At 41.8% G+C, this 144,179-nt stretch overlaps 2 protein-coding genes and 1 long non-coding RNA gene across 4 annotated transcripts; 2 read left to right on the top strand and 1 right to left on the bottom strand.

Moving 5' to 3' along the window:
* The first annotated feature begins 31,157 nt into the window (after window positions 1-31,157).
* Window positions 31,158-45,162, top strand: ZFAND5 (zinc finger AN1-type containing 5). The gene is made up of 6 exons (XM_045021547.1): window positions 31,158-31,563; window positions 35,520-35,677; window positions 36,080-36,188; window positions 36,805-36,905; window positions 43,077-43,202; window positions 43,508-45,162. The coding sequence occupies exons 2-6, from the start codon at window positions 35,527-35,529 to the stop codon at window positions 43,654-43,656; spliced, it is 636 nt and encodes a 211-aa protein (XP_044877482.1). The 5' UTR covers window positions 31,158-31,563; window positions 35,520-35,526; the 3' UTR covers window positions 43,657-45,162.
* Window positions 45,163-57,230: 12,068 nt separating this feature from the next.
* On the top strand, window positions 57,231-78,088 carry LOC123373158. 2 transcript variants are annotated; one of them, XR_006580589.1, is made up of 3 exons: window positions 57,231-57,329; window positions 63,359-63,483; window positions 77,475-78,088. It is a non-coding gene; the product is annotated as an uncharacterized LOC123373158 (long non-coding RNA). The 2 variants fall into 2 exon arrangements; XR_006580590.1 differs by lacking the exon at window positions 77,475-78,088 and adding an exon at window positions 66,655-66,776.
* Window positions 78,089-79,279: 1,191 nt separating this feature from the next.
* Window positions 79,280-127,609, bottom strand: GDA (guanine deaminase). Its single transcript, XM_045021989.1, has 14 exons — window positions 127,139-127,609; window positions 116,782-116,870; window positions 115,077-115,248; window positions 112,625-112,712; window positions 103,048-103,153; window positions 100,485-100,512; window positions 98,326-98,433; window positions 93,264-93,371; window positions 90,181-90,278; window positions 87,192-87,259; window positions 86,564-86,710; window positions 82,234-82,352; window positions 81,468-81,495; window positions 79,280-80,677 (listed from the first exon to the last, which is right to left on the bottom strand). Exons 1-14 carry the CDS (start codon window positions 127,259-127,261, stop codon window positions 80,607-80,609), a joined length of 1,353 nt encoding a protein of 450 aa, XP_044877924.1. The 5' UTR covers window positions 127,262-127,609; the 3' UTR covers window positions 79,280-80,606.
* Window positions 127,610-144,179: the final 16,570 nt, after the last annotated feature.

Genomic DNA, 144,179 nt, shown 5'->3' with positions numbered 1-144,179 from the left:
TGCTTAGTATCAATTTGGCCTTGCAGTCTGGAAACTGCTAGTGTTGTATGCGTTAAAAGCTTTGTGCAAGTGCGCCTTGGCAATATGAAGTAATTGCTGAAAACAATCCCATCTGTAAAATGCACCAATCTGGCTGGCACCAAAATTCCTCTCCTTACATCATGTTCTGACTGATGGAATATGAATCTCAGAAAATAAAAATAGAAAAGATCTATTGGCTCATCCGTTCATTCCCCTGTCAGACCAGAATTGTTCCCTGCAATATATTCTCCAGTGCTTGTCAAGTCCTTTTTTAAAAGCCAAAAAATGGGGCTTCCACTGTTTCCTTGGCAATCCATTACAGTCTCTAACAGATCTCACACTTAGGAAACGTTTCCTAATGTATACCCTTTGCTCAATTTCACTGGATTACTTCAAGCTATATGCCTTTGGCGCACCCTAAACAACTCCTCTGTATTAAATGTTTTATAAACTGTATATGTCTCAGTCTATTTCCACTCCCAGTCTGCCAGTCCCTCTTGTTGCTGTGTCTCCTCTTGTCAGATGACTCAGCAAAGAAGCACACCTGTGCAAGGTGACAGGTGGCAATGTTTAGGGACTCTTTAGAAGTTTCAAAAGGGTTGTAAAAGGATACATGGGAGAGGACAATGGAGGGGAGAGGAGGAAAATAAATGCACAGAGGCAGACTATGGCTAGCCCCTATAGAGATATGCAAGGGGTAGGGGCAGATGCAAGCAGTTTTGTCTTGTCCTTCTTGTGTTCCCATTAGTGAATTGATATGGTACTCGGATATCATGGTGAAGGGCATAGTACAAGAACCTAGATCGAAAGACAGAGCGAGAGAGATTAGATAGTCTCTTCCCTTCCCCATCGCCTTGCACGCCCATGCAGGGCTCAGCAGCAATGGCAGTTCTTGTGCACACCTGAGCACAACTTCTGCTTATGGGTAGTGCAGGTAGCCATCTCAACAGGAGTGAGGTGGGACAGAGAGAAGGTGGGGTGATGCCAACCAGCAGAGCCCCACAGAGTTGAGCGCACACATACTGCATTAAGAGAGAGAACAATGAGTTCACTCCCCTTAAGTACCAAGGTGCTCCAACAGGCATTGCAACTCAGGAAGGCTATTCCAGACATGATGCTGTGCATCTAAGGTACAAGTGAGTCCTTTTTTAAAAGAGACACTTTCTCCCAAGAAGTGCTGAACCTAATAGGATTTGTTCTAAAGATGCTAACCAGGATGGTACTTACAAACACAAAACTATAAGTCAAACTTCCTGGCCTATGGATGGAAGGTTTCCCCCGGCTATTCTAAATCTCCATGTCATGAAAATTGAAAGCATTCTCTAGTTTGACAGAGCTTAATGGATTCTTGAAATCTCTGTACATTTGTATGTGTTGTTTATGCATTACACACAGGGCTTAAATTCAGCCAGAGCTGTCTGGAGCAGAGCTCCAGTAAATATTTTAAAACCCACAGGGCAGAAGCCCCAAGCCCTGGTGCACCCCACATCAGGCTAAAGCCCCAAGACCCTCCCTCCCCACAGCAGAAGCCCAGAGCCAAGCCCCTATAATGAACACACCCACACCCACACCCACACACGACAGAAGCCCCAGGCCTGTCCTCTGCAGCACAGCAGCTGAATCCCCAAGCCTACCTCCCCACCCCCAGGGCCCTGGAGTTTTTACAGCATGTTGGGGTATGGGGGTGGGGCTCTGGGAAATAATCTGTGAATGTGAGCCCTAATTACACAAAGAGCCTCACAAGGTTGCCTGTTCATTAGACTTTCTATTACAATTTGCTCTGTTCTTTAGCCTCCAACTGAAGCTGATGTAATAAATATCCATTTTTATAGCATGCTGATCAGTGATTGCTAAATATGCCAAACGCCTGGCTTAAAGGAGCAGGCTTTGGAGCGAGCACAGTGTAATGTACTTTCTCCTTTTCATCACCAGCCCCACCTCCACCTTTCTCTTCCCTACTCCTTCTTCTGCAGAGGTGACAAGAGCACAGAAACAAGATTTGAAGCTTTTGCTTGGCTCTTTTATTTGCCCTGCAGTGACTTCAGCATTTGATTTAGATGAAACCTTCAGATGCCTTCATGCTTTCCTTGATGGAAAATGTCATCTTACCTAGCACAGTAAGGCAAAACAAAAAACAAGAAAAATCCTTTCTACTCCAGTAGTTAACTTCTAAATTGCATGGTGGCCTCAGGGGAAGACTCAGAAATTGTCTCTTGTCTCCTAAAAGACTCAGATTGTGTCCCACCCACCAGTGCCAGTCAGTAGTCTGAGTATGAGAAATAAAATGCACTTTGTTGTCACTAACTATATGACTAGAAATCAATGCTGAGTACTCAAAGCATCATTTCAATTGGTTTAACAACATAGAGTGTAGTGTCATAGAATCAGAAAAGTAAGAGGGGGAAGAGAGATATTAGCTCATCTACTCATGTGCTGTATTGTTCCCTACAGTATGTTTTCTAGTGCTCTGTCCTGCTGGATTTTAGGTGTTTAGCAATGGGGCTTCTTTCACTTCTGATGAGGCTACAGATGGTTCCAATCCACCATCATCACCAACTTCTCCGTTAAAGTTATTATTGCTAGAGATGTGTGGAGGTTGGAAATTCCAGTTTGTCAAGGATGGTGAGTTTTTGAAATTTGACTTCATTCCAAATAGGACTGAAACCCCAAAATTTTGAAATTTCGCTGCAAAGGAAAAGTCTGGGTGTGGGAAATCATTTGTTAAAATATATAATACAAACTAGAAAAAGAAACAAAAGTAATTTCAAAATGAAAAAATCAAAACATTTCAATCAGAAAATGTTGAAATGGGATGTTTTGACATTATTTGAATTTTTTTTCCAATTTTCTTCTGAAATAACATTCTAGCTTCACAAAGCATTTCAGTTTTGGGAGAGCTGTGTATTCCCACAGAATATGGTTCTGTCAAAGTTTCTCTCATATGGTCCAGTCATTACACAAGTGTTTTTTTATGTTCTGCCAGATCAAAGACTGACCAAAGTATAGGCCAGATCTGTTAATATTCAGTTCCTGTTACATGTCTCATATAGCAAAGTATCATCTCCAGTTTAATTCTAGTGTGCTCGTAGTGTAAGTTTCAATATACTTCAGATGAATCCTTAGAGTTTCTATGTATGCATAAACCTAAACCTATTGCATGCATATACCTATTTCATTTCTCATGCCATATCCCTTAGCTAGAATAATAGTTAGAGAGAGGTAGGGATATTTTTTTTCATTCAGTTCTGACGGGTGGCGGGGGGGTAGGGGGAGTGATAGTGTACTTGCAAAAATGTGTATAATTCTCATAGTTCCATGGAGGCTCATCACATTTTTAAGCATTAAGCAGCACTTAAGTTTTAGCAATGATTCCCTGAGGTATTATTGCAGTAACTGTTACAGTTAACAAAAGACCTTATCAAAAGGTCAGTCTTAGTTTAAATTCACATAGTGCTGGCATGGCAGGTTAGGCTCCAGCTCTTAATTGTTTCTATTTATGATTTTTTTTTTAAATAACCCAAGCAAAACACACTTTCTAAAAAGCACATAAGGGTATGGTATCATTGAAGGGAAAAACAATAAGACAAATAGATTTGTCAGTCCCAGTTCAATGCACTACTACAAAAGGTCTTGATTCTGCTAACATCCATGTGCTTAACGTTAAGTAAAATGAGTGATGTCAGGCTCAGGGCCCAGCTTTGTGGCCTAATCCTGAAAAATTCTAAGTGCTGCCAGCCCCCAATAGAGCGACTCAGATACATTTTGTCCTGAAATGCTTTACAGACATAAATAGCACAAGAAAGCAGGCAGAGTATGGTTTAAACTACAGAAAGTGATGTGTTTAAGATGTTACAGGACTAAGGCTTTGTCTGCACTATAGACCTTTCAGTGGCACAGCTGTATCACTGCAGCTGCACTGCTGTAAAGTCTCCCATGTAGCCACTCTATTCTGTCAGGAGAGCGCTCTCCTGCCAGCATAATTAAACTATCCCTCACGAGCGGCAGTAGCTATGTCGGTGGGAGAGTGTCTTCCGCCAACATAGTGCTGTCCACACCGGAACTTTTGTAGGCAAAACTTTTGTTGGTCAGGGGAGTGCGGTAGGTTTCACACCCAGGGCCAACAAAAGTTTTACTGAAAAAAGTGCTAGTGTAGACAAAGCCTAAATTTTAAATCTAGTTTCTAAGCTGTGCCCATAAGATTTGCACACACAAACATTGCTCACATAAAATAGGTAACTGCATACAATTACAAATGCTATGAGCATTACTTGTTTGTATTTTGGTAATGCTAAAAAGTGGGATAGCCTCCCCCCCACACACACACAAAGGAAAATGCAGTCCTTGCCCTGAAGAGCTTGTAATCTAAAAAGATAAGCAACATATGAAGAGTGAAAGAGAGGGACACAATCAAAATACATAGTTTTGTATACATAGTTGTACGAATTGTTAATATATTTTGTAAGTACATACAGTATGTCCATTAGTACAAGCAAATAAAGCTTTTACACAGAGACACATTTCAGGGCATGATGGAGGCAATTTAAGATGGTTTGGAAAATGTGGCCTTATATAATGTATGATGAATAAATAACAAGCAGTTAGTCGTAAGACAAAGAGCACAGTGAATTCTGTTTCAAAATACTCAACCTCAACAAATGTGGATTTTGTTCATTTTAAAAAAAAACTGCTTTTTTTTTAAATGAAAACCAATCAAGGAACACTAAAGAAACTAAAATCATGACCATAAGAAAGGAGTTTGCTGCTTGTTGTTACTCTCACCCTGGCATTGCTTTCATCGGTGTTCAGAGTACCAGCCTGATTTCATTTTCAAGCTGTTAAATTATTACTTGCCTCAGAGAGCTGCTGTGGGGAAAGAATTCTGACATTTGCACAACTACAGTGAAGCAGTGAGATAAATGTCCTGAGTGTTCAAGCCATTTGTTGACGTATTTCTAAAGTACTGTCAAGGGGATTTGAAGTTCCTTGATCCAGTCCAATGTCTGAATGCTGCCATGGTATTCTGCAGACCCAACAGCACTGCCTCACACAGCAGCCTGGTCATACTACATGCCTATAGCATTTTTTTTGAAAATATAAACCTTGGACTTTTGTAATAAAATTGTAATTGAAACTGGGCTGGTGTAGGAGGGGGTACAATTTAATCCAAAATACTAATTTAGTCCTTTGTGGCAAATTCTAATTGTTGAATTATCAGCAAAAGGCAGGGTTTTTTTCTGTGTAATGTAGTAAATGACATAGTGTTATCAGATTTCCTTAGCAGCCTACAGCTGGGATTTGTTTGTGAGCAGGCAGGAAAAGTTCCCAGCCTTTTTCAAATACATATTTTATCTCTTGGAGACAAGCTAAATTTTGGTGTGTTGGTCAGAATTATTCTAGCTCACCTGAGGACCACATCAGTTCAACACCTCTCTAGAAAAGCAGTCTAGAATGGTTGCTGATAAAAGACCTGATTCCTCAGGTGTAACACCACTTACTTCAATGGCATTGCCCCTGACTTGTGTAGAGAAGACTCAGGGCCAAACAGTCAACATCAACTCTCATTTCCTATACAGGGGTCTGAGAGTTACTCCAAACCCTTCCTGTTCTAAGGATGAAGAACTACTGTGGTGTTCCACACACCATATTCACTTGGGTGACTTCAATAAATGAAAAAAAATATTAAGTGCCAAATTCTGGGCCAGACTGAAATATTCTTCCTTACATTGAATAGTACCTTAATTTGCAAGTAGTCCCATTGATTTCAGTGGGCTTCGGCATGGAGTAAGATACTTCTCAGTGTGAGTAAGGGCATCACAATCTGGCCTTCTGTAAAGTCAGTGAACTACATTCTTTTCTTGCTAATGTAAACCTGGAGTGAATCCACTGACTACAATGAATTTACTATGGATTTAGAGCTGTGTAACTGAGATCAGGTTCTAGCTCAATGTGTTTATTAAAAACATATTGAAAATATAGGGGGAAAAGAACTTAGTGGGGAAAAAAAAGAAAAATAACCAAAAAAACATTGTCCCGCATGGACCTTTCTAGTGTGGGGGGGTCTTTTAACTTTGAATTTCCTGGCTTTCAGATGTTCACGTTTGTGCTTCTAAAAGGCGATTGTAAAGCACTTTTTTTTCCCCTTCTCAGGATATTGGTACGAATTTCCAAGCCTAGGGCCACCTCACTGAAGATGTTTGTGCTGGAAATATATAAAATGAATCTCAAACGCTAAATTACAAAATGGGCTATTTTCAATATATTAAATAGTGTCAGTTTCCACACAACTGTCACTAGTATTTTATTAACCTTCTCACTGAAAACACTGTTAAAATTGTCTAGTTTTGCAACATTTGAAATACAGGGCCTGATTCCCTCTCACTTACGCTGGTGTAAATCAGGAATAACTGCACTGAAATGCGTGGAGTTACAGAGCCTACAACTGGTGTGAGAAGGAATCAGGTCTATAGAGTATGTACTAGTCCTCTTTCTCCATTCCATGGCACCAGTGTTACCCCAGTATAACATTGCTGAAGTCAGTGTTGTTATACCAGTATAAAACTGGTACCACGGATTTGAGAATTGAGCCTCCGGTCTTGTAAGGTATGTTTTATAGCTGTGTGGGTCCATTTTATGAAATTTTATAACAAGTATGTGCAAATTATCTTATTCCAGAGGGGCAATGCTGCATATTCAGCTCCTTGAATGGAAGAGTGATGGGAGTTGCACCTGCAGATGGAGATACTCCTCTGACCTCTGACCCAGAAATAAGATACCATGATGACAGCTGCCAAATGAGATAGAAGGGATGTTTACAATGGGAAAGAAATAGAAAATGAGGCTGTTTGCCACAGTCTAAACCCAAACTCCGACCTCTTTGTTCAACCTTAATTGATGTCATGCACTTGCCACATGTGATACTTTGATATCTGAAGGAAATATGGAAGTGCAAGCTTTTTCCAAGCTTATTTATTCAAAAGCTGCAAATGAAATACCTTGGGACTGATTTGCGCTCTCACCATTTTTATGTCAGTGTACCTCCATTGAACCCAATGAAGGTACTCCTGCTTTACATCAGTGTGAGAGACGACTCAAGTCCAGAATCTCCAGAAAGTTTTTGTTTGATACATTGTTGCCTTCCTCTGTGATAAATATGATATTGAGCCATTAAATAGTATAGCTAATTTGTCATCTCCGATTAGTACCTTACCATAGCAGCTCAACACTAAACTTCCAGTACATTGCACATAAAGACCAATGATTTTTTTTCATTTATCCCATGTACCTTGCACTTAGAAAATAAAATAGGCTGTAATGCTTTAAATTAAGGTTTCCATTTACACATTTAGGGCCCAATCTTGCGCCATTGAAGTTAATGGGAATGTTGTGATTGACTTCAGCAGAGCAAGGACAGCCCCTCAATATATTAATAAATATATATGGATCTTGCATACCAATTAATTATTCAAACATATTTATTAAGGATTAATATGTAAGGATGAAGTTCTGTCCAAATAACTCTTGTGAACTTTGAGAGCCATATTTTAAAGAAAAAGAGGCCTAAGGTCTATCACAGTTGAATACCTATAAGTGCACATTTAGTTACCATGACTGTGCATGTAGATCAGCTATTACATTATTTGCACATGCTATCGTATGAACTGTGAATTCCAAATCAGTATCGATGACAATATTTGGCTACTCGTATTCACTTACACTAGTTTTCTGAACAACTTACACCCACATATAACCCATTTATTTGTCTGGCCCAGAGACTTCTATGGAATTCCACCCATTTACTTCAAGCTAAATTTGGACCTTAAAGTATTGTTTTTCATCAGCAAATATTAGGTATAATAGAGAAAAATTATATACTCTGTCCATTTGACAGTATAGCATGATGGCTTCTGTGACATTTCCTCCTTCAAGGGCAGTGGTTTCAGAATTATGCTGAAAAGCTTTAACAGCAAAAGCTCAACAAAAAATTAACACAGAAATTTAACAGGGGATCTGACACTTAAGTCCCAGTCCAAAGTCCACTGAAGTCAATGGAAGGATTCCCACTGACTTCAAAGGGCTTTGGATCAGGGTCTTTTAGCTCTCAGCTTGCACTTAGGGCTAGCCTAAACGCAGATATTTACCGGCAGAACTAGATGTGTATAGTTGTACTGCTATAGTTATACCACTACTGTAACGACAGCGGTATAATTATACCAGTATCATTATGGCAGTAAATTTCACCACGTAGACAAGCCCTTAATCTACTAAAACGACTAGTAGAAATAGTACAAATTCACCTTATTTTTTGAGCCACATTTCTTTACTTCTGCATTTGCATTTAGATTTATGAAGAGGGAAAATCAGTTTACTCTCTGTATGTTAGGGAAATATTCCTGTATAACAGCCCAAGTGGGATAGAGGTCAATTTTTTAATAACTATATGGTATTGTATCCTTTTCTTTTATTTATTTATATATATATATATCCTTTTCATTTATATCAAGTCATTTTAACAACTTATAGAAAGCGTATGATAGTATGATGTGACTCAGAACATAGGTATACAAATGATACTATATTTTTCCTCTTTACCTCCCAAAAGACAGAGACACACACACACACACACAAAACTCTTGAGGAGCTAAGACTTGTGGGGGAGGGGAAGAAAGAATTGGCAAATTCCCTATTTCTACTAATTAAACGTAATCACAGCTGACAATCAACTGTTGCCCTGGGCGTTTACAAAGTCTGTTTGAAAGGCCCAATTCAAGATAAAATCAAAGTACAAACAGTACTGAAAGGCATCCAGATAAAGTGGGCACCATTGGAATATTAAAATATAACATCAATCTTCTGACACAAATCAATTAATTTCTTATCTGGCCAGTTCTTGCCTTGGTGAAAACCCCTGTTCAATACCCATTCATCTACTTTGCCTTTACTCAGTCATTTGCTCCTTTCTCCATAGCCAGCAATAAACTCTGGAGGTGGAACAATACACTCTTTCACTGAAAGAGAATTAAATAAAACCCCTTTCACTGGAAGTCTTTTTCTTTTGGTGTCTCTTTTCCTATAACAATGAGAGCTGGCTGGCTAGGCACTTTAAAAAGAAAAAAAAAAGAAAGAATAAAGAAGCAGTATGAAAGTTATAATGATCAAAGAGGTCAAACTTTTCTTAGCAAATGTCATGTATGTAAAATTGGGCATTCAAGGCGCTAGATCCTCAGCTGGTATAAACTGGTGTACAGGGAGCTACACCAGTTTACACCAGCTGACTGTCTGGCCGTTTCAATATGTTAGAGATCAGACACAAACTCCTTATAGACTATTAGGCCCAATCAGGGAAGTACCTCTGTGTGGGTGACTCATGCACCCTTGATGAGCCACGCTGACAGTTTGCGCAAAGAAGTCTGTTGCTGCAGAGGCACTTGCGGGATCAAAGTCTTAGGAGATGAAGATTGCACTATATATGGCATGTCTTTAAAAAAGTAATTTTCGCTGGGCACATAATAATGGCTTAGATTTGACCTAGGCCTCTGATGTTAATGGCCTCTATATAATGCACAAGGAAGACAAAGGAAGTACTTTTGTTTAGTACAACTGCTAGATTTTGATAATTTAACTGGATAAACACAATGGTTAAAATCCTCACACTGGTGCTGTGTAGGCATCAAGCTGCCCAGAGCTCTGCAGCCTGGCTTAGCTCCTTGCAGTGCTATTCTATTTACAATGATATGGGACTTATGTGTTCCCCTTTGCTGTAGGGTCTACACAGCTATGTTGGTAAAATATCACACCCCAAGCCCAACATAACTATGTTGATAAAACTTTTAAGCATTGACCAAGACTAAGACTCAATTTCCCTGGGTTCTCTCGTCTCACACAACCCCTCCCCCCAGCCAACTTTACATTCTCAAGACGCTATCCTGCTAATTGCTGGAATTAAATAGGCTCTGTGGGTGGATGGGGGTGGGGGAAAGAGTCTGCCCATAAGGAGCAACTTGTAGTATTGGGGGTTTTTTTCTTTCCTTTTTTTTTTTTTTTTTTCTTTTTTTCCCTGTGGAGTATCACAGGCTGTATGATGATTTCCATAAGCATTTCTGGAACATTTTTATAGACTCACCACATGCAGTCTAGATTTTAATTGCAAGTGGTGAAGCTGAATAGTACATTCCATCCACCATCCCAAAAGAATTTTTCTTCAGAGTTTTGTAGGTTTTGATTTTTAAAATATGTTGTTGTTCCTCTGAGCCTTTTAAAAATGCTTGCATTTTTAAAACAACTTTGTCTTAGACTGTCTCCAGGAGTTTGTTTAAAAGCGAATTTCTTTTGTCACTACATCTTTTTTTCATTAGAGATATATTTACCACACAGACGCAAACCTATGAGAAGATCAGCAGCTCCTTCAAAGTGCTAATACTCAGCTCCTCACAGGAAGTACTCAGCACCTTGACAGACTGGTGAAGGTAATTTGGGGAAAAGCTTCATGTATAGTTCATCAAACTAGGAATGTATGAATAGACACCATGGAATAAATGAGGTATACATTCATAAATTAAATTGACTCCTTTTACCTAATTAGAAACTACTCAAGCATCACAGGTTTGGAAATTTGACTCAGATTTGAACACCACTACATTCACATTCTGTTTAAGAAATAATTTTGAGGGAGAGAGAAGAGGGGAAAACATTCTAAAGAAAAAAGAGATGCATCATATTGTAGATGATGCAGGTGATGATGCCTATAGTTAAGGTTTCCATTCCATTTCACCCTGTTTTCAATGGCTTTTAATTTCACCAAATATAAACAATTCAGGCTTCTGTGGCTACCAGTTACGCTTTTGTCTGAAATGGTAGAAGAATTTGCTGTGGATCTAAATATTCCAACCCTGGTGATGATGCATGAATAGGGAGACAGGATAGTTCCGCATGATGAAATTTGGGGGGGGTGTCAATTTTTCAAAATTTTAGGAAATTTATATCCTCTCCTCTAATCTGGCCACAAATAAACAAACAAAACCACCCAAATAAATGTAAGTTAAAAGAACATTAATGTTGCAGAGTCACGCATTCAAAAGTTAGGAAATGTCAGAATTAAGGTTGTCAATGCAAAATTTCCTATGGGAAAAAAGTATAATGTGATCATGTAAATAAAGATTGTGTATGCACGAAGGGGCTGAATTAAGGTTGCACCAACAACCTGAGTTCTGGCATTTCCTAACATTTAAGTCCAAAACTTTGCAGCCTTAGTGTACCTTTAACACTGTTTGGGGGGGGAGGGGGTTGCGGGGGGGAGAGTTGGAGGGGGTGACTTGGGCGTGGTGCAATATATTCACAGCAGGGCACATACTTCTGTCAGTCTTGCTTGTGTGGTAGGTATGTGAAAAGCACAGGCTTCTCTTTGAAAAACATATTTACTTCAGAAAAAAGAATGAGGAGTACTTGTGGCACCTTAGAGACTAACAAATTTATTTGAGCATAAGCTTTCATGGGCTAAAACCCACTTCATCGGATGCATGTAGTGGAAAATACAATAGATATATATACACAGAGAACATGAAAAAATGGGTGTTGCCATACCAACTGTAACGAGAGTAATTAATTAAGGTGAGCTATTATCAGCAGGAGGAAAAAAAAACTTTTACTTCAGACACATGCATAAAAAACATGGATGTTCAAAATAGTCTGACTCACCATTGCACAAAAAGATAGTAGATAATGTTTTCACTCCTCTTAGCCAGAAGGCCAATGCTACAGTAACAACTCCAATTAGTTTGCAAAATCTTAAAGTGCATGAGGCTCACGCATTCTTAAAGTCTGGCCAAAAGTTAAGGTAATGTTGATTGCAGATGTTAAACTAATGATTCCTTTTCTAATTTTTGAAAATCATTACAGAACCGCCTTTCCCTGTTCTCTTTTCCAACAAATATATTTATTTTATTGCACAATTTTTACACAGAATACCATGCCTCTTTGCTGATATCCAGGGCTAGAGTCTCCAGTATTAGAACCTCAACTCTAAGATTTTTATTTAATTAGTTAGCACAGTAGAATTTTGCTAATCTATAATTTGCTAAACTACACAATATAATCATCACAAAATTAGGTGGTCTTTTCTCTCCCCTAAGCAGAGACAGATACCAGGTGTATGCTAGAAACTTTTGACAATATAATAATGTCAGTTAGAGGTATGATTTTTTTTAATGGAATTTTTATACCAGCAAAAAGTTCGAATGTAGATGCAGTTATATTCAGCCAAAATGTTCTTTAGCTGATATAAGGTTTCCCTTCACTACAGGGGTTTGCTAGTATAGGTACAGGTATATCTATACTGACAAGCCCTTTCTAGTGTAGACAAGACATTAGTACCAAATACTGTGGTGTGATCCTATATTACAAAAACGTCATAGTTTTTATGAAACATAATATATTGTGCTCACTATTATACCCTGAAGTATTATCTTAATCAGACACTGTTAACTTTTGTTTTGTTTTAATTAACTGAGGTACTGCCAGTTACAGCCCTATATTCTCCAATAGCTAAACTAAGATCAAGCAGATTACAAATTACTCCTACTGATCAAGGGAAAGAGAGAACCACAGAAGGAAAACACACACACAAATGGCACTTTATCACTGTTACTGGGTCTAAAATATAAAGCTCATCCTCTACAAACTTTGGAAAGCTTTTAAAACAAGCAAACCCCAAAAGATCAAAGTATCTGAATGCCGCCACAGTATTATGTCATTTGTCACTGCATTGGGAATGCGTGTTGTAACAGCTGGTTGACTTCAGGCAATACTGTACACAATCAGCCTTCTTCAAAGATAACCTTTTACTCTCATGAGGCTGACTTTTTGCAGTATGAAGTAGCTAAAAATCAGACTAAAAACAGACATTCAGTGGGTAAAACCAGTTGCAATCTCCTTTAAAAACTGACAGTTACTTCATCCTCCAAAATGTTAAACTGATACCATCATAGTGTTTTGTGTATGTTTAATGTTGGCAACACACACACAAAAAAACTAAAACTGTATCTATGTTGACTGCAAATATATACTCAGGCTCTGAGTCTCCCAATAAAAAATAAGTGGCAGAAACATTGGGAACAGAAGACATAAAGCGTGACTATTAGAAAGTCAATGTAACCTAAAAATATCAGGCAAAATCCTGGCCCCATTAAAGTTAACGATACCAGGATTTCACCCCTTGTCTTGATATGAAGTCAGCTAAATATAACAACATAAGCAGAAATGTGATTTCATGATGCAACAGGGATAGCCTATGAATTCCCCTCTCTCCAGCAGTTTTGAGCTTGTCTTGGCACCAACAGTACACAGAATAATGATTTCCTGTGAGCAAACCCACAATCTTGAATAAAACCTACCCAAAGCCACTGGTAACCAACAGACTTGGCAACAGCACTTACAACAAGCATGACTAATTTTGCACTTGAAATAAGCAAACACCCCACGCAAAAGGGATATGGAAGCCAGAAATGTGGAAAGCCTTCCATCATTCTCCTTGACAAAACAGAACTTTAAAAAAAAGACCATGTACAGACAATTCCAGCTCCTTGTTTTCAGTTGCAGTCACCGGCACCACTATGTTGCTTAAGGATGTGATGTATTTATTTATTTTCCTGACATAGCTATAGTTTAATTTCAGTCATGTAGTTTCTAAATATAGCCTCTAGGGTATTATTTCTAGGCTGATGACTATCACCTTTATGTTTCCTTTGATTCTTCCAATGACTCAAATAACTCCACCCTCTCTTCATTCTTTGATTCCCCACCCCCCACTTGCTCTGGCCCAGAAACCTTTTCTGGAGGAAACCTTAATCTGCCTCTGCCCATGTGCTGCAATGGAGATATCCCCTATGGAATTTGTCTCAATAGCACAGAGGATGCACAGCTTTCCTGTATAGCCTCCCTGCTTCCCAGTGACCCACTCCCAGGCAGAGGAGAATTACAGGGCTTAATTCTCCTTTCATGTACACTTAGCTTTACACCATTGTCACTGCATTGACTTCAATGGCTTCATTCCTGACTTATAATGTCATTAAGTTAAAAAAAACACCTGTTAAAAATGACAAGGACATTAAGGTTGCAAAGTCAAGAACTCGTCATTTAGAAAATGCCAGAATTAAGGTTGCCTTTGCAACCATAAGTCACTTCCTTGTGCATATGCATTATGATATAATCTTTAATTACATAACTGCAAGTTTGGCCAAGTTATTAGCAACTGAAAATGGGCTGATAATGGAAAGAGTTAGGCAACCTTAACTATAGGCATCATTACCAGCTCCACTATAATAAGTGATAGGAAAATCAGGACTCATCATATGATTCTACTGCCTCTGGGCTTTGTGGATCTGTGGGTAGGAGGACTGAGCTTTAACTCTGAGAGCATTTCCAAAGCTAAAATTATTAGTCTTAGAAAAAGTTCTCACAAATATAATTTCAGCTTCTTGGTTATATTTTTAGACATAAATTTCTCTTTTGCCATCAAAGTCAGAAATCATGGAGTTATCCCATTTTCAGACTTTCTCTTTACTTCGTATACTTATGAGATTTATAAATAATCACTGTAATACACATTATTGGCTTTGTCTTGGTAGAAACCCGTCTCTTTGGAAGAGACCATTACACCATTAGGTGTAAGTCCATTGTGCCTTTTAAATGTTCAAGTGACAGATCAGCTGGATGCAGTGGAAGAGTTATTGGGTCCTGATCAGGGGCGGCTCTAGCCATTTCGCCGCCCCAAGCATGGCGGCACACCGCGGGGGACACTGTGCCAGTAGCCGGTCCCGCGGCTCCGGTGGACCTCCCGCAGACATGCCTGCGGAGGGTCTGCTGGTCCCACGGCTCCGGTGGACCTCCCGCAGGCGTGCCTGTGGATGCTCCACCGGAGCCGCGGGACCAGCGGACCCTCCGCAGGGAGCCTGCGGGAGGTCCACCAGAGCCACCTGCCACCCTCCCAGCGACCGGCAGAGCACCCCCTGAGGCATGCCACCCCAAGCACGCGCTTGGCGTGCTGGGGCCTGGAGCCGCCCCTGGTCCTGATGAATCAGACTGAGCTGTTCAGCTTCCCCCAAAAGATAAGTCAGAATTGAACTGGGGGAACGTGTCACATCCAGAAGAGAAGGGTAGATACCAGAGCAGAGAAGTGGGCCTTTAATTACCCATTGAAAAGTGCACATTTATGGGTATGTAACAGGCCAATGGGCCTCCAGAAGAGAAAGCATTAGGTGGGACAACTGGGGCAAATCGATAAAGAGGAGTTATGGAGTAGAGATCATACTGTTGAGCTTGGGGGTAGTATACGGTGGGGCTCAACAGTTTAGTTAAATCTGATAAGCTTCAGAGACGTATTCCAACTGCATCTTCTGTTTCCAGATAATTAGTCTTATGATGAGAAGGTCTCCTAGAATCAAATGTAAGTCTATGAACAGAAAGTTAACAGGAGTGATGTTAACCAAGAAAACACAACACAAGAAGCTGTGCAAAAAGTTAAAAAATGAATTAAGGAAATAAAATGAAGTTCAGTCAATGAAAGATAAAAAGGATAAAAAGAAGGTGTAAATAAAAATGCTGAACAGAATGCAAGAAGAAGCAAAGAAAGACAAGACAAGTACAGTACACTTGTCTGAAGAGTAAATACCAGCTTTTTTTCTACTGATAACACAAAAGGATATTTTGTTTTGTTTGGCTTTTGGGATATTTATTTTACAAGAAAATAAATTGGCTTTGTCAGCCTGAACAATACAAAGCATGCAAAAGAGGTATTGTTGAGCCATGGCAGACCTGGCCTAAACTTTCCTGGGGGTTACTGGAACTGTTTAAGAGAGCATCAGTAATTTAAGTTAGTATTGAAAGATATGGTCCTAGCTTACAAAGAAGATTCTCTCTGTACTTCAGGCTGCTACAGTGGCTTTTGACCTCTGGATTACAGAGCAATCAAATTTACCTCATGGTACAATAACTACGCTGTCAGTTCACTGAAGATCAGGACAGTATAGTGATCCAACATCATCAAAAGCCATATTTGGAAGGGCAAATTTTCTCAAGATTGTCTGGAAATAGATTTGGTGCGTGTGTGTAGAGTGGCCCGTATTGGTTGGGCTAATGTTTCATTTTAAGGAGTAGCATAGTACATACAGAAGAAGTGTTTTCTTGTTGTTAGGACACATAGCAGGGCATCAAGATCCCTGGGTTCTCTTCCTGACCTTACCACTGACATGCTAGCTGCCTTTGGGGAGGTGATTTAGATCAAAATGTTCAAGACTGGGTAACTGTTAGGTAAATGAATCCATATTTAGGCACTTAAATAAAAGTGATCTCTTTTCAGAGGTTTGGAAGAGAATTCCTACTTCCACTGCCAGGGGCCCGTGGGATATCTGTAGGTAACTGGATTTTTTCTCTTGTAATGGGCATGTTTATTAAAGAAGTATTAAAACAAAATATATAAACTAATGAATAATGAAATGACTATGTAATTAGCTCTCAGTGAAAAGGTCACTAATGCAGTTGCTACTTTTTGATAATTTCAGATTAGAATACACCGAATGTAGTGGAATATCCAGTGTTAGTACAAAGTGTCTGGCAATACTCCCTTTTAAGTCTGCACTATATTTCATACCTTCACTGCCTTGTATTGATGCCCAATTAAATATTATCTTTTTATTTTTATAAAGGAAATTCAATATTATTTTTCTTGTATGAAGAATCAAAAAGGCAAAACTGGTCCAGCACTATGAATTTATAAACGGAGTCTGTCAAATATCTAGAGGGAGCCAGGAGAATACAAAAGAACAAAGAAAACTTATAAATGATGAGAGATGGAGGGGAAGAAAAAGTGATGTTTCTCTAGGCTTGTGCCTTTGGAGTGTAATAAGGAAACTGCCTGGCCTGGTTTTCTAACTTTACATATTCATCATCTGTCACACTGTATTTTGAAAAAAAGAACAGGAGTACGTGTGGCACCATAGAGACTAATAAATTTGTTATTTGTTAGTCTCTAAGGTGCCACAAGTACTCCTGTTCTTTTTGCAAATACAGACTAACACGACTGCTACTCTGAAACTGTATTTTGGGGAGCTTTGTGGAAGCTCTTTTTAAAAAATATCTTATCTCTGAAAATGTAATGTGACCAATACTCTTAGAAGTTCTAGCGAAAATTTGTTTACAATCAGGGCTTAAAGTAGGGTGGGTCACACGAGGTTATCGACTAACCAAAACAGGTAGGGTCCTCTGAGGTGGGTCTGAAATAAACTTCTTATGTGTGAAGGAATATTGTAAATGTTTTTAAACACACTGCTATCATGATTTTATGGACAGAAAAGTGGTCTCGGAGTCAGGAGCTGATCTTTTTTAGAGGGGCCGAGAACCCAAAATTCCAGCTGAAGTTATGAGGAGCCAGAGGTATTGAGAGTCTCTGGAAAGCAGGCTGCAAGACAGCTTAGTTCTATTCCTGGCTGTGCTATTGGTCTGCTGTGGGACCTTGAGCAAATATCAGGGACCATGGCTCTTAAACACTGGTCCGTAGGGCTTTTAGGTATTAGTACGTTCCAACCCACCACCCAGTGCACTGCTAACAATTGTCAAAAGAGGAGCTGAACTCTGACTGAGGACTCCAGTCTTGGGATCTGATTGGCAGAATGATTGGGGTCCTGATTGGCTCCTAGCTTCTATTTAAACCATGCATAGAAACAGGAAGCTGTCCATGCCATTGGGTCCTCTCCGATTTGAACTGCTTCCCCCAGCTCATGCTCCTCTGGTAACATGACCTTACCTGTCTCTCAGTTTGCCCTCTGGCCTGTCTTGGATTCTGAATTCCTGGTATCTGATCCAGCCTGACTCCTAGTCTGACAACTAGGTCAGACTGCCCATGTCCCAGTCATGACAGCAAATCACTAAAGCCAAACTTTTTACTTCTATTTTTGTGTCTCATTTTTTAGATGCTGAACTTGAGACATCTTGAAGGTAACTGGTTTTCCAAGGGCGGGTGCCGAGAACTTTCTGAAATCAACACCTCCTGAAAATCAACACCTCAGGTAGGGCACCTCAGTTTTTGGGTGCTCAAAGTTGCTAGTTACTTCTGAAAATGTGATCTTAAGCTGTGTCTCAGTTTCTGCTGTATACAATGGGGATAATAATGCTTACTCACCATTGTAAAGAGCAATATACAAGTGCTAAATATTAAAATTTTATTATGAACTAGTTAGATTCCATCACTCTGTAATGACAGACATGGAACTTCTCTGCAACCATATTAAGTTATGCTTACACTTGTAACAAGTTTTACCATACTATGCCATGCATATAGTAAATTAAAATGCTAATATTACATATTTCAAATGGCACATTCAATTAAACAAACTCAGTTCAATAAATAGACTTTGTTATATCTTGTAAGTCTTAACATTTTAATTTTAAAAACTGTGTGGGTGGTTTGTACTATCAACTCCTGTGCTGAACAACTTTAGTATCGGTGGTTTTGAAGATGACATCCTCTGTACAATATAAGACAAATTTTCAGTTGGCTTTAATGATTCAAGAAAAACTTGTCATCATAAAAACCTAGGTTTGTAGAGGGAAATCATGAGAGTGCATGTGCAACAGGGACGCTTTTTTCCCCTTAATCTAACTTGCACATACAAATTTTGCAGGTATAATTATAGGTTCCTCGTTGAAAATTTGGCGCCAAATGTAAAATTTATTTTTAAACAGGCAATGCCAAAGTATAGTCTCCATTCATCCTAAAAGTGTGATTAAGATTAATGGAGAGTATGAGGTGAAAAGTACACGCCACTTCTTTCCCTTACCCAGTTAGCTAGAGTCAGGTCTCTGGATCAATCTTTTCCAGGCTTGCCAGTCTAATGTTCGCTTTGTATGTATTCTGCCTTCCATACACAGTCAATCTGCTGTTTTCTTGGCCATTCTCTTGTCTCTGCCTGCAAACTCTAGTCTCAAATGCCTCCCAAACAGGATTCCCTTCATCCATCCTTTGTAGGTGGCCATGCCGTGTCAGCCTCCTCTCACTCCTCTCTGATACTGCAGACCTTGGTCTCACTCCTGTCAAATGCTTTCTCCAAATCAAGGAAAGCCCAACTATTCTTGATGTTTCCCTTCAGCTTCTTTTCCACCAAATGTCTAGCAATGCACATACCATCTGCTGTATTTTTTCCTTTTCTAAAACCAAGCTGGTCTTTTCCTAAAATGGCCTTCACTGTTCAGTGAATGCAACTATTTATGATTCTCTGTGACAGTCTCATGCTGTGAAACAGCATCTTAATTCCTCAGTACTTCGAACAGTCATGTGTGTCACCTTTTTGTTCGTATAGCAGTACTAGCATGGACTTTCTCTATTGTCTTGGGATTTTCTTCTCTTTCCAATCTCTGCACAGGACTCACATGAGCCAGTGTACTCCAACCTCTTTCAAGGATTTGATCGTTTCCACTGTGCCTTCATCTGGATCTGCTGTGTTTCCAGGTGCCATCTTCAGCAGTACAGCCTTGATGTCTGCATCTGATAAGTCAAAGCAAATTTTGTGTCACATTCGCTTTATGTTTTCTTGATTTATCTCATGTAATATTAGTTTGTTTGTTTTTTCCTGGGCCGGGGTTATATGAGTTGCTGTGTACCCTCAAGTCCCATTGAAGTCCATCTAGTAACAACTGATCATCAGTAATAATCAACATTTCACCCTCTGCAGATGGCCAGCACAAGGCCTAAGAACTATTTAAATGTCATTTTAAGGGAAATTTTGAGAATTTCAGTGCATTGTAAATTTTGCATAGGCCTTGGTCTGACCCTCTGCATAGGGCATGAGTTTCACCCTTAGTTACTGGGCCTGATCCAAGGCCTGCTGAAGTCTGTGGAAGACTTTTCATTGACTTCAGTGGGCTTTTGAGAAGGCCTACTATGGACTTTTAAAAAAAACCTCACTGTGTAGAGTTTTCTTCTTGTGAAAGAACCGACACATAATTCTGAACTATGTCTTTAAAACGCTGGTCTTTTTAAAGATCCCAGTCTGTGTGTAAAATAAAAATTAAAAATACATTTGCTTCAGGATACCTAAAGCTCTGGTACCCCATTCCTCAGAACTTTGCCAGTCTTGCATGAGCTTCCACAGTGCAGACTGTGCAAGGCTTTTTCTTACTTTTCTTTGTGGATTTAGTCTTATCCACTCAAAACCAAAAAAAATCTATTTTGTTTTTTTTGGAGGGGGGGGTGTAAAGGAGTTAACCTGCTTTCCGGGGTAATATCATACATTCCTCTCAGGGTTCGTTCACTCTAAATTCACCTATCATAAATGTCTTGAGAGAAATAAGGTAAGTTGATTTTGATCTAGTGCTGTAGTGCATACACAATGATCTTACAGCAACGTAACTGAAGGTAGAAGCATAACCATGGGCTGTGGGGAAATGGAGGTGACATTTTATTTAGTTTGGTGAATTGATCAAGCATCCCTTTAACCCCTCCCTGCTTCAGAGAAAATAGCAAATAAAATTGCCCTGAAAACTCCTGTGAGTAGATGCCCCGACCCCCACCCGACCTTCACAGTGATATTAACAGATAATTGGCAGTTATCTGACCAAATATTCCCATCTTTGTGGTGGGCAAAAACATAACCTATGTATCCAAATTAGCTCAAGAAATTTCCCATTTTTGAAATGATGGGAAGGCTTCCAGTTCTGAATATAATCCCTTCTAAATCCATGATTTATTGCATATCATTAAGTGCATATGCAGAAATCTGAATAATTGCAGTGACCTTTGGAATTACTTTTTACATCACATAAACTCTAACTTTGGTCAACCATGGTCAATTCATATTTTGTCATCCTATGTCAGTCAGAAAGGATGCACTTACCCACACAGTGAGCCAAAACTGTGTTCTCACCTATACCTATGTAACTCCACTGGGGTCAATGTGCTCACGAAGGTACAACTGAAGGCAGAATTTGGTCATGTGACTGTGTTAGAAGAATCAAAAGTATATCGTATTAAAAAATAACATGCATTGCAGATTATTCACACCTGCTTTCATAAAATACTGTCATCTATTTACCTCTATCTTTTTACCTGCTTATCAGTCAATAGCAAAATACATTCCTTAAATGTTTCCTGCCTTCTGAATGAATGAAAACATGTTCATTATTTCTGTTGGATCAGGGACCAGGTTGGTAATGAACTAGGCTTTCCATGTCTGGATATGTGGCTTGTAGATATTTGTCCAGATCCAGTACCACCATCAAATATCCGTTGAAGGTCTTTGCTCAGGAAACACCCAGAAATAAAAGAGAAAGTTAGAACAGGAAAAAGAAGGTGGGTCTCCTCACAGGACAACTATGTGGGGAAGCTCTGGCAGTGTCTCCCCAATGAGTTAGCATATGATTTTTATTAAAATGTATCTAAAAGTGTTTAAAAATTACAAAAAATACAATATAATTAGTCTGGACAATAAAAGAAAACAGAGTTTGAGCAAGGCTAGAAACTAAACTGAGAAATCAGTGGAAACAAAATGGCCAGCTCTGCAGTTTTCTCAGGGGAAGCATTAGGAAGATGATATATGGGCTGAGAAAGGGGAGTAATCTGGCATATGACAAACTGTGGACAACACATGCATGGACTGTAATTTGTTAGCACTTCAGCATAGGATTTTCAAAAGCACTCAGTGCAGTCATAATTCTGCTCCCATTGAATCAGTGAGAATTGTACTGTTAATTCCAGTGGAGTGGAGTCAGGCCAATACTATGTGCTTTTGAATGCGCTTTTGCCAAAGCTGTATGGTCCTGACAGTTTCATTCACAAAAATTCTACACTGGTGTAACACCAGTGATTCCCGTGGAGCTATTACTAATTTGCACAGATGTAAATGAGAGCAGAATCAAGAAATCTAATAAAAGCAGGGGGGGAAATCTTTAAGATTTTCACTTACTGTTTGTTTTCATGCTTTAAAATGTAGTTCAATTAATTCAAAAATACTTCAAAAAGGTGCTGGTGGCAGTAGGGCCACAAGGATACTAAAAATCAATTTGAGCTAAAACTGTCGTGTAGCCTTGGGCACGGCTTTAGCAGTGTGTCTCCTGCCTTTGAAGTATTTCAAATGAATACTCTCAGAGCAAAGAAACCACTCATAATTAAATAGTAAGTTGATTTAAAAGATATCTTATAAGACTGGTAAATGATCTTAGGTTGAAATTCAAAAGAGGGTTAGGTGGTACTGAAGTGGTGCATAGGCCTTGTACTGGGGCCCTGCACAGAGGGGAAATTCACCTTTTGTAGGGGGTGGTTCTCACATCTACTTCAAAGGCAAGAGAAACTGGACTAAATTCTGTGTTCCACTCTGGCACCTCAATTTACAATTGAGTTAGTTACTCCTGTTTCTCACCCATGTGCTAGAGAGGAGAATCAGGTCCTCTGCCTAGAAAGAATTTTTTATAGTTGTAAATGCACATGTTCACATCAGAAATACCTGCTTCCAAACAGAGAACAGAACAATACCGTGATCTAAGTGTTCAAACAAAACTCACTAATAGTTCTTGAATTTCAAATATTTACAATACATTGCTCATGAATGATCAGCTGCCCAAGGCTTATACATTGAAACTATTCAGTGAATAGTTTTGAATGGTAAATAAGCTTGAAAATCCAGTTTCATGACAGCATTCACCAACAGACTTTAAGATGAAATAGGATCCTAAAGTACAATGTAATGACATTTTTAATCTCTCACATCAATATAATGAAAAATGTCTTCAACACATTGTCCATACTGTTTCCCCTGCTTTTTCATAAGCAGAAGGAAGAATGGCCTTGTGATTAAGACGTGATGAGGAGCTTGGAGTTCTGGGATCTATTTCCAACTCTTCTACAGCCTGCTCTGTGGTCTTGAGCAAGTCCATTAACTTCTCTTTCCTTCACTTTCTCTTCTCTGTTAAACAGGGATGATAATACTCACTTACTTCAGAGGGGTGTTGTGAAAATGAACTTCATTCATATTGGTAAAGTGGATTGAAATCCTCAAATGGAAGGCCTACATAAGTGTTGTTTTGTTGTGTTGATTTATTGTTATATGAGGAAGGATTATATGGTTATGTGATATATCTGTGCAGATATACACTTAGGACAGCCAGATGGTTCATAAATGTTGTTGGCCACTTAATTTTTTTTTATCCATTCCATTTATAACACCATTTATAAACCCTAGAAGCACAGTCCTGTTCCCATTAATGGCAGTGGTGACACCTCCATTGACTTCAACAGGAGCAAGATCTAGCAGAGTAGAATATTAGATTCTTGAGTTCTAATGTAAATACTACTCATCTCACTCTATCAAACCCTGGTTAGAGTAGGATTTTATTTGAACATGACAAATATGGGTTGTGTGAATGAAACTCCTAGATCCTAACATATGTGCTTTCTGATGAATAAACAGGGCAAAGGTCACAGCTGTTCAGCCGGCAAAAGAAGACAAATGGGAGAAAACCAAACAATCTCTTATTGTTCATATCTCAGTTCCTTTTTCATTCTTTTTGCATAATAGTTACAATTGTAAGCACTGAAAAAAATACATGTTTCACTTACCCTGAAAGTACAGTAAAAGCAGATAAGGACAACTGAAGTTATTTCTAATAATTATTCATTCAAATCTGAATACAGATGAATGGGTCAATGAAATACATAAGGGTTTGTGACAGAAAGAAAATATTAACAGACATCAGGGAATGTGCTGAGGACTGATCTTGCACCCACTGTCATCAAAATCAAAACTCCTGTTGACTTCAACTGTAGCAGAAGCAGGCCTAAATTTGTTTGTTTAATTTGATTCACTATTTTTAAATTTAAGTGTGACCTCTTCCCTCACCAAAAAAATCACTGACAGATAAATTCATGGAGGAGAGGTCCATCAGCGGCTATTAGCCAGGATGGGCCGGGATGGTGTCCCTATCCTCTGTTTGCCAGAAGCTGGGAATGGGCGATCACTTGATGATTACCTGTTCTGTTGATTCCCTCTGAGGCACCTGGCATTGGCCACTGTTGGAAGACAAGATACTGGGCTAGATGGACCTTTGGTCTGACCCAGTATGGCCGTTCTTATGTTCTTAATCAAGATTGTGTAAAACAACGTGAAAAGGCCAAAAAAGTCATTTTGGAAAAAGTCATAATTATAAGTGGTTTTAAAAATGAAAAACAATCGTTAAAAATGTCAGGGTTGTTTACTTTTCACAAGATTTGAAAGTGACCTGTTTTTCATGTTTTTTTTTCAAAAGTTTTATTGAGATTTATGTTAAAATCATTATCAAAATGGTTATAAAAATTTTTCATTTACTGAGAATTGAGTAATTAGTAAACAAATTTTCTATAACCATTTCTGTAAAGATTTAAATATCTTGACAATGAATTTGATAACATTTTGATATAATTTTCACAAAAAATAATTTTTTTAAAAAGCCAACCGTTTTTCATGAATATTTTTGTTTTGTTTTTTTAAATGCTGTTTTGTTGTGAAAAATCATTGTGTTTGAAAAATTTCAATCATTTCTACTCATAATATACCATACATATTGTATACGATGTAGTGCATAATGAATGTTTCAGGAGCCAAGTAGCTAGTTACTGTGCTAGCAATCCTGATGTAGTTTATGCAATGTATAATAATGTTTTTTTAAAATGTGTATTTCAGGCACAGAACATATTTTATCTGCTCCCGGCCATTGACACAAACTTTGACCAGACTGGGGTACAGGCAGACTATATACAACCCACACCATATACTAAGAGTCTAGCACAGATCCTGTCAGTAACATGTTGGTGGGGCAACAGTATTACAAGATTTAGAAAGATGCCCAGCCTATTGAGCTGCAGGCTATGAATTAGTAAAGCATTGTTCTCCATCTAGAATTTTATAGAAACTATCTGCCATTCAAAACCATACAGAAGCTGTGGAAGCTAAACTAGGACTCAGACTAGTTGTCGCTGGGAGCAATATCTTCTGAAACACCTGCAGATACAGCATGGAGTATCAGAGAGGAGTCCTTGGCTAGAGCTCACAACAACTAAATGGGAGACAGATAGGAGAATGGAATAAAAGGAGAGAGAGAAAAAACAGACTATCCACGGTAAGGATCCACCAGATTCTGAGAATGAGATTGAATCCAGACAAGGCTGATATAATAGTGGTACAGTAGGAAAACAAACCAGAAACATTGGCTGGGTTATAATGTCACCCTTAATTGAGATAGTGTGTCCACCAACTGTTTCAAAGGTCCACAAAAACAATGGCTATTCCTGGGTGTTCAGATAACAGCCATAGCCACAAATACTTTTGCCTTTCTGTGCCTGATGAAGAGTACCATTTCTGTCAGATACAGACCTTGCTACAATTGCCCATGTGTTTCTCACCTTGAGACTGCTAGATCATTGTAAGATGCTATGTGCCTTGAGACCACGCAAAACCAGAAATCAGTGCAAAATGTTTAGGTGGCTTTTCATGAAGAGCACATGATTGCACCATTGCTCTGTAATCTGCACTGGCTACTGGTTACGTACCAAATATATTTCAAGGGGGTAATTTTGACATGTAAAGACCTAAATGGGTTTGGAACCTGATTACCCAAGAGACCAGATCTCTCTCCATATGATACCTTACAGCTCTGATTAGCAAAGATTTTTAAATGAGAGCTTCTTCTGTTCAAATGAGAGGGGACTGGCAACAGGTTATTTTCCATGAAGGCCCATTGACTCTGGACCTTGCTCTATGCCACCAGATCACAGATTTGTTAACCTTCTGACTACACTGCAATGCCCATCTGCTGTCCCAGAATTGTGATATGGTACTTTTGATAGTTGATGGAAATTGAATGAGATTATCATCATTATTTATTCCTGGATGATAATGATGTCTAGTTGGCAGCCGGTATCAAGTGGAGTGGCCCAGGGGTCGGTCCTGGGGCCGTTTTTGTTAAACATCTTTATTAATGATCTGGATGATAGGATTAATTGCACCCTCAGCAAGTTCACAGATGACACTAAACTGGGGGAAGAGGTAGATATGCTAGAGGGTAGGGATAGGGTCCAGAGTGACCTAGACAAATTGGAGGATTGGGCCAAAAGAAATCTGATGCGGTTCAACAAGGACAAGTGCAGAGTCCTACACTTAGGAAGGAAGAATCCCATGCACCACTACAGGCTGAGGACTGACTGGCTAAGCAGCAGTTCTGCAGAAAAGGACCTGGGGATTACAGTGGATGAGAAGCTGGATATGAGTCAGCACTGTGCGTTCGTTGCCAAGAAGGCCAACGGCACATTGCGCTGTATTAGTAGGAGCATTGCCAGCAGATCGAGGGAAGTGATTATTCCCCTCTATTCAGCACTGGTGAGGCCAAACCTGGAGTATTCCATCCAGTTTTGGTCCCCCCACTACAGAAGAGAAATTGGAGAAATTGGAGAGAGTCCAGCGGAGGGCAACGAAAATGATTAGGGGGCTGGGACACATGATTTACGAGGAGAGGCTGAGGGAACTGGGGTAACTGCAGAAGAGAAGAGTTAGGGGGGATTTGATAGCAGCCTTCAACTACCTGAAGTGGGGGTTCCATAGGATGGAGCTAGGCTGTTCTCAGTGGTGGCAGATGACAGAACAAGCAGCAATGGTCTCAAGTAGCAGTGGGGGAGGTCTAGGTTGGATATTAGGAAACACTATTTCATTAGGTGGGTGGTGAAGCATTGGAATGGTTACCTAGGGAGGTAGTGGAATCTCCATCCTTAAAGATTTCTAAGGCTTGGCTTGACAAAGCCTTGGCTGAGATGATTTAGTTGGTGTTGGTCCTGCTTTGAGCAGGGGATTGGACTAGATGACCTCCTGAGGTCTCTTCCAACCATCATAATCTATGGTTTTATGATTCTGTGATTTTGACCCAGGGAATTCCCCAATGCTAACTGGCAGAGGACACACCATTACATAACTCACATCAGGCCTCACTCTCTCATTGCCCCAACACACTGTTGTCATAATCTGTATCTAAAAGGTATCATGAGGTATCATATGCAAACTGGTAATACACTGGTCACGAATATGTGTGTGATGTATGTCCAGGCGGTGTATAACAATTAGAGATTTGTAATGAAAATATATTCTTAAAAGATGTTTTGCAAGCAGTGTATTCTAGACCAGTGGTTTTCAAACTTTTTTCTGGTGATCTAGTTGAAGAAAACTCTTGATGCCCATGACCCAACGGAGCTGGGGATGAGGGCTTTGGGGTGTGGGAGAGGCTCAGGGCTGGGGCAGAGGGTTGGGGTGCAAAGATTAGGGCTGTGGGGTGCAGCCAGGAATGAGGGGTTCAGGGTGTGTGAGGGGGCTCAGGGCTGGGGTAGGGGATTGGTTCTGGGAGGGGGTCAGGGCTCTGGGCTGGGGGTGCAGGCTCTGGGGTGGGGCTGGAGATTGGGATGCAGGTTTGGGGCACAGGCTTACCTCGGCTGTGGTCCTGGTCAGCAGCGCAGCAGGGATGCTAAGACAGGCTTCCTGCCTGTCCTGGCACCGTGGACCGCGCTGCACCCCAGAAGCGGCCAGCAGCAGGTCCGGCTCCTAGTGGAGGTGCACAAGTGGCTCTGTGTTGCTCTCACCCGCAGGAACCAGGTCGGTTCCCAGCCTATGGGAGCATGGAGCCAGTGCTTGGGGATGGGGGCAGTGCACAGAGCCCTGTGGGCCCCCCTACATCTAGGAGCCAGATCTGCTGCTGGCCACTTCCAGGGCGCAGCACTGTGTCAGAACAGGTAGGGACTAGCCTGCCTTAGCCAGGCACCACCAGTACTGGGTCACGACCCACAGTTTGAAAACCACTGTTCTGGACAAAGGTGTATTGTTTTCCTGTGTCTCCAATGTAAATTGAGCCAGGTAACACCTCAGAGGACAACGAGAAGTACATCCATACAAAAGATAAACAAAGCCATCAAATTAACACAGTGGGGGGAGAAGGCTGCTTAACAATCATGATGGGGGATGGAGCCTACACCCTCAGGAAACCTTCCTGGGTCTTGAAGCAGACACTATAGACTTTGGGAAATGCAAGCAAAGGCAGAAAGCCATTTTGGCATCCATCACTGGACGGACAAAGGAGCCAGAGCTCTTGTAATCTGAGAAAGACGGATCCTTCAGCTAAAGGGGTAGAAGTCTCTGGGAACTGACTATAGATGAGAAACCTGGTTAGACAAAGATTGAAACTTGCTGAAGTTAAGTTTTAGTCACTAGATAGCACATTTTGTTTTGTTTTACTTGTAACCATAACTGTGTCTTCTATTATTATGGCCACTTAAGTGTCTGTTCTCTATTAATAAACTCACCTTGCTTTACTACAAAACCATCTCAGTGCTGTGTATTAAACTAAAGGGTGGATCCTCAGTTAAACTAACAGGCCGAGGACTTCATAACTTCTATGAGTATCCAGTGAGAGAGACTGGACATTGCAGGGGAGATGGTTTTGGGGAGACTCAGGATTGGAAGGGTTGTTGGTGTCACCCTGCAAGGAGAAACCATGCTGATGAAAGCCAGGGCGAGGACACTGTGCTGTGAGCAGGCTGCTGGTATCAGGACTCTGAGCCAAAGCTGCACAACACAAGCACCCAGGGCTACAGGGCAGGTAGTGATAGAGCCCCTTACTGGTCTGGGTGAACCCCCAAAGCATCACAGTGATATTCTTCTGTTTTACATGGTTCTGTTGGGCAGTTCATTTCTGTCACAATTTTTTTAATTGTTGTTGGGCTATATAAGTTGACATAAATATTTGAAAGAATAGTATAAGTATTAATGTTTTCATTAAACTAAATACAGAAAATATCAATTTCCCTGTGAGCTCTCTTGCATGTTTAATTTTATAATGTTTCTTAGACTAATTCTAGAGAAAATGGCAAAACAAATGTTTAATTTATAAATGTAATGGGAATAAGATTGTTTTATCATGACATATTTTACTTTAATTTTTTCTACTATGCCTTTATGACAAAGTATTTTAAGAATCAATTATTGTAAGTATCATCAAAAATGCAATTTATTATTAAGAAAGACTAACAACCTTTCTAGCAGTTTATTACTTCACATTAAATATTTATTAGGAAAAAAATTAGAAGTAGTAAGCACATTCATTTCAATAATAATGAATAAAAGTATAACTGAAGTTAATTTTTACAAGATAGAACTAGGAATGCTTATTAAAATTGACATTTGAAGCCTGGACCTTCAGCATTGCAGCACAGATTGTTACTACTTGAACTACAGGACTAATAACATTAGTAGTCAGCAGGAGAAGGCTGTTTGGGGGGTGGATGGGGGGTGTGTGGAATGGGGTGCAGCTAGATCTGGGAAATGGTTGCAAGAAACTAACCCTGATGTGATTTGCTCCCTCTTCCCTTTCCCATACACCCTGCCTGGGAATTTGGGGGAGCTGCCACCCTGGAGACTGGAGGGAGAGGTAAACTGGACCACTGATGCCATTGCTAGGTGTGCTACAGCTGCTTTGGTAGCTCCCTGTGACTCCAAAGCAGCATCTGCTTCTGCTGTTTTGGTGGTAGCATGAGCCCTCAGCCCAGTCTATAAACAGTCAGTGATTTCATCAGCGCAGCGGTGCTGGAACAATTTTTATTGTGGGGGTGCTGAGAGTCATTGAACCAAACTGTAAACCCTGTATATAATGGAAACCATTTCAAGACTAGTTCCAGCACCTATGTATCAGGCTACTAAAAAAGCCCTGAGGAACACAAAAGAGGAAAGGGAAATGGTGACTTAAATTTTATTAAGATGATGTTTAAAAAAAAAGTGAACAGTACAGAATTTAAGCATATAAATTTCTGATTATCAGGGAATAACGTACAGATTATCGGAGTGTGAAGTTTGGTTTAAGATTGGCTGTCGTAAGGAATACATAAGCTGCAATATCCCCGATTGGGGGTAAAAGGTTGATGGGTCAAAGTACAGACATTGAGATATGAGGGTATGATGTTCATATAAAGGCTATGTTCGGGTGTGGAGTATAATGAGTGGATATGATGATGGACTGACCCTCATTTGGTGAGATTTACCGTTCAGGGAGTTTATGGTTCCAGTTCATATGATCCAACGGAGAAAGTCTCTTGGTCCCTTTCTTGTAGTCGAAGAACGATGTCACACTATACTTCACAGCCACATCTGTATGGAATTATTGCATAGTACAAAGAAAAGGCACATCTAAAGGGAACTCATCCTGCCCTATGGCAAAAGTTGGCTGCAGAGACCTGAGAGCCAGCACTAGGCATAAGCAGGCAAAGCAATTGCTTAAGTGCCCAAACAGCTCAAGGGGACCCTGATTTAGTATTGCCACCAAAACACTATTAATCTAGGTGGACTTTTTAACAAGTTTATCAGTATGCATTGCATTGGGTTTTTTCCTGTGGTTTGTGGAAATAATGCAATAGGTATTTTTAGGGGGTAGGTGTGAGGGGTAAGGAGCTGGCCCCCCAAAATATTCCTGCTCAAGCCTCCCCCGTGGGCTAGCTCTGACTCTGGTGAGAGCTGTTCAAAAGAAGGCCACAACAATCTTTTGCAGTTGAAAATGTGAGGCCATCTAAGTTGAGGAGTCTCGCTGCCATGGCACTCGGATCCATGCTACACAGAGAAGGGGACTGGACAATGCAAGCATGCCTGGCCAAATCCAGTTTAGCTCTAGCTGCCTCCCTCCAGTCATCCCATCCCCGCCCTCAGCCCACGCACTGAGCACCCTCCACCCTTCCCCCCAAGGCTGCATCTGCCTCATGCAATGTGCACACCCCTCCCCGTTGCCTCCGTCCCATGCACTGTGCAAACCCTGCCCCCTGCCCTTTGCATACTCCGCACCCCTCGCTGCCCTGCCCTTTGCACTGTACATACCCCGCCCCGTCGTTTCCCCACGCACCGTGGAAACCCCTCCCCGCACCGCTGATCCCGCCTCTCCCCCACAGGGAAGTGACAACTCTGCCCGCCGCCCCCATCCTCCTCTCCCTGCGGCTTCGGTGACATCACGAGAAGCCCCGCCCCTTCCTGCCTCTCCTCCTCTTCCTCCCCCGCCCGCCGCCGCCCGCGCGCCAGAGTGATTCCAGAGAGCGCGCGCGGCGGCCGCAGCAGCAGCGTCGTCGCTGGCTCTGAGCGGCCGCTTCGCGTTCAGCCTCCTCCCTCCCCGGAACAGCGCGCGGCGGGGGCACCGACCGACCGACACCAGCGCCGGTTTCTGCGCGCGCGGCGGCGCTTCCATCCGGCCCCGGAGCCTCGCGGCGCAGCACGAACAGCGCGAGCCGGCGCGCGTGGAGCAGCAGGATCCGCCCCCCCCCCCCGCCCCGCGCGGCGCGTCTCTCTCCGCGCTGCTGCAGAAACAAAGGAGAGGAGCGGCGGCGGCGCGAGCTCCTCACCGGGCCGGGACTCGCCCCGCTCGCGCCGGGACAGCCAACCCCCCTCCCCCCCGTCCCCGCCGCCTTTGTGTGGCCGCAGCAGAACCGACCACTCGCCCGGGGCCCTCGCCAGCAGCCCCTTCGAGCAGGTCAGTGGCGCCCCGCGGCCTTTGTGTCTCCGCCGGCCGCCCTTCGTGTACGGGCCAGGCGCCCCCGCCTGTTCCGGGCCCGCGGCTCCGGGCAGCCCCCGAGCGAAGGGCCCGGCCCGGGGGGGGGGAGGAGGCAGCGAGTGGGGCTCTTAGCAGCCGGGTCCCCGCCGCCGGCCCTGGGGGCGTCCCCGGGGTTCGCGGGCCGCGGCTGCTGGGGAGAACAAAGAGCCGGAAGGGGCTGGGAGGCCGGCGGCGGCGGCGGCTGGGCGGCGTGACTCAGGGATTTTGAGGGGGGCCCGGCAGGCCCGGGGCTGCCGGTGGCCGGGCGAGGAGCAAGGCACGTTGCCGCTCTCGCGGCTCGGGCTCGAGCAGCGCTGCCCCCGGCGGGTGTCTCCTGCCGCGGCGGCGCCCTTCCCTTTCGTTTATTTTTCTGGCTCGACTTAATTTTGCCTTTGTCCATTTCGATCTCTACCCTCCGTGTGTCTAGGGAGCGCCTCAGCTCCCCTTTCTAAAGCGCAAAATGCCCTGGGTCAACCGGTTTCTGGGGTCTGTCATCTGGAGGCGGATGTCAGGATAAATAAAGATTCAGGTCAGCCGGCCCATTCTGCCCCGTCATTGACGCAACTCCCATGGATTTAGTATTGATTTAGGTATAGCTGTGATTTTTCTGTTCTTCTTTTCCCCTCACTAAGTCAGTTTTAAAATGTGATTTTAGCTGGTGTGGATATCGCAGTTTGCTTGTGCTTTCGTCTATAAAAGCACCTTTGCATGGAGAACTAAAGTTCATTGTTGCTGCTTTATGGTATTTTGTTCTGCCCACTCCAGATTGATTGTTAATTATATTATTAAAGTGCCCTTGAGTTTAGCTATAATTCACAATAAAAATACCTCCTATATAGTCTTCAGCTGCTTACATATAGTATTTTCCTGCCCTTGTTTAACTTGTGTAACTAGCAGCTATCCAGATTACTGTAATAGAATCACTAGCTGAGCTAATGCAAGTTGCAAAACATAGTTCCTTCTGTAAAAGGAAACAACGGGGAGAACAAGAACCGTAACCTTTTAATCAGTATCTTCCTTCCACCTAAAAAGGAACAAACTGTGATGTGCAGGCAAATGCTTCTGTTGAAACCACCCACCCAAAAATGCTGAGTACTGTATATGTGTTAGCAGAGGCAGTGCAACAGCAGTCATCTTTTGGGCCTCAGATCATACTCAGCTGTTTTGTCTTTATGCTGTATGTTAAAAATGGTAATGGCTGTTTGAGATGACTAGCCCATGATGCTGCATTTTCTAAGTAGAATTTAAGAATGTCTCCCTCTCTCTTCAGGGAGGAAGCTGTAATCATCCTGTTAATTGGATTTTATATTTCTCTATTACAGTGGGTGTATGCTTTGCTGCTTCAGTTCTGTGGGTTGTGTAGGAGTTGGCAACCTTTTGAGATATAAATAGAAGCTGATTTCAGAGGCCCCTGTTGACGAGGTTGTGTGTCTGAGCCTCTTGTTCAGCCTGTCACATTGCAGCCTTGTGACAGGCGGAAGCTAATGCATTCACCCATGTGACCTTAGCTTCTGAGAAATACTAAGGAAAGCAGGCACACATGTGATACTATTATAAGCTGGTTTTCTAAGGGAAAGACAGAACTGAATGTGTGACATTAAGTGGATGACTGCTAAATTATGAAGACCCATCCTAGTTGGCAGCTGCTGATGTGTGACAAGCAAAACACTTCTGTTGTAAAGAGCTTGAAACAGTTAGGTTTATGAAAGCCATAGTCATTTGAGCTTCCTCATTACATTAATCCAAAGGTACAAAGAGCATAATCTAGTTTCTGGTTGATAAATACTTATTAATGATGATGAAGGTATATTTGTCTTCGTGCTGGTGTGTGCTTTTTAAAAGAAACGGTTAGTCAGGTGATACTTGGACCTGGTACAAGAAAAATGAAATGGCACAGTTTCTTTAACAATCACTGGAAAATAACAACTTGTCTTTTTTAATTAGGGACATATATTTCTAGTAGGGAAAGAATGTGCTGACAGGAGCCATGAAAGTGCTTGTATTTACATTATATCCAAAACAACAATTAAAACCTAAAAATAGATTTAAATAGCATGTGGTAATACATGTTTACAACATTCATTTTTAAGAGGAGCAAGTTGGAGTAATGGAGACTCATTCATGGATGCTGACATGTTTAAAATTATTAAAATGGACACCACTCACTTAAAATTAGCACTTCTATCCGCTGAATATCTAAATTGTAAAGCCTAAAATTATTATAGATTAGAAGAAAATATTTTCTGTATTTTTAGTTCATCTGGCAGCTCTTTGTATAGTCTGTTTGTGCTGTATAGCTGATTAGTTCCATCTGCATGGGTTCTTAAAATAAATAAATAAAGTGATTGTAGAACCACAATTTGGTAGGAGAAGCCTAGGGCAAGTGTCAAAAAGGCAGGTCTTGTATTCAAGGTATTGAACTAGAGATCTATCGAGATGTTACAAACTGAGTGACCTTGTGCTGCAAGTCACCTAATTTCTTTGCTTTGATTCCAGATCTGTAAAAGGCACATGTAATTGTTCTGTTTTGCCCCTTGGTATGCCTTGTCTAGTTTGTAAATTTTCTGGACCAGGGATTGTTTCTGTGTATTTACAGTACTTGCTACAGTGGGCCCTAAATCTCCCTTGGAGCCACACAGTGATATGATACTATAGTTGCTGAAACTACGCTGGGGTATTTCTAAAGAAAGGCTTATCACCCTTAGGAGATGCAGACCTTTAATTTACAGAATGTATGCTTTGGTCCATAGCAAGCACCTATGTATTAACATATGTCTATTGGGTTGCTGTGAACCTTAAACTTGTCTTTTCAAATATCTGTAATTCACTTTGGATGTTACTAGAGAGGGAGACACTAATATTGAGAGGCTGTTATGTCAAAATATTTAGCTCTCTTCAAGCTTTAAAAAGTTCAATGTACCCCCAAAGGTGTATTGTTTTAAAACGCAATTTTTCTAGTGGCCCAGTCTAATATTTTAATTTGCCCTGGATTTGTCACTTGATTATACTGTGCTCCTGTTATAGTGCTCTTGGAAGCCAAGTATTCATTGCTATATGAAGTTTTCTACTAAAACTTGCATTGCAGTGATAAATCACTAGTGAAGGTGAGGTATTTATTTTGTTAATTTTTGCTTTTCATGTTATGCAGAGATGAGTGAGGGCTTTTATTATCCAATGCCAGACATGGGTACCTTGCTATAAATTCTTGAGCCAGAGTGTTTTGCTGAGCTTATGGAAATGAGTAGGCTGTGTAAATGGGTGTCTTTTAGCAGCCAAAGGCATTTCTGGCAAGATTTCTGTTCAAGTTTGTTGCAAATGCAACTTTTAAAGCACTGAAAAATAAATTCATGGTGTTTCAGAAGTGCCTGCTGACCCTGTATACGGAAGATTCTGCACACATGTTGCTGTCAGTTAACATACAGTGTCAGCTTTCATACACACCAAGACTACTTACTCTGTTTTGGAAATTACTCCTATAGTTAGAAGTCCATATTGAAATTGACCCACATGTCATATAAGCAGTAAAGGCAGTTTATTTGCTGTTTAGTCTGTTGATAAATAGATTATATTAATTTCCAGAATTGATTAGTGTACACAGATTTGGTGTGGCTTATTCAGTGTATCTGACTTCTTCAGGAATAGAAAGTAGCCAAAGTGAGTGACAGGTGACACATAGGAAATATTGAAATATTTTTCCACTAGGATTTTATAAAGGTATAAAAATATCAATGCTTTCCATTACTGCAACTTCCATAACACAAATGTAGCCTTTGTTAAGAATGCTGACATCATTTATTTGTAGAAAAAGTAAAGATACTAATGACTGTCTCATACAAACTGTGATCGATTTTGGTGACATGCCAACTTTTAATGCAGTTTTCTGGTTTTATTTACAGCACAGAGATGGCTCAGGAGACAAACCAGACCCCAGGGCCCATGCTGTGTAGTACCGGATGTGGATTTTATGGGAATCCTAGGACAAATGGAATGTGCTCAGTCTGCTACAAAGAACATCTTCAGCGACAGCAGAATAGTGGCAGAATCAGTCCAATGGGTAAACTTTTTTTATTGGGAGAAATCATGTCTGAGAAGATGGCAGGAATTGTAGGACAAATGTTGGAGACAGGAACATCTGCAATGGCTATACTGAAAACAAGCAATGATTTGGGGTGGGCGTTAGCAACGAATAAAACTATTATTTTCATTTGTACGTTCTGGACAACACGCTGTACTTGCTGCCCCACCCTAAGTCTCTGCTGAGCACTTGATCCATATATTTAGATGATCACTTTAGTTGTATTTCATTGGCATGCAGTTTTAAAGACACAAAGCAATCTAATCAAATATCAAGTAAATGGATGAGAACAGCTAAACTAATATTATACATAAGCGTGCTTGAGTAGTTGATAATTTATATTCTACACATTTACTGAACATTCAAATTTCTGTTGCATAGGAACAGCCAGTGGTTCAAGCAGTCCTACCTCAGACTCTGCATCAGTTCAGAGAGTAGATGCTAGCTTAAACTGTGAAGGTGCTGCGGGCAGCACATCTGACAAATTAAGGTAAGTTGTAGATAAATCCGTAAAACAATTAGAGGGTTTATACTTAAAATAATCATGGCCTAGGCGTACCGATATCACCTTATTGTAGTTAGTTTTTTGGAGGAATAAATAGCTGACAGACTGTGCCTGGTGGAGAACTATAATTGACCAATGCTTTGTGAACTTGGCTGAAGATGTAGTGGTAGCATTTGAGAATTCTGATATAAGTGGTATACAATGTTTGGCATTGGACTGTGGGATATTACAAGAACGCTTTCTTGACTCTTAGCTGAACAGCAGTTTGCTACATAGTTCCTTCAGTCTTCTAGATCAGTATTTCTCAACCTTTTTGATACCAGGGACCGGCTTGCTGCCTTCCTAAACTGTGTCAGGAAGATCTCAGGGACTGGTGCTGGTTCATGGACCAGCTGTTGAGAAACACTGTTGTAGAGTGAGTGAAGTAATTATTAAAAGAAGCCTCTTTCATTACTTTCTTTAAATATGGTAGAAGCCACCTCTGTAATAGCAAAACAAATAGTTTAAACTTCTGAGAATATTTAAGTAGAGTTTGGACAACATATGCCTTTAGTGTAAACTCAAAACTAACATGAATTGCTTTTCTCATTGAATGTAACAGAAATGTGCCTGTTGCTGCCTTGCCCGTAACACAGCAAATGACAGAAATGAGCATTTCAAGAGAGGAAAAAGTAACACCGAAAACAGAGACAACAGAGCCAGGTGTGCCATCAAATTAACTTTGAATACAACTAACAGCTTTTAACAGAAGTTGACAGTTTATATTACCGTCTCTTCCCTCACCATCATAACACTGTCATAGGAAAAATATTAAAAACTGAAGGTGGTGGTTCTGAATATTTGAGTATACATTTGTAGTGCAGAGAAAAATAGCTGGGGCTAAATTTGACAGTTGGACGTGCACACAATTCCCATTGAAGAATTTGACAAAAGAGCAAGTTTGGTTCTTAAACTTGCAGTTTAAATTATGAAACCCTTAGAATTGTACACTATTCTAAAAGAATAGTGAAGGGAAAAGAACAGAGGGCTAAAATTACAGGGCTAAAATGATAGAAACCTCTGAAAATCTAGGAGTAGCTTTCTCAAATTTCTGTTGGCTTGTGGACATAAATATGGCTTCTTGTATTCAGCAGTATTAGAGAAGGAAATGCAGCTTTCATGAAGGATAAATAATTACGTGAGCTTACTGGCTAAACATTTTTTTGAGAGTATATTTCCTTTATAACTCTGTTCCAGGGCTGTGCTCGTAGTTTAATGCATGTGACAGACAAGTCTGTTGAAGGACAGACTGATCAAGCACCTGTGGGTATAATTGATCCATTGTTCTTGAATTGGAGTGAACTTAACAGTTGGGCCATATTATGTTCATAATCCAAGCGGATACTTTAGAAGCTGTGCTTTTACATTGGGAAGGTTGCGGATACCTTACAGTAATATTTAAATTAAAGAAAAGTTAGAGCAGGGGTCGGCAACCTTTCAGAAGTGGTGTGCCGAGTCTTCATTTATTCACTTTAATTTAAGGTTTCGTGCACCAGTAATACATTTTAATGTTTTTTTAGAAGGTCTCTCTCTATAAGTCTATATATTATATAACTAAACTAGTGTTTTATTGTAAAATAAACAAGGTTTTCAAAATGTTTAAGAAGCTTTGTTTAAAATTAAATTAAAATGTTGATCTTACGCTGTCAGCCTGCTGCTGGTCTGGGGTTCTGGTCACCTAGGCCGCCAGCGGGCTGAGTGGGGCCTGCGGCCGGGACCCCGGCTGGCAAGGGTCTGGCAGCCAGAACTCCAGACCGGCAGCGGGCTGTGAGGGGCCGGTGGCCGGGACCCCAGACCGGCAGCGGGCTGTGAGGGGCCGGTGGCCGGGACCCCAGACCGGCAGCGGGCTGTGAGGGGCCGGTGGCCGGGACCCCAGACCGGCAGCGGGCTGTGAGGGGCCGGTGGCCGGGACCCCAGACCGGCAGCGGGCTGTGAGGGGCCGGTGGCCGGGACCCCAGACCGGCAGCGGGCTGTGAGGGGCCGGTGGCCGGGACCCCAGACCGGCAGCGGGCTGTGAGGGGCCGGTGGCCGGGACCCCAGACCGGCAGCGGGCTGTGAGGGGCCGGTGGCCGGGACCCCAGACCGGCAGCGGGCTGTGAGGGGCCGGTGGCCGGGACCCCAGACCGGCAGCGGGCTGTGAGGGGCCGGTGGCCGGGACCCCAGACCGGCAGCGGGCTGTGAGGGGCCGGTGGCCGGGACCCCAGACCGGCAGCGGGCTGTGCGGGGCCGGTGGCCGGGACCCCAGCGGCTCAGCCCACTGACGCTCAGGGGTTCCATCTGCTGGCTCCTGCCAACCGGGATCCCGGCTGCCGGACCCGCTCAGCTCACTGCCAGTCTGGGGTCCTGACCCTGCCCGCGTACAGTGGGTACCTGCCTTTTCCCTGGTTCTGGCCCATTCTCTTCCTCTCTCTGCACTGAGCTGAGGGTGGGGTGGGAGTGCACTGAGCACAGGGCCAGGAGCTAGAATGAGGGAGTGGGCTCAGGGTTGGGGCAGGAGGTTTGGGTGTGGGGCACTTACCTGGGCAGCTCCCTCCCATTTGGTGTGAGGGGTGCAGGTGGAATGTGTGTGTGTGTGCAGGAGCTCCTGTTTGGTGCTCAGGGTGGGGGTGGGGATGTGGGAGGTGCAAGAGTCAGGGTGTGGGGGTGCTGGGTATGTGGGGGGGTGCAAGAGTCAGGGCTGGGGGCATGTGGGGGGGGGTGCCAAAGTCAGGGCTGGGTTTGCAGGGGGGAGAGGGGGTGGAATCAAGCAGAAGGCTGAATGTGTATCAGGGGGGCTCAGGGCAGGGTCCTGGGGGGTGGGTGCAGGGCTCAGGGCAGAGGGCTGGGGGTGTGTGAGGGGGGGTTGGGTCAGGGGGCTGGAGGGGGATATGCCCCTATTCTACCCATCCCTTCCCCAAGGTCCTGCCCCGGCTGCTCTGCAGACCCCGGGACTCCCATGCCCCATCCAACCTCCCCTGCTCCTGACTGCCCCCTCCAGAGTCACCCTGCCTGGGATCCCACACCCTGTCCAACCCACCCTGCTCCCTGTCACCTGACTGCCCTGTGGGAGCAGGCAGCCCTGCCCCTCAGAGCGCTGCACGCGCGGTAGCTCCGATCCAGGGGAGCGGGGAGCATGTCTGCCTCCCTGTGGAGCCAAACACTGCCCCGCTGGAGCACGCAGCCCCAGCCCCCAGAGCGCTGCGCGCCCGGCGGCAGGGCTCTGGGGAGGGGAGAAGGCGGGGGAGGGGCTGGCAGTTTGCTGCACTTGGCTGGGCACTCCAGTCCGGGAGCGCGGACCCCAAGGCTTGCCGCGCTGGGAGAGCAGGGCCATTTGCCCACCCCTGCATTAGGGTGTGATACTAAAACAAAATTATCGTTTTTCAAAACTGGAAAACCTGAAGGTTAAGAGTCGAAGGAAGATTTCAGTAACTAGCCCTTTATTTCTGTGTGGGGTTTAAGCTGCTTTAATGTCTTGCATTAAACTGTTTTGTATTCATATTTAGGCTCTGGCTATTTGGGATGTAAAAGACGTGCATCAGTAATATGATTCTGTGACATGGATTGATAAATACAAGTGTATTTATTGCTCTGATGCTTTTTGGGGTGTGTACAGAGTTTAAGGAGACTTTTATAAGCTATGCAAGTTTCAAATTATCTCCTGTAACTCAGTCGTGTGCCTTTTTAACAATGCATTTTGAGGTCATACCTGAGAGCGCCAATGAGGAAGGAAACAGTACATGTAAAATAAGGTAGCAGTGACCATGTGGCAAGTGAGTCTAATTGAAAATTCTTGTTAACAGTTAAAACCAAATTGCAGAAGTCATCTTTGAAACTGATAACTTGTAAGCTTCTGATCTCCTGGGGATGAACAGATGACTAATTGACACCAAAAACTATGCTATGCAAAACAGTACTTAAATCTTTCTATGCTAACAGAAGCTGCTTGGAGAAAGTTACTTATGACAATTTTTAACTTAATTACCAGGCTAATAGTAAATGCCTCTATGGAACTCAAAAGTCAGGGTTTTATTGCAATTTAGATGGAAAGGAACAGAAATTGCATACTCGAAGTCCATGTAAATACCTAGAAAAACCTTAAGTTGATAACCCCCCTATACATGCTTTGAAATCTTTACACTGGCATTCTTCCAGCTTTTTTGGATCTTTAGGAAAACTGATGTCTGCTCCAGTGTGTTTTCTGCAGTCCATATTCCTTAAACTCTGCATATGGCCACTCAACGGGTATCTTCAGTTTTGCCAGACCATAGAATCTAGCCTCTAATTTTGTTTTTATCAAGTCTTTGTATTGTGCCTACTGTAGTATCTGAGCACTTCTCAAAATTAAAGAACTTATTTATAGACTGTTCACATCTTTTCTTTTCTTCCTCCATCTGGCAGCACCTAGGATTTCTTTGACTCATTCTTTCAGAACAGGAGGGAAAAAAGTCATGGGGTAAATAGTCTGTTATGGGAAAATTGTATCAAAGAGGAAGGACTTGTTCATCTTAAGTCATGACAAGATTTAGGTTCATTGTCATCTGCCACTCTTAAAGAGAACATCATTGGGCAGGCTTGCTGAAAAGGCTTTGGCTGCTCTTCTCACTAATCTTGTCCTGTTTGAGTTTGGTAGTCTACAAGTATCACAGATGTTTGGAGGGATCATGATCACAAAGAAGAAAGATGTCCTCTGAACAGACTTGGTCAAAGCCCATTTAGCATCTTGAGGATAAATACTAGGACTTGATCCATTCACTTAGTGGGTAGTCATTAGAGACCTGAGCACTAGTGTTGTGTCCTTCAACTTTTATTGCATGTGGATTTGTGGGTGTGTGCCTACAACAGTTTGGTGGTCACAAATGCATGGAATACTATGGCTTGGGTCAAACTTATGCTTGACAGGATGCAATCTTCTGGCGAGCTATTGAAAGAAGGGTGCTTTTCTTGCTCCTGTTGCTATTTGGAGGTCTAGTATTGGATCCAAAACCACATACCGTTTTGTGACAATAGGAAAGATGCCCTCTGTTGGAAAAAACTTGTTGAGCTTCTCATTATTTCCCTCTACCCACTATCACTTCAGTTTTCCCAAGATTGAACTTCAGCTAGCTGCTCCTCCAGAAATAAATATACCCAGGTACTGTGACAAGTAGTGTGGCTATTACTAGCATTTGGGATGAAGATATTTTGAGTGTCTGTGTATTGTAGGCACTTCAGATTATGGCACCTGGCAATCTCTTCCAGAACCTTGTAGATGTCAGAGTTGGGGAGAGACTGTGTAACACTCCATAAACAGTCTATCAAGAAAGGGTAAGCAAATAAGGCTTACCTGTGTTTACATGTCCCAATCTTTCAAGTAACTGAAACTTTTATCTGTTATTTCCATCTATTTAATTTTGTCATTCATCTAGATTGTAAACTGTTTAGGGCGGGAACTGAACATGCTAGATATGCTTAGCATGTTACTTTCAGATGTCTATAAGTGGTTTTTTTAAACAAAGTCAAAACATACCTTGTTCAGAATTACTGGGTGTGAAGGGGAACCTTAAAGACATGTTTAATCATTAAAAGGAGTGGTTTGCATTAAAATCACAGAGAAAGAGTTTTGACCCTTGTAAAACTACATTGCGTTTTTGGACTTACAGTCCAAGAAAAGCTTCTTAAATTAAACTAGACTCAACCGGGACCCCAAATGTTCATGGGAGAAGCAACTGAAAACTAGCTTTAGAATGAGTCAGTTTAGCTATGCTACCTTTACTGCTCCACTGAATTTACTGTAATACAAGAATGTCTAGATTCAGCATAAGTGTGGGCTGTTGCTCTTTTCTAAATTACTGTAGGAGTGCTTGTATGAGAAAGTGGAGAGCATTCTCATAGGCAAAGGTAACTCTTCTCTGAGAATAGAGCTCATATTAGGGAACTATGTGAACCAATGGTGTAGTGATTCAAAAATTCAGCTGCTGTTGCAGTCTTAGGCCTGGCCTACACTAGAAAATTAGGTTGGCATAACTGTCACTCAGAGATGTGAAAAATCCATACCCCTGTGCAGTGTAATTAAGACAACTTAAGTCCCTGTGTAAATCATGCTAGGTTGACAGAATTCTTTCGTCAGTTTAGCTACCACCTCTTGGAGATGGATTACCTACACGACAGGAAAATCCCTGTCATTGGTGTAGGTAGTGTCTACATTGAAGTATTAGTCTCACCTGGCTATTGTTAAATTGGAAATTGTTACAAACAGTGCATTAATCTGGATTGTGTTAATTGTGCAGTAAATATTGTATAGCTTAATGCTTTTAGGGTTTTTCAATTTACTTGATTTCTGAAATCTTATATACAATTTAGATTGTTTAAAGAGTAGGTGGTCACAATGCTTTACCTATTAAACACTGGGGGGAATCTCTCAAAAAAAATACTAAAAACACAACTATACAATTGGTTTACCATGTGACCTTAAATTTAAACTTTCCTGTATACTTTGATATTCAAAGTAAGTCTTATGGCTTACATAGCACTTACTGTGCACTTATGACACTTTCCATTCATAGTTCTTTAGGTAGGTAGGTCAAATAAAGCTTACCCTTCTCTCCATTTTTGCATGTAAATGGTGAAGTGGCCATATTCCTGACTTACTAGTACTTGGTGTAATAGACATAGCTGCAGTTTTATAGCTAAAGACGTCTGTATTAATATAAAATAACCTTACAGGTGGTATTGTATATGTTATTAATTTTGCATAGTTTCTGGGAAAGGAATGCAGAGTCTTGGGCCTACAAATGCTTGTTACTGAATTATTCAAAATTAATCTGGAGCTCTCATTTCAGTTTGCTTTATTTTTATTTTTTGCTTCTTTTCCCATAGTTGTTACTCAACCGAGTCCATCGGTATCTCAACCCAGTACTTCTCAGAATGAAGAGAGTGCTCCTGAATTGCCCAAACCAAAGAAGAACAGATGCTTCATGTGCAGAAAGAAGGTTGGCCTTACAGGTATATGAAAAGGCTTTGTCAATTCTTAACAGTTTTTGTTGACTAACATTTGCATTTACTAGTTCTCTGGATTGAATTTTGTATTTGGTATTTTGTAAGACTCATTTTGGGTAGGAACCATTCCAAAATTCATTGGGATGATACCCAGTGAAACAGCTGTGTTTTTTGAAATGCATGGAATCTGTTCTTCCTATATTTGCTCTTAACAGAACAGTTGTAAATATTTGGTTCTTTGTAGTGACTAAGCCTTAAAATCATAGTTTAGGTAGAGCTGAAAGTGACACTGCTTCCTTTTGTTTGTACAGGATTTGACTGCCGATGTGGAAACTTGTTTTGTGGACTTCATCGTTACTCTGACAAGCACAACTGCCCATATGACTACAAAGCAGAAGCTGCAGCTAAAATCAGGAAAGAAAATCCAGTTGTTGTGGCTGAAAAAATCCAGAGAATATAAACTAACCTACTTGTGAAAAGACTGACTTTGTTTTTATTTTAATATATCCTAGGAAAACATTAAAGAGCAGATGCATGGCATTTTCTTTTGATGTTCTCCAGAGTTTTACTTTAGTCTTGTCTGTCTTATTGATATTTCAGGATGTTTGGGTGTTTGTTACAGGCAGAATTAGATAGTTACAGCCCTTTTAAAATGTATATGCCCTCCCCAGAATAAAATTGGATTAATTAAGACCTGCACAGGAAGTTAGAAATGCACAGAGGACAAATTGTCTAGTTTACATGTGCCAAACAAATGTGTAAAATCTGCATGTCTGCAGCAGATCTGCCTTTTGGGTATGTAATTGAGGTATATCATCTTTGGCTAGTGTTACATGCCTGTTTAGGGGGAAAAGATACACCAGTAAAAAGTTGGCAGTCTACTTCTACCATAGTTAAATTTTCTCCTATCTTTAATTTCCACAATTCATTGTTTTGAAGCAGAATGTGAGCTTACATAGAGGATCCACCTTACGTAGAGGAGTGTTGGTGCCATATTTAAGATATAGTTAAAGTTGTTTAATGCAGCAGGAAAAGTGAGAAATTCTGAGACTTAAAGGGTGTGAATGATCCTGGAAATGACTACATTATATAGTTCAGAACAATCAGAGCAGGTTCCCAAAGGAAATGCCCTCTTAGAAACTTGATGAACTGGCCTGCAACGGAAGGTTTGTCTGCTTTACTCTTGCATAGCTAAAAACGTTGTGTAGCACAATGCTGTAAGATTTTTATTTACAAAAGAAAAAAAGCTATTTGTTTTTAGATTTACCACAGCAGCTCTATCAAGTAACAATGTTAGCATCTAAGTTGCAAAGATATTTGAGCAGTTTAATTTTTCATGTATCTTCATGTTGGGTTCAAGAGAATGAGCTTTTTTTTATTTAATAGTTTTTTAAATATAAGATGGCACCATTCTGCATGGAAAACCATACCCAACATGGCTGCTGTAGACTTAAGTGGTACCTGGCACCACTCTGAGGGCTGCTTTATCATTTTTAATTGTATTTGGGTGTAGGACTGTAGTGTTCTTGGGTGTATTGCATGGGCTGCATTATCTACAGCATTGTACAATAACTCTAGAAAAGGCAGTATACTTCACTGATGCTTGTCTGGTAATATCACTTCTGTGTTATAATGGAAGTTTTTTTGTGATGTATGAAACTTGTTTTTTATATAAACCAGTACAGTTTAGACTAGTGTTGTGGTAATGCCTGTTCTCATCTGTAAATAGTTAACTATGTACACAAGGCGCTACTTCTGATTTTTATTGCAGTGTTGAGTCTTAGTTTTTACTTCACTATTAAAAGCATCAGGTTTTTTGCTTTAACCTTGTCCTTCAGTTCTGAGTTATTAGATATGCAAATGTGTACAGATAGTTCATATTTATGTATTGCACATAATCATGCTACCCAGCATCTATGCTATGTTGTATTATGTAAATAATAAAATCATGTACAGAGGGAAATAATTCCTTTTGTTATAGTTCATTGGGTTTTGAGTTACTGGGTAATCTGAGGCTGTCTTGTGGATGGGGAAAGGGCTGCAACTTGTTTCTAGATTCTGCTATGTGGGAATTTTTGTTCTATGTGCCTTAAGCCTGCATATTTCTAACCTGTTTGGCTTTCATTTACCAATTTAAGATGTCATCTTTGGGTGAGAAAAGCATAGCAGATGGAATACAAACTAATTTTCTTGGTGGCCAGATAATTTCAGCAAATAACAGTAACATCATCTCTACAGGGAAGATGGAGAGCATTAGCTGTGAACTTAAAGGCTTTTTTTCTTGCTGCTTTGCCTACGAATCTATTTCCAATGGATCTCTGGGACCACATAATTAGTATACTGTACAGCATCACTTTATCCAAACCTCTGAAAGCAGGAGCATTTCCACTGGGCCCCTCCCTGGGATCTGTACCTAAATGTGGATTTCAAATATGGGGCTGTGAGAGTTGCCCTTCCCAACTATGCAAAGGAGCCACAGGTTGGTGTGCATGACACATGGTAACTTGTTGGAAAGAGGCAGCCTTCACCAATGGATAATACATGGGAACTTCTTGTAATGGAAACAGATAAAAGTTGTCGTCCATCCAGTCTACTGACTCTGCATGTGCTTGCTTATTGTCACTGCTTGTTCTTATGACATGGGGAAAGGGCTTGCTCTGGAGCTTCACGTGCCAAGATGAGGATAATCCATATCGGTATAAGCCAAAAGGAGCCACACTAAAGCAATGAAAAGTACCATTTCTCCAGCCCTGGAATTTAAAGTAGAAAGCATTATGAGATCTGTTACCTTCTGATCCTGAGAAGTAGTGATTTGCACATGGATATTTGAAGAGAATTCAGGTTGGGAGTTTGTGGGTAGAGCACTCGAACTATATGCCATCAAGAACAGTTTGTGAAAACATGTCAGTGATGTCATGGGTTAGTATGATTTAGGGATTATCTGAGGAAGTATGGGACACTTGAATTAAATATTTCACATGAGTTTAAATTCACGTGTTTCTCAAAATCCCTGACAGCTATAGTTTATCACTTACATCCCTTTCTCAGACAAATGCCCATCCCTTTGACTTGTAAGATAACAGTATATTGTGTGGGAAAGGAGTAAAAATCCCACATGCTGTTCCATCTAATCACATTTAATCTACATGTAAGCTTGTTACAGGTGAGATTTGAGTATATATGAAAATTACACTGCGTTTTAAGAAAGCAAATAGGTTAACATACTATTTTAGATTAAATTAACTGCAAATCAAACTGCTGCCCCAATGAATGTGCTCTAAAAAAAAACACAACCTGAAAAGATTGTAAATTTTTCAAAATTGCTTAAGTTGTGTGCGGATGGAAGCTTTAAAACAATTTACATAAAGCTTTGCATTACCACACAGGTCTAATTTATTGCTGAAATTCTTTTGTGCAAGAATCATGCTCAGCACGGCAGGGGTCAGGCCTTTGGGAAGGTGAATGTAGCTATTTAATTCTCTGCCCTGCCCCAGTGCAGTAGCTCAAGCTACTGAACGCTAGCTTGTAGCAGATAGCTGTACCCACTGAGGAAATCCTCAGCAGTACAGGAAGCGTCAGTGTCTCTGTTTTTGGAACAAAGGGGTAAGGTATCTGGTCTGCTCTACTAATGAAGCCAAATTCGGGCATATGGGATGTTTGGTATTAGGACCTCTTTATTTTAATTGCACTGGTACTGAAAATAACCATGTTGCTGATTTTAGAGTTGTAATACCACTTTTAGAGCTGCTCTGCTAACAGACTAAGCTTTCATTTCATTCTCATTGCAGTGTAGAACATTGCATCATACCGTGGTTTATGAAAACTTAGTTTCCTTATAAAGTAATGTCTTCCAAAAGCATGAACATTCATATTCCAGCATGGCCTTCAATGGAGTACTTACACGACTGAGGCCAAGGCTATTGGCTAGTTTTTATGCTATGTATATTCATTGTGTACTTCCCTTATTTTACATGTTAAAACCTCTACATGTAAATTCAGAAGACAAATGCCCAAGTGAGGGGAAGAACTGTTTGGCATGCAACATTACTGAGAGGATGCAATTGTCAACTTGTTCTAGCGTAAACACCATGGCTGGGGAAGGTTTATTTAGCTTGTCATGAAGGGTACAACTACAAGTAAGGCATTAGTTCAAGAAAAGGTAACTTCTGTCTTATATGATAGACTTTCTAAAAGTGGAATACTCACAAAGAAAAGAGTGTCTGTCTGAGGTGCTTAAAACCAATGGACTATCTCGATAAATAGCTAGAAAATGTACTGTTGAGCAAACTGGCACTGGGAAAAGGATGAAACAGCTGAACTACTAGCTATGTACATCTTCTATATGATCCAAATACATAAGAGCAATCCACCTTAGTACTTAAATAGATATTAATTCTAATTAGATGGTTACTCTGACAATTTTTCTGTATTGATTGGTCTTCAGATTTAACATGGTAGATAGTTAAAAACAGGAAAACCACCTGCCAAGAATTAAACCTGACCACTTCACTTGTTACTAGACCTCATTTAACATTAGACAACTATGCTGAGATGTTTTTAACTAACTGCAGAGTGCAATATAAATATGCAGTCCTGGGGAAGTATATTTTTTTAAATGCCCAATGATCAGTTTACATTCTGATAGTGACCTGCTGTACAAACATAGGAAGATATCGAGGAAGAATGTATAAGTGTAAGTGGTCAGGTTTATGACTGGCACATTTCATTTGTTTTGAAAAATCTAGGTTCCTTTCCTAAAGCAGCCACATTATTTAAAGGATCTGGGGGTTTCCATAGTCTTCCCCTGGTAAGCTCTTTCCAACTGCTGTTGCTATTCCCTAGAACAGGGGTAAGCAACCTATGGCACACATGCCGAAAGCAGCACACAAGCTGATTTCCAGTGGCACTCTCACTGCCTGGGTCCTGGCCACGGGTCTGGGTAGCTCTGCATTTTAATTATAAATGAAGCTTCTTAAACATTTTTAAAACCTTATTTACTTTACATATATTATAGACTTATAGAAAGAGACCTTCTAAAAATGTTAAAATGTATTACTGGCACATGAAACTTTAAATCCGAGTCAATAAATGAAGACTTGGCACACCACTTCTTTCTAGGGCAGGGGTCAGCCACCTTTCAGAAGGGGTGGGACAGGCCCCTACAACACTTTCTTCCTAGCTGCCACTATAAGATATGTCTGTTTTTCCTAAATCTTGATGATTGCCCTCTGGTGTGTTGGCCCTTTGGGGCTGCTAGGTGCAAAACAGGACTGGAAGGCCCTGACTTGCACCTGGCAACCTCTTCTTCTCTACTTCATGCTTTGGAAATGCTTCCTAATCAGATCCTAAACACAGATTAACAAATACTGTAGATACTATCTTTACTGTGGGTTATAACTACTGATTTAGGAATTGTTTATTTAGGCACCAAGGACTAGATTTGGTTTTCCTCTATGTATATACAAGGATAATGACTAGATGTACTTTCCTAGTTAGCCAACAATTTAGGGTTTTTTCTCCCAAACTTAGAATGAAAGATCCATGTCCTAAATTCTTAAAGAAGTTGACCTTTAGACTGCTGTGATTGAACACTGATTTATACTGTAGATCTAGCTACCCCTGCTCCAAGAGATGGATTACGTACAGGGAGAACCCCTCCCCTTCCTGTAGCGTCTACACTGAAGTGCTACAGTGGTGCAGGTGCTGCTGTAGCGTTTTAAGTGTGGACACTAGGCTTCTGACTTAAAAAAAAAAAAAAAAAATCCCACGTAACAAATCCAAGAGAATAGTCTAATAACATTATACACTCTGATACAGCTTTCTAGAATTTTTTTTACAATAGAACCAATTTTAAAATTGCAAAATTTGGTAATTTTAACTTATAAATATAGCTGTCAAATATTTCACTTTACTTTCAAAAAGTACTTTGTGCATTTTTTTTAAAGAGTTCATGCATGGATGCTATTCTTAAAATGACTGAGGCAGCAGATTTGACTACTGCAATGACTTAATATCCATTTATTGTGTTAGAAAAATGAGACCTCATTAAGCCCTGAAACTAAAAAGTAGGCATGTGTGGAGGAATGACCTAAGTTTAAAAAAAAAATTATATACACACACACACACACACACACACACACACACACACACACACACACACACACACACACACTTTGGTTGTGATAAATATGTTTTATGCAAAAGTTAATGTGATATAATAGTAAAAAATTCTGCAGTATAAATTTAATCTCTGTGGAAATGGCAACTGATGAAGGGGAAGCTGCTATTCAGTTTTGTTATTGCCTGTTGAGCTAAGGTAACTTCATAAACTCCTTTATAGTGCAATATATTCAATATACCAGAGATACAAAGGAAAACTTGAATTTTTTCAGGTATCAAACATTTGGGTTCTAGAAGATGTACAAAAAAGTTTATAGATTGCAGCACTTAAGTAATCCTACACATGTTTAAAAATATAGTGTTTGTAACTTAATTCTAAAGGTCCTTGTTAGCCTGAAGGTATGCATTCAAACAAAGTCCTCTGTCCCCTTCACTTTTGGATGCAGAAAGAAGGAAAAAGGACAAAAAAAAATATTAGTTTGGCCCAAATTCTTTAGAGGTAGGTGGGAGCCCACATGCCCTTACTCCTCACCTCATTTCCAATACTGCAAAGACTGTCAGGCAAACAGGAGATTTAGGACCCTGCACTAATGAAGAGGGAGCCATGGTGCCAGAAAGGAAGGGGAAGACTTAAGAGTCAACCCAGCCAATCAAAAACATCTGACACTGACGCCTACAGTGACTAACCCATAACTCCTGAATTTATGGACCTATCCCCCTACTCAGAATGAAAATTTCTGGGTGAAACAAATGGTGGATTTATAATGAAACCCTAATCAAAGCTTAGCTGCAATTGTGATAGAGAGAGAGACAATATACATATATATGAATGTGCATATATAGAGTAAGTGGAGTTATAGTATAAATAGTCTATTAGTATGAGTTTGTGAAGACCAAATTAGTCACAAGTGTAAATAAAACTTGTATACTACAACACACTTTCATGTATTCTGTGCATGTTATGTGTCTGTCTCATTCTACCAAAGATCAGTTGCAGGATGGCGGACATATAATGAGGCAAGTGATGCAGAAACAAAATCTGTGACAGTTGCTCAGCATTCTTAAGAAACCCTACAATAACAAACCAGCGTAGGCACTTGAAGGAGGAAATATACTCTGAATTAGGGTGACCAGATAGCAAGTGTGAAAAATCGAGATGGGGATGGGGGGTAATAGGAGCCTATATAAGAAAAAGCCCCAAATATTGGGACTGTCCCTATAAAACCAGGACATCTGGTCCCCCTACTTGGAATAAGATCCTCCATTTCTGCTTTAAGTATCCAAGGGTGTTATTGCGGGCAATTTCTACTGAAACTTAAGTAGGAAGAGCTAGTGAGTTATAGCCCCACAAAACTTCCGTGTGCTCTACGTAATGGACAATATGAAATTACCACTCAGCACTGAAAATAATAACAGATCTGAACAGTCGACTAGGAGAGCAGTCTAAAAAGGAAGCCAAATCTGGAGGAGGGGAAGGAGAAAGACAATGATGACATTGTCAGGGAATTTTAGAAATTACAAAGATCAAAGTTCTCTGCTACAAGTGCAATAAGCATCAATTACTGCAGTGATGGGATGGGGAGAGGGGTCAAAACCCACCAGAAGAAAATTTTATATGAAGTTTTACTTCTCAGAGCTTTTATATGAATAATGATGATTTCTCCTTGGCATTGTATGATATGCACTTCAGCAGAATGTCCTTTGGCCTTTAAATTGCCAATTGAAATTTAACCTGCTAGAGGACAAGTCCTAGTTTTGTTTTAATTTGCTGTGTTCAATTGAAGTGAATATAAGGACAGTTACTGTTTTCTGCTGAGCACAAACTCATCCAAGGAGATAGCAGTGTAATCAATGGAAAAGAAAGGAAATCAACAGCAAGGAAATAACACTGAGGTCCGGATTCTTCCCTCAGATACCCACCCACAACGCCGATCTAGTTCAATGGGAGAAGCACGTGTTTATGTGTGAGAATGAAAGTCAGCAGAATTTTGCCTGCAGCTTGTAGCAAGAAAATATGTGGTGAATGATTAAGGAAAAGGAGATGGTCCAAATGCTTAAGGGCTTGGGCAGATTAGAAGGAGTCAGCGTTATCACAGTGTGGACAGGCTATAACAAATAATCTTAAATGCGAGTGGATGTATGTGCTGGGTAACACGAAAGAGGCGACAGGAGCATTTGCTATAAAGGGGAAAGGAGTCGTAGTGAAATATTTAATATCTTACGAGAAGTGAGAATACAGATTTGAAAACTGATATATAATGGGACTATTGACACAAAAGAAAAACACACATAATGTATACAAGAATCATGGATGGAAGGAAGAAATCTCATCCAGTACATATCACTCTCCAGTGAGCCAGCATTCTAGACTCTTAGGCTTATTCATGAGACAATGAATCACAGCAATAATCGCTTTGCATGAATTAGTTTGGAGAGTGCACAGAATGTGCTTTTCTTGCATAAATTACCATTTCTATTATACATTGTTTTTCGCCTGCATATTTGCCTTACAGGCTGCTTAGGGGCATAGTACAGGATTCCTAAAGCAAGCAGGCAGCTGAAAACATGATGGTTTGAGTATTTGAGTGGTGGAGGCAGGGATAGCTCAGTCATTTGAGCATTGGCCTGCTAAACCCAGGCTTGTGAGTTCAATCCTTGAGGAGCCATTTAGGGAACTGGGGTAAAAATCTGTCAGGATTGCTTTGAGCAGGGGGTTGGCCTAGATGATCTCTTGAGGTCCCTTGTGAATCTATATACTAAATCTGTATCTATTTAAAAAAAAGAAATACTGGTGATGATTTTTAAAATGAAGCAAGTCCATATATTCTTGAAACCCTGGTCTTTCTGATGTCTGTTTCCAGATGCGGCAGGGTGTACATTATGTAAAGAATTTTTTAATGGTCATTTCCTTTGTCTTCAAGCTTTCCCATACCAAAAATAACTAGACTGTCTATGTAAGGTCAGAAGTTTGGGTTGTGGCGGAAACCACCTTTTTCACAAACACCACATGGAATGTGTGAGTTGCAGCATGGTTCCCTCCTCTCCTTCTGCCCTTGCAATATAGTTCATTAATTCCTTTTTAATAGATGTCAAGAATTTTCAAAAAGTTTTTCATCCTGCAATTTTACATTGGTTTATGGCTCCCATTTTCAAAAGCGGCTAGTGATTTTGGGTGCTTCTGTTGTTGGGTGATCAACTTAAGACACTTTAAAGGGGCCTGATTTTCAGAAAGTGCTGAGCACCTGCCCTCTAAAAATCAGGTCCTTTTATGATGTCTCAAGTTGCCCAAAAATTGAGTCATCCAAAGCTAGTGGCACCTGAAGAAATTGGCTGTATATTTGTTTTAGCTCTTCTCACCGACAGCCTAGACAGGACCTGAATTTTATAAATATTTTATTTTATAAAATCTTTCTGGTCCTCTTTGTACGTCTAAAGAAACAAAAAAGGACACAAGGATTTGGGGAGCAGGGGTTCCTTCACATCACTTGTAACTTGCTCTTTCGGATTCAGTCTCACAAATTTTGGGCTCTGGTGGTTCCATAATAAAACTAGTAAAAGTGATGGAGGCAGCATGTCCCAGAGGATAAGGTATGTGAGTGGGAGCCAGGAGATTAGACTGGGGTTCGTAAAAAAGATGATTATGGTGCTTAGGTACATTTAAAAAAGTATATCTAATGACAAAAGTGCTAAAAACATATATGAGTATTTTAAATTACATATTTACACATTTGCTATTTGGGCCTCTGTCAATTTTGTGATTGATTTCACTTCACATTTAAAGCTCATGGACAACACTTTTCACACACATTTTATTTATCACATTTCCTTAAAGGGTTTTTGTTTGTTTTACAGTTTGTGGGTGAACTGAGCACTTGGGAAAGAGAGGAACTAGAAGCACAAGCTAGAGCTAAGCCCAGTGCAGACAGGGATTGCGAAAGCTTCCCTACATGGCTTTGACCATGCACCTTAATCTGTTTTCATATCAAATTACGTGGTTGTGATGTTCCCCTATGGTGTTGTTTGGACCAGTGATCTGCTAGGCCAGGCCAATCCTTGACTCTGGGAGCCGGCCTTACCCTGCTCTGCTGTCAGAAGCCCCACTCCTGGGCAGCGCTGAAAGTAATTTAAAGGACTTACCAGTACTCCGGAGTCCTGAGGAGGGGGTGTGGCCAAAACCAGAAGAGGCGTAGCCTCTGCCAGAAGAGGTGGGGCATTTAAATCTCTGGGCCTTTTAAATCAAGATTCAGGCTGAAGCTGGGAGCCCCTGGCCCTTTAATCACCCCTGGAGCTACCAGCTGCAGAGGCTGGGAGCCCTGGGGTTTGGGGGTGATTTAAAGGGCCCAGGGTTTCAGCTGCTGCTACTGCGGTGGAGCCCCAGGCACTTTAAATCATCGTCTGCCACTACCCCAAGGCTCTAGTAGCAGGGCTCAGGTGGTGATTTAAAGGGCCCTGGAGGGTAGCAGCAGTGGGAGCCCCAGGCCCTTGAAATCGCCACCCAAGCCCCGTTGCCAAAGCCCCGGGGTACCAGCGGCAGCCGGGGGCTCCAGCGGCGATTTCAAGGGCCAGGGGCTTTCAGCCACTGCTACCACAGTGGAGTCCCAGGCCCTTTAAATTGCCAACAGAGCCCCAGGGGTCCTGGCTGCCGCCACAACTCCTAGGGCTCCAGCAGCGGGGCTCGGGGGCGATTTAAAGGGCCCAGGGCAGTAGCAGCAGCCAGAGCCCCAGGCCCTTTAAATAGCTGCTGAAGCCCCACCACCGCTACCCAGGGCTCTGGGAGCAGGGCTCAGACAGCTATTTAAAGGGTCTGGGGCTACCGCCCCGGGCCCTTTAAATTGTCCCCGGAGCCCTGGGGTAGCGGCAGCAGGGCTCTGGCAGTGATTAAAAGGGTCCGGGGCGGTAGCAGCAGCAGGAGCCCCGGGCCCTTTAAATCACCACCTGAGCCCTGCTGCCACTACCCCAGTATGTACATGAAATTATAACCTATAACCTTACTGTAACAATAACTATAACAACCATGCTCAGTGCATGATGAGCCTTCCGAAGACACCCAACATGAAAAACTTTTCATTGGATACCACACAGTCATTTTATAAAGATGAACATGGGGTTGTAGGGTGTTCCCCTAAGGTACAGAGCATCAAAGTGGTGATTTTGCAATGTAGACAAATGGAAACTAGGGTGAGACCACCTAGTTAATCTTCACATGTAATATCAGTGAGGATTTGAGCCTAGAATTTCAGAGATGTAAAGCTGATTCATTAAGCCATTGTTCCCCCTTTATATACTTGTTACAATATCACCATCATCCTCTTTATATGTAAGGATTTCAGTACCAGACTGTCAGCTTTATTAAACACTTCCAGCCTGCTTGGCTATATCTCTAGGACTGGCTGTAGAAAACATTCCTAAGTATCTTGTCCCAGGATACATTGGGTTTAATTTAAAACCTGTGATTGATTCTTCTAGTGTGGTATCTAGTTGGTTGTCCCAAAATCCTAGTCAGGAACTTCCCTGGCCTTTGTTAAAGTTGATATTGATAGGTCAGCAGGGTGAGTGGCAGACTCCATCTCCACAAGGTCCCAAACACAAAGGGGTGTAGCAAATTTAATGTGAATAGAATCCTTTGACTTCAGCAGCACTTCTGGAAGACCAGATCAGATTAGATTTAAGTAGGATGAGGTTTAGATTAGAGTAAAGGTTTGTTTGTTTTTGTTGTCTTACCTTAAATACAACAGGGTTTATAGAGGGGAAAGTAAGTTTATGACCCTGGTAAACTTTAATCCCTCTCAATTAGGTTTCAGGCCTGGGTGTGGGCTGGAGATGGAGTTGGTCTGTCTGGTTGATCTCTTCCTAACCATGGACTGAGCAATTGATTCCATGTTGATTCATTAATTTCTGTCAACAGCCTCTGATACCATCGACCATGAGGTTTTGTTGTTTTATTTGTGGATGTTAGTGGGATGGGTGGGATGACGTATGAATGATTCTCAGCCAGATAGCTCTCAGACAGATCTCATAGAGGGGTGTTTGCAATTCCTCATCAACCAAGTGGGTCTCAGTAGGAGCTGAAGACTTCTCCTTTGTAATCTCTCATGTGTGACATGCTCATGAGGCCTCTTGGGTGGGAACTTGTGAGGTGATTTGGGCTATAATGGCCTCACTATGTGCATGGTACACAGCTCTGTGCCTCTTTGTCAAGGGAAATGCTGTAGTGGTTTCCCATTACTTGATGAAACAGGTGCTTTGGAGTAAAAGCCCAGGCTGAATACTGATAAAGAGAGAGATGGGGGTGGGTTGGCTGGGAGAAGCATCCAGAGATTATGAGAGGGGTGGTGCCTACCATCAGGGCCAGCTCCAGCCACCAGCTTATCAAGCAGGTGCTTGGTGGCAACTCCGGAGCAGGGCGGCACTTTCAGCTATTCAGCGGCAATTTGGCGGAGAGTCCCTCACTCCTGCTCGGAACAAAGGACCTCCCGCTGAATTGCTGCAGATCGTGACTTTTTTTTTTTTTTTGGCTGCTTGGGGCAGCAAAACCCCCGGAGCTGGTCCTGCCTACCATTGTGGCTCAAGGGTTTGTCAGTGAGATCTGCAGTATAGGGGTGTTCAGGCAATCCCAGCTGGTCCTGTAGTTCCTGGTGGTATCAGGAGCTGAGATTGCTGAATTCCATTTGCACCTGGCTCACTGACACTGTTTTTCTCATATGTGGAGCTTGCTATTGTCTTCCATGCCTTTGCCATCTCTGTCATTGGATTATTGCAAGGTATTCTGTATGGAAGCTGTGACGAATACACAGAAGATACAGCTGAAGAACACTGAAACTTAATGGGGCTGGCTGAGGGAACACATTACACCACCACTCCAAAGACTGCACTGGATCCCTGTTAGCTTCCAGCTGCATTGATCTTTTAAGCGTGATCACATGGGCTCAGAGCTGTTTAGGCACCTCACTCCCACTGAAATCAAGGGGTCTGAGGTGCCTAAATGCTCTGGGTCATGATGCTTAGGAGACTGTCTCCCCTTATCCTCCATCACAACAGATATCATCTAACGAGTTGGGGCTACTATCAGGGGTTGGTGACAGGAGGGTACCTTTGGAGGGCTTTCTGTTCCCCCATTTGTTTCAGATAGCCTAAGCTCATTGATCTTCAGAACATATCTGTTTTCTCTGGCTTTTGCCTTAGGCAGTGGAGACAGTGGGTACTGGTCCTATGTTTACCTTTGATCTTGAGGGTGGCATTGTAGCTGACTTGGGCGACGAGGGTTGTTGGTTGTTTTTTTAACATATATGCACCCAGATACATTTGTGAAAGGTGCATTTTTATAAATATAGCAGTAAACAAATGACTGACAAGAGGAATAAAAGTGTTTCTTTGGTAAACTTTTCTAGCCCTTTAGCATTTGTCTCATTGGAAACTTACATTATGTTAGGAAGCAGCCCTGAGGAGTTGTGGTAACCTACACAATGCTAAACATTCAGCTTAAACCATGATTGTATGTTTAACAATCAGGTGTTGGCAGTAAACAACCAGCCAACCTAATGTAATTAGTGTGGACAAGCCCTACCAAGTACTGACATTTAAATCACACATACAGATCATGAAGGAAATTGAACGGACAGGCTAGTGAATAATACTTAGTATTTAAACAGCCCTTTTCACTGTACATTTCTAAGTGCTTTACAGGGATAGGTAAGCATTATTGTCCCTATTTAAGGAATAAGGAAAAAACTAAGGAACAGAAAAGTTACACAGCACTTTAGTGGTGAAACTGGGAATCAAACCCAGCTTCTTTAGCATTTAGATGAATGCCCTAAACATTAGGCCACATTTAACTTCCCACTGTTGTTATCTGTCACAACTATCTCTGGCCTGATCTCCTCAGCTGTCTATATTAAGAAAGGGGGGGGGAACTCCCTCTACAGATACCCAGAATTCCACCGCTGCCTTCAAGACACCTCACCCCACAAACCCATCTTCCTCCAAGCCCTGACAGAACAACAGCTGCTTTTCAAGGTAAGGATGGGATTAGGGTAGGTTGTGCACCACTTGTTATCATTGACCAGGCCTCTAAACTGCAAGTCATGCTTCCAAGACATGCTGTTAACAGATAAATTGCAGCCTAGATGTAACTTTCCCTGCTTGTAGCAGAATGTGTACTGTTTTTCCATTCTGTCTCACCAAAAATATCCATCTGCTCCAATGTATTTTAATGAAGGCTAAAGGTGTGTCCCTAATTTCCCCATTCCCCAAAAATATGCCTGTGAATAACCTTCAATTGTTGGTATTTATTGTACAGGAAATGACTGTACCACATAACAATGAAAACAGCATGTAGCAGTTCCCTTACTCTTGAGGTTTTTATGTTTGTGTCCCCAAATGCCCCCACCCTTTCCCCAAAATATCCATCTGTGCCCACCCTGTTTGCACTTTACTTCACTGTTCAGACCTCCTTGGTAGCCAATTAACACTGTCTGGGGCAAATTTGCCAAGACTTATTTAAAGCAAGCAGTCACGTGGTTTGAAAAGCTGCTGAGTGGGTTTATTTTTTAACTAACTAAACAGAAGCAGAAGATTATGCCCGAAAAGCATCGTTGTAAAATTGATTAGTACTGGAGAACATATACTTAGAAACAAGCAATGCATAAGTAGCATGCTGTTTTAAGCTAAAAATACCAAGATATTTAAAAATAAACTGACACAAGAAGATCATTACTGGTGGTAAATGCCTAGTGTTTTTTGTTAGTTTCCCTCTAATTCTGTATAATTTTCATATTTCTTACTGGTGTTTCTTAATATTTTTTGCTAGGTTTGGTCTTGTTTTTCAACCAAATATAGTTTTTGCTTAACTTAATACAAAGTGCTCAAATGTGAGTCCATATATTCTCCTGAAAAAACAAAGGTTTCCTATTTCTTTGTATAAATTGTTTAAGAAATTGTGTGCATTGTCTCTGTTGCTGTAGTGCTTGTCTTCCTCCATTTATAGAATAGTTCTAGATGAACACTAGTACTGAGAGCCCCTTTTTCTTTCAGACTATAGTCTTTCTTATCCACTGAAACTCCTTCAGTGTCAATACTCATTGCTTCCTATGGAGAGCTAGATCATTGGATTTCAAAACTCAATTGCAAGTTGTAGCTTTTAAAAGAACTTTCCTGGGCAGTAAGTTACAGCTGTTTCTGTTTGAGGGAAACTCTGTGCAATCGGCCATACCAGTTTTCTGCACAAAGGGAGAAACAAGAGCAGAGCAGATGCCTGGCAAGCTAAAATAGCTCCCTTGTGGCCAAAGTTTGTTGGCTCTGCAATGGAATTCTAAGGGTGGAATTGAAGCCTTGGGGGCAGATGCAGAGGTGATTATATGACAGGATTGTCTGTGTTAGCAGGAGACTGAACCCAATGACCAAGGAGGTACCTTCTGTGTTTTCATTTGTACTGGGGACATAGGCAATTTTCTTTCACAACCTCCTTTTATCCTGTGGTGCAAGTTAGTGCAGGCTCAAGGCTGTTCTAACTTGCCCTGGCTGAAAAAGTTCCCTAAGGGATGACCTTCTAGACTTAGGATCACAGTGATCTTGTCCCTTCCTACCACCATGCTTCTTACAGAGGAGTGGGGCAGAGTGCAGAGCTGGGGCCATAGTATTCAGCATGGTCCACGTTTTTAAAGATATTCAGGCACCCAAAGATGCAGATAGCTACCAAGTGGGATTTTCAAAAGCACCTAAACACCTAATTCCCAAGGAATCACTCACTCCTGATCCCAAAGAGCCAGGTATGCAGGCACTCTTGAAAATACCAGTAGGTGCCTATCTGCATCTTTAGGTGCCTAAATACCTTTAAAAATCTGGCCCTAAGGTCAGAAGAGAGAGCTGGTTTGCACGTAGCTGCTGTAAATTGGCATACTGTAATTCCATGGAAGTCAGCCCAGAGAGCTCCATTTGATCTGTCATTGGCTGGAATGTTAATGTGGTCAGTGCTGGTTGTCTATTTGCACAAGAGAAATCAGTTTATACAACATGACACTGAGTTTGAATCATCACCACAATGATTCATTCCTAACTTTAATTCCTCCAGCAACTTGAAAGCAGCCCCAGGGGCTGCAGCCTCTGAATTTAGCCCATAGCACCCTAGCTTAGGAGAGGCACTTTTTATTTACACCGAAATAGAAATTAAATAAGACAAAGGTAATTCATGAGTTCCCTTTACCACAACTGCAGGTTAACTACAAAGCTGATCTGCTTGCTTGTCAATTACATTTACCAAGAATAAAACCTGTAATTCCTATTCACCAAGAAGTATTGGTATTTTTTACCAATATGAAAAAAATATTCTTGTGTATATTTAAATTTGATGCAATGGTAGCCCCCAGTATCATAAAGTTTAAACACTCCTGCATCCACTTGAATCAGCAGAGGGAATTCAGGTAGGCAGGACAAACTTGTCTGATCTGAAATTTGACCAAAACATCAGGTTTATATGCTTCCTAAAATTGGTCATTACCTTTTATTTTACCTATCATTCAAAAGCCAGTAACCCCAGCAGATAGTGCTCCCTGACACCAGGCTGATTTATAACTGCTGACTCAGAGGGAAGAGTGCCACCTATTGAATCGCCAATCTAAGGGGATATAATTATGTGTGTTTTTTTTGGGGGGGGGGGGGGGAGGTATTTGATTTGATATGGAAACAAAAACATGAAGACTTGTTCTATTGCATGATGATGGGATAAAATATTAAAACAATATTCTAAAAGCCCATCTTGCTAATATGTCAATCAGTGGCCAGCATTTATTTGAACTTGGATTTTTGCAAAAGGCAGTGGTTATTTCATTGGGCTACTGAATGTGCAATCCCTCCGCCAAGTCATATGGAGATTGAGTGGGACAATTTACTCAGTTCTTAGTACGGAAGTGAGTGGGCTGTGGAGGAATTTTCTTATTAAATCCTCATTGAATCCATTAGCTCAGCCCCCATATTTGGGGAGTTAAACAAGTGGAGATTTCGAGAGCTAAGTGAGTCGTCATCTAGTGTACATGGAAGAAATAGAACATTTGGCACTATTGTCATATACACAATTAAGCTTTCAAAAACCTAACTCAATATTAAAAACACCCAACGTAATTATTTATTAGGAAGTTACAATCAGCCTGTGAGATCTCCAAGGACCATGTGCTGTGTTGGAACAGGCAATGGGGGATAATTCCCTTAGTATAAATCTTTCCATAGTGTTAAAAAAAATAAAAAATAGCAAAAATAAGTATAATTAGGGCTGCAAAATTATTCATTTTCCCCCAAAGTAGCAAAGAAATTTAGGATTAAAACTGTACTACATTTTTTCCTATCTTGTATCAATAGATTACAACGCTAGTCATTCTGCTCTAGGATCTGATCCACCAAGGCACTTACTAATTATTATTTATTATTAGTCTATATTGTGATAGTACGTAGAAGCCTGTATCATGGAATATGATGCCATTTTGCTGGGCACTGTACAGACACATAAGAAAAAGATGGTCTCTCCCCCAAAGAGATTACTATTATATGTTTAACCATGAGTTTAAATGAACATGCATGTGCAGTCCCATTTAAGTCAATGTAGTACAGTAGTTATTTCAAGTAGTCCCTAGTACTGCTAACAAAGGACTTAATTCTATAACCCGTAATCACAGAAGCCCTATTGAAATCAATGGGTCTCCTTGTATGGGAAAGGATTGAAGGACTGGGCTGTAATACTGGACACTGAAGAATAGTTATGCAATCCTATTTTGTTACACACTAATATAATGCAATTAACATCTATGGATGGATGTAATAGTCGATCCACCCACGCTTGTCACTATGATATGGGAGTTCTTGTCTAGGTGTACTTTTGGAGGACAATTTAGAAAACAGAATGTAATTCCAAGTGTTTGTATGAATAATGGTCTGAGGGAATAATTTGTATTTTGTGCATCTATATGCAATCAACCTCTTTAATAGCCGGAGCAAAATAATGCTGTTCTCTGTTGGAATGAAAGCCCAGCTAGAATGATGGTATTGTTTCAAATATTTTGAGTTACCCCAAAGAGAATTCTCTATTTGGGCTAATTAACTGACTACTTATCAACTAGGGTTCTTAGAGTGGCATGTGAGGAAGGGCATGTGAGGAACAGTGCTTATGTTAAGGAGAACTGGTTAAGTGTGTGTAATTTTCACACTTGTTACAATCATTTCATCGTCATTGGGATGGATGAATGTGGCATGATTTTCTATTTTCATTAAATTTTTTGTCACCAAAATGGGGTCACTTCTTTATATCTCAAAGAGGTAAATATTAATTAGGCTTTATATAGGTAATCTGCATGCAGGTGCCAGAGAAAAATCCACCCGCCAACCTGAGATCAGCATTCTGGGTTGTAGCACAGCTCTCTTCCTTAGCTGCTCTTTCATGCATTGGAATAGCAGCTGCTTCTCCTCCACTCTCCTTTTTGTGGGCTGTTAGAGCCATAGGACTCTTGCTAATTTGGAGGCCCTTCTCCTGTCTGATCCCCATTTTTCCACCTATGTGAGGCTGGCACAAAGCTCCCCCTACCCCTTCCCCTGGTACTAGGAGAATGCAGACACTCCCCACCCGTTCCCTCCCTGCAGCATCTGTGCTGGCAGGCATCTTGCACAGTCCCACTGTGAGGCTTAAGTGGTATGGAGACTTTTTTGCATTTTACCCATTGTGTGTGAATGGTGGGGATGTGGTGTTCCACTCTGACCTTTCCATATAGTCACTCTTTGCTCACTTACTTTCTACCCTGCCCCCGTTGCGTGTGATGTCGCCAGCCAATCCCACAATACTAATATTTAGAATGTCAGAGCACTGCTTTGAGTGCTGTTGAGTTTCACCAAATGAATTGCTAGCAAAATTCTGCTAGCCTGTAATTTGTGTGAGGAAAGTCAGGGGTTATGGGTGCTGTAATGACTCATCACAGTCAATCTGTGGGAAAAAATCCATCTTGCTTAATTAAATAAGAAGTAGGGATGGGCATAAGTTTTGGCCTGGACCCATTTTAGACATAAAGGGGCAGGTCTACACTTAAAACGCTGCATCGGCACCGCTGAAGTGCTATAATGAAGATGCTCTATGCCAGTGATACTCGCACTAAGGCTCGTGAGCTGTAAGTGGCTCTTTAATGTGTCTCCTGTGGCTCTTTGCAGCATGAGATATTAAAACACTGTGTTATTTAATTAACAACCAATCAGGATGCTTTTACTATGTTAACCAATTGTTGTTGATTAAATAACAATAGTTGGTTACTCATTTTGCTGTGATGATAATATATATACAAACTAACGATGAATATATAGCACTATAGTAAATGAAACCATGAATTCACACTACTGTGGCTCTTTTGGGTAATGCTAATTTGGCTCCTGAACCACTGAGATCTGGGGATCACTGCTCTATGCCACCCATAGTTAATCCACCTCTGTGGTAGCGATGTCAGCAGGAGAAGCTCTTCCACCACCATAGCACTATCTACACAGGCACTTAGGTCAGAATAACTATATCACTCAGGGGCATGGATTTTTCACACCCCTGAGCCATGTAGTTATACTGAAGTAATTCTGTAGTGGAGACTTGCTCAAAGGCTGTTATGAGTTTTTTACCCAGAATGAATTAAGCTAAAGCAAACTTCACTTTAGTTTTGAATGAAACTGCTACAAAAGACCTTAATGTGCTTTAATGAATGCATGTTACATTCATACAGTTAGTTAATTTGGCCTAACATTCCTGAGTGTCCCCCTGACAACATGCCCTTAGTTTTCCCATGTGTGAAATGCTCATAGGAATTATCAACCTTTGTAAAGTACTTTGAGAACTACAGATAAATGCGATGCCTAGAAACACAAAAATAGGAAAGAAATGGATTTATAGCTCTCTAACGGTGTAATTATTTGTGCAGGCATGTGGAAAGACTCTGCCACATTTTCTTTTAAAGTATGGTTTCCACAAAGGGCAAGCAATCACGACTTAAATTCCCACTCATTTGTATTCATAAAGAACTATATATTCTATGCAGAAGCACTAGAAGAGTATCTTGAAGTCCCAGGTGTGAAGAAATGAATGAGCACGTAGCTATCTAGTACCTTCAGGTGTAAGCAGACACCGCCTGTCAAGACAGAGGATGAGCACTCTGCTAATCAGGTTTGTATTTGGGTCAGGAAGTTAACTGAAGCTTTCTGAAGTCTGGCCAAATCTGAAGTAAGTTCACCCCTGAGTCCTGGCAGGGTCTGCTCAAAGGTTTTGCTGTGGCAGGCAAACTGGAAATTGTCTGCCTCTTGCACAACTAGCACAAGACATTCTGAGGCATCTAACCGCTGATGATGGCTCCCGTCTGCTCTGCTTATGTGGCAGAGCTGGCTGTTATTCCATGTCTAATATGGGAATGAGCTCATTCCACTTCCTTTTTTGCTGATCTGGATCAATGAGCTTTTTTTCCCAAACTGAATTGCAAAATAAAGGTATGAAAACACTCTTTTGCTAAATCCAAATCAAAACTACAACAACCCCAAAATATTCCCTGTATTTCCTTGCAGCTGATTTCAAGGACAATGACAATAAAGAGTGCAATCAGAACGCTTCCTCCCCGCTGGGGAGTGGGGAATGGAGCTGTAAAAACTGGTTCATGTTGCACTAGCATGTTTGAAATCTTCATTCTCAGTGTGAAGAGGGTAAGACTGTAACACTACAGGGGGAGGGATAGCTCAGTGGTTTGAGCATTGGCCTGCTAAACCCAGGGTTGTGAGTTCAATCCTTGAGGAGGCCACTTAGGGATCTGGGGCAAAAATTGGTCCTGCTAGTGAAGGCAGGGGGCTGGACTCAATGACCTTTCAAGGTCCCTTCCAGTTCTAGGAGATTGGTATATCTCCTTTTATTACCTTAACACTAGTTGTCTTCCTGGGGTAAAGAGCTGATGTCACTTTCCACTGGCTTTTCAAACCAATTCTTTGTTTAAATGATATATTGGTTAATGGTGAATTGTGAAAATGCGAAACAGATCACAGTGGTGATTGAAGTCCCCTATTTATGCACAGACGATATACAGCATAGGCATCAATAGCAAAAAAGGAACCTCTGCAAGTGCGCTAGGCACTCTGACATTTGCTTAATCTTATAACAGCATAATACACCCAGCAGCATTTAAAAAACATCATTCAATAGGAACAAGGCCACTGAACAATCACTAGGTGGCAACAACTTCTGGTTACTGGCAGCCAAGGCTAGATTCAAACTGATAGACTATAGAGACTTTTCCACCTAGGCTATCACCAAGCCTCGAAATCACCTAATCACTCCCAATGAGAGTTTAACAGCTGAAGAGTGTGACATGTTGACAGGCTTCCAGGTCAAAATGAATCATGCAAAGAGGAGAATTTTAGTGGTGAGCTGATTGCTGCTGACTAATGTACAGAGACCAGAGAATGGCCAGTGTTGGAAAGGAATTCAGTAATTAGAGCCACCTGCTTTTGTCTCTTTTTACCTCCTCTTCCGATCAAGAGAAGAACTGTAGTTCCATCTTGAACTACCCAGGGCTCAATTCCTGGCAGAATTTGAAACTGGCAATTGCCTTCGAAAGGTGAAACAGTCTACTTACTTACTGATGTGTTTATGACATAGTTAAAGAAAGGACTCGGAGATCTCACAGATGCTGCTCTCAAGTTTCCAGGTTTTGACCTTCACTCCTTTTCTATGAAGAGAATTAACATCAGCTGAAGATTCTTCTACGACTGCGATGTCTATACCTGATTATACAATACTCATCATTTTTAATCAGTGTATGACATCTTCTCCACCAGTAGTTAGAGATGTAGATTGCATTGAGGGTCTTTTGGTTGCAAATGACATGCATGGCATGTCTCAGTCTTAAGGTGGCCATATTTTCAAAATAAAACCCTGGGACACTTTTGTGGTAACACTTTTTTGCAGTGTCATGAAATAGTCAGACAAAAGGCAAAAGTACTCTTTAAAAAGTGTGCTTGTGCCCATACTGCCAGCTTCTGACTCAACGGTGACACAGGCATATTTCTTAGAGTGGAGGATTTTCTCCAGTAACTTAGTGCTCTGAATGAGTTTCTCACGCAACACTGAACAAGTGTCACGAACACTCATTTTGAGCAAAAACAAAAAACACTTTGACAGTGTCTATGCTAATTCAACTTTTTTTCTTAAAACATTGTTCATCACACGGAACACTCATTCCACTGGATGATTCCTGCGTGCATTAATTTATCAATGAATATTAAACAAATAATTTGTCATTATAGAAGAAAACAGATATGATTAGTGAGATGAAAACCTGGGGCATTTCAGGTGTTCTGAATGAAGTTGTTGGAACATAGTTTTTCATATGATGTCCCTAAGACTGTCCCAGTAAAACTGGGTAAAGTGACCACGTGTCCCAATCTCCCAGATGTCTGCCAGATTTTAATTATCATGTCCATGAGCTATGCAGCTGCAGCAGCATGAACCTTCATTAAACATTTCTAAGCTTAAGTCTCTTTCTTAAAATACGGCTTTCTAAACAATTATTTTTGGTCAAATTGTGACCTTTTATGGAAAATGCCATGGGAGAACCAGGAAACTCCAGACATTTCAATTTGTAGAACTTCCTCTAAATCATCCTGTCTGGTGATGAGATACAACTGTCCCCACCCACCAAGTGGTCAGATGCATCCTTCCCTTAATCTGCAGATGCCTCAAGATCCACAGGGAGATTCTGTGGATCTCAGGGCATCTGAAGAAAGCTGGTACATTTGTCTGGAGACCAAGTCACTCCATACTACTGTTCAGCTTTCTCTGATTTCCTGTAGCAGCAAAGATAACTCATAAACTCTGCTCCTACTGATTCCTTGCATGCACCTGTCAACCTCATCCACACAAGGAGGGTGAGACTCTAGTGCAGGAGTGTCTGTCTGTAAGATAAGGCTAACAGAGAAGTGGGGTAATCCCTGTGAGTCTGGAGAGTGGCTGTCTCCTGGCCCTGCCCAGTGCTCCCCATAAACCTCCATTTTTATCAGCAGACAATCACATGGTAAAACTTCAGGAAAAAAGAAGGTTAATGCTCCATTAACCTAAAAAAAATAAGTGAGCCCAAGGTATGGGTTTGCTTTCATCCCCCTGGGGGCAGGAAGGAAGCAGAGGGGATTTTCTGGCTTTTAGTACAGAGAGGGTATGAACTGAAGCACTTGGCACATGAAGCCGTGAGGGAGAGGAGATAACTTTGTACCTGACACATACTGTCCTTCACTGCCTATGTGTACAGTGTGTCTGTAAGTAGCACTGCTGGTTTTCTGCATTTCCTCCTCTCTCCTGCAGAGCTGCTTTTGGTGACTTCACCAGCATTGCTCCATTTCAACTCCAGTTCATCCGCCCCCTTCCCCCAACCTCAGTGAACCAAGGAGGAGAGAATGGTCTGAACAGTTCCGGTGTGGATTATATGTTGTCTTAAGTGTCCCTGTCACAGTTTTACTGGTGAGCTGTCTCAGGAATTGAATAATGTGCTGTGATCGCTCAAACGTACGTTTGCTTGGCTCTTTCCAACTTTCCGCAAAGTAACTTTTTTTTTATCTTGCCAGTCTTGTCTCACCCTCTTACACAATCAGCTGTGAGAAAAGCGTGTGTGGCTTGCATTATTGCTTGCCAGCAAGTATGGCAACTAAAGTCACCGCTCCCAGCATTAAAATCAGATGCCCTTTTATTTTGATTTGGGAGTTAGAGATACACAGCTCAGAGCTGTGTAGTAAAGATGTAGGGATGACTACCGTGCTAATACCAGAGACTGTTCTCATGCCTTTGACTTATTTGAAATTCTGTGTTTATGGGTAAATGACACCTCTCCCTTGTTCTCAAACTTGCCTCATCCACCATCAGATATTTAACAATTTATTTTCAACAGTAATTAAGCCAGACAGCTTTTAAAAAGAAATCTTAAAGACTGTGATCATTTCCATACTGTTAGCAGCTGGAGCCAAAGCTCATTCTTAGTTTCCCTGTTAAAAACCTTATGCATTAACTTCTCTTACTAGTGGGAGCCAAGGAAGGAGTGGTTTATAGCTGTGTGCATAATACGGTGGTGCTGTTAATAAGGAACTTCCTGGACCTCAGGAGCCCTGATTGAGAAGCCTTATGAATAAAAACTATAAAACACAACTCCCTGAAACAGTTTTAAAAGTGAACAGCAAAGGAGTGTTTGCTGCTCCCTACCCCACCCCCTCATGGCACCTTTTTGGATGAGGATTGCAAATCCCTTCTCTGATTACGATTACTTTATTCCTCTTTCCACTCCAGGAATGTCAGACCTCAGTTTCCTTTTCCCCCAGCAGTAGCCCTCCCTGAGCTAACCGTTTAAACAAACAACTTCAGACACCACAAATGCAATCAACTTACTGAGAGAAAATCACAAAATACAAGAGTCAAACGCAAGTACACCTTAGAGTAATACTGTGAAATACATTGCTAGCATAGTCGGAAGTTTAGGTTACAAAGTATGGCCCAGACCCTGCAACAGCTGCTAAACAAACTTTACACAAATAAGAACTCCCAGTGACGTCACACATACAAAGTTAAACACATGTCTAAGTCTTTCCAGGACTGGGGCCTAGACGTTGTTGCTTGCTGTATCTTTTGCTTTTTACACAATGGACATAAAATAAAGAACCACGTGAGCACAGTGGGGACTAAATTCTGTTTATTAATTATAGCGGGGGCCAGCAACTTCTGGCACACAGCTCGCCAGGGTAAGCACCCTGGCGGGCCGGGCCAGTTTGTTTACCTGCTGCATCGGCAGGTTCGGCCGATCACGGCTCCCACTGGCCGTGCTTTGCTGTCCCAGGCCAATGGGGGCGTTGGGAAGCGCTGCGGGCTGAGGGATGTGCTGGCCGCAGCTTCCTGCCGCCCCCATTGGCCTGGGACAGCGAACTGCAGCCAGTGGGATCTGCAATTGGCCAAAACTGCCGACACAGCAGGTAAACAAACTGGCCCAGTCCGCCAGGGTGCTTACCCTGGTGAGCCGCGTGCCAGAGGTTGCCGACCTCTGAATTATAGGAAACTTGCAATGTTTAGCTACCTATCTACACTGCTCCTCTGGTGGGCTTTTAGTGGCTTCCAGAACACGGTGGGTGCTGCTAGAGGGCTGAAAAACTATTGGAAGGGATAGTATCCAAGTCTTGTACATTGTATTAGCTAAAATTCTTAGGCTTTGTCTACACTGGATTTTGAGCCACTGGTATCGCTGTAGGACATGCCCTCTCCCATAACCTAGCAGTTTTTAAATGAATAGTTGAGACTAAAAAAAGGTATAAAATAGTGGCAAATTTTTGGTAGTGGATATATATTTCTTCTAAACTTCTGCTTATGTATCTTATGCACCATTCATCTAGGATTTCAAAGTGCTCTACAAACATTAATTCCACGTATTGCCATTTATGAAGTAAGGTAGCATAAACCTTAAGCACAGAGAAATTAAACGAACTAACGCAAATCTAATGACTTCCAGTACCCTGCTCTAGCCATACTCCTTACTATCTTCTGATAACTGTTTCATATTTAAAGTCAAGGAGAGCTAAACTAATCCCCTAACTGTGGATTCCATATACACCATGACAGCTGTGTTCAGCGTTTCAGAAAGAGACTCTTTACTTGTGAGAGACAGAAGAAACACGCCGATTGGTCCTAAACACTGCCATATCTTCCCTAAATATGATGTCCTAAATACTGAGTAGGTGAGTCCAAGACTACATGGAGGAAAAAAAGTAATTTCTTCTGGGAGGCAGTGAGAGTTGGGGTTTTTTTAATTATTTATTTTATATAATATATATTTTTTTTCATATTCAGACAGCACAGAAAAGAATTTGCCAGAGTTTTGTGGCTGCCATCCGAGAAGCCCCAGACTACACAGAGATTAGCTGCTGTGCCACCAGGTGGAGTGAAATAGTTAAAATCATGGGAGCAGGCCATTAATTAAAAGTGTCACATGCAGAAATCGCAACCAAATGTGTCACACAGCCAATAATCCCGTAGTCCTCCAGATGCCTTCACAAGGTCCATCATAACTGACTTCCTTACAAAAATAATGTATTCGTGCAGCCAAATTGTCAAGACCAGTCCTCCCAGACAGCTTCAGACTCTTTCTAGAGGTGAAAAAATGAGGGAAAGAATCAAAAACTGTAATAATCAAGTGTACAAAATGCCCATCCAAATACAGGCAATGGGCTTCAGTTCTGAACTACAGCTGAATGAAGCTATGCTTAGCTTGGGGGTGGGGATGGGAGCACAGGTATTATATTTATGACTTCTGGGTTGACTGGTCCAGTCCTTCTCAGAAGTTAGAGAAGCCAGAGAGTTGTGCTAATGTATGTTAGGTGCTTTGGCTATTCTTGGTCATTTTCTGGCCAAGAACAGCCAGAGGGCCGCAGCTCCCTGGCCATGCCTTCTCTCCCAAGAACACCACCTCAGCATACTCCTATTCTGGGGACCCTGAGGGTGGGGGAGGGGAGTAGCAAAGTGCTTTTTCAGAAGCTTTGTGCTACCCAAGGAAGCCACTTTCACCGGGGTATTTCCCAGGCAGAGCCCAGATCCAACATAAAGGGATTATAACAGAGGCCAGAATCAGAGCCCTGAGTCTTGAATTTGGACTTCGGAGAGCAGAATTTGGGGCCTGATCTGGATCTGCTCATAACCTAGAGCATAGAATCTGTCAAGAGAGAAATATATCCTACAGCACAAAAAGAACTACACAGCTCCGTACAACTCCATCAAAAGTTTTTGATAACCATGAGATAGAAGCATAAGGGGCTTGCGGCTGTTACATGTAACATCTAAAAAGTCTGTTACACTAGCCAGTGTATGAAACATCTCTATCCTAAGTGTGAGATGTAATGTTTGATATATTTCATGTACCTTGTTGTGGAAGGTTAATGCTTGTTTTGTTTTTTAAGTCCTATACAATCCTTCTGTCCTGTTCTTTCATACCAATCAGTAAGAAATATTTTATTTTGGGGCCTTTTCCTGCTCCCTCTTGTCTCTTTCCCGTTATATTCAGGGGAAGCCATTGCTGCTAGAGATGCAGATATATATTCTGACTGATCCTGATAGCACCAGCCAGGCCATCAATTTCTTGGTTAAATAAACAAGACTTACTGGGGTTATTTATTTATTTCTCCCATTAAGTTGTTTTGGTAATGGGAATAGTTTTATAACTGGACTATAATAATGTCTGGGAAATTTTATGTATGGCTAGATAGTGGCAAGTACAGCAGGGCACCTCAAAGCAGCACTATGGGACAATAACTTTTGGCGTTTTTTCCTGCCAGTAACATAAAGCAGCAGATGCTTTATCATCTTAACATGCTTAAATCTATTTGCTCTGTTGCTGAAAGGAATGGAGTGTGTGTGTGTTTATGTGGAAGGCTGTGCTCACATGATGTGCTTCATCTAACTTACAGCTCCTATTATTGCTGATGGGCTGAAGCATCCTGGGCTGAGCAAGTGTTCGTCCTTAGGATTGGGTTATTTCTTGCTGCTCTGTGTTTTCTCACTTTAAAATTGTCTGCTCTCACCTTAGAGCTCACTGGAGCCTGGCAAACTCTCCCCCCCCACACACACACACTTACGAATGAGAAGGAAATGTTCACTCTGAATGAAATTCTCCCATGGTACCAATTCCAGGCCCTTTACGCTGCTTAATCCAGGACTGAGGCTGGGTGTGAGAACTCTGGATGAAACAGCCTCTGGGAAGCCTGTGCATTTTTGGAGTGGTGGAGCTTCCATGGTGGCCCCACATTGACCAGAACTAAGGATTGCAATGGGGGTAGGCCAGAAGATGGGCCATGGGGTCCTTGATGCAGATCCAGTAACATTTAAAGAGGGGGGGAACTGAAGTGTGGGAAGGTTAAATGACTTGCCTGTGTTCATGAAGAAAGTCAGTGACAGAGCTGGGAAGAAAACCTAGATCTCTTGACTCCCAGTGTGGGAATGTGACCATGGGATCATTCTACTTCCTTTTTTTTGGGAGGAGAGGAGGGGCAACATAAGCCTTGTGTCTATCGCTTTCTCAGAGTCTGTACATGTAGCTCTCATGGCTGAGTCTTAAATAAAGACTCCAGCCTAATGCATCCCAGACTCAACCCCAGAAAAAAGCCAGCATTAAATATAAGGGACAAGCATGGCAAGAGTAGATTTTGATTAATCAAAATACCCTTTTGGGAGCAAGGAGCTACTGAGAAAACAGCAAAGGAGTTAAATATAAGTCATTTGTTACTGCACGTCGGGTGAGGTATTATGGAGGCTTTGAGTGAATCCTGCCTTCTTGGTAGAGTGGTCATGTTAATCAATAAGGTTAAAGAGGGAGCTGAAGGAAGGATTTTCTAGGGGTTAGTGCACTAGCTTAGGAGACCTGGCTTCAACTGCCTGCTCTACCACAAGTTTCCTGTGTGACCTTGAACTATTCAGATTGATTTCAAAGGCAATTATGTGCCTACATATTTTTAAAGCTCTGGCTCAGAGGTTTTGGTGCCTCAGTTCCCCATCTGCTATAGCCTCCGTTGTGGAAATCAGACTGCATGATCATAATGGCCCCTTCTGGTTTTAAAATCTCTGAATCTCTCCTTATTTAATGACCTCTTATTGGAATCTCGATTGGAAATGGTCTCTTCTATGCAGCATCGGTTCCTCTCTTTTCTCAAATATTTTTGTTGAGGGTGTGAATTTTTATCATTATGATGCTGGAAATGATACCAGTGCCTTTAGACACATAGCTGTGATATGCAGCAACATTCAGCAATATCTGGTGTATTCAGCATTTCAGCTTGATTCTTGTTTCTCACATCTGTTTGCAATTTCATCAGTCATAAAGTATAACAATGATGACTGTTAATTTCAAAGGATGCTATAGATACACCACACAGAGAGAGTGAGAGGCAGTCAAGTAGCCAGAGTGACTGCTGTCAAGCAGGACTTACTGACAGAACAGAATTCTACCTTCACTAAATAAGAGTTTCATCCACATATCTAAGAGCAGAACTGCCCCCCTTCTCCCCATTATTAGTTTTAGACATTATTGCAGAATATTAGGGAAATATTTTTGTTCAACATAATGGATTATTCATGATTTTCTGTCATTTTATATGCTGTCAAGACCAATTACAGCTCCTGCCCAATTCCAGCTGAGCAGGAGGATGTTTGTCTTGGTGCTGACATAGTGTTCCCTCTTGGTTCAGGATGAAAAAGAAGCTATTAACACAACCAAAAAGGAAAGTGTCTCTCCTAGGCAGGTGTGAGGAATTTGTATGTCTTCCATATAGTTCAATGGAAAACCTGCAAGATTTTCCACTCCTTCCCTGCAGGAAGATCTCATGTTTTAGCTGCTTAAACACAAAAAAAGTGACATCTTCTAGCATATGTTGTAAAGAATAGGAAAAATACAGCAAAATCTGTTATGAGAAATATATTTGACAGAAATGCATGTTTATCAGAATTGCTTTTTAGGCTTGATTTTAATAACTAATTCAGGAGAAAAACTTTATCCTTCTATTATGTGGGACTTCAGTAAAATCTGGATTCAGAAAATGTGCACTGCATCAGCATTAAGCAAAAAGACTGTTATTTTCATAGTTTAAAAGCCCTGATATCAGTGTTTAAATGGGACAGTTCTGTGTCTGTCACTGAAAGTGTTGCAGGACATTCCAGAAAGGGAATATTCCAAACAATTGGGTCTGTACACTGTTAAATTCTTGAATACATGTTCAACTGCTGGGGGCAGGGCCAGGCTGAGGATTTTGGAAACAGAATGTGCAGGGAGTCTTACACGTACTTCCATAACCTGTGCAATTGCACTTTGGGGGTGGACAGTCGTGTACTTTTCACTAGTGAGTGGGTTTGGTAAGAGGTGGCTTATGGCACTTGCCACTGGAGACAAGGTAGAAAGTGACTAGAGTCCAAATTTACCTTTCCAGTTAGGGTGGTAGCGGCTGTGTAACAGGAGGGCTAGGTGGTCCCCTGCGAGGGGATGCTGAATGAAGGAGCCGCTGCTGCTGAATCTTGTTCCTGTGCCACTTCTGGCTATCTAAAAGATGTCTGTGCTTGCAATTAGCTACAAGATGCAGTTGTGAATTTGTTATACACACATTGCTCTTTCAAACAGAAGGCTTTCACGGGGGAAGGAAGAGCACGAGCATCATGATTCTTGCATTATAATTGTGCCCTTTATTCACAAACTGTAAACCAATAAGCTAATTTATAAACAATGCAGACATTGGACCTAATCCAAAACTAATTGAAGTCAGTGAAAGTCTTTCCTTTTCCAGCCTTGGGATGAGGCCTATAAAAAACATACTGAAAGTATTACATCATGGTTATCTTTTTATTTTGGTTAAAAGTCGACAGATAATTTAAAAAAAATAGTTGTTCCTAATTTTGTGCTCATTTGTGTTCTTAAAGTGGGCTTTTACATGACACCCGTATTGACTCACTGTAGTGAAAAATCTAGTTGTATCCCCAGATTTATTGGGCTACTTACCCAAAGGCTCTCAGGTCTGGTCTACTCGTAATTTTTATATAAGTATAAGCACCTTACACCAGTATAAGGACTGGTCTACACAGCAGGGTTAGGTTGACAGAAGGTGCCTTGCGTCAACCTACCTGTGGAAGTGTATTCACTTAAATTTGGTTCCTGATGATGTAAGTGCCTCCCTATGCCAATTTAGTAACACCAGGTCCCCCAGTGGTGTAGAGTCACCGTCGATGTAATTAGATCAACAGGGTGTCAATTTAGACACGGCATTGCTTACGTTGACTGTTTCTGGCTTGCAGGAGCCATCCCACAGTGCCCTACACTGACAATACAATTGATAAAAGTGCTCCTAGTGAGAACATGCACCACCAACACAAAGAATCAAGCGTGTGCCCTCACAAGTGATTTAATAACTGCACTGGCTATATGCTGATGTAAGATAGGTTGATATAATTTTGTAGTGTAGACATGGCCAGTGGTGAGCTCCAGCTGGTTCGCAGCGGTTCGCGCGAACCGGTTGTTAAATTTAGAAGCCTTTTTAGAACCAGTTGTTCCAGGACAACCGATTCTAAAAAGCTTTTAAATTTAACAAAGGCTTGGGCAGCTGTCTGCCCGGCCCCGGCCCCAGCTCACCTCCCCCCTCCCCTGAACGCTCCGCCCTCCTTCTCCTCCCCTTCCCCTGCTGCCCGTAAATCAAATGTTCGCGGGAAGCCTGAAAAAAGGAACAGGCAGGTAAGCCGGGCGTGTGGGGGAGGGGGCGGGACGGCTCCTCCTGGCCCTGGCCGAGCGCCACAGCCTGGTCCCAGCCAAGCGCCCCAGCCCGGTCCCAGCCAAGCACCCCCAGCTCGGGCTGGTCCCGCCTGCGTGGCTTGGACCCGGCCCAACTCGGGCCCCGCGGCTGCAGCTCCGGTCCCAGTGTCGGCCGGGCCCGGGGAGTCGGGCCCCGCGGCTGCGGCTCCGACCCTGGGCCTGGCCCTGGCCCCGACCCCGGCAGGGGTAAGGGGCCAGGGCCGGGACTGGGGCGGGGGAGGAGGGGTTGGATCGGGCAGAGGTTCTGGGGGGGCAGACAGGGGATGGGGAAGGGGGGGTTGGGTAGGCGCTGTGTGGGAGTTCCTGGGGTCTGTTGGGATGGTGGTGGATGGAGTCGGGGCAGTCAGGGGACAGGGAGCGGGGCAAGTTTGGCAGGGGGTGGGGTCCTGCGGGGGAGTTAAGGTTGGGGGTCTTGGGAAGGAGTGGTCAGGGGACAAGGAGCAGGGCAGGGGGGGTTATGGGTTGTGGTTTCTGAGGGGGGGCAGGACGTGGGTGGGGGGTGTACTCACTGGGTGGTTCCCTACCGGGTCTTCGGTGGTGGGTCCTTCAGCCGCCGGAGCCGTGCTGCCGAAGACCCAGTAGGGAACCGGTTCCTAAGATTTTGGCAGCTCATCACTGGGCATGGCCTAACTGTGTCCGCCACTTTAAATATACAAACAGTACAGCTTTTGTATGTAGACAATCCTTTGTAAAAATCTTTACGTAGCACCTCTAACAAACATTTAGCAAAACAGTTGTCACAGCTATTTTCCAAAATGAAGTGTTAAGCATTTACACCAGCAGAATTCCTGTATCGCAAAGTTTAAATGGGCCTTTTTATTAAGAACTGCAACAAAGCAGTTTAGTTTCAGTATTTTTCTGACCAGTTTGTATGACTTCTGTTGACAAGCTGCTTGATGGGAGGGAAAAAAATTCATCTGCACATAACTTTGCATATTTTAGTGATCACTTGTGCATAATTCTCAAAACCTTGATACATAATTCCTCAGTGTGTAATTAATAAACCAAAAATCCCGTAAAACGAAGGAAATCCATGTCTACTGTGCTTCGTAGCTGCTGAGATCTGGAACGCTTTTATGCCTCAGCTTTGCAAAATTATAAAGTAGAGAAAAATATCTTTAAAAAAGAAGTGTCTTTTCTGCATTTGTGTACTTGCTGCCAAATGTGTGAATGAGGCATTGCAGGGCGGTCTATTTAAGCACAAAATAATAAAAGTGTCAGTGAAGCAGTTATGTTGATTTCAGGCCTGTTAACATGGTAATAGTCACATAAAGCACAACTAGCATTTTGATTCTAAAAAAGATTGGTAGCTCCCATAAAACAAAGCTATACATACTAAGCAGGCTTTACAGATTACTTGTAATGTGTATGTCAGAGATCCACAGGGCAAAAGGTAACTTCTGTGCATCTCACTAATACTCTGCACTGTACTATGATCCTCACCATATATGTTTTACATAGTGAGCTGGCCAGGTTTATCAGTCAAACTCTGAATCAGATGGTGATTAATGTAAACACAAGGCCTCTTTATTTTGTTTCAGCAGTACATGGGTGCTCATTCAGCACAATCAGAAACAAGCAGAACAGTGCAAAAAGCAAATACCATTATTCCAAATATACTCCCCCCCCCTCCAAGATACACTTAATTAGAATAGAAAGGAGGAACTGAATAACATTATTCTGTTCGGTGTTTTCCTCAGAAACAGCTGGAAAGAGAGAACTGGAACGTATGTACAACAGGAACCAGGCAGACAGGACCATTGGCCAGTTTCAGCAAAACTGGCCCAAGGAGGTGTAAATTACATGCTGGGTAGAAAAGGGTGTGCTCTCTAAGGAGAACAGCCAGTATTGCTGCCACAACCCTCCCTCTAGGTTCCTGCTGAGGGAACAGCTTAAGTTGCACAAGAACTTCCCCAGCAGGACCCTGTGAGGGGATGTGCTGAATCAGCATGTTGCCCATACTGCCCCGCACTGCTTCTTGTGTTGTCCATGGCTGCTGAAGCCTAGTAGAGGTTACATGACTGCTTTGCACAGCTGCAGCCTGGTCCCCAAGTGAATGTCCTAATGTCAGTGACCTACACTAACAGTAACCTACATCAACGTAGGTCATTGTTACCCTGGAATGAACCTAACCCACTAGCTTGGAACCTTACTGGACATGGAACAGGAACATAACGATAAAGAGGGATAGTCTCAGTGCAGATTCTCTGGGATAGGCCTCCACCTCACAAAAGCCACCACTATTCCCTGATGACAGTCTCAGCAGACAAGCCTTTGAAGGCTCATCCGCATTAGAACATGTTATTGTGTTTCAGCACGACTGAGAACCCTGGAGTTAGATGAGACGATGGTGACCATGACTTTGTGGTCAGTGTAGACTAGGACAAGCCATGTTAGAGCACTTGCCTAAGGTGTGGGAGACCAAAGTTCAAGTCACTGCTCCAATGACTATTTATAACAAGTGAAACAACTTCAGCAAGAGAAAGTGAGAGCTACCCTAGGCTGCCTCATAGCCCAGTGGTCAGGGCACTCTCCTGCACTGTGGGATACCCACATTCAAATCTCTTTTCCACATCAGGCACACAGGAATTGAACCTGGATCTTCCCCATCCCAAGTGAGTACTCTAACCACTGGACTAAAAGTTATAAGGAGGGCGCCATCACTACCATCTCCTAACCCTGTCACCATCAGTATTTTGTGAATCTAGCCCTTTAAAAATATCTGAAACAAAATATTACTAAATGAATTTTTTGACATCAAATTTTTTCAAGTTTCTGGGTTTGGGTTGACTGAAACCATATTCTTTTTATTTTTCAGAACTGCCAGGGAACCAAAAAATCAGTTATTCACCCACTGCTAATTATAATGCTCTGGATATTCTTGATGTCTATAAAAATGTCCAGTTCCTTTTTGAATCTTGTCAAGTTCTTGGCATCACTGACTTCTGTGGCAATGAGTTTCACAATGTATGAAAAAGAATGTCCTTCTATCAATTTTGAATGTCCCACATCTTAATTTCACTCAATGTCCCCTTGACAGCGAGAAGTTTCTTATATACCTTCTCAACATTATTCATTATTTTATATTGTGGTTTCATGTTCCCCCTTACCACCTTTCTATGGAAAATAATCCCAGGCTTTTCCATCTCTCATCATATGAATGTTTTTCTAGGCCCTTGATCATTCTTGTTGGTCCTCCCCTCTAATTCTGCAATATCCTTTTTGAGATTGGGGTGACAGTACTACATATAGTATTCCAGATGAGGCTGTACCATTGATTTTTATATGAATGCATTATAAAATTCAAAAGCTATACATCTTGTCATGCTTTATGGATTACTTATGGGAACACTTAAAACTATACATGTTTAGAAATCCATGTCTGATTATGCTGGTAATATCTCTGATTTTCAGAACTGAAATATTCTTTAAAAGAACTCCAATTTACTTTTGTCCATTTATGTTGCTTTTTTGTTGTGATTTGCTGTCCATACTACAGGCTAAATTTTAAAAGCCTGTTTCCACAGAACTTTTCTTAATTCAGTGAAAATATTTCTATTCATATCAGGTTTTATAAATCTATTAAAGGACACTCCCTCCCCTCCGGTCCCCACAACCTACACTTGAGCATAAACTACTTGACAGGGTTCCTTTAACTCTTTCTTTACTAGCAGAAATTACACTCCAGCAATGAAAACATTCAGTACAAATGAACAAATACAGAATCTCTCTCCTCAGTTTACAATGCCTTCTGTTGGCAAAAATCACTGAATAACTATAAACATTAGGCCAAGGCAACATTTTAAAGTGCAGATCACCACTTGCTACACATGAATAATTCAAATAATGCTGCATAAAGCATAGGCAATATTTAGTAGCAATTTCATTAATAACTAAAAGCAGAAGTTTAATAAGTGACACAGTAAGATAAAGACATAACATTTCAAATAGATTCCATTTATAATAAATAAAAAGTGCTGGTCTTAACATAGTGCACATTAAGCATATTGGTCCAGCAAGCTAGCCTCCCACAGCCCATCTTTTTTTCTGAATTGCATGCTGCCACTGAACATAAATGAAAGACACAAATAACATCAAAGATTCCATCCAGAGTCTGGGTAGACAACTGGAAGCAGTTGGTTATATGTGCATTAGAGTTCTCTCACCCATTTGTACTCTTTGGGCCAGATGCTCAGCTGAAGCTCATTGTGCGATGGCAAGTTACACTAGCTGAGGACCTGGCCTTGTCCTTAGTCCTGTTTCATATCTTCCCTTTATGCCTTGTGGCCAAATCATATTTTGTTTGTGGTGTATTTTTGTGGGGGTTTTGTGCTTTGATTTGTCTTTATTTAGGCAATTTTGTGCAAGGGGAGGGGGGAGCTTGGCAGAATTTCATAGAAAACCTTGGGTGGGAGTAAAATTCCACAATGGGATCCTCAATGACTCTTCCCCAAATTGTTCTGCTGTGTTTAGGCTTGCAGATTTTTAGGGATCCTCTGGAGCTGTGGTGGGCAACCTGTGGCCTGCAGGCTGCCGCTTACCACATCTCCCATTGGCCGGGAACGGTGAACCGCGGCCACTGGGAGCTGCAGGCAGCCATGCAAATGTAAACAAACGGTCTGGTGGCCCACCAGTGGATTACCCTGACAGGCTGCATGTGGCTCACGGACTGCAAGTTGCCCACCACTGACCTACACCAATGGGAGGCTTCTCCCATTCGCATAGGTAATCCACCTCCCTGAGAAGTAGTAGCTATGTCCATAGGAGAATTCTCCAGTCGACCTAGCGCTGTCTATGCCTGGGGTTAGGTCGTCACTCGGTGTGGATTACACAACATATAGTTATACCGACCTAATTTCCTATTGTAGAACTGGCCTAGAGGAAAGGTCTCTGAGGGTATTTACATTCAAGTGCACTTCCATTGTGTTACAAAGCAACCATGGAAAAAGATGCATTAGGCCAGCAGGACGTAAACCTAGAGGCAAAATGGCAGAGCTAAAACCTAAGGAAATGTGCTCTTCAAGGGAAGAGTTTAATCTCAGAGACCTTTTCAAAGATTAAAAGGGCAGCGTTAAACTGGAAGCGAACCAGACTGGGATTGCGCCTGCCTCTGTGCTCAAACACAGATAATGGTTCCTGACAAGTACTTGCAGGAACAAGTAAATCCTATACATTTAGACTGCTCTGGTTTTGCTATTAAAAATCCATCTCCATTCAAAACTATATTCTGCAGGAATTACAAATATTGTGAACACACAGGGAATATTTATGGATCCTCTGTTTTTAGCCACTCATAAAAAAGGAAAAGCTTTTTATACACAACTTCTTGATAATTTGGAAGTTATGACGGTTGGGGTGGGAGAATTTTCCCTTTCTGGTCTTAAAAAATATGTATTTTCTTTACCAAAAGAGAATTTCTGATTGCAAAAATCATTGGGCCTGAGTCTGATCTGTCACCAGTTTAAGTCAGGAGTAATCCCACTGAAGTCAATTCAGTTAACTGGTATAAATTGCTGTGTGCGAAGAGAATCGGGCCCAGAGGTTCTAGGTTTAGAACAGAACTAAAAACATGCAAGGTCTGAATTCCATTTGGCTCTGGCAATCCGTGAGCTCCAGACAGCTGCACGGTTTTCACTTGAAACCTCTGGTAGAGTAGGTATACTGCACTGGCTTTAATCTAGCTGCCCCTGCTTTCTCTTCTGCCCTCCCCGCCACCGATCATGGATGTGACTTGTAAAGATGGACCTAAAAGCCTTTTTTCTTATACAAATGTGATCATCTTGGTAAGGTAAATTGTAATCTAACAAGGCTCATAATCATTTTTCAAATTCATAGCATTAAACAAAGAAACTGAGGTGTCACTCTTGATAATGAGGCACTGCATTTAACCAATCCCTTCAAACTTAGATGCAGAATGATCCATAGAATGTTTTGCAGAACGGAAATGAAATTATACTGAACTTGAAAAAGGAACCACTTGCTTGCCTGCCACATATACTTCATTAATATTCCGATCATCACCTGAAACAATAAAGCCAAAAGATTTTTGCATAAATCTATACATCTTATGCAACTAGTGTAAGTGACACAATACTCAGCATCAGGTGTGGAACTGATCACGTCCAAAGACTGCAGCACACAGCCCCCCCCTTAGACTGGGAAAGGGTTCATGTGGCATGGGCCTTCTATTAGGAAGATTTCCCTCCCCTCTCCTACATTTTAAAAGGATGAAACTGGCAGTGCTAGTCCTGTAGATCTAAAGGCTGGTTTACACTCAGTTTTTGCACTAATTAAAAAATTTGGTTATTCAAACAATTCCATTAAATTTGATGCCAAAATTGAGTGTAGGCCAGCCCCTAGTCCAGCCAATCGCAAGTAAAGAGTATGTATGTTTTCATGAGAAGTGACTTCCCATCTTTCTTGCTGAAAACAAAGGCCTACTATGTGAAAGGGCATTAGGCTTTGTAAAGACTGGGCAAGTGATTTGTGTTTAAAAATGTGACTTGTGTTAAAGTTAATGCACTGTTAAACACCACTTAGCTTCCAGTGTAGACACACATAGTCATGGTTAAAAACCTGCTAATTGGTTGGGTTAATCTTAGCCTAGCAGATCACAGGATTTTGTGTAAAACATATGTGGTTACACCACATAACATAGCAAAAATGCTGTACTTCTCAATTCTTACTTAAACATTTGTGATTTTAAAAAAACAACAAGGAAAAGCAATCAATCTCCATATTATGTCAGATGATCATCTAGATAAGTATGAGATAAAGAGAATTTTTCTGTATAGTGAAGGCTGGGACATACCTAGATACAGGAACTTCTGGATAATATCCTGAAAATATGGAAAAAGCACAAATTTCAGAAAGCAGTTCCTCTCCTCCCAAAACACATCTGTATGAAACTAAAAGAAGACTGCAAAAACAAATTCACATAACACATGCTTTTTAACTGTAAAATCAAAATTTGATGTATCTATTTGCTAATAACTATGTATGTTTTATCTAAAGAGGCTATATCTCTTAGAAGAGCCAATATCAGAAAAATGTGGCACTATAAGTTAGATAACACTTCAACAGCATATTGTTCAATTCATAACATTTCCCTTGTCTTCGCACTGATGAGCTAATAACCTTGTTTAATTTGCCCAGTAAAATCTTTGTTCTTTTTTCTTTACTAAATAAACCCAGCTAAAAGATTATGCTAGCATTAAAAAACAAGTTTTATGTCACTGACATCAACAGGTTCAAATTCATGACACTAGATTTCAGTGGAACAGTCCTAGGGATTAATCTGGCCTATTGTTTTTACCAGAGGTAATGGGATAATGCCAACATTCAGGAGCAACTGGTCATTAGAGGCTAATGGGGCTAACCCTCACCCATGTTGTCACTGAGTAGTGTGGCTGATATACTGTAGGGTGTAGTACCCTGGCTGTCACTTAAGTGCTCCTGGAAGGACACTTGCTGCTTCAGCCCCTGAATGCTACAGAACCCCGTCTCCCTCCTGGATCTGCAGCTTGCTCTTTTCACTAACTTTCTGAAGCATTTCAATAACTTGGTGCTTTGATTACCTCAAAAGTATCTCCAGCAAACAAGTCAAAAGGACTGTCTGAAGCCTTGGGGTTAATCAGCAGTGCATCAAATTCTTTGCCAACTTCAAAGTTTCCAATCACATCATCTAGTCCTAGGACTGTGAAACAAAATTAGTTAATAAACGAGCCTCTGGTCTTCTGCACACTCCACTTTGTACAAGTGTCTGACAACTTGTTTGAGGTCTATGTCCAGATAGAAATCTGCAGATGTTTAGATTGCTATGACAAAAAGCACACCTTTAAAATATCGAAAGAATTCAGAGGTTACATTATTAAGACTTTTTTCATAAAAAAAAAATTGTTGATATTAGAGAAAAATGATAGGTAAATAAGGCAAATGAGAATAAAAAGGTGCTATAAATTTCAAATTTTCATTAAATGTGCTTTTGTTTTATTTTAACATCATCCTATGTTTAGGTTCCACTGCGTCATAAAATAATTGATTATTCTAATTTCAAACACCTAGGATGAGCAATCTCTTACATTTCCAAAAGTCTTTTTCATCCTGAAAAATCCAAAAGCACTTTAAAACTACATACTTATACCGAAATCTAGCCACTTATGGGGATAACATGGACATAATACTTGCGTACCTCACAATGGGGGTGTTAGGCTTAATTCATTGTCTATAAAGTCCTTTGAAGCTGAGCTTCTCTGGCAGAGGGTTATATAGACTAGAAAGTATTTATTATGATCATAATGTAGGTATGTATTATTATTCTGGAAGGTGTAACAACCAATAAGCACCCAGAACATTATGGTTAGAGAAAATTTTGGCCCAGGACAACGGAGCACACCCCTAACTTTTTTTATAAAAAATGTCACGGGATGTCTAACGTCCACACAGAGAAATTGTTTTACAACATCATTTTACGCAATATGAACCCACTCAAGCATCATAGCTGCAAATGTTTTTTAAAAAAACTGAATGACATTTGCAATATAATGGGCTTAAACTATAAATAAAAATTGATTTGTGTACTCAGACTAGCTTTACAACCCGCCCACAAACTGTCCTGGCTCCTAGAGGCTTGCACAACATCACGCTTCAGAAGGTTCACTCTATCCTGATTTTTTTTTTTCCTACAAGTTCTGTTCCAACAGATCCTCACATAAAGCCAGCTCATGCATGGTGCTGAGTGCCCTTAATGGCAGCTGAAAGTACTAAGTACCTCACAGAAAGAGTGAAGCTCTAATTCTTTAGCATGAGGGTGCAGAGCTAAACTGACCCCTGCCAGGATTTGAACATGTGATGTGAATAGTTTAGCTATGGCAACCCTGAACACAGTGTGGCCTCCCTGCACCTAGATCTGCATGGGCAGTGCCTGCATACAGCCCCACTGATTTCAAGCATTTGCCTGTGCAGAGCCATTTGCAGGATAGAGGAGATGGCTTAGGCTCCAAGACAACTCCTGGGCAAATTCCAGTTATGTAGTTGTTACTTTTTGCCTGCAGACTTATTGTCCTATAGGGCCAATCAGATAAAGTATTCTTCACTTACAGCCTGATTCAATGTCTAATGAAGTCAATGGAAAGACTCCAATTGACTTTAATGGTAGGGTGACCAGATGTCCCGATTTTTATAGGGACAGTCCCGATATTTGGGGCTTTTTCTGATATAGGCTCCTATTACCCCTCCACCCCCGTCCCGATTTTTCACACTTGCTGTCTGGTCACCCTATTTAATGGGCACTGGATTAGGCCCTTTAGTTTCAATGATGGGTGTCTACATAGATTGTAATTAAAGCGGGCATGTGTGCAGGCTGTTTTGGGATCTCTGGATGAAAGCGCTCTTTATAAAGTCATTTGTTAGCCAGTAAAACACAGCAAAAATTCTCTTAAAACGTTACTGAGTCTGCAACCAGTTTATATTTTTCTGGTTCATCTCCAACTGATCTAGTATTCTGCCAATTCATTCAATTGGGTAAATCTCACAAGAAGGTAATGGACATGAAGCCTTGCTGAAAAGAACTCCAGAGTCTTTAAAGCTGTATGTTGTCTGCAGACAAGTTTCTTGTGCTTGGACAGCAGAGCATGAAATGAAGGCCAAACAGAGGGCTGTAAGGCTTCTTTTATTTGTTAGCAGGGTCCTTCTCCCTCTCCCCTTTTTTCTTTATTATTTTGAGCCTCATACAGTAATATAAAATTACAGCCCTTTGGGTCTGATTTTTCAGAGGTGCTAAGCGTCCACGGTCCCCATTGAAGTTAATGGGATTTGCTCAGCAGGTCTAAAAATCAGGGCTTTTGTTATTTTCATTTCCTTTGAAATGATCTAGGATAATTTTAAGTTTGTATGAATAATATGTAATCCCCCAAATTGTCTTAGAAGGCATTGGGATTGCATAGGGTGTAATATCAGCTCTTTTGTTTTTTTAGATGGTTAATGGATGGCAATGGAATTTCAGTCTCTGAAGAAATTTGAGAGCTACACACATTTCACAGCATTCTAGAGATGTGTTTTAAAAAAACAGAAATGATAAAAATGTTCCCTTTTAGTGTTTAATTTCATTCAAAACCATGTTCCACAAAGCTATGTCTAGACAGCTACTAGCAACTGCAGCTGGCCCAGGCCAGCCAACTCAGGCTCACAGGGCTTTGGCTGCCGGGCTGTTTAGCTGCAGTGTAGATGCCCAGGCTTCTAGGACACTGCAAAATGGGAGAGTCCCAGAGCTCCAGCTGCAGCCCAGAAGTCTACACTGCAATGAAACAGCCCTGCAGCCCAAGTCAGCTGGCATGGGCCAGCCGTGGGTTTTTCTTTGCAGTCATAGACCTATCTCTAGTTCGCCTGAAAGGGTATAGTGAGATTTTTCTCTGGTGTGCTTCATGCAGTTTCTATGTTAAACACAAGAGGGTGCTAAAAGCTCAGTCTCAGCAGTCAAATCTAGTAAGAGAGAGTAGCACATGTAAACAAAAAGAAATCTATATAATCCACAGTTTCCTAAACTGCAGAGGTCTAAGGGAGATAGGGGAATGTGTAAATAACTAATTTAGAAAAAGGAGATTCAATAAAATTTAAATAATTTAAAAAATCAATATATGACATAAGCCCTATAATGGTGTGTCTCTTTAAAGACCCCATATTGCTGGAACCTGAGAACGTCATGGCAAATGTAGACTCATGCAAGATGTGCCTGAGGACAATGCCTCTGCTAGTTAAACAGTATTAAATCTGTACCCATGCTTGGGTTTGCTTTCCACTGAACAGGATAAACTATATTAAAAACCTTATTACAGAAAATATGAAGTGTAAGTATTCATTCAAAACAGATTATTAACTGGAACATTGGCTGTGCTGGCTATATTGCTATAGGTTAAAGACTCTAGGGAGTCTCTCAAAAAACGTGTTGCATATGTTGTTTATACTTCCTTGGCACTCAGGTCTGGCTGAGAAGTGATTTGGCAAGAAGGACTGTTTTGTGAAAAAGATTCTGGCAGGCAGGGCCATATCTACCTATTCTGGGTCCCTATGCAGCCCCCTCATGGGGGGCAGGGCTGGCTTGGGGGACAGAGGGGAACCACCCCCCAGCACTCACTGGCGGCGCAGCTGGGGCCAGGCCACTGCACTTCCTGCTGCCAGTGAATGCAAGCCCGGCCCTGCAGCAGTCCTCAGAGGAGTGGGGACGGGGCTGAGGCGGAGCAGGGGTGGAAAGAGGCGGGCTGGGGTGGAGCAGGGGTGGGGGCAAGGAAGAGGTGGGGCAGAGGCTGGAGCAGCACGCAGCTGTGCAGGGCACCAGGAAATGTGGTGCCCCAAATTTCCTGGTACCCTACGCAGCCGCATACTTTGCGTATGGGTAAGGATGGCCCTGGTGGCAGGATTCAAAAGAAGAAAGAAAATGCATGAATGTGATGACAAATATAAGACACATGGTTTTACAGCAATTGTGCAGTGTTGGCTGGTGAGAATACAAAGCATTTTAAGTTACTGCAACATTTAGAAATCCATCATCCGCAAGTGAAAGAAATGTTTGAGGATTTTTAAAAAATGGAAAAAGCACCTAGAAATTAACAAGATTCAACTACTCAAACTGGCTATGTCAACATGAATGCCCTTCTGACATCATATGGTTCATACCACTGCAGAAAATCTTATCTTTCTCTGCACAACAGATGTGATTGTAGAGCCAGAAAAAGCAACCAATCTGAAAGCAAGGTCATTGTCAAATAACTCCATGTTGTTGCCAAAAGTTTTACAATGGAGGAGGGATCCTAAAATCTGGCCCCATTTTAAGGACAGAGGACAGTATACTGCAAAGCTGTAATCAAAGCATCACACACACACACATTCTAGAGGAAAAAAATGTTTCTTTACCTTGACTCCCTCCAAGAGTTGCTAGTCTGAAAGCCTCTTTAAGAGTTAAGCCTGCATTGTTCACTTTATTGAGTAGAAGGGTATTAGATGCAGACATCGATCTCCTGATAGCATCAAGCATAGAAGATGAATACCCACCAGCAACATCTACAATAGATAAAAATCTTAAATTAGCTTTTGGGTGGAAAATGATCTGGGTGGAAATTGTATGACTTTTTAAATTTAATATTCTGTAATGTCAGATGAGATAAATAGGGAAAGGTTCATCATTATGCCCAGTCTTCAATGAGTTTATTGCCTAATTCCTAAAGAAAGTTTTTATATGTGCCTGAGCATCTCTATAAGGGTAATACAGATCACATGCAGAATAATATACGGTAGATTATTTTCCTACAATCTAGAAAATAATTCCAGACCCCACTTCAGTTCTTTTTTGACAAGTGGAACAAAACTATCTTCATTCACTTTAAAAACATTTCTCTAAATTTTTTTGACCCATTCTAGATGCAAAGTAATGGAAAATCAGGCCCACTGGTTGGGAGAATTAGTGCTTTAACGTGAATATGTGGCTAGCCATTTGTGCACTAAATAGGCTCTCCAATAAGTGATTCTACAGTAAATTACTAACCTGTGCCAAGACCAAGCTTCACATTGTGCTTCAGAACATTTTGTACGTTTAAAATGCCACTGCACAACCTGGATTGGAAAGAAACAGATCCTCCATGACAAACACAGAAAGACTAAAGGCTCATTCCTGCATTCAAGGAGTGGGGGGGTTGCCTTAGTGACGACAGAAGAAGAGGGCCCTAAAACAGTTCCATGGTAATGGCTCTTCAGTATACAAAACACTTCCTAAAATGTATGTAGCACAGAGGTGGGAAAACTACGGCCCACAGGCCATATCCGGCCCATGGGACCTAGTCCTGCCCGGCCTCTGAGCTCCCTGCCGGGGAGGCTAGCCCCTCCGCCACAGAGCCACGCTGCTGCGGGGGCAGCGCTCTGAGCGGTGGAGCTGCACACTCCTGCTGAGCAGAGCGGCAGGCCGGCGCAGCAGCCAGATATGCTGCTCTGCATGCTCTGCTCAGCGTGGTAAGTGGGCCAGGGCCAGAGGGTTGTATAAGGGGTGGGGGCCCCCGGGGGACAGGGATCAGGGGGCGGTTGAATGGGGCGGAGGTTTGTGGGTGGGCAGTTGGGATGGGGAACAAGGACAGTTGGATAGTTATGGGGTTCCAGGGGGCCTGTCAGGGGGCGGGGGTGTGGATGGGGTCAGGGCAGTCAGGGGAATGGAAGCAGGGGGGTTGGATGGGGTGGGGTCCCGGGAGGGGGCGATTAGGGGCGGGGGGTCCTGAGAGGGGGCGGTCAGGGGACAAGGAGCAGGGCAGGGTGGATGGGTCGGAGGTTCTGAGGGGGGCAGTCGGGGGGGCAGGAAGTGGGAGGGGGCAGATAGAAGGTGGGGACCAGGCTGCTTGGGGAGGCACAGTTTTCCCTACCCGGCCCTCCATCCAGTTTTGCAACCCCGATGTGGCCCTTGGGCCAAAAAGTTTGCCCACCCCGATGTAGTGGATGATGCCTATGCAATAGAAATAAAAAAAATGGTGTTCATAAACCTGAATTATAAAACCTTGATCATTAAAAGGATAAAATAAAAACTCAGTATGCCACTTCTGTAGTCTTGTATTCACTGAGTGCCTCACTTACTGAAAATCAGGGCCTTGGTAAATTCAGAAAGGAAGATGGCAAAGAAGGCCAAAAATCAAAAGCAGAGATGAAGAAATGTAAATTACAAACTGGCCATGTGTAACTTAATGCCATAAATGATTCAACTGAACAGTTAGGGAAGGTTCCATGGCAGTTGGAAGGTGGTTGATGGGGATTACAGGGCGTCAGGCGCACTGACACGATTGCTTGGATACTTGGCCTGTCACCAGGGACTGCTTTGGGGCTGAGACTCATGACAACTTTCCAGAGACCCCATGAAGGGATGATGGTTACATTACACAAGAAGGCAGGAGCTAGAGGAGAGTAAGTGGTGAGAGAAACAACTGAGGAGACTGAGTTAAGGCAAGGAGGGGGGCTAAATTCCCTGCTTCTTTAATTTACATGTCTTCCAGCCTTTGGCATGAAAATAATACCAATAAAATAAGACTGCTTTAGGGCCTGAGTCTGATCTTGCTTATACCCATGTAAATACACTGAAGTCTATAGGAGCGGCTGAGTGCTTTTGAAAATCATGTTACTTATTTAGGTGCCTAAATAAAGACTAAGAGCTTAGCTTTAGGCTTCCATTTTTAATAACTTGGCCTTCTTTCATATATAATGTGATATGTGGATGTAGAAAGTCAAGATGGTTGATTTATAAATATGAAAAATAAAAACAAAATCCCATTATATGATAAAATCTGTTTCAGGAGAGCAGTTGAAACAAATCTGGGATTCCTTATGGAGCCAATTAATTGAGGCTTGCAGGACTTGTCTAGTTCTAGGGAAATTATGCAACGCTCTAATGTAAACCCACTGCACTAGAGCAAAATAGGGCTTGCTCCTGTATGACTTATCTTGGTAACATGCACTGACAGCATTCCCAGGGTAAGTCACACCTGTGCAAACCCTAATGTAAACAAGCATGGAACTAGAGCTGTGCAAGAACTGGAATTTCTGTTTCATGGGCAATTCCATGATACCAAAATTTCTTTTCTGTCCAAATAAGAACACAATCAGAAAACTGAGAAATTTCCTGTATTTTTGTTTTGGAGTCAAATGTTTAGTTCAAATGTTGATATTTTTATATTATAATAAACAATTTTTGAAACAAAAGGTGGTTTTGAAAGGAGACATAACATTCCATTCCAATGAGAACATGGTCAGAATGCTTTTTGTTATTTAAAATAAAATTTAAGCAAAATCAACACATTTCAGGAAGCTTCAATTTTGACAAAACAGCATTTTTTCAAATGAAAAATGTTCTACTGGGAAAATGTTGATCAACTCTACATAACACAAACGTCACTAATCTAGACAACCCCTCAATATGCAACATTCTTCCCTTGTACCTTCCCCAAACTGCTTGGCCATGTCAGTTGGGTGCTATTCAGTCCTACAAGGACTATGTGGAGAGAGTGAGGGAACAATAGATGGGAATTTCCTGTAAACCAGAGGTGAGAGTGGGGGTTTCCTACTAAATCTGTCATGTGCTTCAACAAGGGCAATGTACTAAAAGGGGAGATATCCTAGTTCTTACAGGTCAATGTATGACCAAAGAGCTCTGTCAGCACAAAGCAGTTCCTGTTCCACATCCTGCAGCAATGGAACATGAGCAAGTATTCCTCACTCTAGTGCAGGGGTAGTCAGTAGGCAGACCGCGAGCCAAATCTGGACTGCCAGATGCTTTTGAATGGACCCCAAAATCTTATCATGATTATTGGTGTTTTATTATTTTATTGGGAATCTGGACCTTGACTATACCTTGACTAAGAAATTTGGACCTTGACCAAAAATAATCGACTATCCCTGGTTGCCCATGGTCCTATAAATCATGACATTTAGTCACTGCAGGTAGAATTGACAGCACTGAACCACAGCCCTGCCTATTGTATCCCATTAGCTATTTCTTTACTTACGAAAAGTTTGAATTGGGGCAATGGGCAATTGCAGCTCCTCGAAGACTAAAAAGTTTCAGCTCTTCATCAGAGAGATGACAGCCATGGGCCATCACAGTCTAGAGAGAAACAGAACACAGAAATTACTTTTTTTGCCTGTGACTTTAATATTATTTTGTTTTTATTATCTATAATGCCATTTCGCATTGTCAGAGGTGAAGTGTGTATTAAGGACCTGATCCAAGACCTACTGAAGTCCGTGAAAACTCCCATTAACATTAGTGAGCTTTGAATCAGGCCTTAAATGATTAATCACTTCCCTTGGCTTTCTCTCCTTGCTTTAGAGGAAAAATAGTGGAGCTGATTCTTGCGCTGGCTCTATAGCTGTCGCACAGGAGCCACAAGGCACTGGGCAAGAATTCCCTAGGTGCATGAGCAGTGTAGGTCTGATTTAATCACAATTATGCTGCACCCCTCACAGGTCCTGAGATAGGGAATATTCTGGGGTACACTGAGGACAAGAGGATAGCACTAAACACTACAGAGATTCTGGGCTATTTTCTAGCAACTTGTTTCCTGCAGTCCCGTCTTATGTTTTGCACAAGTATATCAGCTCTGGAATGTTTTTAAATTAAAGTTTGGTGTGGAAATTAGTTGGTTTTTTTTCTTTTTTAGCCTCCTACAATGTGGATTTAACAAAACACAATTTCTTAACATACAATATATATAAGATCCTATACCTGTATGCTTTGTTATTTAACAGGGACATAAACTCTCCAACCAACAGTCTGACATTTCAAAATATAACAAGTATCTTTCCCTTTCCCCAAATAAATCTTATTTTTTTAAAGTATTTGCCATCAACTTTAGAATGATCAGATTTCCTGGAGGAGTCAAAGGGCTATACTGTCCATTTCACTGTTTTAGAACACAGTATGTTAGAGTGCCCAAAAATTAGAATTGCTTTTCTAATTTTGGTAAAGGGCTTGCAGCATTTTGGATCACAGTAGAAGTGTGTTGATGAAGTATTTGTCTATATCACACTACTTTATGACTGAGGCATGCCACCTAGCCTGTGAAGGTGTCAGCATCTAGAAATATAGTAAAAGTTTTGGACCGTGATATTTTGCATGATGAGTACTCAACATTTACATGGGCTTCAACTCAACAGAAAACTTTAAGCATGTTCTTGACTTTAAACACTTGAATAATTCCACCTGGGTAGTCATATTGGAGTCATGGGCTGGATTCTCTATTCTGCAAAGTCTACCTTGTGCCACATAAATATGCCAATACCCCCTCAACACCTGGTGTAGGAGTGAGAGTGGCTATGGCAGAGTGGAACTCTGCTAGGCCCAGTCTTCTGCTGACAAATAAGTTACAGCTGTTCCCTTGAAGCCCTAACTTGCACAAGGGCCATCTGGCTCAGGACTCTCGAAATTCAGACTCAGTCGAAAATCCAGACCAATGGGACTGGTCACATTTAAAGTTAAGCACATGCATAACATTCTCTGCTGAATTGGGTCTTTCGAGAAGAAAAACCCTTCATCTCCAAACCTGCAAATGTGTGTTTTGAAATGTTGGCAATACTTGTTAAGAAGTAAAACACAATGATGTGATGTTTTAGAAATTTTTACTCTTCAGTTATGATTAGTTTTAAAGGAACAATTTATAGAGCAAAGAATCTTGTGTCAGAAAGCACTGTTTGGTTCCTAGATTTTTCTATAGGAATGTTCAGTGCTTTACTTAACAGTACAACAGGTCAGGGATATGTACTTTAGTAAGTCCTGTTTTATCAGTAGTCAACTTTGATCTGTGGTATTGTCAGGTGCATAACAGCTTATTGTGCATAGACTTTATCACTGTATGATAAGGGTAGTTAATACTGCATTATAAACTAGTAATTTTATATTTATTTGTCTAATAAAATGCTATGTAGATGTGTACAATTGGAGGAGCCTTTCCAAGGCACAAAGTTCAGTGCCTCATTCCCCGTGACTTCCCAATTGCCCTTTGTACCTTGGAAATCTCCCCCCTAAGATTTTAAATGTTTGACAATTTTAAGAAACGTATACATATTTCTCCCCCAAATTTACATGTTAATATAAATCTAATAGTAACACAAAACACAACTGTATTCACTGATAAAGCAGAAGTTAACACTGCACCCTTAAAATATGGTTTGGAAAACATCACACACCCAAGATGTGTGTGGAAAAACTGGAGATTTATATTGCCACTAGTTCAAACACACACGTATATAAACAAGTTTTCATGCAACATATGAGGAATTTGTAAACTTCATTTGAAATATCTTGAAATTGCAGGTCTACTACTCAGTGGAAAAAAAAGTGTGGGTGGGACTGCTAAAAAAAAAATTAAAATGTGCAATTCATAAAATTTTAAAATGAAGTGGATCATACACAAGTCAATAGGCCAAATCCTCAGGCAGCAGGAAGGGGTAGGAAAACTACAATAGCAGGGTAGCTGGAGATTTCTCTGGGGAAATCCCCAGATGCTGCATAGTCAGTTCTAAACTATCTGCTCTTGTCCTTTCCCCACCCAACTTCTCTAGGGGGCCATTACAAACCAGACTGGGAGCACAAATTGTCTTTACCTTTGTACTCTCCTAAAGAGTGCTGAGCAGAGCTCTGGAACACCTGCACATTTAAAGCTTTCATTGTCTGTTATCAGTAACTATCCCTATAGTAAATCATATTTACATTGTGTCAAGTATCAGAGGGGTAGCCGTGTTAGTCTGGATCTGTAAAAGCAGCAAAGAATCCTGTGGCACCTTATAGACTAACAGACGTTTTGGAACGTGAGCTTTCGTGGGTGAATACCCACTTCATCGGATGCAAGATGAAGTGGGTATTCACCCACGAAAGCTCATACTCCAAAACGTCTGTTAGTCTATAAGGTGCCACAGGATTCTTTGCTGCTTTTACATATTTACATTATCTTCACTCAGATTTCATTGCATCTCCTTGGATGTACAGCAATGCAACTTGTTCAAGCCTGAGGGCAGTGAATAAAATTCACCAGTATATTGTCCATATTGATAAATCTCATAATTTATATAACAGTGTGTTCCTTAATGCTACCTTGCTTGTAAGTAGCTTGGTTTTATCATATAAATCAGTATAATTTTTATAGTCAGGAAACATTTGCTCCACAAGTTTGATTTCTCCATCATTCTCGCTTATATGACTCTGTAAGGGGAAAAAAACAGTCATCAGTATTTGCTTTTTAATTTAGATTTAAACAATAAAAACTGACCATACAAATACTCTGGGTGGCCTAACAGTTAACTAGACTTGCAACTGTGATGCTGGCAGACCAGGTGTCAGCTCATGCCAAAGCCCCAAGCCTCAGTGAACACTGACAAATAGATAGCTGGAAACCAGTCTAGCTTACCAGTCTGGTGTTAGCATTGTTAAGATAAACATTACAGTTGTAAGAAAGTGTTTGGTGTCTAGGTCTTATGAATAGTGCAGGATGCTGCATGTATTGATCTCACTCATAACCTCTGTAGTACATGCTTTGCATTGTAAACATCTGTAATTGTGTAACTCACTGAACAGGAAAGAAGCATTAGTTAGTGTAAAGTGCTGGTCATGCAGACAAGAGAGCCTTTGAAACCAAATGAGACACTGTAAGACATCACAATGCCAAATACTTTATTTGCCCTCCCCACTCACATGAAGAGGAATCGGGGACAACACTTGTTCTATCAGTTTGGACTCTGGGGAAAAGGGGATGAAAATCCCTGATAAGGAGAAACTGGATCTTTATGCTATCTGGAGTCTAAGGAGCAAAGATTCCTAAACATAAGCAAGAGATCCCCATGCTGTTTGCAATGGGTCTGCCTTAAAGAACATATAGAGCTGCTCATTATAGAAGCTCATATTACCTTTTTTAATCTGACTGGTACTTATTTGTGCGTGTTTTTTCCTGTTTTAACCTTGTAAATAACTCTCATTTCTTTCCTTAGTTAATAAATCTTTAGTTAGTTCATTAGAGGATGAGCTACAAGCATTGTTATTGGTGTGAGATCTAAGGTGCAAAATTGACCTGGGCTAAGTGACTGGTCTTCTGAGACTGGGAGTAACCTGAATATTTTGTTGTCTTTGGTGTAAAAAGTGACCATCTGTCACAGAGACAAGATTGCCTGGGTGGCAAGAGAGATTGGAATGCCCAAGGGTACCACCTGCGACCCCATGTTAAGGCTGTATAGTGCCTGAGGAGTTTACTTAGTTACTGGGTGGATGAAATCTAAGTATAGAACATGCAACCATTTGGGATTTCTGTTCTATTTTTGACGGTCTGCACTGAAGTTGGCACTCATGGTCATGAGCTTCTCCAGACAGCATGGAAACAATCATAGAGAACGATGGCGAGGCACTTTCCCTGCAGCAGCAGGGAAAGGAGCAGAACACAGCTAGGGCATTCATTCTTATTAGCACGCTACATATGATAACAAACTTAAACCAAGACTTTGTTTAAGTTTTTTAGCATATGTATTGCTGTTTTACCTTGGTCAGGACCAAGTCAAAGGCACAGGAGTTGGTCATTAGTGTCCTCCACCCAGAAATGGTGCTATGAAGAAGCTGACTGAAATCTGTATGGGCACAGAACTAAAGGACCTAAGTGACCTGGTTGACTGGATAAATGAAAGATGCACTTTTGGGCAGCAGCTCTTGTGGTTTTGCAGGCTGAGCAGCCTCTGTCCCTCCGTATCTGGCTACATGCCCTTGGGATTTATTGTTTTCTATTCCGCATGTGACACCTCTGCTGCTATTGTTTCCAGATGTGACCTTCATGATCTGGAAAAATGTCTGATCATGAACCTGGCATTACAAGATGAATCTAATACCAAACAATAAAATAGGGAAAAGATGTAGGTCTCTGTCTAGAATAACGTACAAGGGAGTTCAATCGAATTATGCAACAAGAAAACTCAGCTAACCAGTAGTGAAATAAATAAATTTCCCCTTGTAATACTTGGAGCTATGTTAGACCAAATATAGGGCTGAAACACTGGGGGAATTATTATTGCATATAAGTCATTGTCTAGAAACAATGCACTATACCTGGCTGAAAGAGAGAACTCAAAGATCAAGAAAGATTCTCCTATAAATCTTTCCTCTTTACATTTCCTCTCCTTTTCTCAATTCATATCTTCCTTCCCTCTCTGCTCCTTCCCTTTTCTGGATCCTTGTGTGTGGTAGAGGTGATGGGTTTTATGTTTTGTGTGTATTGTATCTTTCAATTTTTAGGAATTTTTCACAGCTGCAGAGCTTGTTGCCTGTTTTGTTCCTAGAGTTGCTCAGTGCCCATAAACCAGGAGACATACACAGACTTTGTTATCCCATGAAGATTTTCTTTGTTGTTTTCCTTTTGTCAAAAATAAAACTCATTTGGGGTTGAAAAAAAGTATGCTTTATTCTTTGTATATGACGAATATCCTCTTTTATAGTGGAAATAGAGTGAGATTTGAACAAAGATCCAACAGATGGAAAATCAGTTGCATTTTACAGCTGGCCTCAGTGTGTTTAAGCATTAACCCGAATGTGTGCCAGTATGCCCTCAATGACTAGGCTCAAAGGGGCAGTCACATGTGAACAGCTAAAAATTAACCTCGCCCTTTTAGGCTAAACAGAATCATGTCACTGGCTCCATCTCTGCTGTTACATAACAGATACCAAAACTCGGTGAGGAATGGTGCTGGCACATAGGGTCTCAGGTACGTGGGGTGATTTATTTATTTATTTATTTCCCAGAATCTCTTTTGGGAATAGTCATGTACGTGAAATAGCTGGTACTTATGATTATGCTATTTCTATGCTGTGTTTACTACATGTTTGCTCCTGTGGGTAACGCCCACAAGGTATTTAGCCAGTACATGAAGGGACAAGTCAAGTTGAATGGCCAATTAAGGAACAGTTAGCTCACGATGGACCCTGGAAAACAACTGTCTACACTTAATGGACTTTTCCTGTGAACGTTCTAACTACAATATGGATGGGGGTGATGGACATGTAACTTGCCCACATGACTCCAAACACCATCTTTCATAGTGAGAACAGATTTCCCTTTACTTGTCAGAAGCTAAAAGGACCTGGAAACATCTCCATTTTTGCCTCTTTCCTGTTCTGGCCTCTTTCCTGCTCCAGCCTCTGGACTATGAAATATACTAATGGGGGCATTCTAACCAAGGGACTGAGGTCCTTCCAATGATTTGGAAGCAACCAGAGACTTCACTTAAGCCAGCAGTTTATTCCATCACTGCTACAAACCTGATCCAAGAACTCTGCAATCATTTTGTGCTTAATTCCTTTAACCAGAGCCATCCCTAGGTTTGCCATGCCAGCTCCTTTCAGCTGGCTAAATTCACAATCCCAGCAGCTGGACTCGAACTCTCAGCTTCCCTCTGGAAAGATAAAGCAGCTGCATTTCCACTAGTTAGTTTTGCTTTCCTAGTGCCCAGCGGAAAGCAATACTTAGATAAAGGCAAGCTGGCAGAAGCTTAATTTGGACATAAGGGAGGCACTGACAGTGTGTTAAGGGAAATGGGGGAAGTGATTGTCCTTCCTATCCTTTCACTTAAAAAGTTTTCAGTTTGAGGTGCTGCTGGATCCTCAGTGACACCTGGAAGTACAGGTGGCACCAGCGGCCCAAAGAATCATTTTACAACTGTAGTTGTAAAATTTTAGGCAGGTAAGGGGGGCATCAGGAGACTGTGGGGGCCCCGCCCCGGGCTGGGAGGACTCACATGGGGAGGTCACGTGCCCCCACTTGTGTCCCTCCCATGAGTGCAGTACCAGCAAGAAATGATTTCTACTTGCACCACTGCCCAGCACAGCAATCCCAGATGCTACAATAGCCCCTCAAGGTCACTGGTGGTTGACAAATGTTAAAGCAGCACTTTGGACCAGTGGGATAAGGGGAGAGGTGCCAGACCAACACAGACTAGACCCAGATTCAGGGCAGCACAAAGGACACCATTGCCCCGACTTCCTCTGATCTGCTGTGTATTCCTCTGGTGTGGCTGAGAATCTCGTCCACTCTGTACTATCTCTGGAACATATGTTTCCCATATTTACAAATATCCCTTCTTGTGATGTTTAATAACCCAAAAGTAGTTTTAGTGTAGTATGTAATTAAGACTATGTAACCAAGAAGTGTCTCCCAGCGTTAACACAGCTGTAAGCTTTAAAAAGCACTTTAATTCTAAATTGCAGTTACTTAATGACACAGTAAGATGCACATCTCTTTTAACGATGTTAAATTAAGATGCTTTGAATACAAAGGCTCATTCTTTTCTGGGCTGAGATCTGCTTTGTGCAGGAGAAATGAGGAGCTGTTTGTTATAGTTCTCCACTGATCAATGGACTACACTGAACAATGTGGCAGACAAGAATGAGCTTTTGGGAAAATGCATGTGAAGTTGATTTCCTGGGAAATATCAAGGGGGAAGTTAATGCAAATCTCTACCCCTGCTTCTGGTTATGCAAAATCCCAGCCCTGTGAAGCTATGCCCTGAAGAGAGAGAGACTGTCTGCTGATTACCTGTTCCCAGGGTCCCAAGCTGAAAGGCCCAAACTATATAAAGGAGTGACTCACACATTTATAGGTGTGCTTGTTCTGAGCTAACAGATGAAAACTCCTTGGTGGGGTTTGAAGGACTGACCACTGGCCAGACCCTGTGTTGGAGAAAGGGGGTGATCTTCGGTAAGCTTATCAGGTTCACTTATTGTTTTAATATGTTTTCCTTGTCATGCTTTTACCTTAAGAATAACGTGCTTGCTTAGAAAGGGCGATTGGTAACTTCTAACTGTGAGCAATTACACTGTATATAGCCTTGGAGGAGAAATCAAAGCAGGCCTGCTTAGGCAATCTGACTTGCTAGGGAATTCACAGCCTGGTAAAACCCCAGTCAGAGACACATCTATCCACCTGAGACAAGTGAGATGAGGATCTGAAAGTCTAGTGTGGGTGCCTTTGCTGGGCCATGAGGGGGAATACAGGTGTAGTTGCTCTGAACTATAACAGGCAATATCAGATAAACAGTGAAGCTTTTGAAACTGATTTCTCATGAATATTTCCTGCCCTGTGCATTTTCTCCCAGTGAAAAAAGGTATTTAGAGAGCTCACAAATCCTACCTGCACGTGGATATCATGAGCCTTCGCAAAGTCACCAAGTCTACTTAGCAACTTCTCAGTGCAGGAAGGTCCAAAACGAGGCGTCACTATGGGTTGTACCTTTTGATACTGAAAATATTCAAAATGCATACTTGAGATTGCAAATAAGAATCTGTGCATCAGGGCCAAGAATGCACTGACCCTCCAGCTTATATGATGATGAAAAAGGAGTGGTCTTTATTTTGTATTGTTTTTTTCCTACAGTATCCATTGCTCATATGAATGAATCTCTATACAACAATTTTCTGATTTTTTTTATTACAACCATTGTCACAGGAATAGAGAATCAAAGTTTTTTCAATAAGTCATTTTAGTAGACTACAAAGATTTTTCCATAAGCAACCTTCCCTGAAATCACTGAAATTTTAACTGGACTGGAAGAATATATTCACATCCATTGTCAAAAGGCAGCCATGCATTGGCCAGGAAGGGGTGAATTAGGTAATTAATAGGCTTTTCCCATCTCTGATTTCTATGATCCAGATTGTGCCACTAAGTGTATGTCTACAGTGCAATAAAATACCCGGCGCACAGCCACTCAAGCTCATGAAGCTTGGGTTGTGGGGCTATAAAATAATAGTGAAGACGTTTGGGCTCAGGTCATGAGGTCTCAGAGCCCGGGCTCCAGCCTGAGCCTGAATGTCTACACTGCTATTTCTAGACATGTGGCTTAAGTCCTGCGAGTGCAAGTCAGCTGACCCACGCTCTTGGACTTGGTGCTTTATGTAGAAAGTTGAAAACTGTAAGGGCCAGTTTCTGGTGCCACAGGTTTTTTATCACTGTGTAGACAGGACTTAAGATGCAGCTTGAAGTAGGGGTTGATGCAGGCTGCAGGTAGTTCCAGGATGCACTGGGCTTCCTGTGCCTTCCTCTTGTTCCAGTTTCTCCACTCCATGCAGGTGCATTGGCTACAATCTGGCTCCTGGCTTCCATAGACAGGAAGATTAGTGAGATGACCAGACATATTAAGTAAGGAAGGCATTTGTGACCTATAGTATACAGGAGGTCAGACTATAATATGATCTACTGATCCCTTCTGGCCTTAAACTCTAGGCCTCTAAGATAACTATACTCAACAAAGTAGAATTAGCCGTTAAATTTAAGCATGGCATTTTGGGTTGAAGATTCACAACAGAATAGAAAATAGCATAACATTCACAGGGGTCCGACGGGCAAGTGCCAGGCAACTACTGGTCTCCCTGATGGCCCTCACATGCAGCATGCCAGCCTGTCACTGTGCATGTGACACCACTAGAGAAGAGTGCCAGATGTTCTGGCCTGCAGTCTCTTCAACTCAGCTCCCAGCTGCAGTTTGAAAATCAGGTCACTTATTTAGGTAAGTAAATATGGATTTAGGTGCCTAACTTTAGGCATCAAGCTTGAAATCTTGGCAACAAGTGTCATACAAATGAAACCACTGAAAAAAGAAATTTAACAAGGAAAAGTCGCAATATTCCTTGACTATAGAAACAGTGCCATAAAATATATCTGCAGATTTTCTTTAGAATCTTCTTCACACATGTGAGCAAATGTGCTGATCCAAAAAACTAATGTGGAAAAGGATTATTAACTGCAGTATAAAGTTGTGGCACCATACTGCCATTATCTTTAAAAGGCAACTATTTTTTCTGAATTAAACAAAAATTTCTCCTCATAGCATGGTTTATAAACAGTGAAATGATTTATTAGCTTATTTCTTCCTATGACTATAGAATTGTTCTTTGTAGGAAGCTGAGCAGTTTTAAAGAAAATAAGTTATTTCTCAAAGTATAGTATTCTGCAGTGCTCTGACCAAACAATATTGAATGTATTGTGTCACACTGACATTTGCCAACTCAAACCCACAGCTCCCAAACAAGTTTGTACAGATTCAGGATTTAATGGGTCATTAAATCTATCTTTACTGATTTGTCATTAGGGTTAACAATTTTATTAATTCAAACTGGATTGTTTTCTTCCAAATCTTCATTTTATTTTAATAGAAAAAAAGGGAATGCAAAAGCGAATATAAACAAAGGAGAAATGAATTTTAGCTATTTCATACAGCAAATAGAGGAAAAAAGTACATGACAGTACAGAATGTGAGTTACGCTGCTGATAAAAAAAGCTACTCTACTTACTTTCTTTTCCAGTAGTTCTTTAACAAACCTGAAGGGGGAAAAAAGTAACCAGTATTATAAATTAAGAAATCTAGGAAAAATATTTACCTTAGTGTTTTATTAAGTGTTTCACATGTGAATCGATTTTATGTAGAAAGTTGAAAACTGTAAGGGCCAGTTTCTGAGCTAGTGTAAATCAGCACAGATCTACTGAAGTCAGTGGAACTATGCCAATTTTTACCAGCTGAGAATCCGGCCCTAAATATGCAGAAGTTTTATCACTTGTAGTAATTAACCCCAGACATGTGGTAATTACTCTGTGTTCTCAGTGGAAATCAAATACATGTTACACTAAATCAACAGAAAGCAGCATGATTATATGCTATAGCAGCCCTATTAAAAAAAAAAGACATCTTAATTTTGGCTGCACATGAATTTAAATCAGAGCATAGAATCTATTCTATTATTTAAAATCCTATTTTTAGAACACTGCAATATTTTATGCTTCATTTACAGTAGATACATGTATTGAGATTTAAACTGATAGATTCTCTATCCTTCGTTCACTTAAAGTGCCCAGAGGGGTATCCTTTTATTTTCCAGGGAGCATTTATGTACGTTTTAGAGTATGCAATTTTTACACATTTGAAAACACAATGTGGACTTGTTTGTTCCATTCAAAACAAAAGAGTAGAGCACAAGTGGCTCTACAAATATCTATTTTTTTAAAATGAGGTCAGGACATTAGAGCTGAGCTAAAGCTGGCCCCCAAATCATACCATGTCCCCAAATTTTGGAATGTGGGAGTATTCTGAGGGCCTGTGATGCAGGGAGACAAGATTCTAACGTTCCTGTAGGTGAGAGGATCTTAGGGGCCCACCAGTGGGTGGCAGGGTGGGGGCAGGAAAGGTCCTTGGCGTCTAGAGGTTCACTGACGACAGAGTTTCTTGCAAATCTTGGACAGTTCAGGAGTTTACACTGAAAACTGAAACCAATCAGTTTCATCTACAGTAGTTTCAGGTTTAAATACAGGGTTTTTTATCTAGACTTCAGACTTTCCCACCTACTTTCCTCCTAGTCCTGCCCACTTACCACTTTCTCTCCACACTTTGGTACAAGATAAATGCAAGGTATTGTATATCGCCTCCATATATATGATATAAACAGTTCGCTGTAAGTTATTGGAATCTATGTGATAAATTATGGGACTGTGATAAACCACATTTATTTCATTCTTTTGACTTCCTAACCTAACTATGCTCATGAATTTACCTCTAATAGTCTAAAACTCTGAGCAGTTTTCAAATCGTGACCATATTTAAAAAAATTAAGTTGAACATGCCAAAAAAGTTTCCTTTTTTAACAGAAAGGAAGAGATTCTCCCACTTCATTGCTGAAGTCCAGGTCACACAAAAGCAAACCTTCCAGGCTGGACACAGCTATCTTATCCATGAGCGTTGGAATTCCTCTTTTCAAAAATTATAGAGCATCCATTCTTATTATAGCCATGATGCTGAATCTCAAACACATGACAGGAAAGCTGTTTTAGATCATTCTGATGTTTTAAACAAGTACCAGAACTAAAGGTCTTGGGGGGCCGGGGCAGCCGTGGGGTCAGGGGTCTGTGGCGGCAAACCGGCTCCATGTGGTGGGGGTCTGGGATCTGGGGTGGGCAGCCCCCCAGCCCCACACAGCGGGGGTCAAGGGCCAGGCTGCCGCTGACCTACCATTCAGCCCCTGTGGCCCAGGTAACACAGTGTGGGCCGCATAAGCAGCTCATAATGATAAATAAGTTGAGAACCACTGCTCTAATGCCTATACTGCTGGAGTTGGTACTAAGGAAACATGGGTGAACAGCCAAGGGAAAAAAACATTAGTACAACACTAATAACAATCTTTAAACCTATTTTTTTAAATACCTCTTCTTTAAATATATGACATTAAAAAAAATCCATGATAATTTGTAGTGGTAAAAAGATTTTACTAGCATTCACTTGGAATAACCTACATAAGTAATGTGGGAATTCCAAACTCACTCCATACAATATTTAGATTGCCGTATGTTACATTATCCTGTATTCCCAATATGGTCCTGATCCTGCAAACACGTAAGCATTTGTGTGACTACTCACGTGTAATTTTACTCATATGCTCAAGTACTTGCAAGGGTAGTGACCTATATATTCACAAAATGGCTCCCAGATCAGCATGCATCCATACACCAATCTGGTGCCCAATCTAATTCATTGTTGTATCAGGTCCTTCATGTTAAACCTCAGCCTTTTCAGAAGAGTCATTAAAAGAAGCATGGGTACTCAAAAATTCATACATGTACATTGTATGGACCAGATACTTCTCTCATTTACACTGTTGTAAATTAGGAGAAATTCTACTGACGCAGATTTTGTTGCATTAGTGGGACATGTGAGAGGAGAATCAGACTTTTTTTTTTTAAAGGATGAATAAAAGTTACTTCCTACACCTTAAAGTTTTAGGCTTAATCCTTAACTAGCCTTCCTGTCCTTTAGAAATTGTACTTTTAATAAAAGTAGAAAATATAATACTATCAGTATAATAATTTTACCTTTCTGTCTCCTTGACAGATTCATCAGTGGTTTCCTTGTATTCTGGAACAATTTCATTGATATCCATGCAAACTTTTCCAACAAATGCTCGCTGACCAAATTTATCTGTGAAATGTATAACAGAATAAAACTCAAAATCAGTTGTTTTCCAAACAAACTGCTAGCAAGACCTGCACTTAAAACCAGAGTAACAAATTCTGGCCCAGATAACTTCATTTAAGAGTGAACAGGGCAATGTTGATTTCTTCATCTTTAGACTGAGACTTTTTAGCCCAAAAGGAAAATATTTTGAGAAAGTAATGAGCAACAGAGATTTAAATGGACACTCTGAACATCACCCTAGTACTCGCTACTGAAAACATTATAAATAAGGGCTAGATCATGCCAGTTACACATAGTCCAGAGTGCAAAACTGCTGAAGGAAGAGCACTGGCAGGCAGACTGCCTCCCCGAATTCCCCAACCACAGGGGGAGCATGCATGCTATCACACCCTTTTGTGGCATGCAGCCTGCTCCTTCCTGTATGCTATCTGACTGCACGGGTCAGTTGGAAGTCAGAGCCCACCTTCCTGTCCCTTTTATGCAGTGCAGTGCTTAATTTGTAATGAAAGAGATGCTGGGGCTCACACAATTAGATGCCGGGGCTCAAGCAATTTTTTTACATTAATAACTGGTGCAGCAAGCCCAGAGGTGCCAAGGCTAGGAACTGCCAAGCCTAACTGTGCCAGGGCTCAGCCCTGGCAAAAATTAAGCACTGCTTTTGGGGCACTGTGCATCCATTAGGTATTGGAGAGGGACTGCAATTCTGCCTGGATCTTCCATGGACCACACCAGTGCTGCACTACCACTGCAGCACACCTCCAAAAGAGCTGGGCAGAATCTAGTCATGTGAATACACTGTTCCTGTCTTCACCAGCATGTGGCAATTCTCCAGAGGGCCATATTATTGGAGGTTAATGTACCCCCCCATCCATATTACATATCATTTCAAAGCTTAGTTTATGTACATTTAGAAGAGGTATAATGTGGAACTGTCCAGTGGTGCTGTAGGCCTGTAGGTGAGGTGAAACAATGGTACCCAGAATGAGTGTGTGTCATTTTTGCACAGTTCCAGAAACACTGCAGCATGACTACGACTACAGTTTTTCTGTTTAATTTAAACAGCAGATTAAGGTGCTAAAATTATAGGTCAAAGCTACCAAATGACAATACATTAAAAGATCTTTTTGTGTTTTTTGCATGGGCAAGCATTGGGTTTTTTGCCAGAAATAATGAAGTTGTTTGGTATCTGCAATATGCAATTTTACAATATACTAGCACAGTGGTTCTCAACTTATTTATCATTGTGGTCCATATATGGACCCTGGACCCCCACCATGAGGGGCCAGCCGGCTGCCCCAGACCCCTGCCATGCAGCTGCCCCAGGGCTTGCAGGGCCGGGTGACTGCCCCAGAGCTGGTGGGGCCGGGCACCTGCGCAACCTTGTGGGGCCGCCGGGAGCCCTGGACTCCCAACCCCACCAGCCAGCAGTCTTGGCCCTGGACCCCCACCATGCAGGTCAGGCTGGCAGCCCCGACTGGACCCCAACCACACCATGCTGGGCAGCAGGGCAGCCCAGACCCCACTGCACCGGGCAGCCGGGAACCCAGACCCCATGCAGGCCGGCCTGTAGCACACAGCTGAGCTGGGTCACAGCTGTGTGCTAAATGGGCCACATGCAGCCCGCAGGTTGAGAACTGCTGTACTAGCATGAGATGTTTTCACATCGCATATTCTTAATTGTCAAAGTACCTCACAGTGATTATAATAGTTTTTTATATTTTCAATTGATATTTTCTGACCAGATCAGTCTCGTACTGAAGGTTGTGTACCCGTACCAGTAGATTGCACGCCCATACTTTGTACTGTATAGTGGGTAGATATAGATGTATGTGAATTACTAATGCAATGCTTCCATTTGTAAGCTTTTGTACATACAATGTAGCATCTAGTCTGCCTGATAGAAGGTTTTAAATTGTAATTGCCTGTGCATACAGGACTAGCCTTTGAAATATTCTAAAAAAATTAGCTTTTTAGTTCAATGACATTTATGCACAGTTCAGCATTAGAGATGACAATACATAGCTTCCATCAAAGTGCTCACTAATCAAAAATGGGCATTTTGATACTGACATAAAAACATAAGCATGGCCATACTGGGTCAAACTAATGGTCCATCTACCCAGTATCTTGTCTTTCAACAGGGTCAAATATCAGATACTTTAGAGGGAATGAACAGAACGGAGCAATTATCAAGTGATCCACATCTCCTGTCATCCAGTCCCAGCATCTGGCAGTTAAAGGCTTAGGAACGCTGAGAGCATGGAGTTGCATCTCTGACCATCATGGCTAATAGCTGCTGATGTACCATAGCCTCAATTAACTTATCTAAATCTTTTTTGAATATAGTTATAGTTTTGGCCTTCACAATAGGGGAGGGATAGCTTAGTGGTTTGAGCATTGGTCTGCTAAACCCAGGGTTGTAAGTTCAATCCTTGAGGGGGCCATTTGGGGATTGGTCCTGCTTTGAGCAGGGGGCTGAACTAGATGATCTACTGAGGTCCTTTCCAACACTAATAATCTACGATTCTATGAACATCCTCCAGCAATGAGCTCCACAGGTTGACTGTGCATTGTGTGAAGAAGTATTTCCGTTTGTTTGTTTTAAACCTGCTTTTAATTTCATTAGGTGATCCCTGGTTCCTGTGTTATGTGAAAGGAAAAATAATGCTTCCTTATTCACTTTCTCCACATCATTCATGATTTTGTAGACCTCTATCATATCCCCTCTTAGTCATCTCTTTCCCAAGCTGAACAGTCCCAGTCTCTTTCATCTCTCCTCATACAAAAGCTGTTCCATACCCCTAATTGTTTTTGTTGCCCTTCTTTGTAACTTTTCAATTTCTAATATATATTTTTTGAGATGGGCTGACCAGAACTGCACACAGTATTTAAGGTGCGAGCATAACATGGATTTATATAGTGGCATTATGATATTTTCTGTCTTATTATTTATCCCTTTCCTAATAGCTCCTAATGTTAGCTTTTTTGACTGTTACTGCACATTGAGCAGATGTTTTCAGAGAACTATCCATAATGATTTCAAGATCTATCTTCAGTGGTAACAGCTAATTTTGATCCAATTATGTATGTATAGTTGTGATTATGTTTTCCAATGTGCATTACTTTGCATTTATCAACACTTAATTTCATCTGCCATTTTGTTGCCCAGTCACCCAGTGTAGTGAGATTCCTTTGTAGTCTGCTTTGGATTTAACTATCTTGAGTAATTTTGTATCATCTGCAAATTTTGCCACCTCACTGTTTACCTCTTTTTTTCCAGATCATTTATGAATATGTGAGTAGCACTGGTCCCAATACAGACAGTTGAAATCTCCCTTACTGAGTTTTCTATTTTTATAGACACTCTAATCTCCCAGAGCATTTCACCATCACTATCCTGGTCAGATGGTCTGCAGTATATTTCTACTACTATATTCCTATTATTCAAGCTTGGGATTTCTAACCATAGAAATTCTATGGTATAATTTGATTCATATAGATCTAATTTGTATCTAATTTAGCGGTGGTGGTGGTGGTGGTGGTAATGCTAACAATATACTTTGAGAATTCTACCTCTACAAGGGAAGTATAGTATAAGAAGACACAAGGGATACAAGCCCCTTAAAAACCATAGATCAAAGAGAAGAGACTCCCCATAAACTCTGAGAAATGTGGTGTTTGTCAAAAAAATCTAAAGAATGAAAAACTGTCAAAAGTCACCAGTGCTGGACAGAATTCTGACAGCAGAAACCAGGAGACGTGAATTGTATTGGCGGCTACTGAATGAGTTTTCTAGTTTAGATGCTGCATCACCAAGACTCTGTCACAGCGGCTGCTTTCAGAAATACACAAGCAACTTGTTTTTGGCACATGTCAGAATTGAACCCGGGGGACGGGAGGACAGACTCTGAATCTGATCAGAGAGCATCAGGTTCATCTGCTTCTATAGCCACCAGAAGAAGCCTGTCCTCCAGCGATTGATCCTGTTGCACTGTTTGCTTGAGGAAAAACAGACAAACTCCATAAAATTGAAACAGTTGAGAGAGCAATCTAAGGGAGGCAGCACTTCAAAAATGAGATGATGACATATTTTGCAGAATATCTGTGGAAGACTTGTTTGCTAAGGATGCAGTTTATCACTGAATGTGCTTTTCTTCCTACTTAAGTAAAATTAATCTTAAAGCAAAATCATCTAATTACACAGCAACAATAGTCCCCTTATGGCACTGAATTTATTAGCTAATGGGAGAGATGTACATAAGATCACTGTCTAACTACAAGGGTTTTCTTCTGTCTATGCTGCTACAAAGATATACAGCCCTACTTCCTCAAACAACAGTAACTCAGTGAAAACTGCAGAGGGAGACAGCGCCAGACAGGATCTAAGTTTGGATATAAGAAATACCAGGTGACTGGTAGATGCCCTGTGCCTCCATGGAAAAAGTTTCTAAACATGGCATCCAACAAATAGTCACTTGTAAAATTCCTCTGTGAATATTTAGTTCAAAAATACACCCGAGAGTGTAGGAGCACACACAACAAAAACACTTCTTTGCTGGAGGCTTTTCTAATGGTGAAATAGCAAAGTCCATCACCAGTAGAAGTGCTGAAGAAGCCCAAGACTTATACAGCACTCAGCGGGCAGTGGACACAAGGATGCTTCTGCATACTATATATGCCAATATGGCTTTTGGGTCTCATGGTGTCAAAGGAACCATAGAGATTAATCGGTCACCTGACAGATGTTTTATTCCTTCCAGGTCACTACTTTCCAAAAATGGAACACATTGATAACGTGTATTGAACCAGGCACCATTACCAGCACAATTGACAAGCAATTGTGCATGCAATTTGTGACACACTCACTCCTGACTTCTACAACAGACTTCCTGAAGTACACTTCTTTGTTCTTTGTCATCCCTATTTGGTATTGGGGGAGGAGGGGAATTGTGTTTAATGTCAAAATGAAATGCTTCTGAGATCTTGCCAGATCGGGACAGAGTGATAGACAAGCTGCAATTGCTGTAGCAAGGAAGTAGGTAGTAGTGCTGTATGACTAGAGCGAGGAAGAAAAGGAGATCCACAGTGACCTGAAATGCTAGCACTTCAATCTAGCTGTTGAAAAGGACAAGTCACTGGCCAAACTTCCACCACACGAGGACAAAAACGTATCTTGGCAAACAAAGATTCGGATGTCTTTGCACATAGGCAAACCAGATATTGGGTCACCAACGCAACATGGATAGAGAAAATTTAGATTGTGAACTACTTTCTATATTCTTCTAAGGCCCAATGATCTTTGAGCCTCTATAAGACCTTATTTGTGCCTTTACCAGTGGGGGCTGCTGCACAGTCAACCACGTCTGGAGTCTGAACAATCTTCCCTGCATAGATCTGTGTACCGGTACTTGCCATGTCAGTGAAGACTGGTAACCCACACGCTCTCGCAAGAGATCATAGTGATGAACAAGATTATGATAATGATGACTAGAAATGTCCCTAGTGCTATTACGCTTAGGTGATACCTGTACAGTATTGACCAAATTGGTGCTATCTGCTATTCATCTATGATGTCACTTAAAAGTGAATAGCCAAATATGGTAGCCACAGTTCTGGTTCTGTCCTTTTGTATTTGCAGTTTGTTTTTGCAGCCATGATCTCTATTAAAGCAGCTCTTGTTCAAATCCCAACCAAATGGCCCTTCTTAACCATTCAAAAACTCACTACTTCCATGAGGCAGATGGCACTCTAAGGGCTTGTCGACACTTGAAATGCTACAGCGACACAGCTGCACCACTATAACGCCTCACTGTAGACACTACCTGCGCTGAGGGGAAAACCCTTCCCCTAAAAGTAATCCATCTCCTGAAGAGGCGGTAGCTAGGTTGACAGAATTCTTCCATCAACCTCACGCCATCTACACTCAGAGTTAGATCAGCTAACCTATGCCACTCAGGGGTGTGGATTTTTCATGTCCCTGACTGACATAGTAAAGTCAACTTAATTGTCTAGTGTAGATCAGGCCTAAGTCAGCAAAATTATCTTGGTCTCCCACTGGTCTGTTCCCATTCAGTCTTTGCCTATTTAGACCCTAGTTCAGGAAAGGATTTAAGAATGTGCTTAAGTCCATCTCTATTCAGCATAGCACTGAATCACAGACTAAACTTTAGGCAGCTGCTTAAGTCCCATTGAAGTCAATGGAAGGTAATCATATGCCTAAATATAGCATGAGCTTAAATGCTGTGTTGAATAGGGATGGCCTGCTCTCTGCTGAATTAGGGCCTTAGATTGTAAATTCTTAGGAGCAGAAGACATGTCTTGTACAGCACTGAAAACAGTGTTGGTGCTTATCAAGTAATAATGAGATCAAGCAGACCCTCTACATCTTTATTATTTTGAGCACTTATGTTTTCACAGAGTAATACCATGCAAATCCTATATTTGATTTAATATAGAGTTTGTCTGTGACATAAAAGTAAACGCAGAATCTGCATCCTCAAACATGGCAGTATTTAATCTCTCTGAAAAGGTCAGCCATGACTGGGCACAGGGCTTGTTACATAAGGTGAGGCATTTTCAATTAAAAATGAAATGAGAGAATTCATAACTGGGTTGACATCTATGGCCCCTTTATAATATATAGGCATATGGGCCAGGGGCACTCAAACGTAAGATACCACACAATAATGAATAATCAGATAAGACTGTTGGCCAAATGAATCTCTTGTGTTACTCCACTAGCTTATCTTTTATATTGCTCCTGGAAAATTATATTAGTCCTTTAAGCAAGGCGAAATAGCAATGAGAAAGGGAAGTTGGACATTCATATGCAAAAATGGGCATATAATTGTGTGCTATTTGCATGAGCAATTACCATAAATGCACATATAAACAGGGCATTTGTACAGATGATTTGCCAGTTAGGGCCTGATTCAGCAAAGTTTAACATATATGGTTTCACACTTGGTTACCAAAATTTTGTTGGCTCATATTATTTTGCTCCATTTGCATGGTATCTCTACTACACTCTACCCCGATATAACGCTGTCCTCGGGAGCCAAAAAATCTTACCATGTTATAGGTGAAACCACATTATAGCAAACTTGCTTTGATCCACTGGAGTGCGCAGCCCCGCCCCGCTGAAGCGCTGTTTTACCGAGTTGTATCCGAATTCGTGTTATATTGGGTCGCGTAATATTGGGGTAGAGGTGTATATAATTAGGAAAGGAGATATATGCAAAATTAATAGTAATAGCCTCTTTCAGTCATTCCACTAGGAGCATGTTGGTAATGGTCACAAAAGTTCACATGCTTAATGTTCCTAGGTGTTGAGGAAAGAGCCAAGAGTATATTCCACATTTATTGCATGCAAACTATATCAGAACAAATCCATCGTACTGTCTAAAGTGTTCATTTCAAATAAGTCATTACTCTGATTTGTTTTTATTTGGAACTGAGGCCGAATTTGGTCCTTATGAAAACAGAAGATTAACAACATCAGAGGACTTGCACATGTCAGTTGAACATTTGGGACGCAGTAATTGTATGGGCAAGTGCTATACAAAAGTGTCCGCCCAAAGACATTTCAGTCCTGGGCCTTAAAGGCACAGATAATCAATTCTACATTTGATTTGCACATTCATGTAACATTTGCAAGTGCAAACCAGCTTAGATTTTGTTTGCATGTGCAAAAGCATGTAACTTCAGAAGTTAGCTTGAGGGTACACTGAAAATGTGCTTCTGCACAACAAGCCACCTCACAGAAAAAATATGAAAACATTACAAAAACAAGGAAGTAACATATTTATTCACAGACCATTGGAATCTGTAAACTTTTATTCCAATAACTGCAGTCGGGCAAATACTTTTCCTTTGCCCCAGCTGAGGTTTCCCCAACACTAGGCATCCCGGTGGCAGGCATATGCACTGACCAGTATCTCCTGTGCATGGGAGCTCTTTAGCCAAGAGACATGCATCTCCACTGGACTCTCCAGGCCAGTACACCAAGAGACAAAACTGACCATTCTCACTTGGTGGAGGAGGGAGTAAAGATCCCAACAAAACCTCTCTCCCTGCTAAACCAAGGGAAAGAATCAAGATCCTGCCTCAGCTCCCCTTCCCCAGGCCTAGTTGCAGGGGAGGGGAAAATCCCCAACCATTCAAAAATAATGAGTACAGCCTAAGCCCCCCCCCACCATGAGATTGTTTTAAAGCTAGTTGATATTTTTAACTCAATGAGACTTAAATAAACAAATATTGGGTTCTTTATTCTGTCTTCAGGTTTCTTAGCCTTCAGGGTTCATTCACTTCAAGTTTTCTCCACAAACAGAAGGGCTAGAAACTTACTTTTTTAAAATGAAAGCTGAGATTCTCACAAAATTCACTTGATTCCAGAAACTGAGGATTTAATAAAGATTCCAAGTTATCCCAAGCTTTGCAATAACATAGTGGGAGTTGACAGCATTGCTTTCCCTGTGGATTGGAGAGAAGATCTTGGTGCAGCTCCCTCTCTCCAGACTTGAGGAGTGAGTGAAGATCTTGGCACTGACCCTACCCCAATGTCTGGGTAGGGTAGGGCAGGGCCGCCCAGAGGGGGGGGCAAGAGGGGCAATTTGCCCCAGGCCCGAGCCCCACAAGAGCCCCCACGAGAGTTTTTCGGGGCCCCAGGAGCGGGGTCCCTCACTCGCTCCGGGAGGCCCGGAAAACCCTTGCGGGGCCGGGCGCAGGAGCTTCTCCACTCCCGGTCTTCGCCGGTGGGGTGTCCTTCCGCTCTGGGGCGGAAGGACCCCCACTGGCGAATTACCGCCGAAGACGGAGCGGGACCCGCCGCCGAAGTTCAGCTCGGTCTTCGGCAGTAATTCGGCGGCGGGGGGCCCTTCCGTTCCGGGACCCGCCGCCGAAGTGCCCCGAAGACCTGCGGCGGGGACCCCCCCACTGCCGAAGACCGAGCTGAACTTCGGCGGCGGGTCCCGCTTCGGCGGTAATTTGGCGGCGGGGGGCTCCCGCCGCGGGTCTTCGGGGCACTTCGGCGGCGGTCCCGGAACGGAAGGGCCCCCCGCCGCCGAAGACCCCGGGCCCCCGGAATCCTCTGGGCGGCCTTGGGGTAGGGAGTGAAGATATTGACTATTTCTCCTGCCATTTAGGCATAGGATCTTCTAGTACCCAAGCAGCAACAGAGCAGGAGCAACAGAGCCACATAAAGAGATGAGTAATGTAGCGTACTAGTTGATTTGGGAGCTGCAATTGTTTATTGGGACATGGGGTGGCAGTGGTGGTAATTGATGGAGCAGAGGGTAAATGGGAGAGAGAGACTGGGAGAAGGATTGAATAATTGAGCGAGGACAGTTGGATTTCAGGGAGAGAATAAATAGAGGGGCAGATTCTCAACTAGTGTAAATCAGCACAGCTCCATTGATTTGAACAAACTATTATTTCAGCTGAAATTTCTCTTAAAACTCACTCTTATGTTCTTACCTATAATTTCAGCAAGTAGCAAAGAAGCAGCTGTGTGAATTGTTGCAAAGTAGCATGCTGTAGTCGTGCCATTCTTTAGCGTTCTTCTCTATAAAAAGAATTCAGTTTTGAGCTGTATGAAAAGAGTGTCACATTGCCAAAATGACAGAACATGCAATCAGTGGTTTTAATCTGAAAGATGGCTCTACAGAATTTTGCACTGACTGGGACTGAAAGAGAAGTGAGGAGTGAAAAAAATACAAATTTTATAGCAGATTCTTAATGTATTTAATGGGAAACTATGGCTGATATACAGTAACTCCTCACTTAGTCATCCCAGTTAACGTTGTTTCGTTGTTACGTTGCTGATCAATTAGGGAACATGCTCGTTTAAAGTTGCGCAATGATCCCTTATAACATTGTTTGGCAGCCGCCTGCTTTGTCTATCGCTTGCAGAAAGAGCAGCCTATTGCAGCTGGTTGGTGGGGGCTTGAAACCAGGGTGGAACGGCGGCCCCCCTATCAGCTCCCCGCTCCCCTAAGTTCCCTGTGCAGCAGCTGCCCAGCAGGCATTGCCAGTTCAACTGTCCCTCCTCCCACTGCCATGTGCTGCTCCTGCCCTCTGCCTTGGAGCTGCTCCCGGGAGCCTCCTACTTGCTGTGCCGGGGGGGGGGGGGAGGACAAGGGGGGCTGATGTCAGGATGTCCCCCTCCCCCCTGCTCCTACCCTCCACTTACCCCATCTCCATAGAGTGGGTGTGTGTGACATGACTGGGCTCAGGACAGAGGCAGTAGCTGTTGTCTCAACTCGCTGATCTACTTAAAAAGGCAACGTACTTAGAGTTGGGTCAGCATATTTAAAGGGGTAATGCGCATCTCTCTTACGCACAGGGTGTGTGTCTCTGTCTCTTGTCTGCCATGCTGTCTCCCCTCCCTCCATTTGTGCTGCCTTGTAGAGTGTGAGGCTACATTAACAACTTGTTAACCCTTGAGGACTCAGCCGAGTGCTAGTTCATCATTCAGCACTAAAGCATTCCCTGGGAAATATTCCACCCTCTGACTCCATCACCTCAGCCAAGATTCACAATCATCATTGCTGTGTACAGTATTAAATTGTTTGGTTAAAACTTATAGAGTGTGTGTGTGTGTGTGTGTGTGTGTGATATATATATATATATATATTAGTCTTTTGTCTGGTGAAAAAAAATTCCCTGGAATCTAATCCACCGCTCCTCCCATTTACATTAATTCTTATGGGGAAATTGGATTCGCTTAACATTGTTTCGCTTAAAGTTGCATTTTTCAGGAACATAACTACAACGTTAAGAGAGGAGTTACTGTACTTATTAGTTCAAAACTGTAATAGTTCCCTTCATCCCACAACGTGTCCTTTGGATTCATGTCTTCCCTCAATGGTGCACTTCAAGGAGACTATCAACAACTGCTTGGGGAGTAGGCATCTCTTAAGGAAGCTGCTGTGAGGCCTCTACTCAAGAAACCAACATGTGATGCTGACAATACACTATCTAATCTTTCATGTTTGGGTAAGATCATAGAGAAACTGTATCTAGGTATAATCTCCCTGAAGTAGATGTTGATAGTCTTCTTTGGTTTGGGGTTGTGCAGCAGTCTCTGGCTTTACTTGTGTTCATTGCATTTTTAAATTTTGGCAAAGGTGCCTGGAGCCTAGGACAGGTGATATATATGTTAATTGCTGCCTATCATATGATGAAATGAGTTCTGATGTAAGCAACTAGGCAAAAACACATATATTCATTATGGATAATTTGAATTAATTTATACTTAGACAGTCTTAACTGAGAATTTCCCAACTATTTCATATTGTTTTTATGGACTTTTACAACAGTTGAAGTAGGAACTATCTTGGTGATGCACATTATATAAAGGGCTATCTAGATTCTTATATTGGTCCCCATCACATAAGTATCTTAATTTTTAGCAAAGTACACATTTAATGTAAAATACATTCTGTAATAAAGGCAATGCATTGTAGATTAAATGCTGTTTCACTGAGAAACACATATTGACAAAGTCCATAAAGCTGGTATTTTCAAGTAACAGACTTGTGCAATAAGTTACTTTTTCATTCATATTACAATTTCAGTGGAACTACATTATAGTTATTATACTTGTACTAGATTGCTAAATTTGAACCTGCTTTGCAAACCACTAAAACCCTAAAAAAGAGAAGCTAAGAATACCTTCAACTTCGCTGGGTTCACACAGACCTAATCACACTCCTAGACATCAGAATTAGAAAGGGATAATCTTGGTTTACAATCTTGAACAATGACAATATTCCCAATTTATTTAGTTCCTATTTTTTAGAATATAAATTTTAATATAGTCCCTTATTTTTTGTTGAGTTGTACTGTTAGCTTCTGAAAGCTGATATAGTTCATTAATATGCAGTTTACCTTATAATAGTACGCAGAAGACATTTGCTGTACTTACTACAACTCTGGTGTATACTTCTTCAGCAAAATCATTATCCTTGTATTTGACTTCTGTTGGAAATGTATATTTGTTTAACCATTCCAAAAGAGGTAGATCTACTTTTGTTCCAGCAAATGCATACTGAGGTGCATGGATATGTGTATCAACCATTCCTGGCATGAAGAATTCACTGTTTTAAAAACAAAAAAAAATCATAGTAGTTTGGATTTTTAAATAATTTCTCTTAAAGAATAACTTATGTTTTTTTTTGTTTTGTACAAAAATGTTTGTGTAATGGCCCCCAGCATGAGTGGTCTGCGGGGTTTGAACCCCAGATCTTCAGCATCCAAAGTACAGACTTCTGCTAAGGAAGTACATCCTTTTACTGTGTGCAGCATCAGGCACTCTAGGACGCTGCCTTGTGTCACCACAACTACCCCTCTGAGTGGACTTCCAGGACCAGAAGCTCTGGGTCATGGGCTCCATCAGGAATTGAAAGTAAATATGATGTCAAATATTTTTAAAATAGTAGAAAATGATGATTTCCCCCTCTTGTAGTATCACAAAACTCTTATTCTCATACTCTGAAGTTATTTTCTTGGAAACCAATTAATATGGCTATAAATATTTCTTCCAAATGTGATGAGATCTCTTTTAAAAAAATGCATTTGGCAATGGAGCTGAGTGAATCATCCATAATAATGTATTTGCTGAATTTCACTTTTTTCTGATTATGAAATATCATAAACAAACCATTAAAGTCTGACTTATTTGTTCAAAATTATTCACAAATTTCTTCATGAATTTTCCTATATGAATTTTGTGTATTGTTAATTAGGAACATTTTATATTCAAACTTTTGAAATTTGCTCTGTGTTAATTTGTTCCATAAGTCACATGCTACAGTTTCTGCCCTGATTGGGTGACATATGTAACTAACCTACACAGCATGTATTTTGAATATTACAATTAAGTATACAACTCAAAATTCACATTTGCCAAATATTCAAGCATTTTTGTTTCAAATTTGCTTTTCATTACTGTTTTGATAATAAATATTGACAATTTGAATGTTCTCAAAGCACAAACTCAAGAATTGCAAGTATGGTTGAATCAAAATTCATTTTTGAATTTGGATGAATATTGGCAGAATTTTGTTTGTGTGTGTTTGCTCAACTGTTCAATAGTGTGAAATGTACAAACGTGTCATATTGTGAAATCTATACCTCAGTCTTATCAGACAGGTAGCTAATGCAAACAGACATCATGCTAACTGACAGCTGAGCCAGAATTTTAAAGTGAAGTGCTACCCCCACTTATTAACTCTGCTGTGGAGTTTTCTACCAGGATCCACTGGCACAGCCTGCTGCCAACAAAATGGACAACAGAATGTAAATGTACACTACTAAAAAAGATAGAGAATACTGTTTACAGGTATGCAAAAATAATAGGTTATTTGCCAAGCCTAAATATGGCTTTACAATCTGAGAGTTATGAATCAGCTACCACAATTCACTCATTGCTAAACTCCCAACTCAAGGAATGACAAAAACGTATTCTCTGCCCACATTTAGGGCCCAATCCAAAATGCCTTGCAAAGGCAAAGCCACAAAGGACGGAATGGAGTCTGGATCCATAAGTGCAAATACATATGTAATACTTCAGCCATCCAGGGAACAAATTGAAACCAAAATGACTAAATGAACTTAAATACAATACCTACTGATTACTAAGCTCTCTTATATCAGATGCTTTGAAGCCCCACTTCTTCGCTAGTTGCTCTTGCTGATCTGCTTGCTCCAAAAACACAATCTAAAGGAGAAAAATAAAGTAGTTAAATGTATTTAAATATATACACAACATTAACATCACATGATGACAAAACAGTTATCATTTTACAACATCTGGTTTTAAGTGCATATTTCTTTACAGCAGAAATGGGCTTGAATTAAAACATCTGTTCTACCTGATTTCCCAGGTCTGACTTTGAAATGCCTACTCATGGTCCACTAAGCAAACCAACCCACCTTGTAACTGCAACTTCTTATGGGAAGTGAATCCAGGCACTATCTACACTCCATAACAAGTCCATCACTATGTGATTGGCATAGTTTCAGCATCCACCTTCACACTTCATAACAGCTGGTGTACAACAATTCTGCTAGTAGTAGTGGGTTTCTCAGCTTACAGCTCTATGGATCCGTTTTAGTGCCTGCACTGTTCAATCTCTATATCAACAACACTGCAGTCACATCATCCTGTAAATTCATCTATGCAGATGATATTGTGCTAGCAACACAAGCATCCTCTCTGAAGGCCTCAGAGACGGTTATGAAAAATTACTTCCAGATGCTTGAGATGTATTTCAAAGCTTGGCAACTGCAACCCTTTGAAAGCACTCATCTCTGCCTTCCACTTGAACAACCACGAGGCCAAGGTGCCACTGAAAGTGGACTTTTGTGGTCTGCCTTTATTGCATGACCACAGTCCATGGTACCTGTGTGGGATGGTGCTAAATTGGTGTGGCCATACTGAATGAATGGTGTGAGCATAACTTGGCATGACTTAAACATGGGTGAATGGTTGCAGAGGATCCTGGGAGCAGGTTCCCTTTAGGCATAGGAATATTTGATAAAGAACTAGCAAAGTTTGCGTGTACGATCAATATTGAACAGCAAATATGGGCCCATGCAAAAGTAAATATCACACATATAAAGTTCCAGCATGGAGCACAGGTTGACCTGGTTGTAGTGACCTTACAGCAGGGACACCATGCAAAGAACCAAAGTGAATGATTGATATGTGTGTAAACGTGGGGTGATCTTCGTTTGGTACCACCCTTGCCAGCCCTTTCTAAAACACTAATTAGGTAAAATTAGTAACAATACGCCCACTGGGCATGCTTTTAAGACATGTGACTCCTTTGAGGAAAAAGAGTATAAGAATCAAGCAAAGTAAATTACTGTGGTTGGGATTCCTTAATTGACGGTTGAAGAAGCAATGCTGCCAGACAGAGTAGCCAAAACTCTGTTCCATGGGCTCAAGTAGGACTGAGAACCACAGGGGTCTCAAGGCAACCAAGGCCTTGCCTCAAGGGAATCTGAGACAGACCAGAAGGCTGAGAAGAACAGACCAGGAAGGAAGAAACCATCTATGAAATTGGTAACCACCTTCTCTGTTTGCCAAGCAGGAACTGCGTGAGGCTAGCACAGGTCCTGTTTCTCTGTGTTTGTGAAAGAGAGACTCATTAAGAGGAATGTATAGCTCTTAATGTCTAGCTCTTAATGTCTAACATAGGAGTTATGTGCTTAATATAACCCTTTACCGCTTGTGTAATTTCTTCTCAATAAAATGCTGTGTATTGAAGATAATTACTGTGGACCTTTTTTCACTGGTATGACAGTAATCTGCTCCATCGGGAGCCAGTAAAAATCCATTTCTGGGGTAATAGCACCCCCTGTTATCAACAGCATGCACACTTCGAATGTCAGTGCAAACCCTTGTTTTGTCACCAGTGGAGTACTGCGCACCAGTTTAGTGCAGCAGCTCCTCACCATTCTTGTTGATTCTGCCTTCCCTGTAGGAAGGGGCCTGCACTCAACTGCATTCAGACAATGCATGGAAGGTGTGGATATTTCCTCCACAAATACAAAATCCAAGAACCACCCAATTGTAACTGTGGTGAAATACAAACCATGCAACACATCACAGAAAACTGCCTTATTCACACTTACAGTGGTGGTACAAAGGGGATTCACCTAGCTACCCCAGAAGCATTAGAATGGCTTTCAAATCTTAAAATACAATTATAATCCCAGCCCATGCTTTTCAAATGCCATACAAAAGAACAGACAGCTCTATGGTTGCCTTACTGGAACTCACATTTACAGTATCCAGCAACATAGGCAATTCTTTTGACCCTTAACATAAATATAAGGGAATAAGATATAATGCTAAAGCAACTTTATACTGGCATAATTGCTTAACACTAGGGGGCTGTACAATATTAACTATTCTAATTTCTAAACGTATACAGTTATAGTGGTACAAAAACTGTACATTGATCAGTCCTTAGACAAGATTTAACAACTGATGTAACACACAATAAGACGGAGCAGGGAAAGCGAGGACAAGGACAACAAAAACAGCAAAAAACCCACCCATGGTTTAACATGGACCAGCTAGGTACCTGGACACACGGTTATTATAAGTTAGTTTTATTTAATGAAAAGATATAAATAAGGGTCTCCCTGAAGAAAATCTAAGAATTTTTAAACAATAACTAGGATTTTAACTGAAAAAGCTAATTTATTTTTTTCAGAATCTTGCGTATTTTTGAATAGTGGGTGACTGCAGATTTTTCACTAAGTTCCTCTAGAACCTTAGGACACTACAATAAAATAAATATTTAACAACAATCACAAAAGTGTAATAATCCATTGACACTTCAGATAAGGCAACATCTCTCTCTTTTTTGAAAGCATGTTTGGTGTGTTCAGTCAGTTCAATCAATTGAACATCTCCAGGTGTTTTATAGTCCAGACCTACTGAAATTTATGATGAGCAATAACGAAAATGTCAGAGATGCTGAAGTAAAAATGGATGGGGAATGACTAATGCTAGTTGCTGAACAAAGTAAGAGACAAACATGAACTACCAGATGGCAAATGCTGGAAACAGACTTGTTGCCATGGAACGGGAGTGGGTATTTTATTCATAGCAAACCATTACTCAAGATGTTTTGAAATGATTCAGTTCTGGAACAACAGAAAGCCTTACTGTAATCAGTCATGTAGAATTCATCCTAGCAGAAATATACAGTCCCTAAAGACAGAAAAATTAGGCAATAACATAGGGCTGTGTGAAAGGTTAGTCTAGAACTATGAATGAAATTAAAGCAGAGTAAGGGTGGGTTCTAGATTTTTCCCCCTCAAAATCTACCTAGGTCAATGAACATTCATAAACGTGGACTCATGCTGTTCACACAAACGTGGGTTCCCCACAAGGTGTCACCTACACAGCCATCAAGTATCTTTGCTTTTGTGTTTTATGTGCCTGTGTATAACAACTGACACCTAATTAATAATGGTTGCTGGGTCCTATTTTTCATTACTCTGCAGTCATTGCATGTGCAGTCATTGCCATCAAGGGAAAGTGGATGCAAAATGCTACCATATTAAAATGGTAATGTACTGCACTCTTCTTGCACTGGTGCAAACAATTACATTGAAAAATCAGGGCCTTTGTGTCTGAGAAAGAACTGGAGATCAGCCAGGGACTTTATGATGCAAGAGAATTTTTTAATTACTTCCTACAGTTCAAATAGGTGAATGCACCATGGAAATTAATTCAAACTGTGTTATTTTCAAAGGAATCAGATAAAATCCCTTCTCCCATCCAAGTACAGTTACACGATCTGGGACTAGTTCTCCCATATGGCCAAGGTGGATTGGTTGTACCAATGACAGAATACTAAACGGGAACTGGTGCCCAGTTTCAATCTAGGGCACTGTAATAGAAAGAAATGGAATTTTCAGATTAACCAAGATACCAATAGTACTTCTGATCGACACTGAGAAGAGACTGCCAGTACTTGTGAGTACCTTTTGTCTTTCTGAAGTTATTAAAAAATGTGGAATGACAGTACAATTCTATTTTGAATTATACAGAATTGAAGTTCTCCACATCAATCACTTACCCATAATTCCTGGTAGCCTAAAGCATTTGGGACCCAACTTTTGCAGTGTGGGAAACTAAAAGAGAAAATTGCTTTACAGGTTTGTTTATAAGTGAGGCTCTTATTTCATGGGAGCAATAAGTTGAAATCGCACACTCCTACCTTTTTCACTACCTACTACTTCATACGTAAATACAAATCAGAATAGAAACATGCCTAAACTTCCATTTGATTATACTGAAGTACAGTAGTAACTGACTCTCCACTGATGAATACAGGTGGTAAGTCATTTATGTACCTTTTTTCTCCTTCGAGAATAAGCTTATTTAGAAAGGTTATGTCACCAATGAGAGGTGAATTTAAACGTGATTTATTTCAGCTCATAACTAGTCTGAAGTTTGCAGTCACGTTCCAACGCATTTCAGTATGGTCATTAGTATTTTCATTTATTTATTTATTATTTATATAGCAACCGAAACCAGGCTTGGCACTTCCCTGATGAGGTTGCAAATCTGAGGTCCCAATTCTGCAACAATTTGAATCCCATAGAAATCAATTAGGATAATTTACATGCTTAAAGTTAAACACGTCTGTAAGTCTTTGCAAGATCGGAGCCTAACTTTAGACAGAAAGGAACAAACCAGTATAACATACAGAAGAGGTGGGATGGGAAAAAGGTCAACAGCAATAAGATCACATGGTTATACAACCAAGCCAAGTTCACATCTAATGGTTTAATTAAATTACTATCAATTTATGGTGATATTTACAGAATCTGTTTTACCTCAACCAGGCTAAATAAGCTTCATCTTGGCAGATGCACTTTGCACCAAATGTCATTATCCCATCTTTATATGGCTGGACTTTTCCCATCTTGGATTTTATATATTATAAATGTAAGTATGAGTTGTTTTGGATATTTCTCTTTCTGGGCGTAATATAGATTCTCTTGAATTTAATGCTTAAACTCTCATTAACCTCAGTGGAAGCAGATTTGGGCCTCCTGTCTCTCTTCGCTGTAGAAAAATGGTTAGATTTTCTATAATTTTTATTAATGGGAAATATGAATAGTTGACATTTTAATGGTGTGGAGAAAGAAAATAAAGGAAGAGAGATTACAGAAGGCACTTTTTAAAAAAAATGATCTTTCTACACTTTGTGAGTGTAAGCCACATCCACAAGTATGAACACACTAAGTTGACTCTTGAACAACAATGATTACTAGTGAGTAACCCATCTTTCTGAGCAATGCAGCTATCCCAAACTCATGCCACTAAAAACTTTATGCCATACTTTATCACCATGCATTCTCTATTGAACTTGTACCTTTAAATATGTCACTGGTACTTTGCTTGTTAATCTATCTTTCCCAGGAGGCTTTTAAAAAACAAAACAGACAACTGTTTTTGTTTTATTTTGTTAAAAGCCTATAAAATTGTTTCCTTCTTTCTTCCAAATGTGAATTTTTCCACAAAATTTCACTGGCCCAAGGCTCAGTATGGATAATATTCAGTCCTGGTCCAGTGAATACATAAATTCTATTATCTCGCAAAACATCAGGGCTAGTATTTGATCTTGAGACTCCATTCTTTCTCATGCTTCTATCTTTATCAGATTATGAGATTATCCGACTTTAAAATATTTTTTCCAATGTTGTAATTTTAGAGTAAAATATAAAAACTATTTTTAATATCAAATTTTAAGTGATTTTTTTCTTGCTTTCCACAGTCTGTACAATTATGAGAAAAATCAAGGTCTCACCGATCACCATAATTGGGATCAGGAAGGAATTTTCCATGGGTCAGATTGGCAGAGACTCTGGGAGTTTTTCACCTTCCTCTGCAGCATGGGTCACTTGCAGGTTTAAACTCATGTAAATGGTGGATTCTCTGTAACTTGAAGTCTTTAAACCAGGATTTGAGGACCTCAGCCAGAGGTTAGGAGTCTATTATAGGAGTAGATGGACTAGGTTCTGTGGCCTGCAATGTGCAGGTCAGACTAGAGGATTATGATGATCTCTTCTGACCTTAAAGTCTCTGAGGGCAGGGAGATGAAAAAATTAGGACCATTAAAAAAACAACTCTAAAACCTCTATAAAATATGGAATAAACAGAATATATGATGGTATGGTAAGAAAGAAGTGGATTTTTTGGCAGTTGTTTTAGATGACTTGTATAACTACTGCAAAACAGTCATTCTAAATTCACGCTAATAAAACCATCATAAAACCCCACCCTATCCTGTTTAATTGCAATACACATTTGAAAATGTACAACTGAGCATGCACAGTATTACATTCCATTAAATTGTTAGCTGCCCACTTAAAGAGCAACATACTACACATCTTTGCCTAACTTGTTAAATGAGCAACTGGTTAGAAATATGTTTGCTGGCTCAACAAACTGATAAGCTGAGATGGACAAACCAGGAGAGTTTGTATGCTACACAAGACAAATAGCAGAAAACGGCACCCACAAGATTGTCTGGTGAAGGCAGAAATGTCTGTTAACTGCACAAGCCAATTATGTTCCACTTTTTATTATTTTTAATAAATCATAGGAATTTAAATGCAAAAGAATGTTTACTGAAATATGAAGGTTGTCAGTCTAAACATTCAAAGGTTAAGAAATTACAAATTCAGGTTGCTCTAGCTATGCTAAAGTCAGTAGTTTATAGTTAAAACTTTAATGTATTACTCCTGTGTATTTTAAAAGTTAATAGTAAGAATATGTAATACAAATGAGTTAATGTTGCTGGAGCAACCTTAGCGGTGGAGTTTCCAGAGCTTGAGTGTTTTCTGTGTTCCTGATCTCGCAGCTCTGGGGCTTAGTTATGGCTCTTAGAAGTGTGCAAGGATAGAATGAGCTATAGTGCCTGCATGGCAGTAGCTGAAGCATTACCCTTGAATAGTGCAGAGACAGATAGGCTAATACCGCTGGGGGAGAAGTGTTTTCAGCAATGACGTGGCTAAAAAAGATGTACTGTCTCCTCCCCTAACATTGACTTCTTGGCATTGACTGAATGTAGGAAGATTAGGACCCTGGCTGTGACCCAAACTACCCAGCCACCGCCCTCTGAGTGTGCAATGTCACTGGCAAAGCTAGGTGTGTCCCCCCCATTGATGCAAAGGGCATGCAAATTGTCATTCTAGAGGGTTGCACACTTCACTGCTTATGGAGGCTGAGCTGTACACCCAACGAGGAAGAGCAACATCTTAAGCAGCTGCCTGCGATATGTGTAGGCCGCAGCCGGAGCACCATAGCTATTACCTTTTGCTCAGCACAAAAGGGGCACTCTGTGGGCCTGATTTTCCTCTCACCAGTGGAAATCAATCTTTTATGGTTTTCACCAAAATCATTAGGGTTCTGTCCATTGATGCCTTGAACATCCCTGGAAATTTTAGGACTGATTGCATGGGCCGTGCCACAACCTTTCAGGCTAAAGTTTGTGATTGCTTAGCAGCCACTAGAATTGTCTGTTGCAGTTAGGATTGGGAGGGGCAGGAACTTACTGTCTATCCCAGAACCAAAATGCCCTGCCCTCCTAGAGCACCATCCAGTTGAAGATCTCAAAGAGCTTTACAGGCCTCAGGGAATTCCCCTTCCCACCCCACCCAGGCCAACTGGATGCAAAGAAAAATAAGATTCATTACCATCAAGTCCTACAGCCTTGCTCCCCTCCTTCTCTGCCTCTCTGTCCTGGACCGCCCCGGCATGATGCCCACACCCAAGCTGCCATTGAGTACTCAGTTCTTCCATCCCTTCCCCACCCGCTAACTAAATTCTACTCCCTTCTTAAGTCATCTCTCCCCTTGACTCCTGCACTGCCTCCTCTCTGGCCCGGCTGAGACGTGCTCCACTTGGCTCAACCAAAGTGCTGCTGCTAAAATCACCTTTCTCCTCTGCTGTTCTGTTCATATCATACGCTTCTTCAGAGTCTCTACTGTCATCTTCCTGCATCTGGGTCAGACTTCTCCTCCCCTCTAAGACCATACCCAGCTCCACTCATGCCTCTCCTCCTGCTTCCACCTTGCTCAGCCTAAGCCCCCCTCTCGCCACCCCTTTGTAACCTTCTCCCCATCATCCTTCTACTGCCTTCCACGCCTCCCTTTCTGCATGGGAGGCTCTTCCGCTTCCCATCAGTCACAGGACTTCCAGCTTCTCCTTCTCCTCTCTCCCCAGGGATCATTCCTTCCTGCAGTGACCTCTGTGAGATTCCTGCACACAGCTCCTGATGTGCTCTGAGAGTCTGACCTATCCCATTTTAGACTCTTCTATTTTAATTCAACAAAAGTATTGAAATATTTTCCCAATATATTTGAATGATAAGGCTAATCAAGTTTCTAATCTTGCAGTCTTTACACAATCAAATTCTCACTGTTCTAACAGGAGCTCTGCATGAATTAAAACTACAGAATCAGGCACTATGTGTGGGGAAAATACAGTGATTCAGTGGACACTGCAATAATAAAATATAACAGTAGAAGTTTAAAGTACTGAACTCACTAACTTTGAAATATATTAAGGAAACTCTTTAACCACTCACTCAACTATATTGTCTTTAGTTGGCAGCCACTCAGCTGTATAGAAGTTTAACTTTTTAGCCAGAGCCCTTTGAAGTTAACAAGTCTTTCCATTGACTTCAGTGGGTTTTACACCAAGCCTTAATGAGCCATAAGAAGGCTCCCACAATGGCCCCTGAAAGAGGAAGTTGGGTCCTAATCCTGCAATCAAATTTGCATTTGATGGAAACCCAGTCAGATCAAAGTGCAAACTTTAGGCCATGGTGAGAATAAGGGCGGGGGGAGCAGGAAGAGAGAGTGTTTTTAAGGGCTCCAAAGTTCAGTCTGCTAGTCATGTCTGTCAAATTCCATGCAAGCCAGACATCAATTGCTGTATTCCTCCTTATAACAAAAAGGAGACATGGTGATGAAAATGATCTTTCTATAATTTATCTACATATGAAGCTCCATTGAAGTCAGTGGGATTCCACAAAGCTCAAGGATCTACCTGTGCAGAGCACACTATAAGATTGAGGCCTACATTTAGTATTGTTAGGGTAATAACATAGCTGCCCCATCATATTTGTTCTTGCACAATTAATAAAAGTAATTTTTCCATTTTTTTTAATTGGCTCACAATCAGTAATACATGAGTTATATTAATAATTGTTATTTTATAGAGTAGGTTCTATTTTCAAAGCTGTGTATAATCAGTCAGTTATTACTCTGTACATTTTTGCTTCTGACAAGAGACAATGTCTCTAAGGTGCCACAAGTACTCCTGTTCTTTTTGCGGATACAGACTAACACGGCTGCTACTCTGAAACCCATCACTCCACAAAGAATTGTGCTATTCTTATGGAAATAATTTAAAAAGATATCATCTGAATTTTATTTTTACTGAGAATGGAAAATCAAAATTAAAAACTGGAGGAAACATTTATGGTCCAAATCAACTGCAGTTTTGAAAACAGTGAAAACAAAGTAATCTATACATCATAGATCTCCTGAGGTCCCTTCCAACCCTAATAATCTATGATGAAATGGATCATAGGCAGGTTCCTCTAAAGATGCCAAGTGGTTTATCCTGTCTATGAAGCTACATTTTTGAATTACCAGTTACCTCTAGCTAACTCCTACCGCTCGTAAAATATTTGCTTCTATTTCTTCCCCCCTATTTACCTTGTTTCCTTAAACATTTTCAACCTCTTCCTAAAGATTTGCAACAAAAATGAGCCTGGAATACCTTTCCCCCGTCCGCCTCCCCTTTGCAGAACACTGACTCAAGAGAGCAAAGTATAATTTCAAGCCACAAGTGAGAGCAAATGAATACGTTAGGAGCCACCTGTATAGCTGGAAATGAATATACCACAGCATTTCAAATCTTCCTAAAGAAAAGCAAAGATGCCAAAAATTCATCCACATCATTTATGTCTGCAGGCCGCTCTGCTTCATGCCCTCCTCCGCTAAAAACCTCACTGTAAGATCGCAAAGAAAGTCACTCAAAAACACAGCATGCATGCGCCCACAGACACCACACACCTGTTAACCTTACATGCGGCAGGCATGTACATACCCCCACTAGAACACACACATGCAACGCTACAGAAAACCCATCTCACCCCCACATGGTACCACATGCAACCCCCCCAACTCGGTATCCTCCCACTCTTCTGCACACCCCCACCGAGGCGCCCCAGGATGACATGCCTCCTCTCCTACACTGTGCAATACACACACCTCCATATGACCTAACCCCTCTGCCCACGCCCGACACCCCACCAGCACACACAGCCGCCCTTGCCCCGCACCCCAGTATTCCAGCACGTGCCCCGGTGCGCCAGCCCCGTCCCCCGCACGCCGCCGCCGCCACGCCCTTCACACCCCGCGCCTCCCACTCACTCTCCCGTCGTCGCCCACGCCCAGCAGGTGGCCTTGCAGCACGTCCATGGGCGAGCAGCTGCTGGCGTGCACGAAGGTCCCTTTGAAGAGGTGAGCGAGGGGCGGCTTCTGTGGGGAGCCCATGGCGGTGCCCGGACGCGCTCCGAGTTGCCGCGGGAAGGGACGTGGTTCGGGCAGGAGCGGGATGCTGCTGCTCCGGGCCGCCGCTCGCTCTGCCTGGCTGCCTCCTGCACTGGGGGGGGGGCTGCTGCTCCCAGGGGCTGGTGTTTATTCCTTGCGTACCAATAGCAGCTTCCCCCCGCACCTAGCGCTGGCTCTCCACCCCCTAATGACTTTCCCTTTGGGGAGTGGTTACTGGCGCTGGAAGGCTCTTTCTCCTCCCCGTTGCTGCCGAAGCCTTGGACGCTACAGGTTTCCGAGCTCCTGCCTGCAGAAAAAGTCCGCTTACTTGCCGAACACCTGAGCTGGGAGCAGCATATTTTGCGATTAGGAGGAGCGGGACCTGGCAACGATCCACCCGTTGGGCTGCACACACATCCCCAAACACCCCCCCCCCCCCCGCTACTCTGGTTTCAGCCGTCACTGAAAAACACTTGTGCAAACTGCATTGGCTACATGTCTTAAAACAAAAACAACCGAAAAAGGAAGGGGAGGAGATAGATCTGGAGCCCAACGCCTGAGAGCGTTAGGCTGCAAATAAAATGGGACTGCCCTCTCCTATCTAGGGTGACCAGATACCAAGTGTGAAAAATCAGGACACTTGGGAAGAGGTGGGGGGGGAAGGATAGTTCCCTATATAAGACAAAACCCCTAATATTGGAATGGTCCCAATAATATCAGGATGTTTGCTCACCTTCCTGCTATCCCAGTTTGCCAGGCTACAATCTCTCCCCTCTAGACACTCATTTCTTTCTAAAGTACCCACACAATGTAAATTTTTCATAATTTAAAAAGAAAAACTTGAAATGATCCCAACTTCTGGACTCCCCATGAATCCCTCCTTCTGTGGACTAGATCCTGACCTTGGCGGCTAAGATACCTTCAGGGCAGAGTGCAGGCAAGGGTGAGGTGAGAGAGACAAAGATGTTTCTAAGCCACCAGGAACCCAAAAGTATCGATTTAAGGGTTCCAATAAAATAGGCTCTGAATTTGTAAATCAACCCTGCTTTCACTTTATCAGCATGAAAACTCAGCCAACAAGCTATTGCTAAAATGAAACCATGGCAAACCACTTCTGGTTTGGCACTTCTCCAATGTGCTCGTGTACGATGGTGACCTGACACCAGCAGATAAGAAAGAAAGCACGTGGCTATTTTAATTCTGAAAAGTGTTGTGTTTTTCCTCCTTTTTTCTTCAATGTACGAAAAATTAGCTTTGGATCTATAGAAAAAGATCACATCATTGTATTTATATTATGTCACAGAGAATTCAGTTTTTAAAAACATACTATTCACAAAGTACAAGATGATAGCCAGTCATAGGCCTTGTTAACTTGGTGACACAGTGGTTTTTTGTCCTTAATAAATTGCTTTAATTTTTAAAAAGGAGTTGCAAAGTTTCAAGAGATATATCTGTTTAATGTGGGCAAACTTTTTGGCCTGAGGGCCACATTGGGGAATACATATTGTATGGTGGGCCATGAATGCTCACAAAATTGGGGTTTGGGGTAGGGAAAGGAGTGGGGGAAGGGGTGCGGGCTCTGGGATGGGGCTGGGGACGAGGATTTTGGGGTGTAGGAGGGTGCTGTGGGCTGGAACCGAGCGGTTCGGAGGGCGGGAGGGGGATCAGGGCTGGGGCAGGGGATTGGGGCATGGGGAAAGGCTCAAGGGTGCAGGCTCCGAGCGGTGCTTACCTCAAGCAACTCCCGGAAGCAGTGGCATGTCCCTTCTCCGGCTCCTATGTGGAGGCACGGCCAGGCAGATCTGCACATTGCTCCATCCAGAGGCACTGCCCCTGCAACTCCCATTGGAGCCGGAGTGGGGCCATGCCGCAGCTTCTGGGAGCTGCGTAGTGTGGCCCCGACCCTGCACCCTGGCTGGAGTGGGACCAAGCTGCGTGGTGCGGCCCCCAACCCTGCACCTCTGCCAGAGTGCCAGGGAGGAGCTGAGCCATGTGGTGCAGCCCTTGACCCAGCGCCCACACCAGAGCGGAGCCAAGCTCCGTGGTGCGGCTCGCAGGCAGGCTTAAAACGTCTCACGAGCCGGATCCAGCCCACAGGCTGTAGTTTGCCCACCCCTCTCCTATGCTGTACATGTGTGTGAATCCCTCATTGTGCAGGATATAAAACCAGAGACAGAGATGCTAACAGGCAGCCTGAACTGTAAGAAAAAAGCAGTCGAGTCTAGACCAGATAGAGAGGGTCTATGGGAAGAGAGAAAAGTGAGGGAGAACTTCATAGGGCGTGAAAGATGAAAAGCACCTTGAGATGGGAAAAAGAATGTGGAGCATGGAGAAGGTGAGAAATAGGGCCTTAAGGAAAGGGAAAGACACAGATCCAACGGAGGTAGAAAGGATAATTGCTCAGGGGAATTTTATTCCATTATACTCTATTAACAGATGTTTGCGCTGGTTCCTTCTTCTTGTCCCAGCTGTGATTGCTAGGAACCCCTGGAGACTCTGCCCTCTAACAAGAATCCAGAGTAGACATAAAAAGTCTGAAATTTGATTTCAAAATCAACTAACAAGTTGGACTTTTTATAAATAATAATAAAAATAGATATCTGGGTTTCTTTATTGTAGGGCTTTACATTTTTGCAAAGTTGTGGGAGTGGTGAGAGCAACACTTTAAGAACTCCTTGAGTGCATCACGCTGAAAAGTGTGAACTCTCAGAGATTTGTTACCAACAAAAGGCACCGCATGCTCTGGGCCTGGCCCTCCTCTGATTTAAGTCAAAGGAAAGGTTTAAGTAAGGAAGGATACAGATGTGTGTTTAGTGGAGCTTTAGTGAGAATGTTGGGAGCACAGGCCATAGGGAATAGCAAAACCTCATTGCAAGAAAAGTCAAGAATGTTATATTAGAGCTGATCAAAGCATGGAATTTCTGTTTTGTGGGAGCACATAGGTGCTCTGGGCTATAGAGTCTTTTTTTTTTTTTTGCTTTGTGACCCAAAGACTGTTTCACTTAATAGTCATTGGGCCAGAGAAAGAGAGAGTCCAGTGATTAGGGTACCCACGTGGAAGACCTGGGTCAAATATTCTTGCTCCAGTCACTCTTTCATTATTTATCCACAACGGAACTTCAACAGGAGACACTGAGGAGGCCCCCACATCAGAATGTCCCAGAATTTAGTGATTAGAGCACTCTCCCTACCCCTGTACAAATACTTTCTCCTCCACTAGCAGTGAGTGCTCTAACCACTGAGCTAAACGTTATAAAGTGGGTACCCCAATCACCTCATTTTGTATGGAGTGAGGCAGGCACATAACTTGTCCCTGCAAGAAATGGCTTAGGCACCTAAACCATCTGACTGTTCCCGGATTGCTAATCAGGGATAGGTCCCTCTCTGTAAGAGAAGGGTGAGGCTTAGCATCCCCCGCCCCTCCGCCCCCGTTGTTGGCATAGCTTAGGTGGCTCCCCACCTAGCCTGCTGGCTTTTGTGGGTTGCATTCCTAGGCTAACTTGGCTTTGTGGATCACAGTGTTGTTTCTGTGATTTTTCAGGGCACTTAAAATTTAGGTTGCAACATGTAACTAGATTGTATCTCTTTCCCTAATGTGACGGAGTGCATAGACTCCTTATTGGGGTTAGCAGAGGTTAACATACACCTCTACCCCCATATAACGTGACCTGATATAACATGAATTCAGATATAACGTGGTAAAGCAGCGCTCGGTGAGGGCTGCACACTCCAGTGGATCAAAGCAAGTTCTCTATAACGCGGTTTCACCTATAATGCAGTAAGATTTTTTGGCTCCCGAGGACAGTGTTATATCGGGGTACTACTTTTTCTTCTTTTTTATTTTATAAGTAAAGGAATGATCACAGCTGCTAAATGCTGGTGTTGTCAGAGTATAAGGGATGGGCCTGCTGGGATGAATCAAGTTAGATCCCCCAGTAACACTGTAAGAATGCTGTCCTGGCAAGTACTTGGGTTCCTCTGAGTTAGGAACTTGGGCCTCCTCAGGGGACGTAGAAAATTGCTAGCTGGCAAGTATTTCTGTTTGCTTCAGCAATGTCAACTTTTGTTGCCCAAACTCTTTTTTGGTTCAACTCATGTATAAGCCAGGGTGAAGGCAGTCCTTTTTTACTTCTCATTGCAAACCATTCACTGGGGGAAGGTTTTGTTTGTTTTGATTGCTTTCCAGAAAGCCTGGTCACATAATTTACTTAGCCTTAAAAATCCTTTGGTGTTGTCACACATTCACATTATGCTACTTTATTTTATTTTATTTGGCCTACTGCTATATAAAATCTCAGTGTCTCAATCATTCTTCTGTAGCATTTCAGTCTCTCTTGCTCTTATTTTGTTAAACCTTCTGCATCCTTCTGCTAGATTTTAACAGTGGGGCTAGAATTTGAGCTCTGATGCTGAGCAACAATAGGAGATGCAGTCAAAATAGTTCTAGGAACAGCAGGAGAGATTGCAGCAGCATTAGAAGGTGGTCATAGATCCTGTCTGTTGCTTCTACTTTTCAATCTTTCATTTCACTTAGTGCAATTTGCTCCCTTTATTGTACAACACATGGATTTAATTAGTTGCTTTCTATGTTTGAGAGCTGCTCTGTAGATCAGAATAGTAACTGGTCAGTAACCTGAGCAGTAGTAAGTCCTACCCTACTTTGGAAAAGCTGAGAAGTTGGGGAGTCTTTTTCTCCAATTTAGATAAAATGTACTAGAAGTTCTGTGGCATTTGCTCAACCACTTCAATGTGGATGGAAGGTTCAAAGGAATTCTACAGAGTACAGGTTTCAAGGAACAATTGTTAATTATTATTCCTTTATACAAGTTAACTTTTTATATTTGCTTGGTTACAAAACATACACAAGATTTGCTTTGATAATTATGCAGCTAGGCCAAGATAGTTAGCAAGTTACAAAATGTCATTGATCTAGCTAATGCTCTTGTGCTGCTTGGAAGATGAAGGCAGTAAATAAATGACAAATATTATTAGGGCATTCAGAGAACAAAAAGAATGAGTCGCATACCATTTATTGATTCAACATAGAACAATAGATAGAAAGATGCAAAATGTGTCAGGAACAAAGGTTGCACAACAATAAGAACAAAGATCCATTATGACCTCACTGGCACCTGAGCTACCTTGGCACAGGATCAGGGCTGTCCATAGGGGGGTGCGGGGTCTGGGACACATCAGCCTCCTCACTGGTCTCCTTGCCATTCACCTGGTGCACCTGCCTGCCGCTTACCTCCTTACCCACCGCTCACCTCCTCACCCCCCTCCCACCTGCCCACCGCTCACCTTCCCGCTAGTCTCCTCACTGTCTGTCTGGTGTGTCCTCCCGCCCCCTGCCCGACTGCCACTCTCTTCTTCACTGTCCGCCCGCCTCACTTTCCCGCCTGCCTTCTCACCTGAATATTGGGACAAATGGTGTCCTGATCATATGTCGGTCGGGACACGGGACAAAGGGCTAAATATTGGGACAATCACGATTTTATCAAAGTGCCGGGCCGCCCAAAGCGCGGGGCCTGGGTGGTCGCCCCAACTCGCCCTACCCAAGGGACAGCTCTGCACAGCATCGTAGAATACCAGGGTTGGAAGAGACCTCAGGAGGTCATCTAGTCCAACCCCCTGCTCAAAGTAGGACCAATCCCCAACTAAATCATCCCAGCCAGGGCTTTGTCAAGCCAGACCTTAAAAACCTCTAAGGATGGAGATTCCACTGCCTCCCTAGGTAACCGATTCCAGTACTTCACCACCCTCCTAGTGAAATAGTTTTTCCTAATATCCAACCTAAACCTCCCTCACTGCAACTTGAGACCATTGTGCCTTGTTCTGTCATCTGCCACCACTGAGAACAGTCTAAAGCCATCCTCTTTGGAATACCCTTTCAGGTAGTTGAAAGCAGCTATCAAATCCCCCCTCACTCTTCTCTTCTGCAGACTAAATAATCCGAGTTCCCTCAGCCTCTCCTCATAAGTCATGTGCTCCAGCTCCCTAATCATTTTTGTTGCCCTCCGCTGGACTCTCTCCAATTTGTCCACATCCTTTCTGTAGTGGGGGGGCTCAAAACTGGACACAATACTCCAGACGAGGCCTCACCAATGCCGAATAGAGGGGAATGATCACTGCCTTCCATCTGCTGGCAATGCTACTACTTATTCAGCCCAAAATGCCATTAGCTGTCTTGGCAACAAGGGCACACTATTGACTCATATCCAGCTTCTCATCCACTGTAACCCCATGTAATTTTCTGCAGAACTGCTGCCTAGCCATTCGGTCCCTAGTCTGTAGCAGTGCATAGGATTCTTCCATCCTAAGTGCAGGACTCTGCACTTGTCCTTGTTGAACCTCATCAGATTTCTTTTGGCCCAATCCTCTAATTTGTCTAGGTCCCTCTGTATTCTATCCCTACCCTCCAGCGTATCTACCACTCCTCCCAGTTCAGTGTCATCTGCAAGCTTGCTGAGGGTGCAGTCCACGCCATCCTTCAGATCATTAATGAAGATATTGAACAAAACTGGCCCCAGGACCGACCCTTGGGGCACGCCGCTTCATACTGGCAGCCAACTAGACATGGAGACATGGATAATGGTAAATATTTCAACAGTGTCTACTTCTAATAGATTATTTCTCCAAGTATCCAGAAGTCCTTTGTTTACCATACAAATCAGCCAATACTGTGATTACAAAATGAAAGGCATTGTTTGAAAGGCATGCCACACCTGGAAAACTATTAGGTGCCACTGTTCCTTTTGCAAGCATAGAAATGTGTAATGTGGGGCATGCAGCTCAGCCATTCCAGCCCAGGGTAAGTACAATCTAAAGTAAGGGCTGAGAGAATTAGTTAAATCAGAGTTTCACAAAATAATAATATCAGGCAAGGAAGAGATTAGAAATGTGACTGTCTTGAAGCACTTTCCAGCAAGAGGTATTGATGGACAAAATGCTGAAATAGTTTCTGTAATATGGTGCTACAATCCAGAACACTGCAAAGAGTTCATGCAAAACTAAGACTGGGACAGGGGAGAAAAGTGTAAGAGACTATGACCAAATGGCCAGGCTACTGCCTGTTTTCTGTCATAGGGATCCAGTGTGAATTACAGTACAGAGCTGGCAGTGTGGAACATAGAGAGTCATGAGTCTACAGCCATGGTCATAGTACATTGACACATCTACAAGTGGGAGTTAAAGACACATTAGAAGGCACTTATGAGCGAAGCATACATTACCAGCAAGAGAAACACAGCCTGCCAACCAGGGGCGGCTCTAGACATTTTGCCACCCCAAGCACAGAGGGTCTGCTGGTCCTGCGGCTTCGGCGGACCTCCCGCAGGCACAAAGCCGCGAGACCAGCGGCCTCTCCGCAGACACGCCTGCCGAAGGTCCACCGAAGCCACAGGACCAGTGGACCCTCTGCAGGCAAGCCGCCAAAGGCACCCTGCTTGACGCCCTAGCGGCGACCGGCAGAGCGCCCCCCGTGGCTTGCCGCCCCAGGCACGCGCTTGGAGCGCTGGTGCCTAGAGCCGCCCCTGCTGCCAACTGTATCTGAATAGCCACCTGAGTAGTGTCATGAACCATCACAAAACATCCTGTTATCATACTGTAACCCTCTCATCAGAGGGCATGTCAGCCACATCAAATATCACGGACATAAATTCAGCTGAAGAGGGTATTGGCTATAGCTATCGTGCACTTATAAATACTTTATATTGCATCAGCTGTAAAGGCTGAAATCCAGTTGATTTGTAACTTCTGACCCACAACTATTAAGACTTTCATGGATCAAGTGTGATGCCAGAGATGCTGATTGTTGATATACTGTCACTTATTGAAAATGGGGTAAAGGAAGGAACTGTTTTGTTTTAATATGAGAGAGAGATGTGGTGTTATGCATTACTACTTTAAAATCAAGGGTGTGGGGCCAGCACCTCAGTGCATCCCGGTGATAGAAGAGTCCAGATTCAGGCACAAAGAGTTTTGTTCCAGTTGAGCTATTGAACTGACCTGTCACTCTGGTTCTAGTTAATAAAGTGTTTACTGTTTCATAAGTTGATCGTGGACCTGAGTGAGCCTTCATTGATGGGTTGAGTGACTGTGCCAAAGGATTTCTCACAAAGCTTGCTGGTGTCAACTACACAGATGATGAGTAAAGCATATCATGTACATCAAGTAGAACAGTGAGGGTATGACCTCAGCATTGAGGCCGTTGGCGCACACACTTTTCAATCCTGCCAGATACCTCGGGTGAATCAGTGACCCTGTTTAACCCCCACCCCCACCCCTACCTACATTTGAAGCAGTAGTGTAGAACAGTTGTTGTGTGACTTTGTCACAGAGGCTTGTTGTGGATGAGCAAGACCAGGATCAAGCAGGGGCTGCAAGGTACATGATCCCATGCACTTATAAAACTTACATGCAGTATAAGCAATAGAGAGAGCAGATTTTTGCCTATTAATTAATTATATTTTGCTGGATATATAAACAGGAATAAATAGTTAGCTATAGTGAATCTTGCTCTCATGTACATGGCTGAACTGATGACAAGATTTGGAGACAAGAAGGAATTTTTCCTATGCCTTACTGGCAGCAGGCTTGTTTTCTCATCTGGAGCAGTGTTTCTCAACCTTTTCAGGTTGGCAGCACCTTACTCAAAGTCAAACATTTTCATGACCCCCTAACATTTGCTATAAAAGTAAGAATAAAAAATGTATCGACTATAAGAATATAGAATTTGTGTGTGTGTTTTGAGAGGTTGACAGGGCAAACTTGACCTGTAAAGGTAAAGATACATGGAGAGTAGGGGAGATCCACATATTTTTCACTTTAGATTGTCAATACCTTGTGACCCTCCTGATTGCTTTTCCTGACTCCCCACCCCTCCCAGGGTAAGCAACCCACTGGTTGAGTAATGCTGATCTAGAATATTGGTCATGCATCATCTGACAGCATCATGAGGGTATATGAAAAACATGGTGGATTTCTTGTAATTGCAAAAAGGTGGGCACTGGAGGACCTAGGTCTTTCCCGTGTCCTTTTTCTTATTTCTAGTTACTAGCAACTTGTTTGTCATTTGTTTGTTTTTCCTAGTGTTGCTATTTTCATTTTGCTTGTTGATGCTCAGGCATTCAGTGATAGTCCTGTGAAGCATCGTTGGGTACTATAGATCTATGCAGTGTCAGAACACACTGTAGATTATTAGACTATTTCTGAGGTACGTGGAGACCATTCCTTATCTACTGAAATAAAAATAATAACAATAATACTTTGCACTTTTATATAGTGCTTTCTATCTGTAGATCTCAAAGTGATAGTCATGTGAGACTAATGTATGGTAGGTGCTGCTGTTGAAGCCTCCAGGAGAGTAGGCTGATGGAGTTTACTGAAGGAGAAGGCAGGTTCCAAAGTCAGTGCCAGCGGCTAAGTATCTCTGTTTACTTTGCTGGAAACACCACCAGTGAAGGTGCCTAGACATCATTTTGGCAGGTGCTCTACAAATGCATAGTTAGCTAGGAGGCTGTCAGAATGGTGGCATTGGAGCAGTATTCTTTGCAGCTGAGTATTGTCCTGTACTACAAAGTTCCTCGTGTGGTGACTGCTTTGTTGTTTTTTCCTTCATCTTTGTTTTTCAGTTAGAGAGGTAACTAACTGCTTTCTTTCATGTGTTATTTCAGTTCTATTTTTGTCTAGCATCTATTTATATTACAGCTTTTCTGCAGATTGTGTTGGATTCTGCTTTAGGTTTGCTTCCAAAGTTGTTTGATATTTCAGAAAAGTGGCATTGCAGCATTTAGGGATGTTATGGCTCATATAATGTCTTCCTCTGATGCTCTTAAAACCTTACTAAGAATGCTAAACTTCACCTTTAGAGGAGCTATACTTCTAGTTTACTAGAATAATGACATTTAGAGATGTCATCAATGGTTCCCACTTTAAGCTAAAACACACCCTGCTCAAGGGGCTTACAGTGCTCTGACTAAAAGGCATGTCTATGCTGTTCCCTTCACGCACCCAGCTAGAGCAGTGCAAACAATTATTTAAAAAGTTGAGAACATTTGGGTTCAGCTCACTGTTGCTGGGGTGGTCCTGTTTATTTTTTTGCCACTATTTGTATAACTACTGGTTCATTTATAACAACATCCACAGATGACAGAAGTTTTGAAAACTTTAATACAAATTAGATTTTGCTAGAAATGTTATATCAGAAATTCTCCATTATAAAAACCCTTTGTTGATTAGAAGGTAGAAAGGAAAGGAGGGAGGTTTAGGAGCAGAAGAAGAAGTGAAGCTTTAAAAAATAAGACTGCAGTGAGCAGCTGTGGCAAGAAAGTGGAGGTGAAGTGTGCCGTGCCTCTACTTGTGTGTCTCTGTCTATCTCCATCTAGGCTTGTACCACACCCATCACCTCACTATCCGATTCACTGGGAATGGCAGTATCAGGGTAACTAATCTGGCAATATTTGAGATCCCATATTTCCTGGATAATCTGGCTACCTGCATGGAATGGAGACTGGACCTCAGGAGGGGGGATGTATTACATATGAACTCTGATAACATCTGGGAAAGGGGCAGCCAGAGATGTATGCTATATAGAGCACCAGGATGGGCAACCTCTGCTCTGACCACTAGGAAACGTTGGGCCAGACTCTCTGCTGCATCCAGCATCTCCTGGGTCCAGCTGTGGGGCAAAGGACATACTGTCAGGGATCTGAATATGGCTTCCTGATTCACTTCCAGGCCCCAGACACAGATTAGAACAGCCATGGGGCTACTTTCACTTACACCAAGTGTCAATGATCCCCAAAGGACTGTCTGTCAGCTGGGGATTGCTGGAGCACATTGCACTCTAGCCACACCCCTAGCATGCCCCCCCCCTGTTCAGGGCTGCAAGGACAGTGGCACAGGTGCTGGCTCTGAGGCCACTGGGGTCTCCCCCATGGTAGGGGAATTCCCAGCCAGGAGGTTGCTGTCAGTCTCTGCTTCCTTTGTGCTGCCCAACGGTGAATCTGCCCCACTACGTCTTGGTATCAAATGGACTTTGTTTTGGCGTTGGGCGTCACTGTGGAAGTGAGGCGCTTTTTTTTCTTTCTCCTGTTTAAACATTTCATTTCACCGTACCAATGGAAATCCCGGTTTTAAAAAATGGTGGGGAAATGAGACCTCTTCATTCCTTTACTCTCACCACTCCCTTCGGTATTTGTGGAGAACAACAGTGTCGCTTGTTGCTTCAGAACACCCACTTGCACCACCTCGGTGAGCTCATGCTAATACATAAATGTCACTTCAACCATGCCGTCAGTATTGGGTTAAAAAAATTACAGAACAGAGTTGTTAAGGAAGGTTGTTTCTGTGACTCATGGTTATTGACATGACTCATAGGCCCTTTGATATGTAAAGCTCTAAATAGTAAGCTCTAGCAGAAAGGCAGAAGAAGCAGGAAATTGGCTTATTCTCTTTGAGAACTCTACTCTCAGGCATGCCACACTCATTCACAGTCTCCCTGTGTGAAAGTGCTGTACTTTGTGTGTTTTGGATCAGATACAAAGGATGCACAGAGGAATTATCTTATACAAATAAAATGGATGTAGCTCTTGTTTCCCAGTCACTTGCACAGCCAGCATTGCACCTGCACGGGTTCTCTGGGAATGCTTCATAATGAATATAATTGCTTGGGTGGCAATGAACAGCATATGAACAATATTTAAAGCTGTTGCACCATGGCCACGTCTATGTGGAACCACTGGGATAGCACTAGTGTAAATACCAACAGTGCAGCGTATCCACATGCTGCTTTAGGCTTAGGACCATTGCATTTTTGCCCTGAGACACACATTTTACACTGGTGCAGTTAAACTGCCCTCTGAATATCTATCCCCAATTCCCAGCTCCCTGAAGTAGTGGGAAGACCTTCTGAGGTAATTTTGGAGAGGGGAATTGAGAGAGAAGAGAGGAAATGCCCATAAGTTCCCTGAAGCTGGCACCATTTCCTGGTCCTTTTCTCAAAATGGAGGCCAGGGTGAATGCTCAGCATTTGTTCCTTGCTCGTCAGGAAAGGTTTCTGCAGGAACTTCAGACAAGCAGGCAGCTGCAGTCAGACAGTGGAAGCTGGTGTGCCTGTGGAGAGCCAGAGACCAAGGTGAGCATCTCACAGAGCTATTTGCAACTGTCTTGCACCTCCCAAGTAGATAGCTGCATGTACTCAAAGATGATGTTCGTTGGGTGGAGGGCTGCTTTTGGGTCCAGACCACAACCATAGACTGGTGGGACCAAGCTATACTTGAGATCTGGAAAGAGCAGCCATTCATGGTGAAGATGCAGAGTGTTTTGTAGCTCTGGTTAGCTGGCCCCAAAACTGCACCACCAGACCATGAGGATGAGAGCCATCCTCACTGTGAAAAAGAGAATGGCAGATGTCCCAAAGGCAGCTGACTGTCTCCAGTAGTTAACAGCCTGTTAGTCACATTTTGGGGTTGGGAGATCTGCAGTAAGTACTGTTGTGTTGTGACAGAGGTTTTGAGGACAATGCATAGTGTAGTGTAGTGGCATATGAACAAGGTGGCAAGTGAGCCACTGATCAAGCCCAAGTGCCCACTATGGTGCCTCTCACCAGCATACCCTGTATGGAGTATATTACACAGAAAGGGTTTATCTAGGACTTAGTGGATCATCATGGAGTGTTCACTGACATGTATGTAAGGTGGCCAGGAAAAGTGCATGGTGCGAGAATTTCTGAAACATCTGGACTTTTAAAGGGGGAATTCTATTCTCACTGAACAACATTGACCTCAGTGGTGTTTCTGTCCACATTGTGATTCTGGGTGACCTGGTATGCCTCTTTGGCCATGTCTAATGAAACCTCTTCCTGATTAAACACAGCTAGACATGTGCAGATTCAATTGTACATTCACCTGTAGAACATGAGTAGAGTTTACACTTGGGAGACCTAAAGCAAGATGAACTCTGAATCACAATAAATGTTTTGTGATGAATGCCTCCTGCATTCGGCTTAACATATGTAAAAGAACAAGTGAGGTTTTCAGTGCAGACTGGACTGCCCAGGAAACCAGACTGGCATCTATCTATACACAGCTGGCAGATTCACCTGAATCTGTTCATACAGCTAGTAGACTGCAAAAATCAGAAATGCTTTATGCACACAGCCACACTGATGGTGAGGAACTGGGTATAAAGCAGAAGTGTAACACATTTTGATGATCAAGATCTCTTTATTTGTATGCTGCAGAGATTTCTGGAGGAGGAGATGGTGCCAGGTAGTGATGTATTATGATGGATGGTTTTATGATGGAATAATTTTGTATAGAGGATTTATTTATGGAAGAGTGAACTTGTATTTCTATTCCCTTACAAAAACTTAATTGACTTAGAGTTAAGGTTTATCAGCTGCATTTCCAATCAGCATAATTGATACAAATCAAGGAAATCACCAGTTTAAAGCTCTCTTAATATTCACAGGAACTTCAATTCACGTGCCTCAACACCCACAAGCATTCACAGACTCTTCACCTCCATAACAAACTTCCATTCACTGCCCACGTACATCCACCCACACTGCACACGTCCAATTCCTTTGAATCACATTCAGATGTACCAGTTTAAATACTGACTTGGAGTGATAAATACATGACTGTATATACTTTTACTGTGCAACTATATCTGCTAGCAACATATCTCCTTAGGATGTAACTAAGGGCATGGCTACACTTGCAGATGTAGAGCGCTTTGGGTTAAACCAGCCTTCAGAGAGCGCACCAGGGAAAGCACTCCAGTCTGTCCACACTGACAGCTGCAAGCGCACTGGTGTGGCCACATTCACGGAACTTAAAGTGGCATTTGGAGCGGTGCATTATGGGCAGCTATCCCACAGAGCACCTCTTCCCATTCTGGTGCTGTGGCTTGTGGGAAGGGGGTGTGGGGTGCAGGGCATTCTGGATCATGTCCAAATGCCCTGTGATGCATCGCTTCACATCAAAAGTGATGACCAGAGTGGCTAGAACAGGCATTGTGGGACACCTCCGGAAGCCAATCAGAGCCAATCAGAGCGCATTAGGTGTCCACACTGGTGCCGTGGTGCTCCAGCGAGAGTGCAACAAACGTTATTGTTCTCGGGGAGGTAGAGTACCAGGAGTGCTCCAGCCGTGGAGTCAGAGCGCTCAACGTGCCTTGCCAGTGTGGACGGGGAGTGAGGTAGAGTGCTCTTGGCGGCTTTATTGCACTATAACACGCAAGTGTAGCCAAGGCCTAAGGTTGTGCATTTGAAAATAGTGGTTTGAACCACCTTTGAACCACCCCCTCAGCTGGTGCAAATCAGCATGGCTCTATTGAAGTCAGTGGATTATACCAGTTTATACTCATCTGAAGATCGAGCCCATGTGTTTGCTTGCTAAGGACCTTTTCATCTCAGTCCCCTAATCCAGAACTTTACAGCATGCAGTCTGGAAGCACACTAGACTAAAATGATTACATTGTTAATTGGTCCTCATTCACTTTAAAAAAAAAAAAAAAAAAAGCTCTGTGGGGACCTAGTCTCATGTCTCTTACTTGGCAAGTCACTTGGGTTTTCATGAAACTTATATGAGAAAAGGGCATAATGGAGCTCTTGTATCTACAACACAGAGATTTGGTATTCTACCAGCCAGAGTACTGACTGTAGTTTGGTCAATGCTATATTTATAAGAGCTGGGACTGACCCACTGCACATAGAGTGAAAAGGACCAAATAAGCAATTCTCCTGGAAAAAAATCAGCAATACTGAATAAGTCAGTAGTGACCCTGAGCAAAATAAAGTGAAATTATCTCATTACATACCAATTAATGCTAGAGAGAGTCCCTATTTTTTCAACAGCAGTAAGACTTCAAATCTGAGTCCTTGAGACTTCAGGCAACAGCATTTGTAATGACGCTGAACAATGAAATATATACCTAGCCACTTCCTCAAATACCTATACTTGGTGAAATAGTCGTCTATGAATCAAGGTCAAGGGCAACAGTAAATAAGGGGCAACATCCAGCTGTCAGAAGGAGATAGAAAGGGACATATCAATGAATGTTTTCATAATATTTTTGCCTTTTGCTTCAATTTGACTCAGCTGTGTGTTTCATTACAACCCTTTGATGTAACATCCAATGTATTTTTGTTTATGTTTGAGGTTTTGCCCATTTGTTTAAATTGGCCCCTGTACCATAGACAGCCTATGAGTGGTTGGGGTAAGTTATTTACTTCCTCTGCTTAGGGATGTCAGACAACATATTAGTCTCAGCCTAGGAAAATAGAAAAAATTAATACTTCACTGTCTTCGCTTATGGTTTATATCAGAGCCACAAAAAAGGAGAATCCTCATGGCCATATTTGAATTTCCCAACTTTTGATAGATGCTCAAAATTGAATCTCAACATCAGCATGCAATTATGTTTCGCTGATATCCATAAGCCAGCATGTGGAGTAGTATTCAATGGAGCTGATTTACACCTGCTGAGGATCTGGCGTATATTTCTAATCAGCTGTGTAAAATATACAGGGATAGCCAGAAATCTAAAAGATCATTAGAGTTCCCTCACTATGGATCCTGACTTCCTCCTCCTCTCTGAACAATCCAGTGTATTTTATTGAATCAGATGTTTTCAGCTCCTGTTCAGCATGAAGAAGTAATTAAAAAACACTTTGCTTTTTACTGTCTATGAGTGTATGAAAATGAGAATTTAGTACTGTTAGAATGGTATGTATCGACTGCTCTGGAGAATGGTCATTATTGTATCTAGGGAAACGCAGTAGAAAGAAATTAGAGAGGCGTTCTCAGAATATGTACTAAAAGCACTTGTACAATACATTATGTGTGTACTTAAGCAGCCCACTCAGCACAGCCTGCATAAAGAAAAATAAAAAGGAAAAACTAAATAAATAAAATATGTATTTGTATTGAATTGGCAAAGAGTCACCTGATCTTTTATCTAGTCTGGAGAGTCACAATAATTGGATAGGCCTACATGCCAGTGTTCAGTATGAAAGCCAGGTTTTCAAGGCTGATGTGACTATAGATCTACTTTAATAGGATCTTCAGTTTATTGTATTACACACAATTCTTGTATTGAAGGTTTTATCAATGCTTCTTTCTCTATGGCAGCAAGCACAAACCCAGTAGAAATACAGACAAATATAATGTGCGGGGATTGATTCAATCTACAACCAGAGTGCACGTCTGTGCATAAATTAAACAGCTATACAGCAACTGGCATTCATTGCTGTGAGTGTAAAATCAGAAAGGTGCAGTACCTGTGCACACATGGGTGGGAGGGGCCTGATTTATGTAATGAGTGCACTCAGCAACATCGCACTTAGGGATCATTCCTGAGTGTGAACTTGCCATTGCTATGCAAGGGTGCAGAAGAGTTTCACTTAGTAGGCTGATGATGAGGGAATAAAGGGATTTATGAAAGACACATGATTGATATTGTTGATCTCCACAGTGGACTGCAGTGGAGTTCTGGCTAACGACATAGTGCCAATTCACTTTAAGATTTTTTTTTAAGATAGTATTATGGGTTGGCTTAAATCTCACTGAAGCTGGTGGATGTAACAATCGCTTTCCATTCAGTATAAGTGTAAAATAGCAATTCGGCTCTTCATGGAAACAGATAGCTGAAACAATAGGAGTACCACCCAAAACACAGACACATGGCTAGGCTTGAGTAGAAGCTGAACCATGTGGCCCAAGGGTTTCCCTGGAGACTGATATAGCAAATGCAGAGGCTAGGGCATTGATTTGTGGAGCTGTATGTGGGAGAGAGAAAAGCAGCGAGAAACACCACAGAGACAGAGCAGACACAGTGAAGGAGACAGAAAGCCAAGGAGACAGCAGAATAAGCACTGGGAGCATGGCCCTGAGATAAAGCCTAGACAGAGAAT

The sequence above is a fragment of the Mauremys mutica genome, chromosome 6, assembly GCF_020497125.1.
Source record: "Mauremys mutica isolate MM-2020 ecotype Southern chromosome 6, ASM2049712v1, whole genome shotgun sequence".
NCBI classification, from domain to species: domain Eukaryota; kingdom Metazoa; phylum Chordata; order Testudines; family Geoemydidae; genus Mauremys; species Mauremys mutica.
The sequence above is the reverse complement of the archived record's forward strand: the minus strand, read 5'-3'. Positions and strand labels throughout refer to the sequence as shown.

Excerpts from the sequence above, each read along its gene's own strand:
- ZFAND5 (XM_045021547.1), top strand. The coding sequence starts at position 35,527 with ATGGCTCAGGAGACAAACCAGACCCCAGGGCCCATGCTGTGTAGTACC. Across the intron at positions 35,678-36,079 it reads TGGCAGAATCAGTCCAATGG|GAACAGCCAGTGGTTCAAGC; the intron begins GTAAACTTTTTT and ends TCTGTTGCATAG. Across the intron at positions 43,203-43,507 it reads AAAGAAGGTTGGCCTTACAG|GATTTGACTGCCGATGTGGA; the intron begins GTATATGAAAAG and ends TTGTTTGTACAG.
- GDA (XM_045021989.1), bottom strand. The coding sequence starts at position 127,261 with ATGGGCTCCCCACAGAAGCCGCCCCTCGCTCACCTCTTCAAAGGGACC. Across the intron at positions 87,260-90,180 it reads TGCCCCAATTCAAACTTTTC|GTTGTGCAGTGGCATTTTAA; the intron begins GTAAGTAAAGAA and ends TTTCCAATCCAG. Across the intron at positions 86,711-87,191 it reads GAAGCTTGGTCTTGGCACAG|ATGTTGCTGGTGGGTATTCA; the intron begins GTTAGTAATTTA and ends TATCTATTGTAG.